Raw genomic sequence first — 136,156 nt, forward strand, 5'->3', positions numbered from 1 at the left:
TATCACTGAAGAATTTTGTTTTAGATGTATTGAAGAGGCCATTGCAAGACATGGAAGTCAATCTTCTCTTGCCATCTTCTAGACCTGGGGATCGACTTTCCAAAGCTAGCATCTCAGGCCCTACGTCTCCTCTGCGAGATGTAAGTGTTCCTTTTGCAATTACCCTGTGAAGGGCTATTGAACTATGCATAACTCATGTATAAGCATGGAGACCTAGTTTGGTGGCATCGATATCTTAATCTTTGAAGTTCCTGACACGCCCAAGCAAGGAAGAAGTGGTTTGCTCATTTCTCCTTGTATTTTAGTCAAGGATAGGGATCCATCCAAGACATGGATCCGTTTTTTCTTTTTCCCATAGGAATTTTACGGACATCTGTGTCTCCCAGGAGCGCCAGACAACACCCAAGCTCATAGCTCATCTGGCACCCTGCTCTCTTGCTGCTAACAATAGCCTTGCACCAGCTTTGGCTATGATGTCAGCTTTCGTTTTTAGCACCCAGGAGTGCTCACTAGCCCTGAGGAAGACTAAAGTTTTCTGTCTAGTTTGAATGTTCAGGTTCGAAGGTCATCCAGAACCTGTGGTGTAATGGCAAGAACTACTTTCTTCCTCTGACTAGAACTCCAGGCGGCAAATGCACCTGGTGCCAGCTCATTCTCAGAGAGCCATAGTGCTCACTGGCTCTGAGGAGGAATTTAGAGAACTCTGCCCAGCTGGATGGTATAGTATTGCCTAAAAGCCGGTAGTCCCAGGCCATCCATAACCCAGGGAGTTGGGACAAGAGCTCGTCTTGTTCTCTGATTAGAACATCTTGCCCTTTATCCTAATGGACTTTATCTTCTGAGACACGCTCAGATTTAAGAGAAGCATTTTTCTCCTCCTAGTGAAAGCTAAAGATGTCAGAACAGCCTCTACCTCATCAGCTTTCAAACGCTATATATCCCTTAAGTCAATTCAACAATCAACCTACTTGTGGTATGACAGTTCTTCGTTTCTCATTTTGAGGGAGTTTAAACAGTTTTAAAAATTTGGCAGTACCTTGCGATTTTTAGTTACTGTCATGGTATCAAGGAAGGAAGCATAGGATTTTCTCCTACTGCCTATTCACCTTGTAGTGAAGTGTCGAAATTTTGGGAGCTGGGCGGGATACAATGTACTCGGAGCACCCGGCACCCTTAGTGGATGGGTTTAGGTCTTACTTCAGTGTAGGTGACAACATAATCTGGTTGTTTTTATTATGGTACTGTGCCCAGGGCAAGGGCACCTTTAAAGTTCTTCTAGTCATCGGATAGTTCCTTGATTGCATAACTTCCACCAATGCTTTGGTAGTGATCGGAGTACTCCTCTGCTACAAAGCTCCTTCTGTAGTAGAGGCAACCCTCGGCATTACTGCCATGCCACTACAGGTTAAGTTGAGCACCAACCAAAGGCAGTTTATACTGCAGGCTCTCTTAACTAACAAGGAACGACAAGCATTGTTTTCAATGCTAGCAACACTCTATTTGTAATTCATTACATGACTTAATGTTTTAGAGTAGAATATGTCCATGTTTCCCACCTCCTGTCAATGTGGGATTCAGCTATGTAATTACTTGGTAAGTTTCTTATATAAAAATGACATTTTTATAATAAAGTTTTATATATACTTACCAAGTAATTACATGATCGGAACCCGCCCTCCCTCCCCTCTGATGGACGTAAGCATAAACAGACTGAGGATTCTCTGCTAAGTCCTTCCTAACTATCTCGTTAGGGGGCGAGACTAGTCACCTACACAGAACATCAGTATCACTACCGTGAAATTTGAATTTAAGCTAGTGCGAATAAATGAAACTAATAGCTATGTAATTACTTGGTAAGTATATATAAAACTTTATTTTAAAAATGTCATTTTTCTGGAACAGGGTCCTGTAGATGAGATTCTAATGGATAATAGTACACTATACAGGTAGGAAGTACTAAAGATGATGTTTGTTAGATGGAATATTAGAGATTTTTTGTGCCACCTATAGAGCAAGTGGGAATGGTATTGTGGAGAGGCACCACAGAACTATCAAAACTGTCTCTGGGAGGGGAGACATAAGTCCATTAGAAGCTGTGTTCTGGTATAATATGACACCCAGGAAAGGGTTAGATGAGAGTAGTGTACCTTAAAGGGCTGTCTACAAATAATGAGTGGAGACACTTGGCAAAAGTGCCAGTTACTGTTACTGATGATGTTGCTCTTGTTCAGGTGGGAAATGTGTGGGTCAAGCTGTAAAGTCCCTGCTAAGCGGGTTTTCTGTGGTGGCGACCCATTTTCTTTGCCTCTCCTAGGATCGCCGCTCCTAGGATAACAGGTCATGCAAATTCAGACATACCCAATCATGTAAATTGTTTTATGTAAATATTTACCTGCTACCAACTTGTATGTTATGTGTTTCCTTTTCTCAGGTATCAGAATGTATTCAACTCTGCTATTGCTCATTTGTGAAACTCAAAGTGTGTTTGTTTGTTTATTGTATTTATTGTAAAATGTTATTGACCTCAGGTCACCCTAGTTCTCATTGTATTCCTTGGCGTGACGTCAGTCCGCCGCTATATAAACTGCCTGTGTCCTCAATAAAGCAGCAGTAACCTTATCCTGCTCGTTTCTTTCGCACCTCTTAAAGTGGTGACCCTGGAGTGGTTCCCGGAGCCATTAGCGGACTCACACGGTGACTTAGGAACTACCCACGCCCCTAGCGGACTAATTACGGCACTGTAACCAGCATTCGGGCGTGCTGACTCTCGTCGGCAAATCACCAGCGTCATTAACGGACTCACACAGCGCGCTCCCAAGTGTGTATTGACGTGAGTATTCCACTCCAATAAAGAGGGCAAGAGTGAACATGGATGCGGACATCCCCTCCCTCGTTCAGTTAACCGCAAACCTCGCGAATTCAGACGTTTACCGTCTGTCCATATCACCCGCGCCCCTCCCCGTGCAGAGGCTCTCGTGTTCCTCCACACCGCTGCCCACGCCCTGTACGCTGCCCTGTCTGGCAGGACAAACAAAAGCTGCCCTCGCCATAAAGCTGCCGCCTTTCACTCAGGGGAACCCATCAGCATGGCTGTACAGGGTCGAGGGTCAGTTCAGGCTGGCGGAACTCACGGACGAGGTGCTACAAGCTGACGCAGTGATAAACGCCCTGCCGGAGGAGGTCTACAGGAAACTCGTCCCATGGGTGTCCGCCGCACACCCCCTCACCTACCACCACCTGAAAGTATCCCTCATCGAGACTTGCTCCCTGCCGGTTGCCGAGAGGGCCGCCCATGCCCTCGACCTCATCATCAACCCGCGGCAGGAGCAGAGCATCACGGAGTCGTGGGGCATGATACAGGACCTCCTCGTCCTCCCCGCCACCGACAGCAGCGGTAAGCAGTCCGAAATAAGCCTATCGCGGGAGATTCTCCTCCGCCAGCTCCTCCCGGAGGTCCGTACTCAGATCCTCGAGCCCTACACCATGCCCCTCAAGGTCTTAATCCGCACGGTGCAGCTGACCGACTCCGCAAAGGCAGCGAAGAGGGCATCAGCGCCCGCACACTCCATCAGTTCCATTCAACAGGAGGAGGGCGCAGAGGAGGGGATAAGCGCCGTCACCATAAGGCGGCCACCATATCGTCACAAATGAAACCCACCGGGCCCTTCCTACTACCACCAGCGGTACGGCAAGGATGCCGGGAACTGCCAACCCCTGTGTTCATTCACCCGTCCAAAAAACAGGGGAGGCGGCTGCCAGCAGAACAGGCCGCCATGGCAACAGAGGAACCCAGGAGCCCAGAGCCATTAGGCTTCTATGTCCGCGACACCATCTCCGGCAGGATGATGTTGGTCGACACATCAATATTTCCGCTGTCCAGAGAGGACCGCAAGCGCTCACCTGACCCAGCTGCCTTCCTGACGGCCGCCAACGGGTCCCCCATCCTCTCCTACGGCACCAGGCTCCTGTCGATCTCCATCCTTGGCCGGAGGTATTCCTGGAACTTCGTTGTCGCGGACGTAAGGACCCCGCTCATGGGCGCGGATTTCCTCGCCCACTTCGGGCTGGCACTCGACGTCGTTCGCAAGCGTCTCCTCGACACAGACTCCTGCCAGTCCCTCCCGTTGGCAACGGGACCCAGCGCACCTACCATCTGCTCCGTCGCCCCCCACCAATACGCCCAGCTGCTGAAGGAGTTCCCCGACGTATTCAGGCCTGAGCTCCGTCAGGTCCCCGGGGCCCCAGCAAAACATGGCATCTGCTACCACATCAAAACGAAGGGCCCCCTACACACGTAAGGTTCCGGAGGCTTCCCCGGTGGCGCCTTCAGGAGGCCAAGAACGCCTTCGCCGAAATGGAGCGGATAGGAATATGCAAGAAGGCCTCCAGCCTGTGGGATTCTCCTCTCCACATGGTGCAGAAACCGGATGGCTCCTGGAGACCCTGCGGCGACTACAGGCGGCTCAACCTTGCAACTGAACCCGGGATCGCACACACCATGGCCCCCCTGACGGAGATCCTGAAAGGCCAACCAAAATCCTTAGTGTGGGGACCCAGCCAGCAGCAGGCCTTCTCCCTGACGAAGGCCGCCCTCGCCAAGGCAACCGCCTTGGCCCACCAGGACCCCAGCACTCCCCTCCAACTGACGACGGACGCTAGTAGCATCGCATGCGGAGCCGTCCTGGAGCAGATCGTCGACGGCGCTCCCCAGCCCATCACCTTCTTCAGCAAAAAGTTCAATCCCGCGGAGGCCTGCTACAGCACCTTCAACAGGGAACTCAGTGCAGTATACCGGGCAGTCCGGCACTTCAAATTCCTCCTGGAGGGTACGCCCTTCACAATCTACACGGACCACCAGCCGCTGGTCCATGCCTTCACCTAGCAAGGGGGCGCATGGTCTTCCAGGCAGCAACGACACGTCGCAGCCATCGCAGAGTTCACCTGCTCAGTCAAGTACCTCCCCAGCAGGAAGAACACTGTAGCAGATGCCCTCTCCAGAATTGAGCTCAACGCAATGCAGCTTGGGATCAACTATGAGGACCTTGCCCGAGAGCAGACCGCCGACCCGGAGACTCCAGCCTACCGCACCGCCATCACGTCCCTTACCCCTGGGAGTCCAAACCTCCTCTGCGACGTCAGCACCAGCCAGCCTCACCCCCTGGTGCCTGCCTCCCGTCACCGCCAGGTATTCAACGTCATCCATGGGCTGTCCCACCCCTCCAGCAGGACGACGGCCAAGCTGCTGACAGAGAAGTTCGTCTGGTATGGGATGCGGAAGGACCCGAGGACCTGGGTGAGACAGTGCCTTCAGTGCCGAACCAACAAAGTTAGTCGTCACACCGAGTCTGGGGTAGGCGAGTTTCCACAGCCGGGGTGGCGGTTCTGCCATATGCACATCAACGTCGTCAGCCCTCTTCCCCCCATCAGGCGGGGCCAGGTATCTCCTGACGATTGTCAACCGCTCAACCAGATGGCCCGAAGCTACGCCCATGCAGGAAGCCACCGCCAGCGTGTGCGCCGAGGCCCTCCTTTCCAGCTGGATCAGCTGCTTCGGCGTCCTGGACCACATAACCACCGACAGGGCCCTGCCTTCCTGTCCGAATTGTGGTCCGCCCTGGCACGCCTGCTGGGAACATCTCACCACACCACCACTGCCTACAACCCTGCAGCCAACGGCTTGGTCAAGCATTTCCACAGGTCCCTGAAGGCGTCCCTCATGGCCCGCTGCACTGCTGAGGATTGGAAATACCAGCTGCCGTGGGTCCTCCTCGGGCTGAGAACCGCCCCCAGAGCCAATGGCGACCCGTCCGCAGCCGAGAAAATCTACGGAGAGCCTCTGGTAGTCCCGGGCGAACTAGTCACGGAGGACCGCCACAACCCATCAGTCCAGAGGCTTCGCGATATAGTCGGCAAGTTCGCCCCCTGTAAGCGGACATATATTGACAGGTCAGTCACCTTCACGCTGCCCAGCTTGTCCTCCACCACTCACGTCTTTGTCAGGGATGACGCCGTCCGTCCACCACTGACCAGGCCCTACAGGGCCCCCTTCCACGTGCTGGAAAGGAATAACAAGGCTTTCCGGCTCGCCCTCCACAGAAAGGACGACTGGGTATCGGTCAACCGCATCAAGCCTGCCCTCCTGGAGGAGGACACAGACGTCACCGCACTGCACTCTCTGCCTGAACAGTCGTCTCCGCAGCCGGGCCGCCGCAGAAAGAGGACGCGCGGCCGCCCCCGGAAACATCCGCCCACACCCACAGCCAGCTGCTCCCACGCACAGGGCAAACCCCCGCTCACTTCACGCAGCCACGGCACTCTTCAACACCCCAGCAGATACATCGATTAACCAGATGTTACCCACGTCTTTGGCGGGGGCAGTATTTGTAAAGTCCCCGCTAAGCAGGTTTTCTGTGGTGGCGACCCGTTTTCTTTGCCTCTCCTAGGATCGCCGCTCCTAGGATAACGGGTCATGCAAATTCAGACATACCCAAATATATAAATTGTTTTATGTAAATATTTACCTGCTACCAACTTGTATGTTATGTGTTTCCTTTTCTCAGGTATCAGAATGTATTCAACTCTGCTATTGCTCATTTGTGTAACTCAAAGTGTGTTTGTTTATTGTATTTATTGTCAAATGTTATTGACCTCAGGTCACCCTAGTTCTCATTGTATTCCTCGGCCTGACGTCAGTCCGCCGCTATATAAACTGCCTGTGTCCTCAATAAAGCAGCAGTAACCTTATCCTGCTCGTTTCTTTCGCACCTCTTAAAAAGCCTCCCCATGCATGCTGCACTACTCAGTGGAAGAAGGGGATTGTAACTGGAATTAATTCTAAAAATAATGTCTGTGGATCGTATGCCATGTCATCTGTTAGACTTGCATGGGATTGAGCTGCCAAGTTCTTCAGGGGTCTAGTGAAGAGGAGGTGAATGAAGAAAGGGATGATGATAACAGGAGATATCCCAGCAGGAGAAAAAGCCATACTCCTGCCTGGATGAGGGACTATGAGTTGGAGTGCCTGGAGGAGGAACTTTGAGTTGGAGTTGATTTCTGCTAATGGTACTGTACAAAGATTGTTGTTGTTGTCTGCTTGGTTTTGTGTTTTGTTTGATGTAATTGTTTCAGTGTAATAAGTAAAAAAAATTGTTTTTGCTTTCAATTTTGATCTGAAGATCATTTGGGCATGCAGTCTAGGGGATTGGGTCGGGGTTTGTAGAGGTAAACATGGGGAGGGGTTGGTATAGGTGAAGGAAGCATGGTTGGGAGAGAGTCCATGGCGGTTTTGGGAGATAGGTTGTGGTTGTTGGGATGTCCCAGTCTGTTGTTTCATAGGTGGTTCTTTTAGGGTTGTAAGTTTTTGGAATTAGTCACCCTGTACTGAAGTCTAGTAAGGTGAGTGTTTGGTTATGCATTTTTCATGTTATTCTGAACTACACAAAAAATATTTTTTGCAAGTATCACATTTTTTATAAATCTGAATCTCTAACGATATTTTCAATTAAATATTCATATTTTAGTAGTTAAGTAAACCCTTGTATTTGTATGTACAGGGACTTCTATGTCTCCACGATCCTTGGACACGTCATTAGCTGATATACATCAGACCTGACAAGGAAATGAAAGCTCTGGTAACATAGTACCAAAGTACCGCAGCACTATACTACCAATACTACCACCGCTAGCACTCTCAACTACCATCACCATCGCTCAAGACAAGACGACAGATGGTGTTACTTCTGAGAAACTTCGAAGGCGATTATATTTGGCTGATTGGGTGATCAGTATCTAATTTCTGCACACATTTGTTGATGGATTGTTTCCTGGAGATACTGATGTATTAATGTGGCTGAAGGGACGTCTTTTCAAGTCACAGATGTTCGTAAGGTGTACAAAATTGATCATAAGGAAATAAGCACATCGTAGGGGGGTGCGAGGTGAAGGATAATTCATGGCTGAGGAAGACGGCAAGTTCCAAGATTTGAAGATGGCGAGAGTTCCAAGATCTTCACTGCTGGCGGCCTAACGTATCGTAAGTGATTGCTGAAAGAACTAATCTTGGTGTCTCCATCTTGAAAGGAGTCACTCAAAGGTATTTGTTCTGGGTTGATGCCTTCTCTACAGAAAAGGCGGCTGTAAAACCTGATGACTCTTCTTTCACTATTTCTACAGCCCCCTAGTCCAGCATGTTCTGAACCTCTTGCTGAAGAGCCCTCTGCTTGGGGAAGTCTTTCCAGTAGGAGGGGAACTTGAGAGGTATTGGTGACAAAAGTGGTTTCTGCTGGAAGGGGACGATGTACCCTTTCATGATTATTTGTACTGTACTGTCCATTTCTCTACACCAGCTTTCTGCCACTCTTTCCACTTGTACCCTAGACAGCCCCCACTTTGGTCTGAAGAAGATGAGAGACAAAATCTTTATCTACTGGCTCCCCTTGTGCCCATAGCATTGAGTTTGTCAGACCAGGGGGTGGGGAGCAGTGGACCGGTATTGTTGTCTACCCCTGGATTGGGAGCCTTGACGAAACCTCTGCTGAAAAGGTTGTCCCGTAGATCTGGGCTGTATACCCTGGCTGTTGGAACTGAAAGGTTGTCTTCTTCTGTATTCCAACTACCGGAACAATCGTGAAGGGGACCATCAGACTGAGTGGTAAGTGGGGTGCTAACGTGATGCCTGGATCTTTGCAGTACCGGATGGTTCTTTTCATACCGCCCATTCTTGCAGGGGTCACTGTGCCGCGTTATGCTTTCTGAGCGGGAATGGGAGGTGACCAGAGACAGTGTGCGACGGGGAAAGTCCGCTTGGTGTCTGGATCTTTGCAGTACCGGATGGTTCTTTTCATACCACCCATTCTTGCAGGAGTCATTGTGCTGCGTTACACTTTCTGAATGGGAGGTGACCAGAGACAGTGTGCGACGGGGAGATTCCGCTTGGTGCCTGGATCTGTGAGGCACTGGCTGACTTCTCTCTCCGTGTGACTTCTTTCCAAGAATGGTACTGTGCTGAGTCACTCTTCTAGAACATGACCAAAGGGTTCTCTAGAAGTGACGGAATGGCATCTGTGACGAGAGGCTAGAAGTTTCTTGCTGTGTTTCACCGATTTCGAGGAAGCAAGGTGCCAAGTACTTTCTGGAATGTGATCGGGGGATGCTCTTGGATGAAGGTGATGACTGGTAGTCCTTCCACACTGGAGAAGAATTAGGACAGCGACGTTTCGAAATTCTTGGTGAAAGATTGGAGGAGGAGTGTGAGTCGGAAGAGGCAGATCTACTTCTCTTCAGCCGAGCACCACTAGGACCCAGTACCGGGCTGACAAATTCGGAAGAGGCCACCTTCCCCCTGCTCTGCTGGTATCCACTGGGACCCAGTTTGGGCTAGACAGGAAACCGCTATGTTCCTTACTCCCGCTCTGGCTACTCCCTGTTTTCTTTGCCACATTAGTCATTTCACTAACATTCTCTGCTCCTTTATTGAAAAATTTAGACAGACAGAGGTGACATCATCTCTTGCTGAATAAGTGTCATCTGATCAGGGGAAGAAATAGACAGGAGATTCTACCTGGAGTAACGGGCAACAGAGAGGAAGCAAAGATGGCAGAGATGGTGTGCAAGTAATGGAGGGAGTGGTTTTTTCCATGGAAGACAGCATAGGTTTCTTCCTCCCCCTCTTTTCAAACTTTTCCCATTGCGAGGTTGTCCAAGATTCGCACTCTCGACAAGTCATTGTTCGAGAACAACTTTGTCCTCTGCACTTAGAACACAAGCACTTAGAACACAAACAATGTGGTTAACATTAAGCGGGGACAAAAACTTTCCACAAGCCTTCCTTTTCCTGCAGTCCCCGTACATCTACGAGACACTGGTTTGACTGTGACCTTCATGACTGGGAAAAAAACTCACTAGAGACAGTCAATAAAACTTACTTCCATCAGAGAGGAAATTACAGGGAAAAATACGAGTGAAAAATCCAAAGTTGCTACAGCAAGTAACAAATACACAGAGCATAAAAAAGCACATCTTTAAGCTGCGAAAGCTAAGAACAAATTGGGGGTGCGAGCTCCTGGATGCACCTCAAGTAGCTAGTGCTACGCTTCAAAGCGATTCTTTTCGTAGGTGTCTGCGCATGCATGCCTAAGGATGTCCTGATCACATGATGTTGTGGGTTTGTTTCCATATGGGAACAACTCTAATTATCACTGTACTCTGCATCTCTAATATTGTTACAGCTTTGTGCAGACTATACATTTCTAATATTGCTACAGCTATGTGCAGACTTCTGCATTTCTAATATTGTTACAGCTTTGTGCAGACCTGCAATATAGATGATTCCAGCACAAAGATTATGACTTACATATTAGATAAAATAAGCAATAAGCATAATGAAACTGAAAGATGTAAAAGGCAAAGTAGTCTTTGTTATTAAGAAAGACTTAATAATTCACATAGCTTTACAACTTTAAAATGAGAGCCCTTATATTATATGTGGAAGGGTTGCAAAAGCATACCAGTCTCTTCATGACAGCTTAAAAAAAGTATACAGTACGGACAACATAGGTATTTAGATTAAAACTACCAACAATAAATGTTCCAGTCATATATTATTAGCACAAAATGCTGACATTTTATTTTTTTCAAACAAAGAGTAAAACACCATCTCCTTACACAAAATTTCAAATGATAAATAAATACTTTAATATTTCTTAATGGAAAAAAGCTGTCACAATACCTTGACAGTTGTGTAATAACATTTCTATAAGAATAATTATTTAAGTTGAAGCATACAAACTATTGTTTCAGATCAATCACACAACTAATTCTTCAAAAAAAATAATAAAATATAAACCACTCACACATAAGCACCCTGATAAAAATCACCATCAACAATCTGCAAATGCACAGGCTATCTTGTTAGGTTTTCTGTAGATAATACAAATCTAAAATACAGTACCAGACTATAATTCCAAAGCCTATGTCACAATAAACCAAGATCTCACATACATCATCACAAAACCATTACTGTACTTTTATAATGTGTTCTGAGAAACTTTTGTTCTCCATTATTGCAGGTGAAATTTCCTAGTTAATAATTTCCAAAATATCTTAAAACTACGTAACTGGTTAGCCCAGGGCAAAAGAGAGTTTTCAGAGTCCAGTCACAGTTACTATATGATATATTTCTTATTCTAACTCATAAAACACTATCAGGATGAGTAACCAAAATAACTCTTTAAATATCACCATAACATATTCTATCCTTCGTCTTCACTCAAAGAAGAGACAACATATTTCACAGTCAAGGCAAATAATGCAAAGCCGATGACCACCAATAGATTTGTAAGGGCTGACATCTGGCTTGCTTCACCATTTCTATTTAAATTATCGTTACTTGATGAATTTCTTCTATTTTGGCAACTTACTTCAGCTGCTCTTGCTCTTTCTGCAAGTTCTTGTTCTCGACGAATTATTTTATTTTGGATCTCCTGAAACAGAAACTTCATATAATTATGTTATAAAATTAAATCACTTCTCAAAACATCCCATAGTTTCTACAATGAACATACAAATATTACCCTTTGCTGCCATTATCAGTCTAATGTTGATAATTTCCTTCCAATAGAAAGCATGAGATATTTATATAATCAAAAGCATGTAACAATTTTCTTTTCAAATAGTAAAAAAATGTTTTACCTATCATTTTCACAAGTATAACTCAAAGGTAGCATGATATGTACATAACATTAAAAAAAAATGCATAATTTTCAAACTTTATAAATACAAACATCTTTTATGCAATGTTAACTGCCTGCTACAGTAATTTTCAAACATGTAAAAACCAACATCTTTTATGCAATATTAACTGCCTGCTACAGTAAGTGGTATGATTACAAAAGGAGCAGACCTCCCGTACCCAGTAGCACTCACACTAATATGGCAAAAACTTAATGAATATGCCCGTAGCCCTGATGTGTACCAACGGGAAAGGCTTGGGAGAAGAGACTTATGATAAAAGTAATTACACACCCATTGTCTATTTGGAGTCCAGATTCACAAATGTTGAAGTGAACTCTTCTGTTACTAGGATTAAACACTTGAAGACCTTAAGTGTCTCCCTGCTCAACAATATGAGACAATCTGCCATATCTTTCCTATACCGGACAGAACTTAAAATCTGTACAAATACTGCTTCTTAAGTTCCTAAAAACTAGGACACTGAGTAAAATGTCATCTTGTAAGTGGAAAAAAGGGACTATATAACATTAAACCTCAAATGAGAACTGATTGTAACCAATATTATTGATAGATGCTAATTGCCCACATTATCTGCATGCATGCATATCCAAAAAAATGAACTAAATTATCTTTTAATATAAGTTATATGAGTAACTTACCAAGTAATTACTTAGCTAACGATTATGCTCGAACGGCATCCTAAATTAAAAATTCGCGGTAACATGTCAGCTGCAAAGCAGGGGGTGACAGGCCCCGCCCACTGCAATGGGAGCGTAGGAGCGACTTAACGCCAATGGAATCATTCCCTTTTATGCCGCGCTGCCGACAGCATGTCACACTCTGCAGTCCTGCCTGATTTGCCAGTTGTTGCACGCTCACGGAAGTTGAAGTATTTCACTTTCGTTTGGCTCAAACTGTTGCCTTTTTGGTTTCGTCACTGCAATTAGTATTTTTCTTCTAGTTAGGTATCTCTGATTCTAGCGCTTCCAGTTGCTGCTATTGTAGCGAGGGCTGTAAGGCTAGATTAACTAAACTTTATGATGCACAGACCATGTGCACTAAGTGAAGGGGGCAGGTGTGTTCTAGGGAGAATACATGTTCAGAGTGCAAGGACTGGGATGAATGTAAATGGAAGGTGCTTGAATCTCATCTTTGTAGACTTGAGAAGAATAGGCTAAGGCAGGTGGCCACTTGGGCCAAAAGTAGGGCCCCTCTGTTAGTAGAGATTCTTCACTTAAGCCTAGGACAGACTCTAGCCTTGCTCTTCCTTCTACTCCTAAACACACACTCTCTCCAATTCTTAGTCTCCCTCTATCCCTCCACATGCTACTGTGCTTCTGACCCCGATGCCAAAGCCAGTCTTGAGGCTAGAATCGAGTCCAAATTTGACAAGAAAATTAGTCTAGTGGTTAATTTGGTGTCGGAGATAGGGGCATCCCTACATGTCCTTATGGACAAAGCTTTCAGTGATAAAGTAAGTGAAGTGTTAATGGAGGAGGTGGTTTCCTGTCCCTTTGGTTCTCCTAGATGAAGGTCACTGTCCCACTCCCCTGTACCTGGGAGAAGACATACCAGAGGTCCAAGGGAGGCTGGCAGGATTAGCGCACGGGTTGCTGCCCCTCAATCAAGCCTGTTGCTAGATCCCAGGCTTCGACCGGCTGCCACTGGAAAGGCATGTTGTTGGACTCAGATTCCGACCGCAGGCTTCGTAGATGCTTCCTTAATTCGTCTTGGCCACTGAGAAGGCACATGGATGACTAGACTTCTGCTTCCCCATTGCCGGTCAAAGTCATGGGACACCTTCAACAACCCGCTTCCATCCTGCAGCTATGGTGTGGATCCTTCAGTTTTCAGCTTGGTTCAGTTAACTGCACATCCATGGGATTCTCCAGTTTCATTCTCTCCCAAGGATTCCAAATGCCTGAAGCATCGTTCTAAGTGCCTGTCGCCTGAGACCCCATCTTGCCTTGAGACGCCTGCTCCTGAGAGCCCAGCATCTGCTCCCATGCGCCAGCTCTTGCTCCCACACGCCCAGCTCTTGCTCCCATGCACCCAGTTCCCACTCCAGCATGCCCAGCACCCGCTCCTTTGTGTCCAGCTGCGGACTCCGAGCGCCCGGCGCCATCATCCAGGCACCCGATTCCTACTTGTCATCAACCGTCTTCATCTCTCGAACGCCAAGTTTCAGCCTTGGGGCCAGACGACCATTCACTGGCACCCATCAAGGAACAGCTGTTGGAGATCTTGAGCTTCATCAGGAAAGCGCCCTCTTCGAAACCACCTCAAGATTTGTCCCTGTCTCCGATCTCTTTGGAAGACAAAGAGGAGATCGAACAAGAGGCTTCTCCTCCCACAGCTTATGTGTCTATTCTTTGGTTCCTCCTGGCAAGTTTTCCCACTTTTTTTGGCCCGGCTGCTCTGTCATCTTCTGCTTCTTCCTTCCTTATGAGAAGCCTTCCTGAAGAGCACTCTTGACTTCCCAAGATGGTGCCTTCTTCCTCTTCTAAGAAAGCAATGAAGGAGATTGAAGACTGGCTCTCAATGAAGAGAGAGCAGGGCAAAGCGACTTTTGCCCAACCTCCCTCTCGTCTGGTCAAGAGGAAATATCAGCCGTACATCACTGGGGAGGCTCCCTCTCTGGTCTTATTGACTCTTCTCATCAGTCAGCCTTCACTTCGGCCAAAAGTTTTCTTCTCCTCCTCGGGACTGGATCATCTCGTTAAGAACCTCTTCAAGGTTTTTGAAGTTATAAGTTTTCTGGACTGGACAGTAGGAGCCCTTGCAAAGGAGATCAAGGACTTTAAGGGCTTGGACAAACTCTTCGCAGACCTGTTCAGTGTTCTTTCTTGCACTGACAAAGCCATCAGGAATGGCTCTTCAGAACTCGCGGCTCTTTATGCTTTCGGAGTTCTTAAAAAGAGAGAACTTTAGTGCTCCTTCACCACAGGAGGAGTCACGCCTTCACAGAGATCCACCTTGTTATTTTCTCCGTTGGATTCTTCTCACCTTTTTCCCCAGTCGATTGTGGAAGAGATTGCATCGCATCTTCAGAAGAAATCCACCCCAGACCTGCTTGCACAGTCTTCTACACACCCCAAGAGTTCTTTGTCTTTGTCATTCATTCCAAAGATGACCTCTCCGCTACAACTGCATCCCTTTCTTGGGAATACAGTAAACCCCCCGTATTTGCGGATTTCTCTGTGGAACGTATCTACCCATTATTTGCGGAAAATTTGCCCATTCGCAATATTTTTCACCGAGAAATATTCACTAATCACTGCATTTTCATATAATTTTCATGACTAAATGCACTTTTTGTAATAAAACTATTGAAATACTCATGTATAAGGATTTTTAGAGTTTTTTTTTTTAAACTATCAAAATAGGCAGTTCTAAATGTTTTTTGAGGAGTTTTAAGTATTCATGGATTTTAGCTATTCGCGGGGTGGGTGCGGTACGCATACCCCGCGAATACGGGGGTTACTGTAAGCCCAAATCGCAAGTTAGATCTCGCTCAAATCTTCAGTTCCAATCTAGATCCTTCTCGAAGAACTCCTCCAAGCTGCCTGTCGGGAATTTCCTTGACAGATGTCACTGTATATTCATTGTACCGATAGACTGCACGATCAACCCACGAACTATGAAAGTGACTTACCCCCATGCAAGGACAAACGAGTCGCGTATCAAGTTTTCTCAATTTATTTACAAAAACAAAACCATCTCGACCATCATCCTTACATAACAATCACACAAACCCTCAAAAAATGTATTAACGAACTTACAACCTCCGCACCCGTAACATGACACACGTGGGTTACACAACTGCCCCCAACTCCAAAGAAACCACTGGAACCTAACCACAGTGCCACCGCAGTACACAAACGCCTAAACAGTTAGTCTTACCCAATCACTCTCACTACAATTACATAGGAGCACTTGCAGTTGCTAATTTTCCACAACCTTCAAGAGCCCAGCCCACATGTCTGCCACGAACAGGATTCCTGGAATGACACGAGCGAGACTATCGCACGACAGTCTCACTTCCCTGTCCAGGTGGTTGCTAACTGGGTCAATTCATTTTTATGTACTTGGGCTTAAGGACTTCAAACTTACAACAAACCATTCAAACAAGCAATTAGACAAAATATGGCGTTGCATACTGCGGCCCGTACGTGCATTTCAGCAAAATGTGCAATAATAGTCGTGTTTATGACGTGCCTTGTTCTGTAAGTTTCCACCATTCTGTCAAACTTGTAGAAACGGCGGGAGTTTGAAGCAAAAAAATCCTGTGCACTGAATATTTTTTCGCGACACTGCCATCCAAGAAGTGAACCAGAAGTCCTTTGTGCCCCAGTAGGAGCCAAACTTCTCTTTTTCCGGGGGAAGTGGGAGTGCAGGGGAGCAGACCAATCGATCGTCAAGGTGGTAAAAGAGGGCTACTGCATCCTGTTCTTTCGAGAGCCCTACTTTAGTGGCCTCTCTCATCGCCTTGACAGCCTACTGAAGAGACTCGGAGAAACATTTGGCCCTTTCGAAGGAAGTGTTCTTCTCAGAGCCATAGAGGAAGTCAAGGATGTTCACTCCCAGGGCTTCTGCAATCGTCTGTTTGTAGTCCCCAAAGTGTCAGGTTGGAGAACGGTCCTAGACATAAGCGCCCTCAATCACTTCGTAAGGAAGACAAAGTTCAAGATGGAGACGAACCAGTCGGTCATGACTTCCATTCACCCAGGCGATTAGAGGATCACGTTGGATATGCAAGATGCATACTTTCATATCCCCACTCCAATTTCCAGGAAGTATCTCGGGTTCGTCTTCCAGGGAAAAGTCTAATAACTGTTTTGGTGTCTCTGCTTTGGCTTCTCCATGACCCCTCAAGTATTCTCTCAAGTCCTCTCCCCTCTCGCCAAATGGCTCCACCTAGTCGGCATAAAGATCAGCCTTTACCTGGACAACTGGCTTCTTCAATCCCCTTCAAGAAGAGGTGCACAAAGGACCTTCAGACAACTCTCCAACTTTCTCAAGATCTAGGAATTCTTTTAAATCTCCAACTTTCTCAAGATCTAGGAATTCTTTTAAATCTCCAACTTTCTCTAGATCTAGGAATTCTTTTAAATCTCCAGAAGTCCCAGTTAGCCCCTACACAGGAGATTCTTTATTTGGGGATGATTCTCAGCTCTTGGACTTTTCATGTTCTTCCGTCCACCAAGAGAATCACAGACTGCCTCCAGACTATTCACAGTTTCCTCGCCCTTTCATCCTGTTTGGTCTGTCAGTGGATGAGCCTTCTAGGGACTCTATCGTCTATCGAGACCTTCGTCAAGTTGGGCAGACAGCACACGAGATCTCCAATTCTACCTCAAAGCCAACTGGGACAGGAAGACTTAACCGGACTCTGTCGTCTTTCCCATCACTCAGGAGATAAAATCGGACCTCCAATGGTGGCTGTCCGAAGGAAGACTTTCGCAAGGAAGATCTCTTCACCCTCCAGGCCCTGACCTAGACCCAGGAGGAAAGCAATCTTCATATCAATGTAAAGGAACTGAAGGCCATCCATCTAGGTCTCCAGCATTTCTCAGCCTCAACTCACAACAAGACAGAGGTTGTTCATGCGGACACCACCACCGCTCTGTCGTATATCAAAAAACAAGGGGCCAGACTGCCTACAACCTTCTATTTTGGGCGCACCAATATCAAGTGATGTTGGTCACTCGTTTCATTCAGGGAAATTAAACGTCCTGGCGGATGAGTTGAGCCGTCAGAAGCAGGTCATTCCTACCGAGTGGACCTTGGACTACAGGATCTGTGTCGACCTTTGGAGATTGTAGGGCAACTTGTCCCTAGACTTGTTTGCCACCTCAAGAAACAACTGGGTCCCTCTCTTCTGCTCTCCAGCACCGGATCCCCTGGCATGGGTAACGGACGCTATGCTCCTAGACTGGTCGGGCCTGGACCTTTATGCCTTCCAACACTTCAGCTTGGTGAGGGAAGTCCTGAACAAGTTCATGTCACACTGCAATATCTCATTGACACTTGTAGCACCGTTCTGGCCCACAAAGGAATGGCTCCTGGACCTTCTACGTCTTCTGGCACACTTCCCAAGGCCTTCCCCAAAGACCGTGACTACTCAAACAACCTCACTTCAAGAGATACAGGCAGTCCCGGTTCCTCGACGGTTCCGCTCTGACGTTCCTGAGTTACTGGCGGGCTTTTCAAATATATTCATCAGAAATTATTTCATGGCTTCAACGCATGTTCGGGGATTACGACGCGTAAATGCGCTTCGATCCGACGGAAGAAATATGGCCCCAAAATGGCAGAATAATCATAATTTGAAGGTTCTTTTGATGTAAAACTCAATAATAATGCAGTTTACATCGTTTTCAATGCACCCAGAGCATTAAAGTAAGGTTTTCTTATGATTTTTGACGATTTTCGGTAGATGTTCGGCTTACGCTGATTTTCGGTTACGACGTGGCGCAAGAACGGAACCCCTTCAAAACACCGCCTGTAGCAACAAAGGTCAACTCTTTTCTGACAGGCTTCAGACTGTCAGGAAACTCGTCAGAGTGAAAAGGTATTTCAAGAGCAGCTGCAGAAGCTATTGTGAAGTGCAGACGACAATCTACTTGCAACGTTTACCAGTCAAAGTGGACAGTGTTCCGTCAATGGTACCTCAGACATCACATCTCGTCTTCTGAGACATCTTTAACCCAGACTGCGAATTTTTTCCTTTACCTGAGGACCTCTAGGAGTCTATCCTCATCCACCATTAAAGGATAACGAACGATGCTTACCTCGGTTTTTAAACACAAGATGTATGGATCTTTCACCTAACCAGGATCTTAATGACCTCTTTAAGTCATTCGACACTTCCAAGCAGAAGAAATCTGATTTAGTGTCTTGGAACTTGGATGTAGTCCTCAAGTGGCTTACGGGTCCTCTTTGAGCCACTCGGTTCCACTTCCCTCAAGACCCTCTTTCTAGCAGCCCTGGCTACGGCCAAATGTGTAAGTGAACTGCACTTGATTAATAAGAGGGTGGGCTTCTCCCAAGGAGATGCAGTGCACTATTTCACCTTAGGCTTCTTAGCCAAGAATGAGGATCCTTCTAAGCCTCGCTCCTTCCATATTGAGAATTTAATGGATATCCTGGGCCCGGATGAAGAGGAGAGGGTTCTTTGCCCAGTCAGAGCCCTGAGGTAATATTTGCATAGGACCTAGATCTGAGGACCTGCTAGCAACCTCTGCTGTTCTGTCAAGAATCCTTCTCATCCTCTTTCAAAGAATGCCCTATTGTTCTTTACTGAGACCTAATCTCCAAAGCGCATTCCCGGATTCAGGAAGACTCTTTTCCTTTGATCAAAATTAGAGCTCATGAAGTCAGAGCAGTGGCTACCTCTCTCGCCTTCAAGCACAATTTATCCTTCTCATCCATTCTTCAGTCGACCTTTAGGAGGTGCAAGTTGATCTTCACGTCTCATTACTTGAAAGAAGTGGAAACAGTACTGTATTTGAAAACTGCAGCACCCTCGGACCATTAACAGTGGCTGGCATGGTATTGGGGGAAGAAGCATAGGAGAGATCCTGTCTCTCCGCCTTGATGCAGGGTGTCGAGATTTTGGGAAGCCGGGGGATACTTTTAAGTAGTGCCTGGAGTGCCCACCAGTTCTTTGGATGGGTAGTGGTCTGTTGTGTCAAGGTGGGTGACTGTTATCTGGTTGTTGGTTTGTGGTACTGTGCCCAGGGCAAGGGCAACTTTTTCCTGCATACGTCTTGTCAGCGATCAGGCATATCCTCCGCTGCAAGGCTTCCACTGATGTAGAGGTGCGTCTCAGCTCACTGCCGCACCACTGCAGGTTAAGATGAGCACCAATCAGAGGCAGTATTCACCTACAGTAGCTCTCTTACCAGGTAAGGAAGCAACAAGCATTGTTTCAATGCTAGCCATCCTTTCTAGTTCGTCATTACCACACTTAATGTTTGGAAGTAGAACTGTCCAATCACCCGACCCCCCCTTGCAATGTGGGACTTAGCTAAGTAATTGCTTGGTAAGTATTTTTATAATACTAAGTAATTGCTTGGTAAGTTACTTATATAAAAATAACATTTTTATAATAAAATAAAGTTTTATTTATACTTGCCAAGTAATTACTGAATCAGAGCCCTCCCTCCTCCCCTTTTTTCATGGCCTTTGCAGCAATAAATCAGAATGGTGCTGCTGGCAGTAAGTCGCTCCCACACTCCCATTGCAGTGGGTGGGACCTGTCACCCCCGCTTTGCAACTGATGCTTTACTGTGAATTTTGAATTTAGGATGCTGTGCGAGCATAATCGTTAGCTAAGTAATTACTAGGTAAGTATATATAGATATAAACTTTATTACAAAAATGTCATTTTTAACTTACAAAGACAACTATTCAAGGTTTTCTAGTGCAGGGTGCGAGAACATACTTTAAAATGTTAAAAATCTGGCAACTCATTCTTTGGAAAACCAGATTATTATGCAATTTCAGAAATTGCCCATTCTGAAGATATCTGATTCATAAAAAATTTCAGATAATGTAGGACTCAATGAAGGCTGCTTCAGTCCACTTGTCTTCTAGAAGATATCTGCCAGTCAACTTAGGTTTGTGGTATCACATTTTCAAAGCTTAGCTTTTCCAGTCAAGCTTGATAGTTAGTTTCCCGTACTCGAGACTCTAAATGGAGGACAATACAGACCAATTATTTCTGTGAGGCTGGGATACTTGTTCTTGTATTCTGATTGGAAGATATAGTGATGTCTTTCTTGGAAATGACTATGGTATGCTTAATGCTTTCATCTTTGCTTGCTGTAGCTGACATAATGCAAATAACAGAAAACAAGTACAATACTGTACAGGAGAAATTTTGCCAGAAATCATCAAAATATAACAATGCTGATTCACATGTCTGTAGAAGCAGACGGCAAGAATTCTGGCTCAATTGTTTACATTCCAACACCACCTGGTGGGAAAACAAACGACTGCAGATAGTCCTAACAGGTCAGCCAAGCATAATTTGAATTTTTTTAATGCCGATTGTACCTGATGGCATGAAGATGTAAGCTAACTTTAACAGTAAGACTCATTCTAAATAATATTCTCTTTTGTACTGTTATGTCTAATAATCATACTCAGACTCAACAAAGCTTCCACAGTACTGAAATTTTTTTGCTTTTTAATGGCTGACAGGCATATGCATCATAAAACACATCTTTCACTGATTGGTTACATCCAGAAAGTATCAATGCACTCGGTAAAATTGATCACTGTGTGATCAGTCGCTTGTTTGAATTATATGTGGGTGTTTGTGATACGCAATGTGTTACCCCAAGCATGTGGCTTTTGTTGCAGTGCCTGCAGCTTTGCAGGTGTTGTCAGTTGTGAGCATGTTGCTGTGTATTATTTGTATGACCCCACCCCGTCCTATGAGGGCGAGGAAGGTGTTGACCCTTCAACAGAAACTAGAAATCAAGAGAATTGAAATAAATTGGTCTATGGCACATATCATGGAGGAGTACGGCATTGTGCAGTTAACCTTACACGATATTAAAACTTCCCAGGACAAGCTGAAGAAGTATGCAATGGACTTTGGGAAGAAGACATCCAAGAGTCAGGCTCACAAGATCATGGCAAAAGACCAACGGAAGATATTGAACAGTTGACCTTGATCTGGTTTTCTTAGCAAATGGCAGATGGCAAGCACGTTAGTAGTGCTGAGTTGAAGGGGATGATACTCTTCAGCTCATCACTAACTGGTGGGCACCTCTCCAACATAACTGAGAACTGATTAAAAAGGGGTTCTGTTCCGACGGTGTGACGATAAGCGAAAATCGCCGATTCTTGGTTATCGGCTCCTCTGTTGGGCGCCAATATGCGATTATTGGCACCGATAAGGGGAAATCTGCGAATATCGGCACTCAAGTGCCGAAAAACCGGATCACTGATAACCAAGCCCGCCAATAACTGGGAACTGCCTGTATTTCTGTTCTTGAACTAAAATTAGCAACAATCCCTGAGCAATTTATGGACAAAATATATGCATTAATATAAATGTTTTCACTTTTTGCTTTTGCTTTTTAATAGTTCAAATACCAAATGTACACCTTAAACTATCATCCTATACCAAATATACCCTAAACTATCATATAAAACACTTTAATATCATTTCAAAGTCATCTTACAAAATTTTACTCTTAAAAATTTATGGCTTCCAGCCAAGTGTGAAAACTATTCAAGCTACCCCTATATTCAGGTACATCCATTTTCTCTCATACAGTATTGAAGCATTCCCACTTTCTTTTTTAGTACATAGGGGAAACACTGGGAAGTTAAGTACTGTACAGTACCTAAATATTTAATATGCATTGAAAAAAAATACAATTTTGCTGTGTTTACATTAACATTAATATTTGAAAATTAGTAAATCATTTTATTATAAAAAAAATGTATTTAATAATGAAAATAACATAAAAGCACAGTAATTAGTGAATATTTCTTGACAAAAAAATCCGTGAAATACCAAATTTTTCACGAATAATTCAGGGATAAATTCCACAGAAACAAATAGGTGAAGCCGCGAATCCCGAAACGCAAATGCGAGGGGGTTGACTGTAATTGTAAAATTCCCCAGCAAATATCAAAAAGTGTTTTTGCTGTTGCCCCTCTGTCCCCAGGCCACCTGCACAGATGAACATATGAAAATTAAATTCTCATTTATCCATAACTGTACAATTACCCAACAAATTGATATGTAAATTACTGTAATTTGCATATGTAAAAATTAAATTCTCATACCCGCAATTGTAAAATTCCCCAGCAAACTGATACGTATATTACAAAATTATTTAAGTAATAATAAAGTTCTCATTTACCCACAATTGTAAAATTCCCTAGCAAATATAGTCAAAAGTGTAAACATGTTTGAACTATTCCCCCTTTGTCCCTGGGCCTATACAGAATTCTCTCTGTCTCTCTCTCTCTCTCTCATATAAAAATGAGAATCACATTTACCCATAATTGTAAAATTCCCAAGCCAATTCATATGTAAATTACAAATTTATCTTAGTCAAAATTCCCCAACAAATGTGTATGACAATATATATATTCATTATAAATACCTGTAATTGTAAAATTTCCCAGTAAATTGATAAGTACAATGATATTTACAATATATTTTCCCTATAATTGATAAGTAAAAAAATATTTTTACTGCTTTGCAGACATAGTGTATAAATTCCCCAAGTTTTCTCTGTGACTCTCTCATTTTCTAAAACTCGACATAGCTATGGTATTATCTGAAGCAGTCTGAGAATAAGGGGACCTTACAGTCTGGTGGTATTATCTGAAGCAGTCTAAGAATAAGGGCACCTTGCAGTCTGGTGGTATTATCTGAAGCAGTGTAAGAATAAGGGCATCTTACAGTCTGGGCACCAGGTAGACACTAGTAGTCTTGACCTGCTTGCGCTGCTTGGTGTCTGCGCACACACAGCATAGCCTTTCTCCCTTAGCACTCGACTGTATTGGTGCCACATAAGCAAGGTGGTGCTTCTTGCACTACTGTTGGGGGGCAATGCATTCAATCTGCATTGCTGGCACCCTTCTACTGCTGCTCTGTGGCTGATGTGTGCTGTATTTGTCGACTAATTGCTTGCCGTCTCTCAGGGAGAAATCCCAAAAGGACAGGAACTGCCAGTTCTGTGCTTATGTAAATTATAAGCGTTCAGCAAACAGATATCGATGAGGTGAAGGAATGCATTTTTATACAACTTCAGTGTTTTTCTTACACACTCTATCATACCCATCTGTATATTTGATCTGTCGACAAGCTGCATGTTTTTCACGTAGTCAACAATCACAATTGGCTTCGTGACTAGGTCCCCCATAATGGTCACATCTCCCTGAGGCTGCTAGCATGCCAGTGTGTACCACAGTCAGTAAAGCAAATTCTTTTCTATCTTTCCATCTGGTGGCAAGGTGATGACCTTTCTTTCTAACCACCACATCTCCTTTCTTCATTCTTGGGGGAAGATGGGCATCCCTCTCCTTTTTCTGCATACAGTACAACCAGTCCGGTGGTGGTGTGTTGTGTAAATATTTACTTAGGCCACGGGCTGGTGTAGTAATTGTCTGTATACAGTTCAACATATGCCCATTCCCAAGATATGGGGCCATAACTGTTTTCACGATAGCGCTAGAGTTGCAAAAATGATTATTAGAGGAAATTTCAACATCCACTCCGGTATAAATAAAAACATCCATGACATATCCAGTTTTCCAGGCACAAATACTGTACATTTTATATCAAACTGGTGCCTCTTTGATCTGGTATACTGCTTGAAAACAAGTTGCCCCCTTGAACAACACAAGACTTTCATCAATCATAAAAATTTTCCTTATTTTCCACGGTCTACTGTTTGCACTGGGGTCTCATAAATCATTGTTTGTGAAGTGCAAAAACCTATAAATGGTCTGGTAACGATAACGAGGCATGACTTTTGGAAATGTTGGGGTATGAATAAACATATCTGTCAACCAATAATCCCTGACACGGTGCTTCAGTACATGGGGTGCGAGTAATGTTACTGTGAGGAATTCTATTATTTCCCTTTGGCTAACATTGTTCCACTTCTTCATCTTACAGGGGCCTTGCACTCTCCCAGCAACATGCTGCTCTTGGTAGCAATTTGTTTCGTCAGTGATGACTTGAATCACTTTATGAATGAAAAGCCTGAAGTAGTCTGATTCCTTGCTCTCATTAGTCAAGCTGCAGTTGGTCACTATTATTGCCAATCAAGTAAAAACAATCATTCAGCACACAGTCTTTTCCATCCATCCACCTACCACGTTCAGAAGCTCTACCAACGACGCACCACACATAGGCATATTTAGTGTTTACGATTATGCGGTACTGACAATGTAGGGGGAGGAAGGGTATGTAGTTACCGTTTTTACACCCGTAGAATGGTAACTCTGCACCATTTCTCCCTCTACGCTGTCGATGCTGGATTGACAATGTTGTCAATATCTGGATTCTGCCCTTACCCAACGGGGCATTGGTTATATTAATCCAAATAATCAAGAGATTGCTGTAGTATAAAATCTGGTTAGGTATAAGTACTGGTAATCTTAAGCTTCTGGGTAAATAATGGCCTGGGTAAACATATAATATCAAATAAAGTAATTGAAGTGTCTAATTTTTCTAATAATTTCTTTCTCTATACATGAAATGTCATGCAATAATCGTTGAATATTCATTATATGGGGATGATACTCTTCAGCTCATCACTAACTGGTGGGCACCTCTCCAACATAACTGAGAACTGATTAAAAAGGTCAAAGGTCCTCTGTTACAATCTGAATGATTGTCTGATGGTGGTTTGGGGCAATCAGCAGGTCTGGTTCTTTAGGGCATCTCATTGTGGGATCTTGGTTGGTGGTGTCACTTTGCTGCTGTTATTGAAACCCCATCTGGCTGTGACTGAAATTAAGGCAAAAACCATTGACTTTCGCACCCTATTACCTGATTCATGTGGGGGAAGTTCCAGCCAGTCAACAAGTGCCAGAGTACCATCCATAGCCTTAAAAACACTTACTTGCCCAACATCTCTGCATAAATATGACAAGAAAGTACTTCATGATTCACTAAATCTTCAACTTACCTGCTTTGGTGGTGTTGAACTGCAGCAAAACATTAATGGTAATATATTACACTTCCTGTGCTCTCATATGCAAGTGTATTTACATTAGTGATTTGTAAACGTTCCCAAGTGTGTCTATACCTTCCCTTTGATGAAGTGAATATTGGACAAATGGTATGTGACCTTTCCTCTACAGAAAAGGAACTATTAGAAAAAGAGAAAAAGTTTATTACAAGGTAAACTTCACTGATGCAGCCATAATTTTTAAAGAAACATGTTCATGAGGATCTCCTTACTAAAAACAATAATAAAAAAATATTATAATAGTAGAAGATGAATAATGTTAAGAATGAGAAGAACAGAACAACACAAGATAACATTATTCTTAACAATTAACATAGTGTAAGAGATACTTCCATTTCCAGTCTCAGACGTATTTGTTATGTTAACGAAACCCGGTAAGTTCCGTTGAGGTGCAAGTGTATTAGAATACAATTCTGTTTTATTAAAAAACCACTGGTTGTATCCCAATATTGTAGCAGTTCAGTTTCAATTTTATCTAGTTTCCTTTAACAGTCTTTGACAGAATATTAAGGTTTGCATATACTCATACAGTGCGTCACCGACTTTTGGCAGGTTTGATCTCACGTTGCTTTTTCTGCGCCATTAACAGCGTTTTATAGCATCATAACTTGATGTTGCATGAAGTTAAGCACCGTTGACAGCGCTAACGGGCAAGAATAAGCAACAAGTTAACAACGCTTACGGCGCTGTAACTTGGTTCAACATCAAGTTACGGCGCCAAACATCAAGTTATGGCACCGTAAGCACCAATAACTATGTAGAGGCATAAAATCTTTAAAAGTATTAACACCTAGGGAAAGAAAATATGGTATTAAAAAAAATTCATGTGGTGCCACTGTCCCCCAAAAAATGTTCACTTTCCGAAAGAATTAGTTCTAGGTGTTTACCATCAATGAGTGTGTCACAATTTTAGCAAAATGAACACACTCTGGATTAAAGCCAATCATAATGCATTGCAAAATAACAAAATTAGATATTACTGTATATGTCATACAAGCAAACAATAACAAACCTCATGCAAAATATTCTGATGTTTTAATGGTTCAAACTCGTAACAGGAAGATTAAAACTTCCCCTGTACTGTTCATAAACTTGCCATTTACATTATTTTTGTATAGTGTATTGTCTTCAGCAACCTTTGAAGAGCTTTGTACAGACTTTATAAAAAAATACCCTACTATGAATGTTTCTGTTCATATAAATGGAATATTGCAAAATACAGTATACTAACCTCTGTTGTATCTGGGAATAACTCACAAAAAGTTTTATTCTTAATATTATAGCTAAGACTTTGCTGAGCTAACTGCCTCTTTTCATAGTCACTAGTTTCTATACTTCCAAAAGTTGGTGATTTCTCTAGCTGCAAAAAAAAAGAATAAAAAATTAAGTGATAAAAAAGTCTAACAAAATTAATTAACATAGAGTTGGTGATTGATCTTAACATAACATGAATATAATGACAGGTAAACAATTAATGAAAAAATAAAAAAAATTTTTCATACAAACCCCTTATTTAATTAACCCACTGCTGAGGTCTTCAAATGCCCCAAAATACTTCCATCTACTGTACAGTTCAACAGAAAAAAGAAAGTGTTTTGGTAGCCCTGCGGATATGCCTATCGATTCCAGGGTTCTCAGCAGTAAACCACCTCACTTTTTGTGTAGTTTGGACTGATAACTGCATGGAATTGGTGGCTCTGAGAGGCAGATTATTTCTGGATCGGGGTCCCGTGTCACCCGGTGAAATAGTCCATTCAGCACTTATTTCTAGGTAATTCCGTTGCTAGATACCAGAGAAAGGTAAATGAAATGCTTGAGTTACTACCCCAGAAATGAAGCTCCACTAGATGGATGCGTGTGGAGAAGAATTGAACTAAAACACGGAACCTTATCTATAGAGATTCTAATGTCAAAAAGTCCCAGCGAGAGAGGTGCGATGCAAGCCCATGCACTACTCGCGAGGACTGTATACCAAGGCAACACTAGCGCGCATTCCATTTTAAGCACGTTTTTGATTCACCGTAATTTTCGTTGTGATCCTTATTTTTGTGCTCTATTTTGGATTTTTATGGCATCCTCCTGGTTCTTCTTCAATTACTTAGTACGGTGTTTTGTTGTTTTTAGAAGCGATTGAGGCTTCTTATTTTCCGCTAGTTTAATAATTAAAAGGAATTTATAACGCCCGTCTCGATCTCTACTCTCACGTCGTCTCATGACCTCTCTTGGTAGTCGGCATATTTGTTTTGTGTTTTTTATTTGTATCCCTTTTTTATTTGCAGGATGTTTACCATTAATGATCCTAACTTTGAGTGGGTTTGATTAATTTTTGTTTGTTCTGTACCCATTTACTGCAGAAGTGCTGTTTAGCGTTTAGGCTACAAGCTACCCCCTCGGGCCCATTCGCTTTTTATCATGGCTTCATTACGAGAGTGATTTTTATTACGGAAGTGATGTTTAGCGTTTAGGCTACGAGCTACCCACTCGGACCCACGTCGCCTTTATCATGGCTTCATTACGGGGTGATGTTTAGCGTTTAGGTCGAGCTACCTCCGGGCCATTAAGCTTTTTATTGTGGCTTCATTCGCAAAATGTTGTTGGCGTTTAGGCTATGAGCTTCCCCCTCACGGGCCCATTAAGCATTATCATGGCCTCATTATGCTTTATTTTTGTCACTCACTTCTCTTAGCCTTTGGGGATCTTATTTTCATTAGTACTGTTACGGTTTTTACTTTGTTTTATAATTTTGTTTTTGTGAATTTTTGTGTTTCTCTTCCTGGTCAAGTGCTGTCTTGCTGTTTAGGCTACGTGGTTCCCCCTCGGGCCTATTCGCTTCTTATTTTGGCTTTATTTTGCCTTGTTTTAGACTCACTTCTCTAAGTGTATGGGAACATGATTTTCATTGTTACATTTAATTTTTGACCTTGTGCTTGGATGCTTTTGAATTTTGTTAATTTTGGGATACTTTCATTTAGCTGGAGGCCGGTCATGTCCCTTCACGATCACGTTGTGTTGGGCCTGCCTATCCTCCTACATGTACCTTATAGACAATTTTGTTTTATTATGATTTTTTTGAGTTATTGGTTAGCCTTTACCCTCTCCTAGGCTTCCTTCCTTCCATCGTCAGTTAAGAGTTAGCCTAGGGTTGAAGCTGTAACACTTTTTCCTTCGGGAAAAATTCGTTAGGGAGGGGACGATCTCGATCTGTACGTATGAGTTTCATGTCGGTGATCTCGTTCTGTACATGTGTGTTTTATGTCTGGTGCTTCCCTTTGTTTGGTTTTGACTTGGATATATTGCCTACGTCCACCCTCTCCTGTTTGACACTCACTTAGGCTAATGTTCCTAATAAGTTAAGCTGGAATGGCGAGGGTTTACCTGCGTAGCCTATCTAGTTCAATCCTTCTTTGGGTTGCTTACCAATGGTGACCGGAGTGCTCTCACTCCTGTTCTACTTCTTTTACCGACTATATATATATGTTTGTTATTTTGTGGTTCAGAGCCCCCTTCTCTCCCTTTTTATCCTTTGCTCTCTCTCTCCCCTTGGTTTTGTTTTCAAAGTTTGTTAACTTTCAAGGCTTGAGCAATTATCCTTATTTTATGTTGTATCTAAATCCCTCCTCTGCATTGATTGATTGTCCTTCAGTGTGTCTGAGTTGGCACTCCACCTGGACCTGGAGGTGACCAGGGTGCTCTCCCCACTCCTGTTCACACTCCTTTTATCTTTCATTGCTCTCTGGCGTGAGGTTTTTGCCCGCCTCTCTTTTTCTCGCTCTTGTCGTGCAACACAGCTTACATAGGGGATCTGTAGATCTCTGGGCGCCGGGGAGTGCTGTCCACTGAGTGCAGCTGCTTTGGGTTGCCAACCTCCTGGCCTATCCTTCCCCCTTCCTTTCGTCGACTATTTCCTTCGTGGTGCTTCCCTACATGTTCGCACCTCACTGTTGGGATCTCATACGAGGCCAGTTAGCGTTTTCCCCACCTAACTGTCTTCTGCTTTATTTACTTTCAGCGTTCCCCCTCCTTTTTGCTACTACCTGTTTGGTGTTTTGTTATCTTGTTGGGCGCTCTCCTTGCTTACTGCTCTGACCCGGTTTAGTGTTTAAGCGGTCGGCGTTTTATTCCCCCCACGCTATCGCCGTTCAGGATATCCTCCTCGAGTTTTCCTCTCTTGTTTCCGGAGTGCGCCCACTTCAGCTGATTCATAACAATTCCCACATTTTGTTCAAACATGATCGCCGAATGTTCCGTTGGCCTCTGTTTTTATGTCTGAGTTTTGTCCTATTAGCCCAGTTTTTCTCCCGGTTTTCTCAGGAGTTTTCCTGGTCTGACTAGGCTATGGCTGCTCGGTACTCTGCTCCGGCATCACGTTCCAGCATGCCCTTTTCTCATACGTTTTCGCTGGTTTTGTCAAGTGCAGGAATGTACTTATCCTGCAACAAACCAGCGATCCACCGGAAGTCTATAGCTCCATTCGGTCACGCGGTCTGTTTTGATTTATAGTTTGTATGGTTATGAAATGCGCTATGCTCTCGAGCAGGCTTCTTGATGAACCACGTGGGTTTTATATATACCTGTCGGTTTGGAAGTCTCCTTAAACTCAACCTCATGTGACTTATTCTTGACTCGGAAGGTTATAAAAATGCGGCTATGCTCTCCGGAGCAGGCTGCTGATGAATCGTGAGTTTTATTTACACCAATTCGGTTTTATAAGCCGTAAACACCGCCTCCTTTGGCTTATTATTAGTCGTTTGGCACCGCGGCCGAATTGCGTTTATGCGCTATGCTCTCGAGCAGGCTACCTGATGAATCCGTGAGTTTCATATACCTGTCAGTTTTACCTCGTCCAAGCTCCGCCTCATGTGGCTTATTAATAGTGCGCTCTTTAGAACTCCGTCTCGGAGTGATTCGTTTATTCAGTGAGTTTCATATAAATTTATGGTTCTCCGCCTCTTGTGGCTTATTAATAGTTAATCTTTCGATTGTTTGGGCCCTCTCGGGCGAGATGCCGGTGGATCGGTAGGTTTCATATCGCCCTATCGATTTACTCAGCAAACTCCGTTTCAGGCGAGATTCTCGATAAATTGGTAGGTTTTCATATACACCTATCGGTTTTTCATGCGCCAAACTCCGTCTTATATAACTTATTGATAGTTGTTCCTCGATTGTCTGGGGTCCTAATTTTTCCCCCTCTGGAGGCGGCCGCAGAAGTCGTAACTCTTAGCTTCAAGTTGATTGTTTTTGCGGAGTTTTCTGAAACGTTCTGCGGCCTTCTGTCGTTCTCGGACCTGAACGCTTCGTCCCGGAGAAGCGTCGTAGGTGCGGGGAATAATTGACACAAACCTTTCGCTTAGCTTCGAATTAGGTGAGGCAAACTTTTCCTTTAGGGGATTCGTTACCTTCTCATCCCCTTTTCAGCGGTTCCTGGTCTACCGTCCTAAGGTGAAGTCAGTAAAAAAAAAAAAAAAAAAAAAAAAAAAAAAAAAAATCTTTTTCAACCAAGAAGACCAGCTCCGGGGCCCCTCAAGGACGTCTCGGATCTCTAGTCCGGTGCCGTCTACGAGTTTGGCCTCGTCTTCTGGAAAGGGACACGGCCCAAGCAAAGCAAGGCAGTTACCCCCTCCTTCCTTTGTTGAAAACTCTTTTACGGGTCTCCTTATAAGGAGCTCGTTATGAGAGTCATTGTCAACCTATTAAACTAACTATCGTCATGGTCATGCCTTCCCTTTCCCAGACTTAAATCCCAGAGATTAATCTACGACTCATTGTCAGCGATTCACCTGTTAAGTCCTGCTCCGTTCGAATTCTGTCGTTCGGACATCTCCTCTTTTCCCCTCCAGTCTGGGGAATCTTGGTGCCTTCCTTTTATGCTTCCCAGCATGAAGAAGGCACCTCTAATCGGGGTGTGGGCACACGGAGGTTGGTGGAAGGGCATTTTCTTCCCTTCCTGTCTGGTATCCTCTTATCGGGTTTTACCAGACTGTCCAGACGAACATAGCATCTGTCTGGCAGGATCCATAAGTGAGCCCTCCAGCTAGGGGCTGGACACATGCGTCTCTGAGGACTCCTAGCGAATTGTGAGGCGGAGAATTCAAGTTCCACGCCAGCTGTGGGGTCTTACGTGCTCTCTTTGAGCCTGTTTCTTACCCCTTGTGCTCCAGATGTGGCCCCTCTTTATCAACAGGCTTGTTTTGAGAAAATGTATCGCTGAGGCATTTTCGAGAGACAGATATCCTGGGATACATTCACAGTGAATCTTCCCTAACCCCGGACTACGCTTCCTAATTTATTCAGCGTACAGCTCTAAACTTCAGTCAATTTTGAGCTGAAACGAAGGTAATAAGTCAGGCTTGCCCGTTCCGCCTTGAGCTGAAAAATCTTGCTGAACAGTTTCACCTGGAGAATTAATCTTTTCCCCAGGTAGGCGTTGCAGCCGATCTGGGGCTATATTGTTACCCAGAGCCTCCACGTTCTCATAGGTGTCACCACCCTACGAGCAAGCGGTCTGATCTTGCGGGGACCTGTCCAAATCCGGCAAGTTCATGCTGGATTCAAGCCCCCCTGCTCAGGCGGTGGTGCAGGCTCTTCAGGTCTCTGCCCTAGACGGCCGTCCAGCTCTCCTCCCAGCCTCCCACCTCGTGTGTGCGGAGTTCATGCCACATCAGCCCTTAACGCCCCGTGTGTCTCTGCCTCCCCACGTTCCGCCGGGTTTTCTTTGCTTCATCACGAAAACCTAAGGAAAGGAATTTTCCACTAGACATTTGGCCCAGAGAGGCTCTGACCCTCCGGGGAGTTATCTGCCACGAACAGGGATGCATCTACTCCTCCGGTGGGAAGGCATTCGCTTCACGGGAGGCAATCAAGCCTCCCCTCCTGTAGTATTTCTCATATGGGTGGGAAGCTGTACCGTACCGAGAACCACTGGAACTTCAGTTCCTGGGCCCAGAGTATAGTTATCAGGGCCGGGGTGGAGCTGGTTCATTGTTCCCAAATGAGTTCAATCAGCCTCGGCCAGAGATTTCTGGGGTCTTTGAATGGCCTGTCAGGCTTTTTCAGTCTGCCAAGGAAGTTCCCTTCCACTATTCATGCGGCAAGTCTCGGTTGCTTACAGTCTTGTGGGTTCGGATCCTACTGCGCCGTGGGCCGTGGCCACCTCTATAGACCTTTCGGCGCTTTGCTTCACATCTTGGTTGCAGAAAGGTCCTATCATCTTGGGATTCAGACTCGAGAACAGGCGTACCCCTTCAGGTTCATGCCCTCCTCAATGCGGCTCAAGTCTTTGCCAGTTTGATCAACCCGTAGTTCAACAGCTCCGGTATTGGAGGCTATGCTAGCTGCATATCTAGTTGCCTGGCTCATTTGGGCACAGCGTCGGGGAGATTGCCTGAGGCGCCGGTCATTATAATCGGTTCTAGAGTCTTTGGGGCTACAAGTAACCGGAAGGAATCCTGATTCCAGGAGGGTAGCCTTCGTGATTATGAATCAGTGGAAGTGGAAAGAGATAGCAAGGGCATCTTATCATTTCATCACAAGCATACCTCTCCCGTGCCCAAGAAAGGTCCTGGGTTTTCTCCAGTTTGCTTCAGTGGCGGTTCTCTTCTGAAGTCAAAGCTGGAGTTTATGACGAGGAGTATGGTGGAGTCAGGGGCGTGTCTCCTTGATTCCTCCTGGCGAATAGTGGCCTCGGCCTTGCAACTGTCGAAGTGCTTACAGTCGGTTCTCTGGCTTTCCCCTCGGCCTCAGTATTCCACACCGTCACGTTTACTCTCTGGTGGTGAGGTGGATATTCGCAATGAAGTACATATGGTACTTAGTCGGTCCGCGTTCGGCAGTTCCATATCAGCGCTTTGGAGGCGGTGACAGTCTTCCTGTCATGGAAACTTCTTCCCCCAAGAGGTTTCCTTTTAGGCCTGGTTCTGAACAAAACGGCAATGATCTTTCACGTAAACAAGTGGTTTTGGACTCAGATTGCTTACGTTCAGGTTATGGTTCATTCTTCTCCATAACCAGCAGGCGCCTCTGTCTACCACCCTTCGTAGGGGTCCAAAAAGGTCACTGCTTTTTCCCTATCCAGGGCCTCCCCTGGTGTCGGAATAGTCCTTAGGCGGGCGTCATTCAGGCTAGTCTTGTGACCTTTTCCTGGGCCTGGAAGTAGGTCTGTTTGCAACCCAATTCAGCCACAAACTATAAAGCTGTCCGTCTGGTATAAACTCAGCCTCGTCAGCCCTCAAACTCTGATGTCCTGGCTTTGTGGTCTTTGTAGATCTTACAGTTTAGGAGGGAAACTGATATTGGTCCTGTTATTTACTGTTTCCTGAAATCAGTTAAAGGGATCCTACTCTACTGCAGTATGGTTCTGCAGTTGAAATGTACTCTTCACATAGTTTTGAAGCTACAGTACGATGCGACGCGGCCTCGAGAAAGTGTTTGTTGGAACCAGACTCACAGGCCCTAACTTTCATCCCCTAAGGTCTGTGTTCGTCTAAGAACAGTACTCCGTCCATTCGGTTCCTGGTCTTTGAGTAATGTGCTCCGGACTTAGCCCCATTAACCAACAATCATCTTGTTCTTATCTTTCCTTGTTAAAGGAAGTCCCAAAAATTTTTAATCAGCTTAGCTTCTAGTGTTAGTTTTCTATGTTCTGCCCCTGTCTGGCGGAACCAATCAGTTGTTGGTTTGTCTGGCAGGAACCAATCAATTTATTCCCCTCATCAGGGAGTAGTGTTGTGAATTCCTCACCTAACTTTCTATCTACAATTGAAGGTCCTCATTTTTGTTAGTCACCTTGGAAGTACTCCCCCTTTTACAAGGTCTGTTTCTGTGTCAGTTTTTCTCCTTGCAGGCTTTTTAGACAGGACCTGCATAATTTTGTCCAGGTCCTGTCCTTTAAAAAGGGAGCACTGTCATTAGGGTCTGCTATTAGGCAGGAAGTATTTTCTAATACAAGCCTATTCAGGTGCTATTCTACGCTCATGATCTTAGGCGGTGACCACTTACATTATTTTTCATTACATGAACTTAGAGACCTTACTAATGTTCAGGGTAGAATTCTCCTAGTTTTCAACGTTTCTATTTAAGTCTTTAATAGCATAAGAATGATGTTTATTTCTCTGTTACTATTTCACCGGGTGACATGGGACCCCGATCCAGAAAAAGGATTTTGACAAAGGAAAAATCTATTTCTGGAGAGGGCCAGTCTCCTGATGACTACCCTGTTTTCATTCTCTCCCTCCTTGATAAACTTCATAGTGAGGTGGGTGCTAACATGGAATGCGGCTAGTGTTGCCTTGTATACAGTGATCATGGTAGTGCATGGGCTTGTATCGGCACCTCGTTAGGACTTTTGACATTGGGGGCTCTCTATAGGATAAGGTTCCGTGTTTTGTAGTTCACCCTTTTCCATACACGACTCCATCTAGTGGAGCTTCGCTCTGAGGGTAGTAACTCAGCATTTCATTTAGCTTTCTCTGGTATCTAACTTGGAATTACCTGAAATAAGTGCTGAATGGACCTTTCACCGGGTGACACGGGCCTCTCCAGAAATAGATTTTCCTTTGTCAAAATCCTTTTATTATTATCATTATTATTATTTAATATTATTATTATTTAATATCATCATCATCATCATCATTATTATTACAGTAGTTGTTCAGTTATCTGGTCTTACTTTATCTGAAATTCGACATTATCTGAAAGGTCCCAGCACCACAACACAAGAAAGGGCTTGAAGCTCACTAACACACTCTGCTGCAGGAAGAGCTAAATGAAAGATATCTTCAAAGTTCTTAAGTGATGCCTTACCAAAGGGCTCAAACTGAGGTTATGTTAAAATCTGAAGGACTACTGTACATCCAATTTTCATCATAAATCATGATAGGAAGATGACATTTTTATGGTAAAAGATAAAGTTTTATATATACTTACCAAGTAATTACATAGGTATTGGTTCCCTAACCTATGGCAGCTTAGAAATTTAAAATTCGCATGGTGGCGCTGTTATCGTTAGTGTGTAGGTGACAACGTCCTGCCACCATCCGGGACTCGAGGAAACAAACCAGCGGAGAGCTCAATTTGTTTTATGCTCTTATGTTTATGCAAGGGGTGGAGGGCAGGCTCCGATCATGTAATTACTTGGTAAGTATATATAAAACTTTACTTTATCATAAAAATGTCATTTTTATATAAGTAACTTACCAAGTAGCCTAATTACATTGCTGATTCCACATTGTAAGGAGGTGGGAAAGAGCATGGACATATTCTACTCCAAAACATTAAGGAAGTAATGAGTTTGAACTAGAAAGGTTGCTAACATTAAATAAATGTTTGTTGTTTCCTTACCTGTTGAGAAAGCTGCTGCAGGAATGTACTGCCTCTTGTTGGTGCTTCTCTCAACTTGTAGTGGACATGGCAGTATAGCCAAGGGTCGTCACTACATTAGTGGGAAACTTTGTAGTGGAGGAAATACACCGTATGCTGACAAAGTTTTTAAAAGATGCCCTTGCCCTGGGCAAAGGCCAGAACACAAAATGAAAACACTGTCACCTACACCACAGAATAAAACCAAACAACCCAACCATTATCAAAGATAAAGTATGAACTGGTGGGTACTCCAGGTACAGTGTACCCCCAGGCTTCCCAACGACTCAAAACCTTAAGTCAAGGCGAGTGGATAGCAAAGGAACAGATAGATTCCTCATGCTTCCTCTCCCAGCACCATGCCAGCCATGGACAAAGGTCCTAAAGTGCTACAATTTTCAAATACAGTTTCTATGTCCTTGAGGTAGTGTGAAGCGAATATGGACTTGCATCCCCAGAATGTCGACTGTAGGATTGAAGAAAGAGAGAAGTTGTGTTTAAAAGCAAGGGAAGTTGCAACTGCCCTAATTTCATGAGCCTTAACCTTCAGTAGAGGAAAGGCTTCTTCCTGGATCTGAGAGTGGGCTTCTAATATTAATTCTCTCAGAAAAAAGGATATGGCATTTTTGGAGAGCGGGCAAACTGGGTTTTTAACAGAGCACCAGAGGTTGCTTGAAGGTCCTCCAATCTTTTCTGTCCTCTTAAGATAATACCTGAGGGACCTCACTGGGCAGAGGAGTCTTTCTTCTTCATCAGGTCCTAAGATATCCATAAGGTCCTTGATGATGAAGGGCCTAGGCCAGGGTTTAGAAGGGTCCTCGTTCTTTGTAAGGAAATCAAGAGAAAGAGAGCAGACTGCGTCCTCTTGTGCAAAGCCTGTTCTCTTGTCTATTGCTTGTAACTCGCTAATACTCGTAAATTTGGCAGTAGCGAGAGCCACTAAAAAGAGAGTCTTTTTCGTGAGATTCTTGAGGGAAACAGAACGAAGAGGTTCGAATTGAGGACCTGAGAGCCACTTCAGTACAATGTCTAAGTTCCAAGCGACGCTGGAAGAACTATCTTTCTTGGACGTATTGAAGGATTTGATCAGGTCGGAGATATCTTGATTAGAAGACAGGTCCATTCCTCTGTGCTTAAAAACTGAGCTGAGCATCGACCTATACCCTTTAATGGTAGAGGTCGATAGTTTCCTGATGGACTTTAGGAAAATAAAAAAGTCGGCTATTTGGCTTATATATGTCTCAGAAGAAGAGATGTTATGGCGACTGCACCACCTTTTGAAGACTGTCCATTTTGACTGTAGAGCTTTGTAGAAGCAGCTTGTCTGCATTTCGCAACTGCCTCTGCAGCTTGTCTTGAAAACCCTTTTGCTCTGACAAGGCGCTTGACAGTCTGAAGCCTGTCAGGGTCAGAGTGGATAATCCTTGGTGGAATCTGAGAAAGTGAGGTTGTCTGAGCAGAGACCGTTTTTGTGGAAGAAGTCTTGGGTAGTCTACCAGGAGTCGAATCAAGTCTGGAAACCATTCCTTGTTTGGCCAAAATGGGGCTACAAAGGTCATGGAGGTGTTCTGATGCGTTGACAGCTTGTTGATTACTTCCTTGATCATTCCAAAAGGAGAGAAGACATACACATCTAAGTTTGTCCAATCTAAAAGCATGGTGTCCGTGCTCCATGCTTGAGGATCTGGGACCAGAGAGCAAAAGAGGGGAAGACGGTGGTTTCTCGACATTGCGAAAAGACCCACTGTGGGTTTGCCCCACAGTTTCCATAGGTTGTAGCAGACTACTGGATTTAACCCTTAAGGGACGGCATAATTTATCAGTATGCAGCACCCCAGACCGGAGAAACTTTGAGGTCAGCAAAATAAAAAAAAAAATCACATCAATGGAAAGAGAATGACACGTACATTTACACTGTATAAATAAAAAAATTCTAAAAATTTTCCCTACCTTCCATGAGAAGAATTTACAACCTGCCTCATTTACAAGACATCGTAAATTTTACCATCTTATATATGTTTTTTCTAATAAATAAATTTATTGTATTTTGTAAAATTATTATTACTGCTCACACAATATCAAAACAGATAAGAAATAAAAGCAATAACAAATTTTTGCTTATTTGTTGACGTAAATTTATGAGAAGGAAGATTCAGTAACTTTTTTTTTTACTTTTACATGCTTTTTCTAATATTTCTTTGCAATTTTCTTTGTAAAATTACACTTACAACCGACATACTATCGTAAAAGACAAAAACAAAAAACAACGGCAACCCCTTAGTATATTTACAAGCAAATTTACAAAAGACTCGTCAGAGAGAGAGAGATGCAGTACTTTCCCCCTTGAAGTCACAAGCATTACTGATACTGGCCTAACTCTTTGTCTGAATAAAAGTTGCCATTAGTGAATTTATAGCATATAGAAGCATTGGCACCTCTGTTTTGAATCACTATTACCATAACAGTGGTGTAATTCTGTTTCACACTGAATCTCCATCTTGAGGCTCAATCTGTCCTTTAAGGGTTAAGGTCCCTTCGGTTGGAAGGACCTGTTTGAGGCGGCGGCTTAATTCGTCCGCAATCATGTTCATCCTCCCTTGAATGAACCGGGTGACAAGAGAGACTTGGTTCTCTTCCGCCCACAGAAGGAGATCCTTCGCTGTCTCGTACACGGAGAAGGAATTAGTGCCCCCGTTTGCGAATATATGCAAGAGCTGTGGTGGTGTCCGTGTGTACTACAATCTTCTTGCCGCGGACCAGATCCGAGAAGTATTGAAGGCCCAAGTAAATTGCTCTTAGTTCCTTTATGCTGATGTGAGCATTCTGTTGTACTGTAGTCCATGTTCTGGAGACTTCCCAACCTTCCAGAAGCGCACCCCAGCCTAGGTCGGAGGCATCTGAATAAAATTGAAGGTCTGGGCGCACTGGGAAAAGAGACTTCCCTTCCCTAAGTCTTTCTCCGCACGACCACCACTGGAGATCCTCTTTGATTTCCGACGTAATCGGGAAGATGAAAGAGTCTGGTTGGGTCTTTCTGCACCAAGAGTCTGGTTGGGTTTTTCTGCACCAATTTGCACAGCTCTTCGTTGGGTGAGCCGGTAGAGCTGTGGACTGACACTCGCTGAGCCGGAGAGATCCTGATTTGATTTTGGTGATAGAAATTCATTTCTCGCTATAATGTGGTTCGATTCCACAATAAGCTGTAGGTCTTGTTGCTAAGTAACCAGTTGGTTCTTAGCCGCGTAAAATAAGTCTAATCCTTCGGGCCAGCCCTAGGAGAGCTGTTAATCAGCTTAGTGGTGTGGTAAAACTAAGGTATACTTAACTTTTTTTGCACCAATTTGCTTTGAGGAAAAACTGAAGGGGTCTCATGTGCAGTCTGCTAGACTTACAAACTGCTCTACTGAAGCGAGGGTCGCCAGAAGACTCATCCACTGCACTGCCGAGCAGGAAGGAAGAGCAAGGAACTGACTGACAGTCTGAAGGCAGTTCTCGACTCTTTTGGGCGACAGAAAAGCTTGAAAAGTCTGAGAGTTCAGTATCATCCCTAAATAGGGAATCTCCTGAGACGGAATCAGGAGGGATTTCTTTTTGTTTGTGAGGATGCCTAACTCCTGTATCAGGTGAAGAGTTCTTCTCAAGTCCTCCGCGCACTTTTCGTTTGACGACGAGCGGAGAAGCCAATCGTCTAGATATAAGCTGATGTTGATTTCCAGAAGATGAAGCCAATTCCTCAGAGGAGCAAGAATTTATGTGAAAACTTGAGGAGCCGTTGATAAGCCGAAGCATAGGGACCGGAACTGTAGTATCCTGCCCTGAAAAACGAAGCGTAGAAATTTCCGTGAGTCTGGATGAACAGGGATGTGAAAATATGCATCCTGCATATCCAGGGTGACCATCCAGTCCCCCTGTTGTACTGAGGACATGACAGAGCGAACGGTCTCCATGTGAAACTTCGTCTTCACTACGAACACATTCAAGGCGCTTACATCCAGAACGGGCCTCCAGCCCCCCGAGGCCTTCGGAACCACGAAAAGGCGATTGCAGAAACCTTCTGAGTGGGGCTCTAGCACTTCTTCCACTACTCCTTTGGAAAGGAGGAGTTTGACTTCTTGAAAGAGGGCCAAAAACTTCGTGGAACCTTTTGAGTACGCTGTCAAGGCGATTGGAGATGTAACTAAAGGAGGAGTCTTTATGAAAGGAATGGAGTAACCCTCGTTGAGAACCTTGATCACACAGGGGTCTGCTCCTCTGTTCTCCCATTCCTTCCAAAAAAGGAGAAGTCTGGCTCCTACCTGGGTGCAGAGGACTAACTTCTCACTTCTTGGGGTTGGATTTGAAAGAAGACCTCTTAATGGACTTCGCAGGAGGTTGGAAGTTTGATCTGGGTCAAGGCTGGGTCGTAGTTCTCCCTCCACGAAAGGGTTGAGACTGAAGAGGGGAGAATGATCTAGCTGAGGAAGGCACAGGCTCCTTAAGATGTCTAAGTGGACTGAGTCAACAAGTCAGAGGTGGACTTGCTCTGTAATTCTAAAAGAATATCCTTCACTATGTGTTGAGGAAAGAGGTGAGACTTGTCTAAGGCAGCGAAAAGTAGAGCTGACTTCTAAGTCGGCGAGACTCCTTTCGAGGCAAACGAACATCAGAGCTCCCTCTTCTTAGGGATGCCCATAGAAAAAAGGGAGGCGAGTTCTAATTGCTCTGTCTGAGCATGAAATAACTCCTAGCCAATCGTTGGCAAGATCTTCAGCTAAATCCAGGCAATCTTCAATCTTACTCCCTAGCGTTCCAATGGCCCAATCTAGGAAACTAAACATCTCAATCACCTTAAAAATATTCTTGATAAGGTGGTCTGGTTCGGCTGAGGAAAACATTATCTTGGCCGACAATAAAGCCTTTCTACGAGATGAATCCACCAGACCAGAGAAGTCCCCTTAGGAGGAGGCAGGAACTCCCTAGGAAGGAGCTTCCCCGGTGGCATAGAAAGAGTATCTCATCTTCAACAATTTCCTGGGAATTTGCTACAGGCAGTCCCCGGTTAAAAAAGGCTTGGTCGATCGGTTTTATGGCGCTTTCAGCCGAAAATCGCTGATTTCTGCTTATTGGCACAGTGCCAATACATACCTAACAGAGGCACCGATAGCCGAAAATCGGCACTTTTCTGCCAATAAGAAAATCGCCGAAAAGGAGGAAATCCGCCGATTTTAGGTTATCATCACACCCCCAGAACAGAATCCCCGCCGATAACTGAGGACTGCCTGTAGTCACTTTGCCCTGTTCTCTCTTAACGGCCAGCCAGGCACGAACTTCTTTGAGAGCTTTCTTGGAGGAGGAGGAAAGAACAAGCATGGGTAGTCTGGTACCTTCCGACGAATGCCTTTTCATGAGGTAGGTAGAAGCTGGAGAAGTAGGCGAAGCAGGCATGAAGAAGTCCGGGTAATTATCCAGGAGAAAACGCAGGAGAGACAAGTAGGAAGAAGAGGGAACCGTATCCTGAACAATCTCTTCCTCCTCCGAAGAGATAGGAGACAATGATTTATCCTTGGACTCTGAAGCAGATGCAAATTTCTTCAAAAGACCCATAAACTCGGTCAATCAGCGCTTGAGAGGGGCTAAAGAATCTTCCTGGACCAATGAGGAGGGTGGAGTAGCCGAAGAAGGTGCATTGGTTCCAGAAGAAGAAGCTGGGAAATCGGCTGTTGGCATTGGAGGTTCAGGAGTTGGCGCCAGGCGCTCTAGAGCTGAAGTCTGGCGCGAGACAGTGGGCGTTCATTGGCGGAATTCTGGTGTGAGTCGGCGGGCGCCAGGTGCTCATCAGGGGAAGTCTGGCGCGAGTCGGCAGGCGCTCGGAAGAAGATGGGCGCTTAGAACGCTTATAGCGCTCAGGACTCTTCAGAGAAATAACGAAGATGAGCAGGAGAATCAGGCTGTACTTGAAAACTGCAGGAAGGTTGAGGGCTAGTCTCTCTGTACCTCTTGACAGCCAGGGGAGAAGAATCGCTAAAATCCACATGTCTGCTTGGTGGGTCTCTGTACCTCTTGCAGCCAGGGAGAAGAAAAAGAGCAGCGACATGGCTTCTTGGCTTCTGCGCGGACTGGAAGATTCGAATCAGAAAGTTGATGCACAGAAACGCCTTTCCAATGGCGTTTAGTCGAAGCCTGGAAGCGCACAACAGGCTCAAACCCCTCCAGCCTCCCTTGGACCTCTGGTATGTCTTCTCCTCAGTGCGGGGGAGCGGGACAGTGACCTTCGTCTAGGAGCACTGATGGGACGGACAGCCACCCCCTCAATATTCACAGCACTGCCAACACTTACATTTTTTTCCATTAGAGATTTAATAGCTGACCCCATTTCCATAATGGTACTAGATAATACAGTAAATTTCTGATCAAACCTTGATTCGAGGCTGGCAATGGCACTAAGTGCGGAATCATGGAAACCTGGAACAGGAGCAGATGGTAAAGTAGGAGGAGTTAGGATAGGAGGAGAAGGAGGAATTGGAGGAGTGGTAGTTCTATCATCCCCTACATTTTCCAAAGGAATGGACTCTGCATTAGCCCTACTTTCAGCCCTAATGGCTGCTTTCCTCCTCTTATCCCTTTGTAATTTCTCTAGATGAGATTTCAATGTTTTCCATTTCTTATCCTCCCAATCCTGACACTCTATGCAAGTATTATCCTTACTATATTCTTGCCCCCTACATTTAGTGCATTTTGTATGAGCATCGTATGAAAGCTTAGTTAGCCTAGGTCTACAACCCTCAGAACAAAAGCGAATACTAGATGAACTGGAATCCGACATCATTAACTAAATACACTAAAGTTAACTCGAACAACAATTCAACAATGGCAGTAAGCCACAAAGCAACAAATTCTGAGTACTTCACCAAATTCATGCAAAGCAAAGCCAAAAGACGAAGAAGCAGCTGCGTGAAAACTTCCAATGTTAACCGGAAGCCAGCAGAAAACGAACTGAGCTCTCCGCTGGTTTGTTTCCTCGAGTCCCGGATGGTGGCGGGACATTGTCACCTACACACTAACGATAACATCGCCACCGCACGAATTTTGAATTTCTAAGCTGCCGTAGGTTAGGGAACCAATAGCTATGTAATTACTTGGTAAGTTACTTATATAAAAACTGAAATTTTCAGCACAAAAGGAAAGGAAGTTAGATGAACCATTCCCTTTGGGGCCACCAATGAGCTATCAAAATTATCCTTGTGTTCTGCAAACCTCAGAACTTGTTGAGCATTTCCTCAAAACAGCAAACAGAGGAAAAGCATAAAAGTCTAGATTCAACCATTCTGAAGGAAGGCATCAACTGCCCATGCCTGAGGATCCTGGCATGGTGGGGAGTAAACTGGGAGAGTAGTGTTTTGGGTAGTCGTGAACAGAGGTTCCACAACTTCTGGCAAACATGAGGAAGAGGAGACTATCTGACTGAAGACCTTGCCCTTTTTGGCTGAGTTGGTCTTCAATAATGTTTTCCTCTAGAACAAAATGAAGTAAAGGAATGATGTTGCTGGGCTTTGTCTAAAGGAGAAGGAAGTTTCTTTGCTGGCCTGAACAAATCTCTTGATCTGTGTCTTCTTGTTGTCTCATGTAAGAGTCGAGAGATTGAATTGTCGGGAAAGAATGCGATCGTATTTTCTCTGACTATATGTTCTGCTTGCATACGACCATTCCAAACTACCAAAAGATGTAGGTTGTTTACCTTCCAACTCCCTGACATCAAATGTTTCTCAGAACGGCCACTCAATCTGCCTCCAAGACATTATCTAAGGACAGTTTAAAGGTTTTTAAGGTCTACAGGCCAACCAATTAAAGTTCTCAAAAGTGGTGCAAAATTGTCTATCTACCTCTTTGTTGGAAAAACCCCCAAAAAGAGAGAGGTAATCTTCATCCCTAGATAAACAATTGACTGGATCAGAAAAGCATAGATTAGTCAATGTACTGAACAAAATGTCCAGTTCTGAGGTTAGACATGAAACAAAATTCTTCACCTTCAAGGTCATCAGAAACAAACTGGTGAGAACAAACTAGTCGTCCTAAAATGATAGAAGTTATCTGATACCAAGCAGATGAATCCATCCTGCTAAGAACTCCAACACACAAGGGAATACTTTTCTTCGATAGAAGGTGTACCGGGATGTGGAAATACATCCTACATGTTGAAAGAAACATCATTTGCCGTTCCGAAAGGCCAACAGGACCTAACTGAATGACTCATCGAAAAGGGAGTACAGTGACTCCTCGTTTATCGCGGGAGATAGGTTCCAAGACCGGCCACGATAATTGAAATTCCGCGAAGTACGGACAGCATATTTAATTATTTAACTTGTATTTGGACTTTTTAAAACCTCCCTATTTAATTATTTAATGTGTATTTGGACTTTTTAAAACCCTCCCTGTACTCTTAACAACCCACCCTTTACTCTATTAATAACAGGGACAACTGTTAAGCAATATGAATTCGGTAGGTAAGTTTACAGTACCATATAACAGGGGCTAAATTACTGTGGCAAAGTAGCTATAGTATATGACGTGATCAGCAAGCTTTAAATTTTAAAAAATACAGTATACATACAGTAATACAATACAGTATCATGTTACTGTACTGTATTACATGTAATACAGTACAGTAACACTTAAGAAAAAAAAAAAAAAGATTGTTACTGTACTAACCAAGAAAGAAGTTGAAGTAAAACTTGAATGAAGATGGTGATGAATTTGCTGTGCAGTAAAAATGATGACGATGAAGGTGATGATGACTTTTACTGCGCAGTCAATGAGTGTATTTTACATCTCTTCAGACGGCGGTGCCATTTCCTGGGCATCTCTTCCACTTCTTCCGTCGTTTCTGAAGGTGTAACCATAGTAGCAGCAGCAGGAACTGGCTCTTTTTTGCGAGGCTGCAAAAACATTGTGATTGGCAGTTGCTGCTGCTGCTGCTTCTTTTTCCGGTCGAAGAGTATCTTGTAGGGGGCCATGACGTCACTGACCATGTTGCAGAATTGAACTGATCTAACCATATCGTCGTCCCATTCCTGTGACCGCTCTTGCAGTCACAGGTTGCAGAGCCTGGCGAGCCGTTCCAAAGTCAAGCCAGTTTGGGAGACAACTTCTGTTTCTTGCTGCGCTGTTTCTACTTCTTCTTCCTCGCCGACTTCGTCAACTCTTCAAGGTCTTCGTCAGTTAGCGGCTGGGAGTGGCACTCTAGAAGTTCGTCGACGTTGCCCGTGGTCATGTCTGCAAAGCCCTCACCTCCAAGGATCGCAGCCAACTGCACAGCTTTCTGTACTGCCGAGTATTGGATTTTGGCAGGTGTAAATCCTCTGTCGTCTTAAACAACCTCGGGCCACAACTTCCAGCTGGCGTTAATGGTGGCAGGCTTCATTTCTTCCAATGCCTTGTGGATACTTTGGAGGCAAGTAGCAATTGTGTACTGCCGCCAGTATGCCTTCAAGTTGAAATCGTCGTCTTCTTGGGCGGCATCCACGGAAGCAACCAGGTTCGCCAGGGCATTCCTCGTGTATAGGGCCTTGAATGCCCTGATAACCCCATGGTCCATTGGCTGAATAAGTGACGTCGTGTTGGGTGGTAGGAACTCAACCTGAACCCCCGAATACGACAGATCAGTAGCATGGCCACCAGCATTATCCATAATGAGAAGGACTTTGAATGGCATGCCCTTTTCTGCTAGATACAGCTTCACTTGCGGGATAAAACACTGGTGGAATCAGTCGGAGGTCAGCATCTTCGTTATCCAAGCATTTGGATTGTGCATCCAATGTATGGGTAGCAGATTCTTGTTTTTGTTTATTAAAGCCCTTGGGTTTTTAGACTTGTAAATAAGTCCTGGCTTTAATAAAAATCCCGCAGCATTGCCACACATCACGAGGGTCACACGATCCTTATATGCTTTAAAGCCAGAGGCTTTTGCTTCCTCTTTGAACAGGAAAGTTCGCGAGGGCATTCTTTTCCAAAACAAGCCTGTCTCGTCCAGTCCATATCAAAAACTTATTCGGGCTGATAACCACCTTCAGAGATAATCTTCTTGAAGGTTTCATTGACGTATGTTTCAGCAGCGACCATGTCAGCCGAAGCAGCTTCGCCATGCAAGGAAGCGCCTTTTAGGCTGTAGCGTTTCTGAAACTTTGCAAACCACCCTTTGCTAGCAGAAAATTGCAGTTTCTTACGTGGTGAATGACTGGACGTCCCTGGTTGCGGATCTTCTACGTCTTCTTCTGCTTCTTCTTGGTCACCACTGTCGTCCTCTGGTTCCTTAGCAGCGAAGGTCTCGTACAGGCTCCTAGCCTTTGTTTGGATAATGTTCGTATCCAAGGCTATGTTCTTTCGGCAGTCGGCTATCCATACGGCCAAAGCAGCTTCCATACAGACGATCGTTTTATTACGAGCCGTAACCATGCTCTTCGCCGACTTGTTAAAGGTGATGGCAGCTGTCTTCCCAATCTTCGCCTCGTCCTTGCAGATGTAGCGAATGGTGGATTCGTTCATGCCAAAATGGCAGGCTACAGCCACGAACTTTCTCCCTTCCTTCAACATATCGAGAAGTTTCACCTTTTCAGCGATCGCCATCATTCTTCAATGGCGTTTAGGCTCAGTACCAGCCTTGGAAGAAGCAGCACGCTTGGGAGCCATTGCAGGGGGTGAAAATTGAAGCAAAGTTCACCACAAAAAAAACCACACAGCACAGTGTAAAGTAAACCATTTGGCGAGAAAGCTTGAAGCGAAGTGGCTGCGAGAGAGGGACAAGGGGAGATGCTGCGGGTTCTGAGCATCAGTCTAAACACCAATCACAGCCCATGTTACAGCGCACTTAGTCACCGAGATGGTACGCTTGTGTTTTCCCAACAATGGAACATGCAGTAGTGTATAGGCATCACTTCCCCAATGGTTCTTTTTTTTTTTTGTCATAAGAGTTACAAGTGCAAATATGTGTTTTTTTGCTATTTTACGCTAGACTAGGACTAGGACATACTATTTATTATTAGTATTTTAATGGATTTAATGAGAAATTTTGGGTGTTCATATATCGCAATTTTTCTAGAATTTTCCAAAAATCTGCAATATATTTTCCATTAATGTATATTAAAAACTCTGTGAAGTCGTGAATTTGCGATAATCGAATCGCGAAGTAGCGAGGGGTCACTGTAATATGAATAAACTTGTTACGACTGGAAAAGCCCATGGCTCGATGGCCGCATAACAACTGTCCAATCTACACCTCCCAACTCTGAACAAAAGGCACAAAGTATCCTTCCTTGAGAACCATCACTACTAAAGGTTCTTCTTGACGCTAGCAAGACACTTCAGAAACGCTGCACACGGCCTTCTGAGGATCCATACAGCTTACTTGAACTGGGAGTTCAAAACATCAGTTATGGTTACATGTGTAATTTTTCCACTTGGAATGTAAGCCAGATCACTACTGAAGCAGAACTTGAGAGTAGTTTGGGAAATTCTGCATTGAACTTACATGCACAAAAGGCTGTAGGGACAAGACCCTAGAGGGAAGACATCAAAGATAGTCCTGAGAATCTTCTAATCTCCTGATTCAAGACATCTTAGGTGATGGCCTTAAACACCTTGGGGGTTGAGGAGACAATGATGGGACACTGTCAAAAACAGCTAATAATGGTTGAGCAGGGCTACTTTATAGGATTTGTACACAACTGTTTCTGTTACTTTACAACTGAGTTGTAAAAGGAATAAGACATTCCTCCCTTCAGTCTTGGAAGTAGGTCGATCAAGGAGAGGTTACAACTCTGACACAGCATTAAGAAACTCTGTCTCTTCAGGACTAATAACTATTATCATCATCATTTCTTATACGTACATACATATCTACATACGCATGCATAAACATTACATATATAGTATATATACTATACATATACAAGTAGTGCTCGAGTTACGATGATTCGACTTACGATAATTCGCTTTTACGATGGGGTTAGCAATTAATATCAATACGACAATATTTTGAAAATACGTATTTTTAAATTTCGCGGCGACTGGCGAGGCAACAAGCGTACAATCAGGCAGCGTGACAGTGTACGATCACGTTGGCCTGAGAGGCTGGAATAGGTACATTAATTCAATGAGCTGACCTCACTTGCTCTCGTTGTGTTGGAAGTTAAAATAGGTCAGTGCTTGTTTGCAATTTTTGTGCGTTTGTAAATACAGGTAGTGCGCGAGTGACGATAATTCGAGTTTACGATGGAGTTAGCAATTAATACTGGTACAACAATATTTAGAAAATATTTTTAAATTTCGATCGGGCACAGGCAACAGCGTACACTACAGTTGCCGTAGAATCAGGCAGCAAGAGAGACCAACTTACAATAGACCAACTTATTTTTCTCCATCTCTTTATTCCATCTTCTAGCTAAAAAGGTAAGAGAATGATAAAAGTATTGTTCGTAACCTTATACTCTTGCGAAAATGCGTACAGCCATAAACAACCAAACGAGTCTCTGTTGTTTTGCTAATATTCGAATCGGATAACAACTGTTTTGCTTGTATTTCAACCATTGTGCGGTTAAACAATTACCGTAGTTATGTTAAAAATGACGTTAAGTACTGGTATGTTTTACACTACCCTCATCCGCTTTGGAGAAAAGATTGGCAAGGAAATATACGGCTACAGTAAATTTAAGCTGCAAGTTGTAGTTGAAGCTGAGAAAAGAATGTTCAAGCTGCTAATGACTATAAATTATCGTGCATTGGCAACATGGGTGAAACTTGACAGCAAATAAAATTGGAAAGTATTTCAATCAAAACTACTGGGCATGAAAGAACACATATTACTGCTGTTTTCACGCCCGATAAAAGATAAATACTGGCTTCGTAGTATGATGATGAAATCAAGAGAAAATAGCGAACGGAATCTTGATTTTTTTTTTTACACAAAACAAATGACCAGCCACCAACGTCATCTATTAACGAAAAAAATGGCTAAATTAATTTCACAACAAGACATATTTAAGTTATATTTCGACTTAAAAACACTTTGTATAACGAAAAATATATATGTCCCTTATAAGTAAAGTATCTAGAGATTTATTTACGCTAACTAGAAGCAAGAAATGCCCTCTGAACCGAGTTAAATGCGGCGAAATAAAGACAGTGTGATCGATTCCCAAACCAAAACATTTGATCGCTATGATCGGAATTTATAATGCAAAAGCAATAAAAGAATATTTATGATTGGATACAGTGTAGTAAAGCATAACTTTTTAAAAGATCCATGGAAAAGGTGCACATTCGTTATTTTGATGTTTGTATAATACGGTGTTATGTGAAAATAGAATACAGTATAATGTAGGCTAGGCTACTGTATATGATATACTAAAGTGCAGGCTAGGCCTTGTTTGTTATTCAATTTCTCTTTATACTGACTTATCATGTCAATCTGCATTGAACCTGCAGAATTAGCTGACACTAATAATTACTATACCATATACGTATAAAGTATACTGTGTAGTGTAGGCTAGGCTACCATATACATAGATGGTACTGATTACCCAAGTGTTGGCTAGGCCATATTTGAGTTATGATTTTTTCAACAAACGATGGGTTTTTTGGAACCTAACCCCATCGTAAGTAGGAGAATACCTGTATATGTAATCACATCTATGTACATTATTATTCTTGCAGTAATCAAGTTGTAGTGTTAAGAATGAAATACTGAATTCAAAGATAATTCCACCTCACAATTAGGCCAAAGAACCTTACTAATTAGAGGAGTCTTTGCTTCCTTGGTCCAAGAACTTAAAACTTGCAAGTTGAACAGAGGAAGTTGAAAAAACTTACATTGTTTCTAAGTCCTAACCCTGCTCTAAGCAGCTTCAAAAACTGGAAATAGATGCAGTAGCATTCGAGAACCAGCATTAAAGGATGCACTTCTGAGATCACCTCTGTTGTCTAGATTAAGCCAGCAACATGCTGGCACATCGCCTAGGCTGGCTGGTTCCTAACAGCTCACTATACAAACACAGTTCCGAGTACAGTACATTGTTCATGGTAGGTGCAGAGCTATTTAACACTTAACAGTTTCCTAACTTTCTTTTGACTGTTCATCCATTTCCCAAAGGCTCTACCATGATAACGCACCTTACCATAATCAGAGTTAACTTATTCATTTTAACAGGAGCCGAGGTAGAAGTAAACTAAAGAGCACTGGTCAATGGATTAATCTTTGGCTGAAGAAAGTGAAAATGAAACAAAGCCAGCTATGCACCGCTTAAATACTAAAGGAGAATCAAAACAAATCAGGGTTGAAACCCCTAAAGTCTAACCGGAGGAACTGAGACGGAAGAAAATGAGAATCTACGGACGATGGCGGTGAGGCAAAAAACGCCAGAAGGTTACGTACCATGGAACGTCAGCAATGATGTAACAGAATGCTTGTAGTAAGTACCAGATGACTGGGAGAGAGACTGCTGGGTGGGGAAGGTAGAGGGTTCTTGCATGACGTCACTAAGTAAGTGTGATGACAGTTGGAGCCATCTGGACAACACTTAAGAGGCAATTGCCAAGAAGCGGGAGCTGTTCTATCACCAGGCTAATTTACTCTAGATAAATAAGTGGTGGAAGCTTAAGAGCTGCTATTATGAAAAGGAATAATTGTCAAAAGGTGACAAATACGAGGCGAAAGAGGAGAAAACTGAGTAAGAGGGGGGGAGGGTTATCGTCTGCTTGGAGGACGATACTGGGTGAGTACAACTGATCATAGAAGAGTTGATGAGTGGCTCAGAGCTAAGGTAAATGTAACAGTTTATATCCCTAAATAAATCACCAGTTCATATACAGTACATCACTAGCAATCTCTCCAAAATAGATGATATGTGAGCCAGTGAACACAAGCACTAAACTACCTAATACTTTACTAACTCCTCCGGAGAACGCATCGTTTGAACCAGAGAGATGGTTGAGAGAGGTGGCGAAGGGCACAGACCTTGGTCTTGAGACACGCCGTGGTTCCCTGTTGGCGAAGAAGACCAACAGACCCAGGGCAATCCAGAGGGCGGGCTAATGACAGACGTCAAGGCTTCGACACCTTGTCTTTCACAGGGGAAACTGAAAAAGGTTGATCATTATGAAGGGGGGAATCTTCGCCCTAATACACACGGTCAAATTTCTAACCATAATTACCTATTCTTTTTCTCCTGAACCACACAGAAAGCGTGAGAAGGCGGAGCAGAAGTGAAAAAGGAATTAACAGGTAGGCTAATGGAGGATGAGGAGAAGCAACACCTGGGGCACCCAAATGAATTATTTATGAAACCTATTGACCTCTAACATCTTCTGATACTGTACTTCACAAAATTTTCATCCTCTCATCAGATTACTCCTTCTCTTCACATCACGAAAACCACACTCACGTCTCAACAACTAGGCTGACACTGTGGTCATCATACACAACCAAAAACATTCGGTTTCCAGAAACTCTTTCCTATACAGTCTAATGCTTTCATCTCTGCTAGCTGTATATGAAATAATGCAAAAACAGAAAACAAACACAATACTATACAGGAGATAATCAGCCAGTAATAATCAAAATTATTACTAACACCGATTCACACCATCTGCATAAGGACACAGCATGAAGAATTCTGACAAGAACATAAACATTCCAGCAGCACCTGGTGGGAAACAGGTGATTACTGTACAGAGACAGTCCTAGCGGGTTAGCCAAGAGTTATTTTTTTTTTAATGCCAATCGCACCAAATGGTGCAAAGATATAAGCTAACTTTAACAATAGGTAAGATTCATTCCAAATAATTTCCAAATTATAGTCATAATAAACAAGCTCATCAAAAAAGGAAAGGAAATTGGCAATTACTGTATTGGACCTACCATAAAAGACAAGAGTCCTGTTAAAATGGTGGCTACAGACCATGCAGGATTCCATGTGTCTGGGTGAAAGTCTGAAATTGACAGGCAGAGTCTTGTGTTGGTCTTGAAACGTCCTGATGGAGTTATCATATAGATACTAGGCGGTCGGAATGGATATTCCATAGGGAAGACAAGTTTCCCATGATAATAGCCACCTTCATATGGACTCTGCTCAGGACCAATAACAACATAGTGCCTAAATTGAAAGGAATAACATTATACAGTAACACAAACATAATATCTGAAACGAAAATTTGACTGAATTTTTGGAACAATATTAAAACAAACTACTAACCATCATAATAAATAAAGCTTTAATTCAAGCAATTTTAAACTACACTATATGTTATGTATAGAGTTTTTTCATAATTCTATTCTATCTTTCTTTTGTAAGTTAGATTTAATATGTTAGGAATAGCTAATCAGATTTGGCTGAACACAATGCAAATATTAATGTAAAAACCTGCTTCATGAAAAAATCTTCAAAATACATTCACACATATTTCTAATTACTGTAATCATAAAGTCATCAAATACATTGAAAATTATTAAAATGTTGGCAGAGGTGTATGTATAAGAAAACACTGTACAGTAAGCCCCCGGATTCGCTGCGGATGCATACCACATATCCCCGTGAGTAGCTAAAATCTGCAAATACTTAAAACCACCCTCTAAAAACACTTAGAACTGCCTATTTTGATAGTTCAAACACAAAAAACTGTCTAGAAATGCTTATACCTAAGTATTTTAATAGTTTTATCACAAGAAGGGCATTTAGTCATGAAAATATGAAAATACTTTAGTGAATATTTAGTGAATATTTCTCAGTGAAAAATACTGCAAATAGGCAAGTTTTCCATGAATAATGTGTATATATGTTCCATAGAGAAATCTGTGAATCGTGAGAATGCGAGTATGGGGGTGTTTACTGTTATTAACAAAATAATCCTTTTATTCTACAAATACACCACAACCTTATTCTGCTCTGAAAAATTACCAAATGAAAATGAAAACAAAGGCAGAAAAACCAAGAGATGAATTTTTACTTAGGGATTATAAAAAGAGTTTCCTCATTCGGATACCTATGTTGTCAATGGGAAAATCACAGCTGATTATCAATATCATTACAGTATTACTGTCACATTAACTAACAAACCAAACAGCTGAGCTAATCTACTAGCTCTCACAGAGCTGGCCCAAAGAATTTGTCTTTATTAATGATAAAGTTTAGATTTTGTTTCAGACATTCACAAAATTTTTTTTACCTTTTAGTGTTAACTCTATAGTCTGGGCTATTCATCAAATATCCATGGGTCAGATGACAGCAATCAATTCTACAATGAGCCAAAATTACTTGTTATTCCTTTTGATATAATGAATTCCATATTCCAACAATGGGCCTGATCTACTTTAATTTGTTATTACCAGGTTCATTAGTTTAAAAGTAAAAAATCACTAAAATACATGATGATATATGGTAAACGTAAACGATAAGCGACAGTATGCATAAGGAACCTAAAAACAAAAAATTAAGTAACTTTATAATTTCATTTTAGTCATTGCTTTTTGTAAGTTTTTATTTAGTTATTTAATTTTTAGTTTTTATATTCCCTTTTGTATACTGCCATTTATTTTAATTATCATGTACTTTCACCTTATACAGTCAATATATACCCAACTTACGAATGAGTTACATTCCAGACGGTTGTTTGTATCTTGAATTGTTCGTAAGTTGGTTTTCAATATGTAGTGCATAATTTTATTTTATGTTTACATTCCTGAGTGAACTCGGGAGTCATAGATTACGTATACTATTTTCTCTGTATTTTTAAATTATGCAGTACTATAAAGAATTACTTTGGATGTTAGAAAAGTAAAAACTAAGAAAATCAAATTTTGGTTCATGCAACATTCAAAATTTAGTATTTTTTTCATACTTTGAAAGTTATGAACTTGAAGAGAATTTTGCAGGAGCAGCATCTGACATTGGAACTTCACATAAACAATGCACACCATCATCTATTGAAAAAAATGTATACTACATGTTTCCTATGGGGAGAGGAAATATAGAAAACAGAAGTTCATCAAAGAATGAGTTAAATCAGGAAGACAGAAATAAGAAGGAATATCTAATGAGTATGAACAAGTATTCTCGTGACTGTAAGAATACACCAGTTATGAGAATACTCTGTATAATCAGGGAGGGGGTTAAAGGAACAGGCTCTTCTTGTGTTCTTCTGTTCTTTGCAAAATTCTTACTAGCAGAACAGGCGCGAAGCAAAATGTGAACTTAGGGGTGACAAAGGCGAGTGCTCCAAACACAATTTTAACTTGTGACTCTGTCTGTTTGTATCTCTAAATGTTTGTAACATGGATGTCCATAAGTAGGGTGGTGACTGTATCATCACATATTTCAATTTCAAAGTGTTGTAAATTATGGCTGTTTTTATACTTTTGAAACTAGTTAATCACTATTTTCTAACTGTTTCATTTTATTTCAGGTAATTCTATGGCTAAGTAACCCTGATAATAGGAAATGTTATGAATTCCCACAAGCTCCACTGTGCCTCTGTATGAAAATGGGAATAATAATGTCTGCAATGTTACAGAGTCATCTGGCTATCCTGTTCCTCCTTAACACTTGCTTTTTCTCAAAGAAAATGTGTATTGTTATCCGAGTTCTAATCCTCTACAGAATTTGAAGAATCTGAAGGCAGTTGCCACTGCTCTCATCATGAAACTTACCTTTGAGAGTGGCAAGAAAGAGGGGTCTACATTGGTGCATGCTTCCTTGACCTGGTTCTTAAACAAAAAGACCATGGCATTCTTTGACAATGATCGATCTGGTTTCTAGGACTACGAAAGAGCTTTTTAACATTGTGTCTGAGGTCTCCAGTCCTTTACAAATATAGAGACAGAATTCTGATGGGACATAGGGAGGATTCTTCCCCATCTAGCACTAAGGAGGGCAGACCAGGGACATAAAAAGAATGAGGAAGACCCCGAGACTTTAATTCATTATTTGCCCTGAAGAGAGGCTAAGGACTGTTCCTTGGAGGAAGTAAAACCCACATTGCAGGAGAAGACCTGAAGTTCTTTGACTTTTCACGGAGGCCAAGATCAGTAAAAAAAAAAAAAAAAAAAAAAAAAAAAGAAGTCTTATCATCAAATCTTTAGGAAGATTGAGTTTAAGGGTTCAAATGGAGGCATACTAAAATACTTCAGCATTACATCTGAGTTCCAGCCCAGGGGTTTCATCAAAGATTTGGGAATCCTGATTTGAAAGCAACAGATGGCTTCCTTAATGTCTTAGTCAGAAGAAATATCCCGACAAGACTGTCTTAACACAGATGCTAAATGGAAAAGATGAACCTTTAGAACCTTTAGTGTAGCATGAATAAAAAACTTAATTAGCTTATTTACAGAGGTACGAGTGCAGGACATCCTCTTTGAATAGCATCACCAAGCTCTACAGACTGACTACTGTCTTTGGTACAGTGCATTAGTCAAATGCCTTCTGAATGACAGATCTTCTGCACTCCCTAGAAAAACCTTTTGCTTTCAAGAGACAGTTGAGTGTCTCCACATAGTAAGTTGAAGCATGGGGAGGTTTTTGAAACTTATGCATCCAGGCCGTATGAGAAGATCCCTCCGAAGTGGGAAGTGTCTCAAGCAGTCTATCAGCAGAGACAGATCTAGGAACCACTCCCTGTGTGGATACCATCGAGTCTTCAAAGTTGTGCATGAATTCACAGTCACCTAGAATTTTTCCAGAACACTTTGAATCACAGCCAAAGGGTGGGGGAGAGGGAGGCATAAAGGTCCAAATAAAACCAGTCCAACAGCATGCGTCTACTTCCCAAACTTGCTGATCCTGAACCTGCAAGCAATATACCAGCAGGTGATACTAGAACCTTGTGGCAAGGATCCCACAGATATTTGGAGACTTGTGGGTGCAGATCCATTCTGATGACAAAACTTGATCCATCCTGCTCAGCAGATTGGCCACAATGTTCATTTTTCCTGCCGCAAGATTCCTTTCTTTATCCAGGTGGAAGTGCCACTTATGATCAGAAGCAAAGATTCTGACTTTGTGCCCCCTTAATTGTTTAGGTATGCCAGGAGGGAGGTGTTGTCTGAAAACAGCTATCTTCTTGCTGTGGCGACTCACACCAGGTTGGCCAGAGGAAGGAGACAATGGGCTCAAACCACTTCCTCTCCCCAACATACCCTGCTTCCCTGTACCTCCATAAGCGAGGGGAGTATCACAGGGCCCTGGCTAAATTATGGCTAAAAGAGAGGGAGGGCGTTGGTTCTTCCTCTGCCACAAGGGGGAACCCAAAAAAAGAACAATTCATTTGGGTTGGCAATAAAGCAAGTGTAGTGGCGGTAAACTCCAAAACTTTTCAATCATAATCCTATGATTTGTTACACAGGACACTAATTTCCCAAACTTCATATCCTGCATGTTACAGGGAGCTTTAAGTGGTGAAGAAAAACATCTAGAAAGAGGATTACTACGTACACCGGAAGAGGGAAAGAGCTACTCCGACAGATTGTGAAAACCAAAAAAGCACTTATTTCTATCATTATTTCCTATCCTAGCTTTAAAAGAATATCTTTGCTGTCTTTTCATACTATTGTCAGCTTCTTACCTCTCTTCATACTTCAAATAATTATTCATAATATCATCTGGCAAGTCAAAACAATAACCGCAATACTCATTGAAAGAAAAATCCTTATTCCTACAATATGCACATATGGGAACCTTCATAGGCTATAACAATGAGTGTTACACTCTTACCTTACTGTACATATCCTGTTTTGCTATCTTTCAGAATACTCATCTTACATAACAAACAAAGCCAAATTAATATTAAATCAAATCAAACTCTGCAACAAAAATACCAACAAGACTCTCAAACACGTCCACACAGACCGTCAGCAGAGAAAAACTGAATGGAAAATAAGAGACACTTGAACCAACTCTTCATCCAAACAAAATGGGTCAATAGACAGTTCAAATGAATAATCCTATTAATTTTTTTTCACTCTATAGTCCTCCTGCCTGATACAGGGAATACAGCTGTCATAATAGAGAAGTAAGATTTAAAAAATTTACACTATTTGGGATGAGTCTTACCTATTAATAAAGACAGCCGATTCCCACACTGAGATATGGAGGGTGGGTTAGTGTGGCGAGACAAGAACAGGGTCAGACTAGTGAAGTAAAGGTCTCTGACTTGAAACCCAAAACATTCTAACCTGACCTCAGATCCATTCTGGATTGTACTGCTGCCAGAAAGTGGATGAATCACTGTCAGAGAGTACGGTTCTCTGGTATAAGGCAAGGTAAGAGCAGCCTTTAGGAGGAAGCCGCCTCAGTAGAAGCAGTGCTAATGAGACCCCTGTGCCTGGATCCAACAGTCCAACAAACGACAGTCAAAACTTAAATAATATATATTGAAACAAATATAAACTCCTATACAATTACTGTACTGTACTTCCATGCACCACAACTCAAGAAAATGCTTTAAAACTAAAGAAAGAGACTAAAATGCTGCTCTTTTATTTGGTTTGGAAAAAAGTGGAAATGCCAGCACAATTGGAATTACAATTCCATAACACTGAATTAATTACATTCTACAAACACCTACTCTCAAAATTAAATGATGTAGCAAGAATAATTGAGAAAAATTACCTTCAGCAAAAGTAATATATCAGGATTATGCTTTTCACGCTCTAATCTGCCGAAATAGCATTTTGACAAGTGCTTCATCTCCTTACACGCAAAGTTACTAATATCACGTCTAATTGCTTTAAATCGCACTAATATCACCTCTACTTGCTGAATTCCAAGTACAACGTAATTGCCCTCACAAGTATATGGCATAGAAGTGTTCCTGTTTCATTACTCCTTAATGAGGTCAAGTTTGACATGCAAATAACCCTTAGCTTTAAAGACAAGGCAAGAACATAAGATTAATGTCTTCATTGCAAAAGGTAATATTCGGCAAAACATTATTGGAATTCATTTATTTTCCACAGGTACCAAGGCTACCAAGACCATGTTGACATAGTTGAAGCTGTTTCTAAACTCAAATGGCTCACAGAAAATTATAACCTAATCCAGGCCCCAAAAACATGTATGGCATTTCAGGCACCTCAATTTAAAAAGACCTAAGGATCTCTTGAGATCCAGGTCATAAGCAATGACTGGTCGAGTGTGACACAAAGCACAAGAAACCATTGAACTATACAGTATCCTCTAATAGCTGAGATCAACAGGTTTTAGATTGATTGATTAATTGTGGGTTATCTGGCGTCACAACTACCAGGGTCACCGACGCCGAATACTAAATGTGATATTTTCACTTTTATAGTGTGTTATAAAAATTAAAATTAAAATTCTGCTAAACAGAACTACATATAAATTTTATTAAAAAGAAAAAACAAAAAAGAAAACTAACTAAAATAAATAAATATATAAAATTCTGCTAAAAAGAACTATTAATAAATTTGATCCGATAAACAGTATAACTTAAGAAAAAAAATATATATATATATACTAACACAGTACAGCTGTCAAATATATTTGAGAAGACCAGCTTCTTTGATAAAAGAGATAAACATTATTAATACATATACTTTCTCCCAACAGTTTTGCCATGTTATAATTACCACCTGCTTCACTGCTATTTGATAAAAAAAGATTCCTAAGTTCCACCAGACTGGGACACTCAACCAGCAAATGCCTAACAGTCAGTGGAACCAAGCAATCGTCACAGAAGGGCTCATTCTCCCCATTCACACAAAGCCGTGAGTTAAACATGTATGGCCAATATGTAATCTACACAATACAACCTCCCACTTCCTTGGCATCAGGTCATATTTCCAAGGGTGTGTCTGACTAGTGATTTCTTTCATTTTATTGGGGCCTACTCTGTCCCACTGAAGTGCCCATAATTGCTGGATGGATTTCCATATAATATGGAATGCATCACGATATGGAACAGGACATTTTCTGGGTATCAGAATTTGTGCTGCTAATTTGGCTAGCTGGTCTGCCTTTTCATTTCCTGATATGTTCACATGGGCAGGAACCCAACAAAAAGAAACAACGCTTCCTCTACAATGGTGCAAGAAGATCCACTGCAAGATCTTCAACACTAAGGGATGATCAGTATTGAAGACTTCCAGGGACTCTAAGGCACTTTTAGAGTCACAAAATATTGTGTAGCTAGACACTGGGAGTGTTGCAATATGCTCCAGTGCTACTAAGATGCCATACAGCTCAGCTGTAAAGTTTGAAGCAACTGAAGGAAGCGCACCTCTTCAGTTAAAAGATTCACTAAAAACTCCATAACCAACGCCAGCATTGGATTTGCAACCATCGGTAAATATAAATCTTGTATCCATATGCTCTGAAGCATGCTCTAAAAATATTGCCTCATTTCCTCATCAGATTTATCCCTCTTTGCTCCACTGAAGTACCTGCAGAATTTCACAGCAGGTAACTTCCAGACAGGAGTAATGGGATACACAAAAGGAAGTATGGGGATTTTTCCAATATTTGTATCTTCTAAAATCTTTTTAATTTTATAGCTAAAAGGAGTAGGATACCTTGGATGATTTTCATAAAAACTGTTAAAAATATTTCTGTTTGCCACAGCAAATGCCAGAGATTTGGGAAGTCTTTGCACTCTAAACCAGTATCGAAGTAATGATGACTGACGATAGAGTTCAAGGGGTATTTCTCCTGCATCAACTAGCAAACTAGATATTGGTGATGAACGAAAAGCTCCTGTGGCTATACGAATACCTGAATGATGAACAGAATCTAAAATTTTTAAGTTAGATGGAGAGGCTGAAGAATATACTTCACAACTGTATGACAGCTTTGATAAAATTAAGGTTTTATGAAGCTTTAGTATAAGATTTCTACTAGCTCCCCAACTGGTATGAGACAGCACCTACAAGATGTGTAGAGCTTCTAGGCACTTTGCTTTGATATGTTTGATATGGGGGACCCAAGTCATTCTGCTGTCAAAAATTAGGCCTAAGAAACGCATTTGTTCTACACATGGGATTCTATGGCCATACAAATAGAGGTCTGGATCAGGATGTACTCCCTAATCCGGCAGAAGTTGACAGCAGTAGTCTTGCTTACAGAGATTTGAAAACCCTGTTTCTCAGCCCAACTTGTTATTTTATTTATCGTTAATTGTAACTTTCTTTCAGCTACAGTCATCCGGGTGGCAGCAAAAGATATTGACAGGTCATCCACAAATAACGTCTTTAAGACCTCTTTTGGAATAACAGATGTAACACTGTTTATGGCCAGAGCAAAAAGTGTTACACTGAGAACACTGCCCTGGGGAACACCTTCTTGGCACCTTTTCTCTGATAAAGTACTGCCAACTTTAACTTTAAAATACCTACGATGTAAAAATGATCTGACAAATAAAGGTAATTTTCCTCGTAGACCACTATTATGCATTGTCTTGAGAATTCCATGTCTCCAAGCAGTGTCATATGCCTTTTCTATATCAAAAACACTGTCAAGTGGTGTTGTTTGGAGGCAAATGCTTCACAGACAGAGGTTTCAAGTTGCAGTAAGATATCCAGTGTGGAGTGCATTTTTGAAAGCCACACTGAGAAGGTGTTAAGATATTGTTGTGCTCTAAATACCACATCAGCCTTACATTTACCAATTTTTCCATTAATTTACACAAACAGCAAGTTAACGCAATGGGGTGGTAACTTGCTGCATAGAGAGGATCTTTTCCAGGCTTAAGAAATGGTAACATGGTTGCCAATTCCCATATGCTAGGGTAGCTGCTTTCATCCCATATTCTATTGATAATGCTGATTATAAAAGTTTTGTGTTCCTTGAAATGTGTTTAAACATTTCATAAGGAATCTCATCTGGGCCAGGGGCAGTGTTCTTGCTCCTGGCTAAAGCAGTCAAATTCCCTTTCAGAAAAAGGCATATTGTAAGATTCACTTTTGTTTGATGAAAAATCAAGTACCTGTTGTTCTTCCATCATTCTGAAATGATGTCCTGGGGAACTATCTGATTTTTCAGAGACTCGAGCAAAGTGTTCATAAAATATATTACTAACTTCTGTGGCATCAGTGGCATGATTATTATTTACTTTAAGGACTGGAGGAGGATTGGGTGTAAATTTACCCTGAATTTTTCTTATTTTCTTCCAAATGCTGCTGACTGGTGTTCTGCTGTTAATAGAGGATACATATCCTGCCCATGATTGTCTTCTGGCAGCTTTCATAGCTTTTCGAAATCGTGCCCTACACTGTTTATAAGTGATGACATTATCCACAGTGCGATGTCTACGGCACCTGGTCAGTGATGACCTTGTAGCTCGATGCAGCAGCCTTAATTCTTCTGACCACCATGGAACTGGCCGTCTCCTGAAAAGTCCTTTACTTCGAGGAACTGAATGTAAGCCTGCAGTATAGAAAGTTCCATTGAGTAGATCGATGGCATCATCTACACTTGGGAAATCTTTGGCATCCCCTTCCAACTCGCTCAAATCTTTGAATTTTTTCCAATTTGCTTTCTCTAAGCACCATCGTGGTGATCTTGGGATAGGTGGACCATCATTGGTGCTGATTATAATTGGAGAATGGTCACTGGTATGCCAGTCATCACTTGTTCTCCAACTAAAATCACCACTGCAATTAGAGCTACAAATTGAAAGGTCAATGCAGGAGACAGTACCAGTTTGAATGTGATAATGAGTAGGTTCTCCAGTATTAAGAAGGCCTATATCTTCATTTTCTACGATAGATGCCATCATATTCTCTTTCTGATTTGATGTTACATCTCCCCACAATGGATGTCTGCTGCTGAAGTCACCAAGAAGAAGAAATAGCTCTGGTAGCTGCCACATTAAGGATATTAAGTCCTCTCGGGAGACATGACTATTGGGTGGAATGTAATGGGAACATATAGTATATTGCCTTCTTAAATTAATCCGTACAGCCACAGCTTGAAGTGGAGTGTTTAGTTTTACTTTGTAGTGTGGAGTATCTCGACGGATGTAGATGAGGGATCCACCGTGATTTCCCACTTCCAAATCAAATTCAGTTCTGAAGTGAACATATTCCCTAGGACAAGGGGTATATTCACCTAGCATGGTCTCTTGCAAACATACCCCAACAGGAGAATGCTCATAGAGCAAAAGCTTCACTTCCTCATACTTTGCTCGGAGTCCCTGACAGTTCCACTGAATTATGGAAGTGAATTGATTTCTGTCTGGGACCATCAGTATGGTTCCTTTTTACAAGGTTGGGAGGGTTCTTTTCTCTACTTGGGGAGGGCAATTTAATGGGCAGTTTTGTTGGCTTCTTGGGGGGAATAACCAACTTGATATAGCCAACATCCTTTCCTTCAGTGTCTTTGACACTGAGGGGTTTTTTAGTTTCTTTTCTCTCCGTCTCAATCAAGACGGAGAGAGCAGAGGTGTTCTCTAAAGAGATTTCCTCATCTGTCTTGCTATTGCTGGCAGTAGCCTGCTCTGCCTTTAAAGAAGCAGAAGCACCAGCAAGGACTGGCGCTGGGGGACCAGCATCTGCTGGTTTGTCCTCCAAAGAGGAGTTGGCACCAACAGAAGCTGGCACCAACAGAAGCTGGCACAGCCACCGGGCGCTGGCCCCGCCTCCAAAGAGGCAGATGATGGAGGGTGTGTCTCAACTGACACTTCAATTTTCTTAGCTCTAAGTTGACATCTTCCTTGTTGGTTCTACTGAACCTTGTCTTCGCATTACCATCATCAATAGATTCTGATGAATCTGTTAGGCGTCTTTTCAGCGATTCTTTTTTTGACTCTACCTTTGTGCTTCTTATTTTGGTTACTTTATTTGTCTCTTTCTGTTGGTTTCTAAGTTTTGCTACTACTGAGGCAAAACTTAGACCAGGTCTTACAATCTTAGCTTTTGCTCTCTCTCTTGCTTCCTTAAAAGTTATCCTTTCCATCACTCTTAATGCCTGAATTTCTTTTTCAAATAAATATATATCACACTGTTGAGATGATGATGCATGTCCCTCACCACAGTGAACACATTTAGGTTCCCTTGTGCACATACCATGCTCATCATCTCCACAGTTGACACAAACCGCAGGATTTTCTTGTATTTTCAACCGGCAAGTCTGAAGGGTGTGTCCAAACGCGTTGGCAGTGGAAACACCTTCTGGGCCTCGGGATGTACTGTTTTATTTTGTATCTAAGCCAGGCTGCAGAGACATACTCTGGGAGTCTTAACGTATTGAAGGTCAATATCAAGGTAGGTTGAGGTATCCGATCTCTATCCACCTTCTTTGTGATCCTGTTCACCTTAATTACACCCTGATCTTTCAATTCATTTGAAAGTTTCTCCTCAGAGAAACCCATTAGCTGAGGGGCATAAATCAAACCCTTGCTGCAGTTCAAGCTGGAGTGGGGAGTGCACTCCACCGTAACTCCAGCAAGGGCCGACAAACTCATCAACTTCATGCTTTCCTCTGGGGAGATACTCTCTACCAGGAGCATATTACTGTTCTGAGGATATTTTCGGTTGTCTGCCACATTTTACAATTTCCTGTTTACCTCAAAAATATCAATATTGTCACCATTGAGCTTCAAATTTAAATATTTTTCATATGAGTTGGGTACAAAGACCCCAGGAACTATTTCATACTTCTTGCTTTTCTTTATTGCAAATGGTTCCAGTGTGACAATACTGGAACCAGATGCTTTTGTTGGGATTCCTGGCTGTATTCCTTCTTGCCTGGCATTGGGTCGTCAACCGTGTCTGATTGTCATTTGGCCCAGGGTACTAATTTCAACATGGGGCCCTTCCATGAAAAAAAAAAAAAAAAAAAAAAAAAAAAAAAAAAAACTGTTGGTGAACACTGAAGAGGCACCATTGACTTTTCATGGGGCCCTTTTCTCAGCTAACAACACCAATAGGAACTGACTCCCAGATGTCCACCCCTTACCCTACCCAAAAAGGGATAGCACGAACATACCAGAGAGGCACAAGTGTAAGCCTAACCCGCTTGTTGGGACCGAGACTATTACTAGAATACAATCATCCCCACTCTGACTATGTTGGTGGGCATACCGGAAAATATGCCGGGAGTCCTACCCCTAATAACAGCCTACCCCTGGAATCCACAGGCTGATCTCAGTGATAGTTCCGCCTTCAGGGTGTCAATATGACATCATACTAACACCCTTCTGGTCCAAACATCATCGGATTGGGTGACGCTCCCAATCAGAGTTCCCACATTTAGCTTCGAACATGAACCCCAATCCAAGGTATGATGCCCTTTCCTTTCACACAGACAGGAAATTTAATGAAGGTGGAAATATCCACACTATGTAAGCCAAAGAGTTGGAAAATATACATATATACATACACATATATACATATGCATATACATATACACATATACATACATACACATACATATACATATATAGAAGCGGTAGTCATAGCAGGTGGATAGGAAGATGGAAGAGAATTGAAAAATAAGCTGGAGAAAGAAGTAAAAAAGGAGTAGAAGAAAAAGAGGACAGAGAGAGACATTTAGAGTCAAACAGGGGAATGATTTCCCCTCGAGAAACCCCCTTGCCCGTCACAAATCTACAGCATGAGAAAGAATATTCTATGCTGGAGCCATGCGACTACGTCACAGCAGTCTCTCATTAAGGGGGAACAGGTTTTAGAGTAACTTAGAAACTAATGAACTTAAGTTGTCTATACAGGTGTGAATGCAGGAAATACCTTGAGCAGGACTGATAAACTGACCACTGCCTATGAAGTTATTTGAAGTGAGTCTCTAGTAAACTTGTGAATCGACTCTTGAAACACACCAAAAGCCTCAGGTTTACTAGAGACGGTTGATACTGACAATGCAGTAATCTAGGGTGTTGGCAATTTTTAAAACTTCATGACATGCAGTTGTTTTAGAAGATCTTTCCTGAAAGGAAGAGTTCCATGTGGATATTCTGCTTAGGGAAATAGATCATGAAATCAATTTCTCTACAGTCACCGAGAAACTACTGGAAACATCTTAGAATTCCAGAATTCTCTCAGCTTGTTCAGAGAACAATCTAACACTCGCACAACAAGAAAGACGTAAGCGTCCATAACCAACTCATCCTGCAGAAAAACGTCTATTGCGCCAGTCTAAGGATCTTGGAAGGGGAAGCAGTAGACTGGTAATCTGTTGTGAGTCATCATCAAGAGCTCTACCACAGGAGTTCTTTCAAGTTTCTACAGAAACTGATATACTTGATCATTCAGATGCCATTCTGTCATAACTGTGATATTCCTTTTGCTTAGCTGATCTGCTAACACATTGTTCCTAATTGGAGCAAACTGAAAAATCAACACAATACTGTACAGCAAATGTTTAAAGTAATTCGTATTTTTCCTAACATACAAACCTGAAGGTCTTCACATAGGATTTAGCTTGCAGATGTGAGCTGGAATGGCAGTTTAACTTTCAGACAAGGTCGTTAACTACCAACGGTATGGGGGAAACCCTACAGACTCGTTGGTCTGCACTCCACTTTGCCTTTCGGCCCAGGTATCAGAATGTAAGGTGGCTGAGGTGGGCCATAAATGTAAAGACCTTCAGGTTTGTATGTTAGGAAAAATATAAATTACTTCAAAAATTTGCTATTTGTTCCTAAACAAATACAAACCTGCAGTCTTTACATAGGAGACTTACCCATTGGAGGGTGGTGTCTGAGTAAATCTCTGAGCCAACTGGGTTTGTTCTGCCCACCTGGAAATACCTTCCTGGTCTGGAAGAGCTGAGGAGGGAATCCTGCACCTCTAGCTGGTTGGACATATGTTGCAACTGCTAGACTTCTGGGCTTCAAGTAATGAGTTGCATCATTACTTTGAAAAATGACTTGAAGAACCCAAGTCTCGGACACAATAAAATTGCTAATAAGACCAACAGGTATGTTTTATTGTCTATCCTTCTCTCCCCTTGTCTAGAAAGAGGGAGACATGCATCCAAACCATCTACACAAGATGGAAGACAGGATGCCCTCGTCACGTAAACACACATTCTCTCCCTCATACCGACACGTTAGATGAGATGCAAGTGCCCCTAAGGGAGCTGGATGAACCACACAACTTGTTGGGCAGCAACCATAAGATCCAAGGAAAGGCGCGTCCAAAGACTTATGTGTAAGTTCTGAAGATAATACAAGGTAAATGCAGTCTGGTGCAACCACATTCATGCCTCGGTCAGGGAGAGCAGTCTCGCTAACAGAAATGTGAGCAAGGGTTGTCCCTTAGGCGTGCTTCAACCTACTTAGAAGCCTTGGGGGACCCATCTTGCCCTGCTCGAACGACAGAGCTGGTCACCAGGACACTGTACCAGGACCCCTGGTCTATTCTCTTGAAGAGTGGGAGAGGGGTGAGGGAGCACCTGTATGTTCTCTGCTCACCTTTCCCACTGGCTTGCATTGGCAGCTGGGACCAGGTCCACAGCCCAAGAAACCTTGCCAACCCCACCAGATGGGCTACCAAGGCCACTACCGGCACAGGGCCAGTGCCAGCACAGGGCCAGTACTGGTGGCCTGGGTAGAAGGACCACTGAAGCTAGCATTGGTACACCTGGGGTCTGCAGCACCTCAGGTAGTGGTAGCACCCATGTGGTCAGCAATGGAAGAAGAACCCCGGGTAGCAGTTGCACCCATGCGCTCGGTACCATTAGTGAGAGACCAGGGCTGGTACTGAAGGCCCGGGTAGGAGGCCTACTGGGGCCGGTTCTGGTACACCAGGGGTCTGAAGAATCCCACTTAGCAGTTGCACCTGTGGGCTTGGGTATAGAAGAAGAGGTACCATGGTACTGTTAGCAAGAGACCGGGCCTGCTACCAGTAGACTGGGTAGGCAGGCTACTGGGGCCAGTACTGGTGTTCCCAGTAGGTGGGCTACCGGGGCCAGTACCAGTACACCAGGGTTCTGGAGAATCTTGGGTAGCAGTTGCACCCTTACATAAGGCACCTTCCTCTTCCTCTGCTTGCTAGCTTCGAAAGAAAAGGGGGAGGAGGCGGCAGCACTTGACGACAAAGACGAAAACAAAGACAACAATGATGACTTCCTTCTCCTCTTCTTGAGTTTGTCGTGCATGCCTTCGGCAATGTGTGTGTGTGTAGAGGAGAGCATGCCTTAGGCAACATGTTGTGTGTAGAGGAGAATATCACTCAGAGATTAATGTATATGACAGTATCTGGGAACTCAATCCCAATACTGCATGAGGGGTTACCAAGGGAGTAGGAGCAGTCCTACGGCTAGCAGACGCCGTGGCCAGTAAGTCATCTCAGGCACAGTCTGAGCAGATACCAGATAGCCCCTCGAGCCTAAGCATGATCATTAGGTTCAAAAGACACTCGGCTCTCCCGAGAGACCTAAAGAGGCACATAATTCTCTAATGCCCTCGGCCTCCGTAACACCTGAAAAAAGATGTCGAGTTAGATTGTTTATTACACTCATGTCACGGTGTGACATACGATAATAAATGAGGATCAACCTTAAAAAAGAGAGAAACCGAATGCACAATCTGTCCTTCCCTGGACAGCACCTAACTCACCTGTTTCCTCTTCAGAAGTGCTAAAGTGATTGAGGGGTTTGTACGCAGTCACACCTCATGCATTCACGTTTCTGGATTCACAAAATTTTCATTGCTCTCTCTTTGTAGTTAGCACACACACATATTTTAACAACTTATTTTATTTCCGTAATTTTAAATTTGAATACCTGTAAAAAGTCAGTACAGTACACACGTTTTCTTTATTTTTGAATTGACCTTCGTTTTTTTTGACAAATGAGAGCAATGACAATGACAATGAAAACACAGCATTGTTTACAGTCCCATTCGTTACTTGGTTTTACCTTACTGAGTACAAAACAGCAGCCAGTGAAAAGGGATAACAATAGTATACCCTACTGTAAATGCGCTAGTGTGGCAAATACCCATTAGGTGATACAGTGCACCCTGTTACAATGCAGTTCAGCATTCGTGGCTCAGTTAGTCACGGATTTTTCTGTGGAATATAAGTCCAATTAAATGGCGGAAAAGTCACTACTGTAATTTGCGGATTTTTTTTTGTAGAGCAATATTCGGAATTACTGTACTTTCATGTTATTTTCGTGACTAAATACAACAAAACATGATTCGTTTTTACGATGCAAAAAATACAATCCTTTAATCCTATCATAAACATAAAATACAAAAAGAAGTTCACAATGCCATATAATGAGTGTGTTTATACGTATGTACATGTTACAATGATTTACTAATTTTCAAATAATACTGTATTAATGTAAACACAGCAAAATAAAGTTTTCATAATGAAACTAATATTGTAATACTTACCTGAACACCTGAATTAGCCCTGGTCACTACCAGCCCGAACTATATCCCCATAATTTTACCCACAAAGTGAGTAATTAACTGTCAGCTTTACCAACGCTACAGGAAAAATCTTGTCAAATGAGTTACCTGGGGTACTGTTGACAATGCTGCTGCAAATACCGGCCGACAGAGGCTGACATTCCCAACTGAGTCACTCACTATCAAAAACTGAAATGGGGAGGAGGGTGGGAAGCATTCAGGTGTTCAGGTAAGTATTAAAATATTAGTTTTATTATGAAAACTTCATATTGCAGTACACTCCCTGAACACCTGAATCAGCCCAATTAACAAAATTTTAATGCAGGTGGGATCAACCTAATTCAGCCCGACCTGTAAATGGAGAATAAGCCGGTAACTCATTATCAACCTACTACATGTAAATGTACGTGTAAATATATGTCACCATATCAGTCAATGCTTTCGGTGAAGAGACATGCTGGAGGGAGACCCATCTAGGTTGCGGCCGCCCCCTTTTTACAACCGCAGAGATGGTAGCTCACTGATCTGCTTTGCATAGGATATCTGTTTAGTCATATACTCACCATATCAATCAATGCTTTCGGTGAAGGGACATGCTGGAGAATACTTTGACCATCAGCCAGGTCAGTACTGTCTTGGTCCGTCGAACCCCCCATGTGGCTCTTCAGAACCTCTCATGTATGGAAGAGTACGATGAACCTCCCATGAGGCTATTGAGAGCCTCTCATGTATGGAGGAGTATGATGAACCTCCCATGTGGCTATTGAGAGCCTCTCACGTATGGAGGGGAATGAAGCAGTGTGCTGAGCTGCTGATCCTCTGGATAAGGCCCGACGATCAACGAGCGAAGAAGTATCTCAGCGCCGACGAAGAGCCTAGCCTACTAGAGAACCCCCTTGGACTCTCGTAGGGAAATTATCAAAGACTCAGATACTTAAAAGTGTACTATTACTGCTGCCTAAGATTCTAAAGACTAAAAGGAATTCCTCTACCTGGCTAACCTAAGAACCTCCACATTAAGAGAATACCACCTCAGCTAAATAATGCACCCTAGATAATAGAGTTAGCCGCTACACATGGACTAAGAGAATAACCCTCCGACGAGACAAATTGAACATGTCTTAACTAAAAGGAAGTAAACACTGAGACGGACTTACAAGTAGTCGCCTCCAGAATAGAAGACACTGAACAATTCCTTAGAAAGGAAGATGAAGTGGCCATACTCCGAATACTGTGCGCTTGGGGTAGTACAGAGCTTGAAGATGACGAAGAAGCAGCTGGGAAATCATCTCCCTCAGAAAGTAACTAATTGCATTCTTTGACAGCGGACGGGAAGGATTCCGCGGAGAGACGAGAAGTGTATGTGGACGCGGACGGAGTTTCTCAGCCTTTGATAAATAGACTTAATGCTTGCACCGGACATAAGGACATCTCCGCTGGATCGCTGGTAACGAGCCCTTGCAGATAAAGAACCCTAAACGAACGAGGCACAGGGTTAACCTCCGACTTCGCCACAAATTCCAGAAGAAGAGACAAATACAATACATATTATTTTCCGCCTAGGAAACCAGCCTAGAAACTGCCTGAAGCTCGCTCACCTTTCTAGCTGTAGTTAAAGCCATAAGAAAAAACACCTTCTTAATCAGCTGTCTTAACGTTAGAACTTCCGATTGGATGATCTTACTACTAGCAATTTTCGAGAAGATGGAAACTAAGTGTACTCTAAGCTTTGAGGGGTATCCAGCAATAGCCGAATACGAAAGAACCTTGACTTTCCGAAGGAATAAAAGAAAATCAGCTATTTTGGCTATGGAAGGTTTAGAGATGGAATGACCTTCCTTACGACACCAACTTCTGTACATTGTCCAGCTGACCTGGTAAAGGTTATGGGTTGACTTTCTCAAACTGAAAGAAAGCTGTCTAGACACAGCTTTAGAGAGTCCAGCCTGTCTAGCTGCTTGCTCTGCAGTCGCCTTGCAACTAGGTTCAGCACGCGAGGGGTTTGGGTGTTAATGGTGAAAATGCAGTTGTCTGACAAGATCTTCCACATGGGAAGGAACATCAGAACTTCCATAAGGAGCTTAGGAGTTCCAGAAACCAAGGGCGTAGGGCCAGCAAGGAGCTATTAGAGTAATAGACGTCTTGACACTCTCCTGCAATTTCCTGATTACCTGATGAATGAGACTGAATGGTGGAAAGCATACACCTGCATGTGATTCCAATTTTGTAACGTTGCAATGGTGCCTATCGACATGGGGTCCACCACTGTTGAGAAATAAACCGGAAGACGATGGTTTAATCTCGTTGTGAAAAAGTCCACAGAAGCTGGCCACTTCAGGAGAACCTGACATACTACTTCCTGAGCCAAAGTCCACTCTCCCCACAATACCTGACGAGAGCAACTTAACAAGTCGGCCAGTACGCTGAGACTCCCCGATACAAGTTGGGGAAGAAGAGACACTTTCCACTCTTCGCACCTTCTCAGGACTCTTATGTGTTACCTTCTCAGGACTCTTATGTGTTATAGTATTGAGTTCTGTTGATCTTGATCCCCCCGAGTTTTTCAGATACGACACGGAGTTACGTTATCGCAAAACAGAGCCACTACTGTGTTGCGTACGAGGGCTGAAAAACACCTGAGGGCTTCCTTTATAACCCTGAGCTCCCGAAGATTTATTGACTCCTCTCACTCCCGATCCTTCCAGAGCCCCGAAGCCTGGGTTTCCTCCAAGGTTGCTCCCCAACCTTGATCTGAGGCATCTGAGAACAGATGAACATCGGGAAGAGGGGAGTTGATAGACCTTCCGGGTGTCAGATGCACTTCTTCTGAACACCACAGAAGATCTGACAGGCAAGAATCGCTCCAGACTATAACTGCGTTTTTGCTGCGGAAGTCCCAGCGATTCCCAAGACATACCTGAAGAAAAATGCATTCGGAGATGAGACCCTGGAATTAAAAGAGAGAGCGAGAAGACATTCTCCCTAAGAGGCTTCTCCAAGTTGGTAACGGCTGTTCCCTGTTGGACAGGAACACCTCTAATTGCTGAAGGACCGACTGGATCCTCTCCAGGGTTGGGAAAAAAAACCTCAAAGGAAAGAGAGAGAGAGAGAGAGAGAGAGAATCCTCATCCCTGAAAGGTTACAGATTGTGTTGGAACCAGGCAACGCTTGGCAAAATTTAGACGAATTCCTAGAATCTTGCATAGATTCAATAAGAAGTCCCTCGCCCTTACTAGCTCCTCTAAAGAGGAGGCAAGGATCAGCCAAGGGCTAGATACTTCAACATTCTGTACCCTCGACGATATATAATTGCCGACACCAGAGACATGAGTTGAAAGCAACAAAGTTTGTCATGCTGGCCTCATCACCTGAACCCTGAACAGCCACACGAATCATACCCTCCTGTGACGCTACTGCTGACGACGACAACACGAAATTGACCATGGAGGAGACATCCTCCTCTCTAAAAAGACTGTTGCAGAGCGCAAAAAGGCGCCCTCAACAGAACCCTCTTATAATATCCGGATAGTGAGGCGGAAGATGATTTAAAAAGAAGCCTCCTCTTCTTGCCAAAGAATGTTGTACAGCCAGCCGAAATGTTAGCCTGGTATGCCAACCCCATCAAAACTGAAGTGATGAGGTTATCAAACAGTATAGTATCGGAGGGAGTATATCCATCTTGTTTGAGAAACCCCATCAACCACACATAGAGTGGGACAAGGCCTCAGACTGGCTGCAAAAAGTGTCCTCCAAAATACAAGCCTCACGAGATGTAACTGCTACCAAACAATTCGATGAAGGAACCCGAGAGAGAAGAGCCTCAACAGATTTGTTGAGAGGAACTCTGACACCGGCAGAAGGGTTACCCGCTACCCTATAGAAACCCTTCCGATTAGGAAGCAAGGTTGAATCCTGTCTACCTGACCTGATAAATAAGAGAAGCTAACCTAGAGTCTGCCTACCTCAACACCTGCCCGAATCGGCCAAACCAGACCGGCTTACTTGATGTTCGGGAGACTACTGGTTTAGTTACATACAAAGATTCAAACATTGCTTGGTTTGGTTGTGTAGGTTCCTCAGGAGCCTGGACTGCAAACAGAGAGAATGGATAAAGTCCACCACACACTTATACTCACTTTCATTCACTGGAGAAAAAACCTATATCTGGTACCTGCTCCTCTTCTTCAAAAGAGCATTCTCTGTCAGACTGGTCCGACTGAACCGGGACAGGAAAAGAGACAGATTTACCACCCGCAAGAGCTGCACCCGATAACCCAGAACTTGCTACACCAGGATGTGCGAGATCAACACCCGACATACCTGACCCCATCATACCTGAGCCAACTGTAACCTGGTTGCGCAAACCCTGTACCAAGTTCCAACTAAAGCTGATGACAAAACAGTCAGATGCACTCAACTGCGCAAACCCTGCACCACCCAGCAATGATGGCGTAACACCTGTACAACAAACGCCCACCCCTGCGAACGGAGAGGCCACAACACCCAATCCAACCAATGCCAGATGAACCAACACTGCACCAGGAAGGGTATCCGGAGCTGAAGTCACACTGATAAAGGGAGAGGGAGGAAGAACTCCCTGATGACCTGGAACCAAAGCCGAACCCACATTGAACACCTTAGAAGGAGGAATAGAAATAGCTGCGGCAAAAGTTGAGAAAGAAGTCGAAGGAGAAACGAAAGCAGCCACACTCGAATAACCACTGGAGCACCTACCGCCAACGTTGGACAAGTGGAGAACATATCAACTGGTCCAGTACTCAGAGGTGTTTCTCAGGACAAGCTATGAGCTGCGGAACCAATGGGGACCGAAGAAGGAAAATTACCAGCTACTCTAGTGAAAAGGAGATGATGAGGACACCATCAGTACTGATACACTCAACGATGATGCAGGCGAAATGCCAATGCCGTAGCATCTGCAAGAACCGCGGTGGACACATTACATTTTAAACCCAGTAAAGGATGAAAATACGGAGTTGTGGAAGACTCCGCAACCACCTGTGAAGTATCTAGACCAGAAGCCTGAGAAAACTACAGGACCCATGTAAGATGCTAAAGAAAACTGCCCCGCCAAAGGTACACCTTGCCTCAACCCCAAAGAGAGAGAGGGAGCCACTGAAAACTCCAACATTACAGGATTTAACCAATGAAAATTCTTTGCTCTGCTGACTTAATGGCAAAGAAAATATAATGAGCAAGAGAAGACTCCGAAGAGCGACCTGATAAAGAAGATTGTGTAAAGACATTGGAAGAAGGCTTAGATGAAATCCGGGAAAAAAGGAAAACTCAGAAGCAGCAGAAGAGGCCATAATCTTGACAGACATCACTAGCAAACCCAAGAAAATTCTCCAACAGTACCGAACCCGACAGACCCGAAACCACATCCGAACGACAAACCACGTACTTACAAACCTTCTGTTGTAAAGAACTCAAAGCAGGAAATAAAACCAAAGATGGATCCAAGACGAAGTTGTCACACTAGAAACCCCAACCGAACCCAAACCCGAAGAAGACTGCGCCTTCTACTTCTCTTCCTGAGCACTTCCTAACCTATTTTCCCTACTCGTCTGTGTCTTACCTAACTCTACATCAACCTCATAACTTACCCCTTGAGTGGGAAGGGGGGAATCTGTTGCCGACACTGCCTGCTCCGCACCGGGGGGGGGCCAGAACCTACCTTCGAGGCTTGCAGTTCTCTATGACCCCGGCACCCATTAGGGCTGGTTCTGGAACAGGCAAGGGGCTGAAAAAGAAGTTAGAATCAACTATGCTACTACTATCACTATCTCTATTCTCTATTAACTTACTCAGCAGGCTAGAAATAGGCTAGACATACTGGATGATAAACTGTCCTCTAACTTCTTGAATAACTCTGAATCTAACTCTTCCCTATCTACTGATTGTAACCCTACAGCTGATCCTGACCTGCGCTTACTCTTCGAGGCAAAGGAGTTTCTGTGTTTCAAATAATCCTCCATTTGATCTATTGACCAAGACCTATACTCGTCACATCTCTGACTGGTACTACACTGAACCTTCGTACATAAAATACAAACAGAATGTTGATCGTGTTTGAGGTACTCATCCTACGCTTGCACGACGTGCAGGACCGATGAGCAGCAGCATCTCCAGCAGTAGAAGGCTCGGTCGTCAAAGATGTAGACAAAGTGGAAGCAGCAGCGCTAGCAGATGGCGACGTCTTCTTGTCTGACTTATCCAATCGAGTCCAAAGTACCGATCCAAAGTCAAAACCAGGAGAGAAGTTCCAAATCTAGTCAATAAAATATAAATCCAGGAGAAAAGACGGTAAAAACAGTCCAAAATCGTAATCTGGTGTCCAAATTCTTTAAATGGGGGTTGGGCTAAATGACCAAAAGTTCGCCTGATGTGGGACACACCCACGCAGCACAGCAAACTAATAACAATTGGGGATGTCGGCCTCTGTTGGCCGGTATTTGCAGCAGCGCTGTCAACGGTACCTCTGGTGACTCATTTGACAAGATTTTCCCTGTAGCGTTGGTAGCGCTGACAGTTAATTACCCACTTTGTGGGTAAAATTGTGGGGATATAGTTCGGGCTGGTCAGTGACCAGGGCTAATTCAGGTGTTCAGGGAGTGTATTGCAATATAAAATGTTATTTCTTACTGAATCCATTTATAGTGTATTATTATACTGACCTATTATCACCATAATATGTATAAAAAAAACCATCGTCTAGCCACCTGTAATGTTTACGTTCTAAGAATCAGCTGATTGAGCCTACTACCGAAAAAATTAGAAAAGTAATTTTTTAGTTGCTAAAAGAAATGAATGTATTAATGGAATTATTATTTTTAATTTTGTACATTACAGTAAAATGGGTATATACAAAGGTAAACTAACACACTTTGTTAAAGTAAAATCCCTCAAAAATCACAAAACAGCTGTTTCCTGGTTCATTTTATCGATGTAAACCTACCTCAGTTCTCTCTCTCTCTCTCTCTCTCTCTCTCTCTCTCTCTCTCTCTCTCTCTCTTCTCTCTTTTTTTTTTTTTTTTTTTTTTTTGATTTACTGTACCATTTTCATCACAAGTTTAGTTGATTCTAAGTATGATTAGCACACAACACAGTACAGTACACAAGCAAATATTTTATCACTGTTGATTGCATTTATAATTTGGTATTTTTTTTAATGCATATTTAAATATTTAGGTACAGTACTTGACTCTACTTGTGAATTCCCAATGTTTCCCCTGTCTATTGTAAAAAGAACAGGGACAGCTTGAATACTGTATGAGAGAAAATGGCTGTGCTTGAATATAGGAGGAACTTGATTAGCTTTCACACGTAGCTGTAAGCCATATATTTTTACGGGTAATGTTGTATGATGACTCTGAAATGATATTAAAGTGTTTTAGAATGATAGTTTAAGTATTTGGTGTTTGAACTATTAAAATAGGCAGTTATAAACATTTTAGTTTAAGGTATATTTGGTGTTTGAACTATTAAAATAGGCAGATATCAGCATTTTTTGACGGGGTACTAACTTATCGCGGAATTCAACTTATTGTGGGTGGTTGCTGTCCCCAACCCCCACGAATACTGGGGCCCACTGTACTCTAATTTTACGTCAACCATTTATTTCTTTTTTAAGGTAATGTATTTAGCTAACTTTTTAACCCTTTAACGCCGAAGCCCTATTTACAAAAACGTCTCCCGTATGCCGGCAGCGTTTGGTGAGTTAGAAAATGAAGCCGGAAAAAGTTTTTTCAAAAATCACAGCACGCTTAGTTTTTAAGATTAAGAGTTCATTTTGGCTCATTTTTTCTGTCATTGCCTGAAGTTTAGTATGCAACCATCAGAAATGAAAAATATCATTATCATATATAAATATTGGAATATATGACAGCAAAAAAAACTCAAATATAATTGTATGCAAATCGCTGTAAGCAAAACAGTTAAAGCTAATGAGTTAATTTTTTTAGCTGTATTGTACAACTAAATGCGATGATTTTGGTATATAACAAATTTTAAAACGATCAAAGCAACACAGAGAAAATATTATCACAAAATGATGCATGAATTCGTAACGCGAGGACGTAAAAAAATGTTTTTTTCAAAAATTCACCATAAATCGAAATATTGTGCTAGAGACTTCCCGTTTGTTGAAAAATGAAGCTAATTGATTGAATATTACTAGACTGTAAGTGTTTTAGCTTACAATTGCAGTTTTCGACCATTTCGGTTGAGTTAAAGTTGACCGAAAGTCAAATTTTTTCTATTTATCGTGATTTATATGGAAATATTTCAAAACTGATAAAAGCTACAACCATGAGTTATTTTTTGTTGTATTGTACATGAAATTGCGCACATTTTCATATATAAAACTTTATGTAACGACTAATTTAAAGCGGTGCAAATATTACGACAACGAGACGAAAGAATTTCTGAGATGTTCGGCCGAGTTTACCGGCAGACGTAAGTAAGGAAAATGTTTTTAAAAATTCACCATAAATCGAAATATTGTGCTAGAGACTTCCAATTTATTGCAAAATGAAGTTAAACGATTGAATATTACTAGAATGTAAGAGTTTTAGCTTATAATTGCGTTTTTTACCATTTCGGTCGAGTTAAAGTTGACCGAAGGTTGAAATTTTGCAGTTATCGTGATTTATGTGAAAATATTTCAAACTGATTAAAGCTACAACCATGAGCTATTTTCTGTTGTATTCTACATGAAATTGCGCACATTTTCATATATAAAAGTTTATGTAACGACTAATATAAAACGATGCAAACATTACAACAACATGACGAAAGAATTTCTGAGATGTTCGGCGAGTTACAGCGCAGGCGTAAGGAAAAAATTTTTTTTCAGAAATTCACCATAAATCGAAATATTGTGCTAGAGACTTCCAGTTTGTTGCCAAATGAAGGTACATGATTGAATATTACTAGAATGTAAGAGTTTTAGCTTATAATTGCGTTTTTTACCATTTTCGGTCGAAAGTTAAATTTGACCAAGCTTGAAATTTTGGCAGTTATTGTGATTTATATGAAAATATTTCAAAACTGATAAAAGCTACAACCATGAGTTATTTTCTGTTGTATTCTACATGAAATTGCGCACATTTTCATATATAAAAGTTTATGTAACGACTAATATAAAACAGTGCAAACATTACGACAAAATGACGAAAAAGAATTTCTGGCGTGGATGTATGGAAAAAGTTTTTTCAAAATTCACCATAAATCGAAATATTGTGCAGAGACTTCCAATTGGTTGCAAAATGAAGGTAAATGATTGAATATTACTAGATCGTAAGAGTTTTAGCTTAAAATTGCGTTTTTGACCATTTCGGTCGAGTCAAAGTTGACTGAAGGTTGAAATTTTGGCAGTTATCGTGGTTTATATGAAAATATTTCCAAACTGATAAAGCTACAACCATGGGTTGTATTTTGCTGTATTGTACATGAAATTGCGCACATTTTCTTATATAAAACTTTATGTAACAGCTAATATAGAACAGTGCAAAAATTACGACAAAATGACGAAAAGAATTTATGAAATTTTTCGCTGAGTTACCGCCTGCGGGCGTAAGAAAAAGTTTTTTTAAAAATTCACCATAAATCGAAATATTGTGCTAGAGACTTCCAATTTGTTGCAAAATGAAGGTACATGATTGAATATTACTAGAATGTAAGAGTTTTAGCTTACAATTGCATTTTTTGACCATTTCGGTCGAGTCAAAGTTGACCGAAAGGTTGAAATTTTTTGTAGTCGGCGTCACGGGTGCGTCCACTCGGCACCCAACAGACAATTTTAGTCGACGTGATGATACGTCCAATAGGCGTTAAGGGTTAAGTTGAAATTAAAGTGCTTTGGGAGCATGATTTGATCATATTTAGGGTTTAAACTCTAGAAATAGGCATTATTAGCATTTTTAGTGACTTTAACCAAACATTCACGATTCCTCCTGATCTGCAACGGGTTCTGGAACCTAACCTCATGAAGTTCGAGGTATTACAGTACTGTACAGTATATAACACAAACAACAATCACACAAAAATATATCAACAGAAAAAACAAAAACAAAAGACAGCATGTGGCAATCGGGCAGAGAAGCACAGAGACGTCTTCACACAATGGTGGCTGAAATCAGAGTGGAGTGCAGACCGACGAGTGGGCAGGGGGTTCCTCCCTACCGCCAGTAGTTAATGACCTTGTCTGAAAGTTGAATAGCCATTCCAACTTGTGTGCGCAAGCTAAATCCTATGTAAAGACCGAAGGTTTGTATTTATGTAGGAACAAATTCCCTGTTTCTTTCTAAAGAAGAGATTTGCTAGACTGAGCCTCAAAGAACAATAATTAATGATTTTATATCAAGTTGCCCTAAAGATATTTTCTTATTATCAAAACATATATGCAATTATACTGTATATCCAAATATATCCACATATACATATACAGTATACAGTAGTCCTCTGATTATTTACAATAATACAACTACGGCCCTGCCACATACGGTCAACAGCTGCATACGGTCAAAGAAAACTCTATGGATGTAAAATGGCAACTCTGTAACTTTACTCCCCCCTACCTTCTAAATACGGCATACCTGTGAACACTAAATAAGCTTATAAACAACAACCATCACATTTTAAACTGAACCTGATGCAAAAGGCAATTAGCTAGCTTATTTACTCATATCTTCAAAAAATAATGCTGTATAATTTATTTGTAAATAAAACCTTCTCTCTCATAAATGACACACAATATGGTAGGTGCACTGCACGTACAGTAGTCTACTGAATAACATGGGTATCACTTTGCTTTAACTATTTTGCCTACATACATGAAAAAACCTTTTACTTATAAAAGCAAAACCTTTTTTTTTTTACTTGTATGCAATACACAATATGATAGATATAGGTATCTACAGGCTAATCCTTAGCCTACCTGTGTTTACTCAAAACTTATCATGGTGTTATCGCCATAAATGCAACTTTATACAGTAAATTTATCAGATGTTACCATATTGTACTATAATTCATTTATTTTACTTATAATTCGATGAATTTGCCTTTTTTACTCATTGTTGTACTGTATCTCCTTACCCTGAATTACGCCAAGTATTGGATCATTCATATTGCGCTTCAGACTGGGCTCTACCAATGTGTATTTTATTATTATTATTATTATTATTATTATTATTATTATTATTATTATTATTATTATGAACATTATTTAAATATATTTATTATTAATCTTGTTTTCTTATGATCACTGATTTCTCATATCGTGGAAACTGTGTGTGTGTCCATGAAATTTGATGTTTACATATTTAGTACATACAGCATTTCTCAACGAAGTTGTGTCCAAAACAAATTCATTTTAAGAACACTACCAAAAAGTAATTAATCAACTGTTTTATTGTAATTAAGGATTTTTCATCAACTACTTGTGTGTGTGTATATTTAATCTACACGTACAATGGTATTTCAACGATGATGATGTCACTGCTTAGCTTTTCTTTATTAGATGATTCTAATATGATTACCGCACATATAACAGTACACAAGAGAATTTCATCTCAACCATTAACTTTTCAGTTCATTTCATAATATTATTTTGAAACTTGCCCAATGTTTACATTCATGTTTCATAAGCTTCATAAGTTTCATGAGCTTCAGTTGGCTCTGGTGTGATAATCCTCAGAATCAACTGAAATGAAGTTAAATAAAACTTGAGTGAATGTGGAAACGTGTAAGCAATGCCGGTGAAAAAAAGTGTTACACACAACACACAAATGTTCATGCAACGTTTGCATAACACGTATGTGTCATATTTTCGGCAGCATTGCTTACATTTACGCATTCACTCAAATTTTTCTAGTTTATTCTTCGCTTTTCTGTGGCCTTTTTTCATAGCTTTACAACTAGAACAAAGCTGCTTAATGGGTCAAGGCATCCTTATTACAGTATATCTGTTACAAACTATTTATAAAAAAAATCACAAGTCTGCATGTGAAAAAAGTACATTCTTCCGAAAAATGACATACGGCAACTGTTTCCCAGTAACCCTGAAACCTCAACTAGTTGTTTCATGGATCAAAAAGACTTTTGATAAAAAATATTTTTTTTTGTGATAAAAACATAAATTTTACACTATGGTGAAATGTCAGATCTATGCATGGTGCATCTCCTCGCATGGGACATGGCAACTCCTCCCCAGCATGCAAATAGTGTAATCTATGACACAAGTTAACTCGGGAATGTAAACATGACATATTTCAAAGTTTAATATCTTCCTAAGTTTTAATAATTTTCCAACAAAAATTATGCCCTACTATTATCTTATACAGAACAACCTCCCAAAGATAAAAGAACATGCTTAATTTTTTACATATTTTTGCAAAAAATCCAGAAAGGGAAGGAGATTAGCAACAACAATGTACCAAAAACCTACAAAGCAACCCTGTGCAACAGCATATAAGAAGAAGGAAAAGTACTTGCATTCATGACTGAAGCCTTATGCTCCAGAATGAAACAAAATTTAAATCATGCTCTAACCAAGACTGTAGTGAAAACAGCCTAAATCGCAGACTTCACAGGTGCCAATGTACTCAAGAATGAAAGAGAGAGAATTCCTCAACCAAATGATAACAGAGGAAAACACAACTATGAATGAGCTGCGTAAACACATAGGATAATTCCTCTACATGATGTTCCTTGTCTGCCATGCAGAAGAAAAGTTGAGGCAACAAAAGCCAAACCCTCCAATAAAACCCTTAACAACATGGGAAGGATGGCGCCAGAAAGTGGACAATCTTGTGGCATCATGCCAACAACACACCAGATTGTGGCATCACACTAAATAACACCACAAGATTGTTAAGAAGTGCATTCTCCAGGCACATCTTACCTAAATCACCAAGAGACAGTTGAGAAGACTCCGATGTAACAGCACTAACGTAAAATGAGCAAATTTTTTAAGTAATTTGTATTTTTCCTAACATACAAGCCCAAAGTTCTTTACATAAAATTTAACTTGTGAATGCGAGCTGGAATGGCCCGTTACCTATCCACAGGTAGGGGGAAGACTCGCCCACCTGACTATATATACTCCACTTTGATTTCTGGCCCAGGTACCAGAGTGAGCAGTGGCTGAGGTGGGCCACTCATGTAAAAAAACTTCAGGTTTGTATGTTAGGAAAAATATAAATTACTTTACAAATCTGCTATTTGTTCTTACAAAAATACAAATCTTCATTCTTTATATAGAATTACCCATTGGTGGGAGGAATCTGGGTACTCTGAACCGACTGGTTGGTTCTATCCACCTGGGAAACACCCTCCTAGTCTAGCAGAGCAGAGGAAGGTATCCCACACCTTTAGCTTGTTGGACATTTGAGATGTTGCAACTGCTAGACTTCTGGCCTTACCTTACAGACCTTACAGTTCGTTCGGGTTGCCCTAGGTCCCTCTGTGATGCACCTCTGATGTCTACCAGAGAACTGCTAATGCATCTTTCGGTATATTTTGCATCTTCCAGTCTTGGATGGTCTGGGATGCATCTTAGATATTTGTCGAGCTTATTCTTAAACACATCTACGCTCACTCCTAATATGTTCCTCAGATGAGCTGGTAGCGCACTGAATAGACGCTGCATTATTGATGCTGGTGCGTGGTGGATTAATGTCCTGTGTGCTTTCCTTAGTTTTCCTGGTATAGTTTTGGACACTATTAATCTACCTCTGCTTGCTCTTTCTGATATTTTAGCTCCACGATGTTTTCGGTAATTCCTTCTATCTGTTTCCATGCCTGGATTATCATGTAGCGTTCTCTTCTCCTTTCGAGACTACATAAATTTAAGAACTGTAGTCTTTCCCAGTAGTCAAGGTCCTTAACTTCTTCTATTCATAGAGTAATGAGTTTCCTTTCTTTACCTGGTGAAGGCTGCAAGAACTAGTATGTGTCGGAGACAACAAAACAAGCTATTAAAACCAACAGACTTGTTTCTTTGTCTGTCTCTCCCCTTGTCTAGAGAGAGGGACAGACCAATATATAAAACAAAGATGATGGACAGGATACCCCATTGCACAATTCACCTGCAATCCTTGTCCATGAAGCACATACCGGCTCTTAGCTTGACTCTTTGCCCAAAGCAAGAAAAAGGTGAAGAGAAAAGGGATGAGACCAGTCACTCGCACACAAACACTTGCTCAATGAATACTGCAGACAAGATACAACCTGCCCCCTTAAGGGAGCTGGGTGAACTACACAACTTGTTGGGCAGCCACCACAGGACCCACGGAAAACTTGTCCAAGGACTTGTGGACAATGTCCCGAAGATAATGAGGTGAATTTAGTCTGGCACAACCACACCCCAGCTAGTAGCACCTGTTGAACCAACAGGTACTTTTGGAATGCAAGGGTCGGGGCAATGCCCCTGGCCCCGTGACCTCTCACCCAGACCGTATCCATCTTCCTCTCCAGACAAGGCCTAAGACTGCTTAATCATCTGGTGCAGCCAGAAAGAGATTGTGTTCTTGGACACCCCTTTCTGGGAAGAGCCAGTACTAACAAAAGAGGTGTTGACACCCAGGCCTGAGTTGTCGAGTTCTCTTACGACAGTACTGCAGCACCCTACCTGGCCACAGTAGCATCGCATATGGATTACTACCAACAAAATTCTCTATGGAGAGGATCGAAAAAGGACTTGAACCTGACGTCAAGGAACAACGGATTCTGAGTCTTGCTACAAATTCAGGGATAAACTTGAGTATAACTGATCCCCATCCCCTCGAGTGCTTAACATCAGAGAGGCCATGAAGCTCAACTATTCTCTTCGCTGAAGCCATGGCAAATAAGAAAAGAGTATTAGGATCAGATCCCAGTCTGACGATTATCTCAGTGGCTCATAAGAGGTACAAGTCTGGCTCCTTAGAATAAGAGTCACAGGCCACCCAGGGGGCCTGAGTTCTCTGGGTGGGCAAGACAGTTTGAAGCTTCTCAGAAGCATGGAGATCTCCCACAAGGACTAGAGATCGTCTCCTTTCAACTTCAGGACTTGGCTAGGGCAGACCTGTGGCCCTTAATGGCCGAGACAGAAAGAAGCTTCCCTCAGCGAAGAAAGATGAGAAAGTCTGCTACCTGATGAAAAGTTGCTCTGATTGGAGAGAGACTTAGTCGACAACACCAATTACAGAAGACAGCCCATTCCCCCTGGTGCACAGCTGCTGAGGATTTCCAAAGGTATCCAGACATCTTTGCAGTGCAGCGAGAAAAACCTCTTGCTTGTAGGAGATGCTGGATAGTCTCTAGGCATGAAGTACCAGCGCTTCTACGGCCTGGTGATACCTTTATGTGCAGCTGACACAAAAGGTTGTGCCACAGAGAAATTTCTCTTGGGATCTCAGATAACAGAGCTAGTAGGTCAGGATACCACTTGGCCTATGATAACCTTGGGGGCCACCAAAGTCAACCTGAGATTCGGGGTAATCAGCACTCTGTTGATTACCCGACGAATCAAGCAAAATAGAGGAAAGGTGTAGGCTACTTGATTGTCCCTTAGGTGCTAGACGGCATCCTCCATAGCAGCCCATGGGTCCACCACTACTGAACAGAATACTGGAAGCTTCCTGTTGTGCCAGGTGGCAAACAGATCTATACTCGGAGCTCCGCAAAGCTCGAAGTCTCTGCAATGCCTGGATGCAAAGACCATTCAGTCCCTGGCTTTGGCAACTGAGCTTGTCTGCTACTACATTCTGGGTACTGGAATGCACCTGGATGACAGCTCTACCAAGTGAGCTATTGCCCACTTGTGCATCTGCACTACCAACCAATGATGCGGGAAGGACATCAGTCCCCCCTGCTTGTTGAGATATGTTACTACCGTGGTGTTGCCGCTCATCAACACTACAGAGTGCCCCATCACTTGATTCGAAAAATCCTGAAGGGCCAGAAATGCATCCTTCAGTTCCAGGATAATGATGTGGAAGTGCTTGTCCTGGTCCTACATACCTGATATTAACTCCTCCTCCAAGTGTACATCCCACACCTCAATGGATGCATCTGAAAACAGGAGCACTTCTGGAGGGGGAGTTGCCAAATGGCACTCCTATTGTGAGGTCATCCAGCCACCAACTTAGGTCACTCCTTACTTCCTCAAACTGAATAACAGGAAAGAAAGGAAGGTCTCTCTCCAGAGACCAGAACTCCATTAACTGCCACTGAAGAGAGCAGAGGTGAAGCTGCCCATGAGGGACCAGTCTCTCCAATGACAACAGGTGACCCAGAATGACCTGCCAATGCCAAGAAGGTTATTTCTGAGTAGACAGAACCTTCTGAGCTACCTCCCTGAACTTGCTGATGCGAGAGTCTGAAAGGAAAACTCTCACTGTTGCCATGTCTATCAGTATGCCCGGGTACTTTACTGTCTGCTTGGGCATGAGATCCAACTACTCAAAGTTTCTCACCAAGCTGAGAAAGTGACAAAACCCAAGGAGACAATCACTGTCCCAAAGCAACTACAGCAATGAGCTCACCAGGACTAAGCAACTGTTCTGGTACCTCAACAGACATATCCTGTTCGAATGGGCCCAAGCAGAAATTAGCGTGAAGACTGGAGTGAGAGCCTGAAACCAAGTGCCCTGCACTGGAACACCATCCCCCCCGAGGGTAAAGCGGAGGTACTTCTGAGAGTTCTGACAAATGGATATCTGGGAATATGCATCCTTTAGGTCCCACGAAAGCATGGTTGCCCTCTCTGATGAAATCTAACACTGAACAAACGGTTTTCATCTTGAAGCAGGTCTGGTAAACAAACTGTTTCAATGGAGAGAGGTTGATGACTGGTCTCCAACCGCCTACAGGCAGTCCCCGGTTAACGGCAGGCTCGGTTAACAGCGATCCGGTTTTATGGTGCTTGTCTAGCGACGAAGATCGGCAATTTTCGGCACCGAAAATCGCTGATTTCTGCTTATCGGCGCCAATACATAACTAACAGAGGCGCTGATAACCAAAAATTGGCGCTGAAAAGCGCCAATAACCCCGAAAACGCCGAAAAAGCACCGAAATCGTCGATTTTCAGTTAGCGGTGATTTTCGGTTATCATCACACCCTCGGAAACAGAACCCCGCCGATAATTGGGGACTGCCTGTAACACCTTCTCCACCAGGAACAGACACTTGTAAAAACCTGGAGACTCATCCTTCATGACTTCTATTATGTCTTTCTGAAGCATCGCATTCATCACCTCCCAAAGGGCGAGGTCCTTCTATGAGCTCGGAACTTAAGACAGGAATTGGGCCAGATCAACAGTGAGTGGTAACAGAAACTCAAAGGGTAATAGATACCCTTCCCAAAGGACATCCACTACCCAGGTCTATGCTCCATGTCGCTGCCATGTTGCCAAATGGCTCAACAGGCACCCACCCCTAGCATCTTCCTCCCTTCTTCATGTCCTTGCCTCCCTTCCTAGGGCAGACTGAGGGGTCACAGCTGCTTGTCTTTTGCTACCTGGGCAAAAGAAGGCTGGGTTCTTCTACAAGAAGCACAGGAAGTCTGGGACTTTCTCTGACCTGAAGAGGAAGGGCCAGCCAGTGCCACATGAAGATCATGAGGTCTTTGACACTGCTTGGTGGACAAGCTTGTCTTTGTTTGTCACTCAAAGCCTCCACCTCACTCTGCGGAGAGAGAAAGGAGGATCCTAGCACTGGTCCATTCTTGAGTGCCAATACTGACTCTGCTCCAGCAAACCTTGAGAGTTGAGAAAGAATGACGTCTCTCCTCTTCAACACTAGGTTTTCCTACAGGTTTGCCATCTGGTGTGCAAGGGAGGTAATGGCCCTACCTCCAAGGATGTGATCCTGGCCACTGTAAGGGACCAGAGATTAAGCAGAGACTGTCTGGCGTGTTGACATGGCAGTCATCTCCAGGGCCACTGCCCTGCCTTGCGTAAGGGAGTCTCCCTCCACATGGAGATGGTCAACCCAGGACAGAGACGAGTCAAGTCCAGGTCCACCTGGTTGCTCAGCAAAGGACTCTCCGAAGGAACAGTATTTCCTCTGACAAGCCCGAGGCAGAGAAAGTAACTTACTGGACCAGCTAGACTGAAGAGAATTTTCTTTCTCAGAAACAAGAGAATTCACCTGGTCCAAAACCACGTCCGCAAGTCTCGACCATGGAAGGCTGATCAGAGTCCCGACTCGCTTCTGTGGTCGCCACAAAGACTCAGTGGCCAAAGAACAGTTTGCAGAGCAAGCCATAGTCTCTTCACTGAGACAATTAAAATGACAGATCACTTTAATGATCTCTACAAGTGCCTCTGCAGCTTAGGGGTGTCCGAGTCCTGAGGCATAGGACCCTCTGGTCTCCCCAGTTTCCAGTCCTTGAGAGTTGCCCCCTCTGCAGGAGAGAGGCACTCACCAGAGCTGCTGGCGATCTCTCTACCACTCTGGCATGTGGCCTGTACAGTCCAAGGACTGACCCAGGTACATAAACCTCCGCGGTGGAGCTGGGATGGTACCGAGAACGGTTCCAGCCCCAAAAATGGGCCCTATCCGGCTCACAGAGAACCCTGAGGGGGTGGAGGGGACAGGTGAGGGATCACGAGCACCCTTCCCCAGCCTGGCAAAGACTAAAGTCTTGCCAGGTGAATGAGGCCATAGGTGGGTAACAACTTCCACACAGGTCGGGAGAGCAGTCCTGCTCATGTAAATGTGAGCAGGGGCTGTCCAATCTTCTGAGAAGTCAAAGCTTCTACAGGAAGGGACCAGGTTGGCTGAGGTGAAGCAAGTCACTTCCCAGGACCCCTGGACTGCTCTCCTTGATGGCTGTGAGGGGGGGGGGTGAAAGAGCATCTGTTTTCTCTCATTTCACCTTGTCATGCTGAGCCATGCTGGTAGATGGGCCCAGGTCTGTAGACCAGGAACCCTTGCCAGCCCAGGTAGGGGAACTACCAGAGCTGGAGCTGGTACCAATTCCTGTGCTGGTACGATACCAGGGTCCTGAGAACCCAAAGTAGCAGTTGCACCCTTGCACTTGGTAACAAGGAAGCGTTACACGGAGTATCGCTAGTAAGAATCCCATCAGTCCTCTCTCAAGAGGACTGACCACTGGAAACTTGATGAGACTTCCTATGGGGAGACATAGCAAACTTCTTCTTCCTCTGCTTACTAGCTTTGGAAGAAGGGGAAGAGGTGACAGCATTTGACAATGAAGAAGATGACTAAGACTTCCCTCTCCTCTTCCTCGACTTCTTCTCCCTGAGCGCAGCCAAAGTCATTACCGAAGAGAGAAAGTGGAGGACCACCTCCCCAGACATGTTGTTAAAGGCACACCTGGGGACAAATCTCCAACAAGATGTGGGAGAAACAAAGGAGATGGGGATGGTCCAAGAGCCGGTGGAGACCATGGCTGCTGAAGTCATTGCAAACACAGTAAAGCAGTCACAGGATATCCCTTCATCACCTTCAGGTGGTCAATAAAGGACAATATTCTAGGATCACCTAAGATGCCCAGGGAGGAGCACAACTCCCTGAGACTCATCTTCCATTACACCTAGAACAAAAGTTGGTATAGGTGAGAAATTCTTTCCTTCACTTCAAGAAAGAGCATCCTCCAGAGGAAAACACTCCCTTAGAACAAAGAGAGGCCCCAGGTGAGAAACTGGGCTGGACGTTCTCCTCCCCATCGTGGTGGCTCTCTACCCAGTGATCGGTAGAAGTTGGTGAGGGGGAAACCACTCCCTTGGGAGTAGCAACAGCGGGTGGGAGTTGGACAGGTGGAAGAAAAATACCAAATAAGACTTTCAGTATCACTGGCAGAGTATTGCAATCCAATACATCAGGGAGACCTCTCTCTTGTTCTTCCTAGCAAACATCACCCTCTGTTCAGATGGACAGACACAGCGCTCTGAACTAGGGTAGATTGGTTACATCCATGCCTCCTGCAGAAGGTGCAGAAGGTATAAGGGGTCTATCTTGATGGAGGAGAGGAACCTATTACAAGGCCCGTCTTTCCCTGGACAGCACCTGAAAACCTGAGGCTTCCTCTCTGAGGTGGAAGGCTCAATTGACTGATGGGTTTGCAACATCTATTCCACAAAGCTCATCAATCACACAACCAAATACAGTATATTCAGAAAACATGAACACATGAAAAAAAGCAAACAGCAAGTCAAGCAGAGCCTGCAGAGACATCGATACACAACGGCAGCAAGAAAAGCAAACTGGAATGCATACCGGCAGGTGGGCGGGGCTTTCCCCTACCTGTCAATAGTTAACGACCTTGTCTGAGGGATAAAGAGCCATTCCAGCTCGCGTTTGCAAGCTAAATCCTATGTAAAGAATGAAGGTTTGCATTTGTGTAGAAACAAAGAGCACTCTCTAGTTATGTTACACTTGGAGCACCAAAGGCGCAAGAGAATATTACATACTACCACTTGTATTGTAAGGCTGGAAAGGTGGCTGAGAAGAAAGGGAAAGAGGACTGCCTTATGAGACCAAATTGTTAACTGAGAACAAAGTACTTGCCAATAAAGCTGCTAGAACAGCACTAAATAATGAAGACACTTGCTAATGCAGCTGAAACCAAAAAAGAAACATTTGAAAGAAGGCAAAAAGCCACCAAAGCAAAAGCTAAAACAATACAAGAGGAAATAGATTACAATGAAAAAACGAGTGAAGGAACAGGAAGAGACAGATACTGAAACTGGAAAAAAAATAGATTCAACTATAGATTTAACAATATACAATGCCAGTAATTGGATCAACTATTACACTAACATGACAATCTTTTGGCAAGTGACCCATATGCTTCACCAATCAAGAAAGATGAGAGGAAGGTGTTGTAAGGCACAGAATAAAGTCACCCAAAACTGACCCAGTTCCTGGCATCAGACTTTCAAATGTTGCAGAGCAGTCACAAGCTCGAGCTAAGTACAGAAGAGGCCAATGCCACCCTCACTCTCAAAAGGGGCCTGCGAAAAAGAGTACATACCATGGGGGGAACACAGACTGGTTACTCAAAACCAGAATTATGTCAAACCCTTAACAGCTTCTAGAATATGAATAACATCTTTTCCTGAACCAAAGGGGAGCAGAAGGCAGCTAAGGCTGCAGGATGGTAGGAGGGATGAGAGAGGGAACGGAGGAGGGTAATTAGGAGACGCAGTAGATGGCAATGAGCAAGGGAAGTAAAATTTATATCCCTGTCTAATTAACAGCTTCCTCAATATGATTCCTCCTCTTCCTATACAAGGGATTTTGACAGAGGAAAATCTATTTTCTCCCTCTCTCTCTTTCTCTCTCAACCTCCTGCCTCACTCCTCTGCTTCTCCTAACACCCACTCTACTCTTTCTCTCATTTCCTCTCCCTCTCACTCTCTCTATAGAGTTTGATATAATAATAGACAAATTAGATGATATATGTAGAAATCACAAAGAATGGAATATACTCATATCCGGAGACTTTAACTTTCCTTTCGTAGATTGGAAAGAACGAATAGGAGATTATGGTTGTATTTATACATACAAAAAAGAGAGTAACAGTAGCGTAGAGGATAAGAGGTGATTCGAAAAACTATTAGATATGTTACTAGAACATAACATCCAACCAAATAAATCATCTGCCAACAAGAAGGATAATATTTTAGACCTAAATTAGTATTTATGAACGAGTGAATTATATTAAAGATATAATAGTATAATATAGTATTTCAGACTATAATGTCTTGAATTAACAGTCCATTCCAAAGCAAGTGACAACAGAGATAAGCAAGGTGAAAAGTGGAAGGATATACTGGAAAATACAATTTCTATAGTAAGAATATAAATTGGTCAGAAATAAATGAAGAATTAAACAAGACTGGGAAAACATACTGTAAGTGATAATATACAATTAAACACGGATATATCACATTTATTATATAATAGAGAAAATAGATGATAAATATATACAAGAAGAAAAGTAAACATATCAGTCTTATACCAAAGACAGAAGGATCCTGTTGAAAATCAGAAAGTGGAAAAGAGGTCTGCAAAAGAAAAGAATGATGGAAAGTGATGGAACTAAAGTAGATAGAAAATGCAGAAAAAAAGATTATACAGAAAAGACCTTCAGGAAAATATCAAGCAAAACCCCAAAATTTTTACTCATATGCGAAAAGATGAATAAAAAAGAGAAAGAGTAGAAATAAGCCCTCTAAGAATTGAAGGGCAATTAACAAATGAAAAAAGGAAATATAGCACATTATGAAAAGATATGAGTGAATTTACACCTACAATTGTGTAGGAATATTGATACAGATATTAAGAAGTGTGTCGTGAATATTACTTCGGACATAGATATTACTGAAGCCAATATTATGCAGGCTATTAATGATATTAAAAATGGATCAGCAAGCAGGATGGAGAGCGATTGTCCCTGCCATTTTATTAAAAAGTGGTTCATTCAGTTGCACGGCCGCTTGCAATATCATTATGAGACAAAGATGTAAAAAAAAAAAAAAAAGACAAGATTTGTGATAAGCATAAATTGGCATATAGTACCCTATTTTCAGATGGATCAGTTTGAGCAAGTAATTATAGGCCTGTGAGTCTGACATCATATATGAAAGTTTATGAAAAGTGTGAAAGAAAATATAATGAAACATTTAATGAAAAATAAGTTTGTTTAATATAGGACAACATGGTTTTGTACCCGGAAAAGTACAAACCAACTGTTGATCCACCATGAAGCTTTATATATAAAAAATATGATAAATATAGAAAGATACAGATGTAGTTTACCTAGACTTTGCAAAAGCTTTTGACAAGGTAGACCATAATATATTAACCAAAAAAAAAATGAAAAACATAACATTGTGGACAAAGTAGGAAGATGGATAAAAATTTTTTGCAAAACAGAAACAGATAGTGATTGCAAACTACGAAATCGGATGAAGCTGAGTAATATCGCTGTACCACAAAGATGCGGTGTTAGCTGCATTGCTGTTTGTGATTATGATTGCAGACATAGACAATATTAAGGACTCAGTCAGTGTAGGAAGTTTAGCGTTGATAAAATAGTAGAAATTACTTGCTGATGAAGATAGGAACTCGCTACAAAGAAACCTAAACAAAATATATAAATAGGCAGGAAGTAAATGAATGATGTTTAACTCTGATAAATTTGAATCAATAAACTATAGTGATAAGAAGGGAGATATATACATATAAAGGACCTAATAATGAGACAATCACATATAAGGAAGCAGATTAAAGACCAGGTGTGATGTTGGCAAGATAGGAATATGTTATGCAATGATCAAATACCAATACTTTTGGCAAATACAAACAAAAATGGGAGATATTGTTCCGGCGCCAAAACAAGAAAAGCCGAACACATGATTATGCTATAAAACATATGGCATGATCCACTTGAATATTGCAGTATAATATAGTACCCACACTACCAAAAGGATACTGCACAAATGAAGAGTGTACAAAAAGTCCTTTACAGCTAGAATAGAAGAAGTTATGGACCTTGACTACTGGGAAAGACTACGTTCTTAAATTTATATAGTCTCGAAAGGAAGACAACTACATGATAATCCAGGCATGAGAACGATAGAAAGATTACCAAAAACATACTGGAGCTAAAAAATACCAGAAAGAGCAAGCAGAGGTAGATTAGCAATTGCCCCAGACTATACCAAGGAAAACAAGGAAAGCACACAGGACATTATTACCCACTTTCAGCATCGGTAATGCATGATCTATTCAATGCACGCTACCAGCTCATCTGAGGAACATATCAGGAGTAGGCTCAGATGTGTTTTAAGAATAAGCTCGACAAATATCTAAGATGCATCCCAGACCATCCCAAGATTGGAAGATGCAATATACTGGAAGATGCATTAGCAATTCTCTGGTAGACATCAGAGGTGCCTCACACTGAGGGACCTCCTGGGGGGGGGGGCGCCACCCCCACGAACTGTAAGATCTCCCTCTCCCTCTCTCTCTCTCCAACCCTCCCGGCCTCTTTCCCTCTTTCTTCTCCCTAACACCCACTCTACTCTTTCTCTCATTTCCTCTCACTCTCTCACTCTTTCTTTCTCTCACTCTCTCTTTCTCTCTCCAACCCTCCCTGTCTCTTTCCCTCTTTCTCATTCTAACACCCACTCTACTCTCTCTCTCCACTTCCTCTACTCTCCTCTCTCTGTCTTACTTCCCAACCCCCTTCCTTTGGTTACCAGTGATGTCTTAACCCCCTCAATATTCTTTTCCAGATAGTAAGTCATGTATACCGAAATTAGGTATGATAAATTCAAAGTAGATTACTAAGTCTACGGGCATAACCAGCCCCGTTTCAGGGAAGCCCTTCCCACCCCAACCCCTTTGGTGCCCTTTGGTGCTAGTGATGTCTTACCCTCACAGTGCTGATCTCTACATAGTAAGTCATACGTATACCAAGTTTGGTTCAAACTGCTTAACGTGTTTCAGAGTTGTACTGGCATATACACACACCGATACATACGTACATCCATTTTTATATATATAGATATATATATATATATATATATATATATATATATATATATATACTCTTTATATATCTCCCACACACACAACACAGAATAAATCATGAGTCTTATGAATGCTAACCTAAAATTATTTGGAAACTCGTACGTGGGCCCTCGAGGAGGATTTGAACTCGTGTCATCCGAGTTGCAGGCGTTGTTATAGTGACCCAACTACGGGAAATAACATTTTTTTTTTCATGTTCGAAGGCAGTGCCTCTCATTTGTCTACCTGTTGTTTACCTCAGTTCATTTCCTGGAAAACTCTACAAACCGCCATTGGTAAAACAATCATTATTTTTGCACGCAATGTATATAGAATGCTGTAATTGGCAATAAATGAAGAACTAAAGACATGGGTTGAAGTCATAGCGGGGCAGACTGGTAACAATCAATTCTCTTTAAAGTAACCTTACCTTTTAAGTCTCTGAATTATAGGCATACAAGGTTCTACTGCATTTCTCGTTCTTGGTTATTTGGCGAAGTTTCGGCACAATCTCTCTTGGAAGTGATGATTTCTCGGGAATAAGCTTTTCCTTATACTTGTGTTTCTGCATGGAGACAGTGCACGCATACGTTTTTGATATGAATTGTGGGAACACCAAATCTATTTCTAGAAAATTTAAGTGAGTTTGTGTATTCGGGATCCTAAGAATGAGACATAATGATCTTTAACCGCTTTAGAATCGTGGAGATATAACCCAGAACTAGGTATGGCTGCCACATTCGCTTTTAACTAAATACATGATTGCTTAGTCATTAAATTTAGTCTTGAGTCATCACCTTTGGGTTGTAAAGCAAAAACTAAATTAATCAAATAAAAATGTTATTGAATGAATAGAGATGGCACAAGGACACTAAATGGAGGTGTTACATCAATTACTATTTTTTTCAAAAAAATCCCAGCTTATGAAACCGAATGAAAACAATTATAAGTCCATAACAGAATAATATGGGGAGGCGACAAAACCCCCACATGACAAAACCCCCACCGACAAAACCTCCACCGACAAAACCCCAAACGACAAAAACCCCCTTGTAATAAAACCCCATATAATAAAACCTCCCTACAAACAAAACCACCAACAAAGCCCCCACAAACAAAAACACCCATATATTTTTCTAGAAGCAGCTTACACAAAATGACTAGTATATATATAGTTTTTTTTTTTAAATCGTTTATTAAGAAGATAAGATTATAAAAAGTAAAATGTACAGTTTCTGTATCTTTATTACACAAAACATAAAGGTAGGAATTTTATTTATATATTTTGCTACACCATTAATAAATTCTTCGATGTCCTTCTTACCATTACTAAAATCAGACAAAGATTTTGCAATGTGATTACCAATTTTACAGTTCTCTCTTAATTTTCTTACAGAAGAGGTTCTCCGATGGCATTCTTTTCCAAGCAAGTTTGAACCATCAGTGCATCTTTGTTCAGAGCTTCAATTGCAACCCAAACTGTGGATGACTATAACCAACCCAGGTATTTAAAAGTATTGTTCCAAGTTTCACACTGGTTATTTGTACGGTCTTCGCCACTAACCGGGGTGGAATTTGTCTTGCACGACGCTTAGTACCTGTCACATACGTCGAATCAAAATATGCCAACAGAGGTTCAAGATGGCTGGGCAGTTCAATTTAAGGAAATTCATGCCATCTATGATTCTATCAGATGGAAGAAAGCAGAATCCGTCAATCATACCACAAAAATGTCTTGTAAATTAATCTTCATATGGAATGCACTGCTCCAGTCCTGTAGCACATGGTTTTCCGCCATGTATTCTGTGTTAAATGAGTAAAAACATGTTTTCGTATGGATTTTGAGGTCCCAGTACATTTTCTGTAGCATTTAAGAAGTGATTTTCAAATCAGTCATAGCTAGTATCAGGATTCATATATAACCCTAGTTCCTCTTTATCTAGAACTGTTGTAAGAAATTCTTGATAGATTTCCTGTGATCTGCCGGAAAGGAAACCATACACACAGCTTATTGCTGAATCACCGAGAGGAGCTCTAATAACAAATAGCTGTTCAAATAACACAGGAGCCGATGCAAAGGTACCATCCATATACGAGTATATTGCCTTAGCTAAATAGTCCATCGCATCTCGCTTATTTTAAATATAATGATTCGATTATTGGCTTCAGCACCATTATCATGAAGAAGAAAAGAGCTGAAATATTTCCTCGTGTCATAGTCCCTTCACCTAAAATCTTCAAAGTCCTTCAACGATTCGGGATCCTTGGGGCGTCCTTCTTGCGTTTTCTTTGAACATATCTTTTAGCACTTTATATTTCCCATAGCAATTCTAACCCGTCCTGAGTCATACTCTCCAACGAATCCGCTACAGTGACTAGTATTTCCTCTAGTTGATTTGGCCTGTTGATAGAGGTTGTATGCACTTTGCTGCTTCCACTGATCCTTCATCTCCCACATGATTATGTTCAATAATTGAAATGACGTCGATATTTGCTAAATTTGTTATTTATTTTTCCATTACATCCAAACCTTTGACCTTCTACAGAACATTCCCACCTCATCGTAGCTAGCACTGGTGGATTTTTAGCATACATAATTATAACCTTTCTGCTTCCAGTTTCTCACCTTTATTATTACGGATGACTTCATGATGAGCAAGGGAGTACAGAAAAATTATTTCCCTCAAACTAAAGCTCCTTCTTAAGAAAAAAAAAAAGTCATTTTGTAATAATTGTAAATAACTATGCTTGAAAGGAGTAATGACCTGGAAATTTATTTGATAGTTTGCTAGTTAACAGACAAGAAACAGTGAAGCTTTCCTTGTAACCACTGCTTTTATAACTTATCGAATAACAATAGGTATTTTAATTTGTTGCCTCTCTCTCTCTCTCTCTCTCTCTCTCTCTCTCTCTCTCTCTCTCTCTCTCTCTCTCATATACTGTATATATATATATATATATATATATATATATATATATATATATATATATATATATATATATATATATATATATATATATATATATACTGTATATATATTCAGTAACTATGCACTTTCATTATTTGTGTGGGGTTTGTCGTGTGGGGTTTGTCGTGTGGGGTTTTGTCGTGCAGGGTTTGTTCTGCAGGGTTTTGTCGTATGGGGTTCATCGTATAGGGTTTTGTCAATTGAGGTTTTGTCAGGGTGGAGTTATGTCATTGTGGGAGTTTTGTCAGGCATTCGAATAATATACACATTTCTACACCAATCTTTGTCAATAGGGATATTCTTCAGGTCTGACCTTTAATTGCCCATGAATACTAATAACTACAACCAACGCCTTTCTTTCTTTCCAACTACCATTTTCGCCGATAATCTGCTAGCCTGAAGAACAAGTTTCCCGGTATTAAGCGCACAACAAGAATGCAGCTGCACATTCTCTGTCAACAAAATCTGCTTACAATTTCCGTGAATTCATGATTCGTCATTCATTATGTCCGCTGAATTTGGTGAAGGAGAAATGGATTCTCTCACACTAAACTCACTAAAGTAGATTGTGTTATCCACAATCTATTGTGGATAACAAGAGCTGGAGAAGGCAAATGGCAGATAAATGACAAAACAAGTGACACAGGTATAGTTCCAAGAAGATGGGCGGTTTTCCTAACGATCGGATCTAAAGCTAGCCCATTATTCAGTGACCTCCCACGTTAAAGGTTATTTTTATTTCGTTTTTCTTTTCAACAGGTTGAGAATCCGGAACTGGAATTGGGGCAGGTGAGGTGGGCCTTCTATGGTCGAGTGGAGTTGTTTGTGCCCTCTTCCGTCCAACTCACAGAAAATCTCAGTGGAAATCTAGTGAAGTTCCATAGACATCTTACTCTAGATTCTTGCTTTATCAACTTTGACTGTAAATCCCTCCTTTACTAACAGTCATCAATAAAACTTTTGGAGAATATAACCAAGTTTTTGCGCAACGTTAAGTTATATGACAAATAGCTTCATGAAGAAAAACGGAGTTACAACTTACAGATGATTAAAAATAACAAAATGAAAAGGTTATTTTGATCACATCATGTCCAGGTTTGATGGAAACCTGTCACTCATTCTGTCTCTTTTGCTGCCTATTTCTAAAATGAAAGAGGTCATGTGCGAAAAAGTGCTTCGAATTTGCTAAGAGAGTGAAGCTTGTTTAAGAGTCATTTCCTCTCCTGAAAGCAACAGCGATGAAAACACAGCATACTTCGCGTAAAAGAATAGCAGAAAAACTGGAAAGAATGATCGGTATTAGCTTTATCGCTAAAACTGTTATTAATATTACTGAAAATGTACGATCATTTCGTTTCTACAAATGAAAAGGCCTACAATGCTTTTGCTTTTGATGGTCAGTTTCTTTCATCATTTTTTATAACTGAAACATCCTCTTCTCTCTGATATCTACATTCCTATCACTGAAAGTTACAGTTACTTGTATAAATAGTATTTCGAATAATATATACTGTATATTCTAAATAGTGTGTGTGTGTGTGTGTGTGTTTGTCTGTGTATCGGGATCGAACCCCAGTCTCTCAAATGAAAGGCCAGGGCGCTTTCAACTGACCTACACAAGTCATAAAAGAAGCTGGCTGGAATATTATTATTTCTGTATGTGAAGTTTTCCTGGGCAGCCTGCCACAAAAACCAACGAATTAAAATTTGCCCAACTTTCCATTACCAGTAAGTCAATTGGTAGTATTTCATTCGAGTTACGTCTTCAACATGAATATGATGGAACTAATCAACATAAAAGCACGTGTTTTACAGAAATAAATTTATGACTGATATCGGGATCTCACCCGAGTCTTTAGAGAGAAAGACCAGGACACTACCAACTGACCCACAAAGGTCACAAAAAATGTTGGAACCTAAGTTCTGTACCTGAGGTTTTTCCTTTTCTACCTTTCTGACATTTCAGTGAAGTTCGTTCCACAGAAGCTTTTGATTACTGATATGCATCTTCCTCTCAAAAGTCTTACTCTAACTCATTATTGTCTCCAACAGTTAGCCAAGAATCTCCTCTAGAAAAATACCAAAAAGGAATCTTCTATGCTTTCTGCTACCTATGGGGCTCAAGCTGGACTTAATTCTCTCGCAGGTATATTTAGTAGAATATGTGAGGCCTGTAATTACTTGTCAGTACATGTCCCTTTTCCCTTACCTTCTAGAATCTAGATTCTTCGTCCCATTTTCTCCAGCTCTGATCTTATAATCCTTTTATCTCTTTTAAAATGTGAGTCTGAAGTATTCACCTGAGAGACCTGCTTTCTGACGCCTCTAATTTTTCTTTACGACACTCTGTAGCAGGCATTTTATAATAAATACTCCATACATACACATACATACTTACATATATATATATATATATATATATATACCTATATATATATATATATATATATATATGTGTGTGTGTGTGTGTGTGTGTGTGTGTGTGTGTGTGTGTGTGTGTGTGTAGAGATAGATAGTCAGGTAAATAGAGAGAGAAAGAAGAATGAGATACAAAATACAAACAAATTTGTTTAGTGATACCCAAAGCTAATAGTTGTGTTCTGTAAGATTTAGTTTCCAAAGTAATTATTGTACTTGCGAGGTAGCCTTATAATTATGAAGGGCAATATTTTAAATGGAGTCATTTACCTGCTTGAGTTCCTTTTGCCTCAGAATGTTACGAATGTTATCTTTTTCACTGGGTCTTGCATCAAGGTAGTGATTTAAATAATATTCAGCAATCAATATAAAGTAATTAATAATCCCGTCCGTCTTGTGACACTAATGCTCTTTGATCGGCGTAACATGACATGTAGTAATTCCTACTTTATCGTCTGATTAAGGTTCCAGTATTATTTTGTAGTAGGTAATGCTGCGTTTTTCTAAGTACTTCAGATCTCTAAGATTTCTGGTACCCATTTTGCTGGCAGGAGAAAGCTAGCAGCATTTTAAATCTGTGTACCAAAATCACTTCTGTGCTTTATCTCCCGATTAGATCCTTTAATGAAAGATCAAATTATTTCACGATAGTGAATTAACTCTATGTTTTATCATCCTCTTTCTTCCACACCTAAAGTTCATCTATTGGAGAGTCTAGGAGATCAGATAGAAGAAAGTGTGTATCGTTTGATTACGTTTCGAGTAAGATGAGTACAAAAACATCTGCTTAAAGTTCAGGTCCTATAAAGGAGTGATACTTTTCATTTCGGCCACTGCATTAAATCTCATTTGTGCGTCATACTGAAATGTGTGAATCCTCTCTGTTATAATTAATTTCCTAGAAATGAGATGAAATAAAATAGGACGCCAAAGCGTGTCTCCTTCCTGTGAAATTCGCAAATTTAATAATAACCTAATATTTCTCACTGAAGGTGGGAAAGAGACAAAGAGAAACCAAAATAAACCCTTTACCGAAGTTGCAGCATAATTTAATCATTATTACATGAATGTCCGTTTATTTTTGCCTTTCCGGAATGCTTGTGGCCTAGGATGAATGGCTGCATGTATGTATAAGCGAATACCGTGAAATGGCATGAATTTAATAGGTAAATTAAGGCTTAATACTGACAAGTTATGGGCAATATGGAAGTCACATTACGTTAATCCCTTGTCTCTAGAGTAAAAATCAAATAATATTCAGGTAACCTATTAAATAGGTCACTTGGATGAAAAGGAGACCTCACTGTTAACCAGGGTTTAAACTTCAGAAAAGGAATTATAAATGTAATAACTACATAATGACAACACCATTCAGATGTTGTATAACAGTGCCAGCTGGAAGTAATATGCCTACTTATAGGCAGTCAACATTGTGAAAAGTATAGTGATGGTTTGGTCTAGGAAATAGAAAAGATGAGAAAGATGACAGAAATCTTTAGCATTTTCTCAGTAAACTTAATGAAAATAAAAAAAATGTACGCCACTTTCTCAGATAATTCCTACATCATCTAATTTTAATTCGTTATATATTTTACCTATATTTTGATTATTCATAGGAAGTACTCTTAAGTATCTCCTCCTAAAAAAATCCCTGGCCCATAGTTATAGTGAAAAGCTCCCATTGTTTTGCCAAAAACTTGAAGTAATAATTTAGTAATTTTTTCTTTGCGTCTGTTCGGTTTCTTCCTTTTTTACTATCTATCTATCTATCTACCTTTCTATTATGTGTAATTATGTATTTGTGTGGCATATACTGAATACATACGCATTTTTGCCAAAAGAGCATAATAGCATATATTTTGCTCCACGATTTTAATGATTCTGGGACAGCATGAAGTTGAGACAAACGAACTGCTTGGCTAGGCGCTAACAGGCTGTACTCAAAGATACTAACCGACAGTTGGCTGATGCCAGGATTCGTCAGTCAAAAACAAAAGTTTATGAAATTTATGCTAATTTCTTTCGTATTTCTTTCATGTATAAAGTAGCCTATAGAAGCTGTTGCAGTTAAAATACATAATTTTTTAGTCTTTAAGCCAGTACATTATTACATCACTTTCCTGCAGCGTGTTGTCTCCGTTACTGTTGTATTTACCAAATACTGACCATTGATATAACCATGAAATTTTAAATCACATTTTCAGTTAACTTTCTTTTAATGTTAGGTAAGCTAAGTCTTCTTCCATATAGTTTATTCTTTTTACATCAGAGATATCTAACAAAGATTTACTTAACTTCCTTTGAAATGTGACAAAACCCAACACATTAGGATTTACGCTGTTTGCCATATGTTTGGATGTCAGGAAACCACACAATGTGTTCATCTCAACCACAGGAACGTTAATGCCCAAATTGCGTCGGCATCTAGTCCATCCATCATAACGAAACTTTGCCCCTGTTACATAAATACATTATACATACACGCACACACACACACACACACACACACACACACATATATATATATATATATATATATATATATATGTATTAATGTGTATGTGCTAGCTATTGTGTGTGTGTGTGTGTGTGTAATCTGTATGTGTATGTGATGTTTGTGTTTTTTCACTTTTGCACGTGACATTTATCTCATCAACAAATATTAAGCTACAATCCATTTATTATCAAATTCACTATACCGAACGTTTGTTCTAAAACCTTATCAGGATCCAGGTAATGCGTCAAATCATTAACAGTTACCAAGTAACTTTGTAGCGCTTAATAATACATACAAGCAAGCTAGTTTGAAACTATTTAAAAACTAATTATCTTGAAATATTATTTACTAACAGTCTGTCAAATATGTACACCCCTGGGCTGTTTTGATCAAATCAACACAATTTGAATTTATTATACAACATTCAGCAGTACACGATAGCTTTTGCATTTTCCAATCAACAACGGCGATTACTGTCTTTCAAGTCTTGAAATAAACTAGTAAATTGTATTCGCTGCTCGAACGTTATATTTGCCTGTAAATAAAACTTTTAGACAATTAATTTTGAAAGAGTTGCATATAGCTGATTTTATGTTTATATATTGCTTCCACAGAGTTGACTTTACCAATTACTTATTTTGTATCACTAGACCCTGAAGCGTGTACAGATGCGCTCAGTTAGTTCATGTTTCAGTACCTTCCTCCAGCTCAGTGGCATGCTCCTGTCTCTGTATCTGTCTTTCTTTACCTATCCGTGCATTTATATTCGCTGTTTTGCGCTAATAAGAAATCTTTCAATGGTTAGTTGTAACCAGAATTGAATGAAAGGGAGTAATATTTGCGTTTATGGTACCTTTTCAGGTTATCTCCTGACAAAATTAGTTACTCCCCGGGTTACCAAAAACTGACGTAAACAGCAGAAAAAGTATTTAGAATTTCTCTCTCTCTCTCTCACATTGCTTTTTTAATTAATTCTACGTGCACTGTTGCAAACACCGCCAACAGGAAAGTACTCCAAGAGGTCCTGCAGAAGTGTCTTAAGGAAAAAAGGAGCAGTCTAATCTTTGCATGCTAGCTCGCTCACTACCTGCGTACAAGCTCATTACTGTACTTTGAAAACCTTAAAATATTCTTGAGAAGGTGCTATGAAGCTCTGAAGCTAAAAACATAATTTTGGCTGAGGAGAATGCTGATTTAGCCATGTTGATAAGGCAGGAGAAGTCTCCTGAGAGGGAGGCAGAGACTCCCAGGGAAGGCACTTCTCCTGTTGCATAAAACCTGTAACTTGAGCCTAGACAACTTGGAAGGCGGAAACAAAAACTGCTTTGCCTTGCCCTCTTCAAGAGAACCATCCTTCTACTTCGTTCCAGTGCCTTCACTGAAGAGAGAAAACCAACTTCAGTAACCTCAAGAACCGAAAAGAGGGCTTCCAGGGAAGGTCACTAGCAGGAACTCAATAACTGGCAAAAGAAGCTGAGTACTTTAGCGGAACCTCAAGAAGAGTATCTTGATCTTGAACGACCTCTTCCTCAGAAGAAGAAACAGGAGAAAGCGATAAGTCCACTGTCACCTGAGCTGTAGGAGGAGTTTGAAGCAAACTGAGAATATTACCTCTTGCTCTGGAATCAGGTCAACCAAAGGAGGAAAACTGTCTGGAGACAACACTACAATGAAGCAGTGGAGGAGCAGGCACCAACAGGTGCACTGTGGGGGGCCAATGATGAGACACGGAGCCAGTGACAGTATATGTTGGTGAACGGGGTCGCCAGTGGGCAACTCAACCAGTAAACAGGGAGCTTGGGCGCCGAACGCTTAGGTTGCTGGCCACTGGGCACCGATTGTAGAGTTGAAGGTGTTGGGCGCTCAACTCCTGATGCAGTAGTTCCTTTATTCAACGAAGAACATCTAAGCGCCAATTTACAATCATCTGATGTAGCAGAAGAGAATTGCTCCGGGTTATCCCAGTGACTGCAAGAGGGGCGCACTGAATCCTTGCCCTTCTTACAAGGAACAGGGGAAGAGATCTCGAAGTCCACTGCACGCCTTTTCAGTGGGCGTGACTTGTCTGCATAGCGCCGTGAGCGCCTGGGACTAAAATCCTCGGAGCTGGAGGGCCTACAGTGAGCACTCACTTGAAGGCCTTTCCAACACCCTTTGGTTGCAGTCTGGGATTCATCTACAGACTGGACCGAGGGGGCGACTGCTCGGGGGCAGACCCCACCAACCTCCCTTAGGCTGCCAGTTTGACTCCTCCCAGGTGCTGGGGAGTATATGGGGACCTGGCCTGGAGAATCGGCGAGCCAACAGCCACCTCCTCCAATACCACTGCACTTGCACTGGGTGCCACGGGCACTCTGACTCACTTTTTATCCATTAAGACTTTCACAGATGATGCTAATTTAGCAATTGACTGCACAATTAATTCAAAGCGAGTGTCAATTTTCAACTCCAGACTAACGATGGTGTTGGGATCAGAGACGTGAGAGCCGGTAAAGGAGAGGTTTGAACAGGTGGAAGAGATGGAATGGGATCAGAAGAAATTACAGGTGCACTTGCATCTGACTTAGCGGATGAATCCTGACTAGCTAAGGCTTTACTAAATACCCTAGTAATACCTTTCCTCTTCCTATCTCTACCTGGTTCCTTAAGAGGTGAATCTAAAGTCTTCCACTTCTTTAAATCCACTCACTACATGCCTTACGTCGTAATTCCACTGAACAAGTTTGTCCCCTACACTGAACACAAACAGTGTGAGTCATAGGATTCTTTAGCAAGTCTCGTATTGCAGCCTTTGCTACAATACCTAATACTAGAACTACTAGTGTTAAACATCCTGGAAAATTACAAAGACAAGTCCAAAAAATTGGCAAAAAGTCATAAACCAATAATCAAAACTCGCCTAAAACAATCTAAATTGTGCCGAAAGGCTACGAAAATAAATACTTCACCAACCGTTGATAGAACAAACAACCAGCAAAGTATGAATTTCAAAATTCAAACTGCTGCCAACCATAGTCTTTCAACCACAGCCGGCAGAAACAAATTGAAGCCCTTTGTATGTTGTACCTCTTCTTCCACCCAAAAGTGGGTGGGCATGTCGCATAACTAAAAACAAAACGTGACCGCAACTTCAAAATTTTAGCTGCCAGTTAAAAGAAACTAACAGCTATGTAATTCATGGTTAAGTTACTTATAAAAATTATAAAGTATTAAAAATTAAACAAACACTTCTGCAGAGTTTTTCAAATTTACAAATTTTGCACCAGTGAAAATTCGTGGATGCAAATTTGTAAGGTTCCAATGAAAATTTCACGAATCTGTGAATTTGCAAAACCTGAAAAAATATGCATGAGCATTGACTGCTTGTTGTAATATTGGATCAAGAACAGAGTCTCTGACCATGTGGAACTCCAGACACAATAGGTCTCGATTTTACACTAAACATCCCATCAGCAGTGATCACTGATCCGGTTGTAAACCAGGAAATCTTAAAAAGTAGGCCAACAGTGTAAAATCTAATTTTAATTACTCTACACTCAAAACCTAATCAAAGTTCTCCTGCAAATGGCTATCAAGTCTATCAGGCAAAACCCTATCAAATTTCTCTTGCAAATGGCTTTCTATTTGCATATTGACTATTCAGCTAACAATCCTTTAGACTGCATATACGTGGCTCAAAAATAAGTTTTTCAGCAACTTTAGAAAGCACACGGAAAATAGAGATTGGCCTGTAGTTACTGCAGTCTGCAGATATGACACTCTTTGGAACAGGCACTGTATTACTAAGCTTGTGCTCATCTGCAAAGATACTGTATCGACATAAAAATCTAAATAATCTACTAATCTTGGGAGACAACACACTAGAAACTTTTTTTAAAAATAAAGGGAAAAAAACCATCAAGATCTTCTCCACCCCAGCTATCAAGATTATCAAGAATTTTCTTAACATCCCTTGAGTGAAATGAAAATTTTGTAAGAATATGTTCAGGATGACAAGTATCAGGGAGAGTGACATCTTCAGCTGATTGCTTAGCTTCAAAAGCTTGATGAAGCAGTTCAGCCTTTTCTCTAGGGACAGTAACCAATCTATCATTATCTGTTAGTAGTGGTGGAATAGAAGATGACCCTGACCCAAGGATAGATAGATGCCAATTTGGTCCACAACAGATGAGGTTAAGTAATTCTTTCAAGTTTTCTCTTCAAGGAATTATTGTAATTTCTCTCGGCTGTATGATAAGTTCTATTTGCAGCACAGCGAGACTCAACAAAAATAAAGAGGCCAAAACCCTTCACATCTTTTAAGGCTCACCTTTCCTTTTCTATGCTGAACAGGAAAACAAGTAAAAAATTGCACCAAAGTTTCTTTTAAGCAATCAGGTTTTCTGTACAATGTATGATGCTGTATAAAACTATCAGCTTCGACCAGCAGTGCTTCATTTGCTACTCAGATGCAGTAGAGTGAGGGTGTGCCGCACACCTCCAAAAGTGCTGCCAGATGAACGATCCATAGCTAATTTTTAACCTTAAATAAAATAAAAATTACCAAGGCTGGATGGTTGCAGTTTGGTATGTTTGATGATTGGAGGGTGGATGATCAACATACCAATTTGCAGCCCTCTAGCCTCAGCAGTTTTTAAGATCTGAGGGCAAAGAGAAAAAGTGTGGACAGACAGACAAAGCCAGCACAATAGTTTCATTTTTACAGAAAATTAAAAGCACCATACATACAATAAAAAATACAAGGAAGTTTCAACTTGATGGTCAATCAGTGTGTGGCAAAACATCCCAACTCGACCACAGTAAGAGAAATTCATAGCCATGACTACAGAGGGAATCTGCACCCACTCGCCTACCTCCAGTTACCACCAAGCTTCAACAACCACAGATACCTAACAACTATTGAAGAGGAATACTCCTAAATGAAAGAGAATGGTTTGCATTTCCGAAGAACAAATAATAAGAGCATAAACAAAGGACTAGGCTACTACGATAACGATAACTTAGCGGTTGCCTACCTTACGTTGCCCCACTAGTAAGAATTAGCTATCACAGGGCTTGGCAATGCTTTGTAATGACGAAGGTATGCCCAAGTCTTAATAAGAGGTCCACCCTGGAAGATGCATCTATGATCAAGGTTACGTTTGGGGCATAGGCTACGTTAGCCGAGGGCTACGTCACTTTTCTTGGATGACAGTCTGTTTTCCTAGATGATGAAAGGGATAGGCTAGGCCATGTTTCACTTGAAAAAAACCTGCTTCAGTTGTTGCACTAAAATTATTTTTATAGCACAGTTTCTAAATATTGTTCTTGTGCAAACTGTAAGGATTCGTAAATTATAGTTGTCCATAAAATTGTGATAATTTCCTTCGTCACAAACTCTCTGCAAGAACTTGTTGTTGGTGATCAGTTTTTCACAGTAGTAAAATTGTAGTAGGCAGAGATCTCTGTAACGGCTCTCTCATTCGTTTGGATTTGCTTGTACGTGTTCAGTACGTTTGCGTGTCAGATTGCTTGTCTTGCAATTCTCTTTGAAATAGTGCCTTTTCAGTTTCTAATTTATTACGTTCTTAAAATAAAAGCATTCAGTCAGCGATTCTTTGCATTCCTGGCAAAGTTCGTGAATTATTCCGCTCTGGCTCTTTTATTTCCCTATGACTCCTAAGAGCTGCTGTGAACTGGTATCAATAATATCAATTTTCATCATTGCATGATAAACATTTTTGTGTCATTCTCTTTCCATCATTTACGATAATAAAGTTTGAACGTATTAAATCTAGTCGTGATAATTATTAGTGATATATTTTTTGTGCAACTTTTAGCGCCTCGCCCGAAAATTAGTTACTGCGACTAAAAAAAATGGTCGATTAAAAGGTGGGTGATTAAAAAAAAAAAAAGCCAGACATTAGGATTCGTGGAGAGAAATTAATAAACCAAAAATATAAAGCATTAAAAGTGTAGATAATGGCAAGCTGCGGTTACAAGAGACGAATGAGTCATATTACGTCACCATAAAAGGAATTGCGTGGAGCAGTGACAAAATAGGCTATGATGCAAATTTGGATCTAATGTATTTTTGGTGACCTGAGGTGCAAGGAAAACTGTAATATAAGTGCAAATTGACATATTTAACATTTTGCTGAAGAATAAAGCAAATTTGTCTTTTTGTTTCCTTGTAATGAAGGAAACTCTGCAGGGACTCGATGCCGGGAAAAAAATCATATGAATAATAGAATTTTGAATTCGTTGAAATAAAAAGAAAACCATAAGAAAACGAACAAAATAATATATTCCACATCAGACATGATTAGTGAGGGAAATTTTACTCACAACAGTTTCTCAATTAATGTTTTTTTGCGTTGCAATAGTTTCTCGTGTTCACTCCTTGCCCAGCGTGGAATATAATTGATTTGATTTGCTTGTATTATGATGTTACTGGTGTATTCGATTAATCTTATAGTAAACAGATACAAGAACTATATTTACTGTTTTTATGATTTAATTTTTATTTTTTTTGCGATGTCATTAACACGTTCTGGCATGTTTACGACTTTATATCATATATATATATATATATATATATATATATATATATATATATATGTATATATATATATATATATATATTAGAGGGATAATGTGTATATACACACATACACACACACACACATATATATATATATATATATATATATATATATATATATATATATATATATATACATTATATAAATGTGTATACACACACACACACACACACATATCTATATACATATATATATATATATATATATATATATATATATATATATATATATATATATATATATATATATATATATATATAATGAAAACTACCATCCCCTCGTTAAACACTCAGACAACCTCCACACAGCTATTCATAGCATAATTAGTCGTTTGTTTATATTTTGGTCTGCATTTCAACTTTTACTTACCCTTTTCTTTTTAGATGGTTTAGTGCCTTTTTTTTAAAACTCAGTTTAGGTAGGTTATGTCCGTCTTTGTAGTGGATTTTAAATTGTTAATTTACTTTTTTATGCATTTTATAAGATTTTAGGTGATTTTGTAAATTGCAGGCAACCTTCCCTACAAGAGATATTGTGCGAAATTGTTTTTACTTGTTTATATATATATATATATATATATATATATATATATATATATATATATATATATATATATATATATATATATAAAGCATTAAAAGATCATTAACATACAAACGTCCTTTAATATCCACTTCGGATCTACCTCGGAAATAATATATTTTCATATATGTTACCGAAGGGAATTTTTAGTTGATAATAATTTAAGTTCGTCGTCCCGTGGGCTCAACCAACGAAGGACAAGATCTCAAGACTACAGTGATGCCTTAACCCACAAGGCCAACAAGTGAGGTATAACTTATTTCCGACCCTCACCTACAAATCAAAAGAAACTCGGGTATTTGTATTTAGAATCGGTATCAACCCACCTCTGCTGATGCTAACCATTCTTTTTAGTGCGTTTGTTGCACGTAGTCCATATTATGAATGCAATTTTATCACATCACCGTGTATATGAATCACGGTGATGTGATAAAATTGGTTTAGCTCATCATATATATTATATACATATATATATATGGGTGACCGCTATATATATATATATAATATATATATATATATATAATTTTCCCCATATATTCAGCTGCAAATGATATATATTCTCGATGGGGAGTATATATCCAATATATATATATATATATAATGATAGATATACATATACGTGAATGAATACTCACGGGAAGTCCGGCAGGGTATACAAAAACACTATTTGAACTGACCACCAAACCATGTCACTAGCACTTGACTGGAGCTGCAGAGCCTGTTGGACACCAAGAAAATAAGAAATATGAAGATGGTACAGTGAAAAGAGGATACAGAAGAAAACTTATATCTGGAATGAGAGAAATATATTAACTCAAACAGAACCTAGGCTGGTAGACCAAGTAAGTTATAAAAAAAAGAACCTGCTTTTATGGGCATCCCTTCTAGGATATTCAAATATTACACTGTAGTATTACAGGAAAGACATTCAATATATAAACAACGACACGATATATATATATATATATATATATAATATATATATATATAGAACAAAGAATATGATCTAATGAAATTCATACATTTATTGACATTAAGGAAAAAACAAGTGAATTTCATGAAATAATGAAACTATCATCACAAAGAAACACTACATATATAGGACCAATATATATAGAACTATATATATATATCATATAAAATAGAAACCAAAGTGATATATATATATAAAAACGATATATATATATGATTACTGAGATATATATGAATAAACTATATTGGCATATATATATATATATATATATATATAAAACAAGATACTGAATGAGAAATACAAGTATAGAATATATATATATATATATATATAGATATAAAACTCTGCTAGGTTTAAAGCCAAAGCACATAAAATTCTTCAATCTAATTAGGTAAATGTTTCCAGGAGGCATTTTTGTAGCGTCTGGAATCTTTTTCTTAAAAATAGTTGCACAGATTAATATATAAGTCTCAGGATCTTGAAGAAAAGTGTCTTAATGTGGGTTTTTCTTTATTTCTACCTTTATTAAACATAAATGTTCCACCTGGGTTAATCAAATGGCACGAGACTTAATGGTGCTAAGTCGACGCTGGACTTGAGGAAAACTTATGTTGAGAGAGCTAAAAGTCTAAGTTCAGATTACTGTGACATGGACATCACTGTTACACTCCGCTAACGCCAATTGCTCTAACTGAGACTCTCTTTCTCTCAAGTCTCACTCTTCACTCCTATTTCTCCTTCTCATCTCCCTTATATTGGTGTTTGTTTCTGGTGTCAACAGTGACGCCATGGTTTGAGATGTGTATGGTAGGGTCTAAGTCACCCTCCTCTCATCTTGTGAGAGGTGCTAAAGAAAGAACAGGAAGACAAAAGTACTGCTAGTTTTATTATGTTGTTGTTTTTAGATGGCATGGCCTTGTGCCAGCACGGGCTCTTCAACTTGCAGCCCGTAAAGTTTATTATTGAAGCAGATATTATTGAACACCTGGGGCAGGGCGGTGTGTCGGACGTCTCATGTCACCATTCCAATGCCAACTGAAGTACAAAAATTTTACAGCTCTGAGGTCAAACTATTTCTCTAACAAAACAGGACAGGTACATACAGAAAACATCATGATTAACAATAACTGGTTGGGTATATTTATACTCTGATCACCATACATGGTACAAGGACAAATGAATAGATAATAAATAAACAATTCACAATAATGATAATAAGGTTGCAACCGTTCGATCTTAGACGCATGTGAGGTGCACTGTAGAAAATAGGGATGTCTACCATAGAGAACCCGTTGAGCGGGGACATTAGGATGGATTTCCCAAGACGTTAGGTAACATTTGATCACAAAGTTAACCTGGGCCGGAGGTGACCCCGCCTCCTCGATGCCAGCTTTGTAGGGGGGTGGTGCAGGGCCACCTCCACGAAGCTCTGTGGATGGGTGTGTTGAGCTGTTCTGCTACTGGGTCCCGGGACCTTCAGGGGCGCCCATGAGGCCTTCTTGTTGACTTAGGCGGGCTTGGGGGCCACCTCCTGCAGGAAGCTTTGGGAACTGCCTCTGACAGTACCTCCTCCAGAAATGCGGGCTTAAGAGTAGTCAATTGAAACCCAGTCTTCCTTCCTGTGAAAGCTAGCCAGAATGCCTTCTTACTTCACCCAAGCACAAGGAAAGGTCCATAGGGCCTGGTTAAGGGGTGGGGTACGGCATCGTCCCTGACGAAGACGTGGGTGGCAGAGAGACAGACCGGGGCAGGCATGAAGAAGGGGACGTCCTGAAGACAAGTGGCTCACCGCCCGAAGCGGGCTGATAAAACCCTGTCGTGGAACCTCTGTGATGATAAGCTGTCCCGCTCTCCTGTGATGAGTTCTCCCAGGACTATGAGGGTCTCCCCAAAGACCTTTTCTGCTGCGGACGGATCCCCATTGGCTCTGGGGGTGGTCCTCAACCCAAGGAGGACCCAGGCCAGCTGGTATTTCCAACTGTCGGAGGTGCAATGAGCCATGAGGGACAACTTCAGGGACCTGTGGAATCTTTCTACCATTCCATTGGCTGCAGGGTTGTAGGCAGTGGTGGTATGGTGAGTGGTCCCCAGCAGGCGTGCCAGGGCAGTCCATAGCTCCGACACGAAGGCGGGGCCCATGTCCGTGGTTATATGGTCCAGGACACCAAAACGGCTGATCCAGCTGGAGAGGAGGGGCTCTGTGCATGCACTGGAGGTGGCTTCTTCCATGGGCGGAGCTTTGGGCCACCTGGTGGAGCGGTCGACGACTGTTAGAAGGTACTTTGCTCCTCCTGATGGGGAAGAGGACCCACAACATCGACGTGGATGTGCCAAAATGTCTCCTGGCTGGGAAAAACTGCCCACCCAGTTCGATTGTGCCGCCCTACTTTGCTGGCCTGGCACTGAATGCACTGTCTTGCCCAGGCCGTCGCATCCTTCCATATGCTGTGCCAGATGAACTTCACCAGCAGCCTGGCCGTCGTCCTTCCGGAGGGGTGGGACAGTCCATGGATGATGTCGAAGACCAGTCGACAGCGGGAGGTGGGCACTAGTGGGCGGGGATGGCTAGTGCTTATGTCGCTCAGCAGTGTTGGCCCTCCAGGGCTGAGGGGCACGTCCTTCCACTTCAGTGACGTGATGGCAGTGCAGTAGGCTGGAGTCTCTGGGTCAGCGGCTTGTTCGCAGGCTAGGTCCTCGTAGTCAATCCCGAGCTGCACTGCGTCAATTGCCGGGGAGGTACTTGATGATGCAGGTGAACTTCACAATGGCTGCGAGGTGCCACTGCTGCCTGGAGGGCCATGCATCCCCCCAACTTTGGGAAGGCATGGACCAGCAGCTGGTGGTCTGTCCAAACTGTGAAGGGCGTACCCTCCAGGAGGAACTTGAAGTGGCGTATCGCCTGGTACACATTAAGAGTTCCCTGCCGATTAAATGCTGTAGCGGGACTCAGTGGGGCTGAGCTTCCTGCTGAAGATTGAGGCGATGGGCTGAGGGGCTCTGCTGACGACCTGTTCCAGGATGGCCCCACAGGCGACGTTTCTTCGTCCATTGTTTTGGAGGGGGCGCTGGGGTCCTGGTGGGCCAAAGCTGTTGCCTTAAAAAGGGCGGCCTTCATCAGGAAGAAGGCCCTTTGCTGGTTGGGACCCCACACAAAGGTCTTGGACGGCCATTCAGGATCTCCTTCAGGGGCCATGGTGTGCGCGATCCACAGGATGAACCTCCTGTAGTGGACCATCCTGAGGAATTCTTGTATTGATGGAGGTAAAAATACCACCTGATGACGGCCTCGACTTTCGATGAAACTGGCCAGATGCCTCCTGGGGATATCTCGTGGCCCTCAGGAATTCCACCTTATCAACGCTGAAGGTGCATTGTTGAACCTGATGACATTGCCATTCTCCTGCAGGCGCTGCAAGACCTTCTGGATGTGCGAATTGTTCCTTGTGGGACCTGGAAAAATTATTATGATATCATCGGCGTAGCAGACGCAGAAGTTCAGGTCCCCCAGGATGCTGTCCATCAGTCTCTGAAAGGTTGCCCCTGCGTTCCTCAGACCGAAGGTGGAGAAGGCGAAGACATAGGACCTGAAGGGCAGTTTTGGGGATGTCTTCTAGAGCTACTGGTACCTGGAAATATGATTTTAAAAGATCTAGTTTTGAGAATATTTTGGCCCCGTGGAAGGTCTTGCATGTTTGGTAGAGGGTAGTGGTTGGGTTCTGTAGCGAAGTTGAGCTGCCTGTAGTAGCCGCAGGGTCTTCAGGAGCGATCCGTTTTCTGCACCATGTGAAGGGGGGAGGCCCCTGCATATGCCCATATGCCCCATCTTATGGCATTATTATTATTATCGGGGACCCAGTGTCTTGATGTGATGATATATCCCGTGTTTGGCAGGGGCCCTGGGCACCTGATCGGCTTCGAGTTTGAACGCTCTTTTGGAAACTCCTTCAGGAGGGGCGTACTGGTGGGGAGCAACGGAACAGATTGTGGGCACTCTGGGGCCCGGCGACGAGGGCAGGACTGGCAGGATTCGGTGTTCAGCAGGCGCTTGCGTCGAGTACGACTGCCGGTCGAAGTGTATAATTATAATTAAAGCAATTTAACAGGGTCCCTAACGTTCATTTATGAAGTTCCAAAATATCTCCAGCCCAGGATGGAGACCCGACTGTATTTCCTGGTGCCATAGGAGAGGATGGGGACCCGTTGGCAGCTGTTAGGGGGCAGCTGGGTCGGCGGGCTCCTTTGCAGTCCTCTCTGGAAAACAAAACACTGACCGCATGGCCCCAGTGTGATCAGCATCATCCTGCTGGAGATAGTGTCGCCACGTAAGAAGCCTACTGGTGTGGGGCTCCTGGGTGTTTTGGATGCTGCTGCCATGGCGGCCTGTGAGGGTGGCTGTAAGGTGTCAAAGAAACGAGCAGGTAAAGTTACTGCTACTTTATTACAGATCCAGGCAGCTTATATTGCGGCCGACTGGCGCCGGGCCGTGAGAGACAATGGAATTGACTGTGACCTGAGGTCGAAACAATAAACAATAATATGCAGTGAAACAGTACAAATTACAATACAAAACATACAGAGCTACAATATAGATACAGTCTTGATGCCTGTGAATGAAGAAACATGTGATACACAATGTGTGACATTCGTATAAATACCATAAAGTAAAAATGATTAAAATGCGTGACCTGGCACGTTTTAGGCGTGACTAATTGAGCTTGAAGAAAAACGGGAAGTCACCAAAGAAAACAAGCTCAGCGGAGACTTAATTAATGGCGCCGCCGAAACACTATCCTGGCGCCGAATTGGTGACTTTTACAAATACTCCCAAAGACGAGGGACGCGTCTGATTAATCCCTGTACCTGCTGGGACGCTGAAGGGTGCCGGCTCCTTGAAGATAACTGAGGGCCTCCCGCCTGTGAGGCTGCTGTTTGGGCGGTTCCTTCCTGGGGCGGCGCGCCCTGCGGTGGTGAGGGCGTGCTGGAGTGCGTTTGGGCGGAAGGGTGCTGCGTCACTGCCGGGACTCTCCGACAGGAAGGTGGGCTTTAGCCGGTCTATGGAAACCAGTCGTTCTTGCCTGGGAGTGCCAGCTGGAACGCCTTGCTGTTCCGCCCCAGCACGCGGAAGGGTCCCAGGGCTTAGTTAGTGGTGGACGGACGGCGTCGACTCTGGCGAAGCGTGGGTGGCGGATGACAGCTGTGGCGGCATGAAGGTGGTTGCTTTGTCGATGTATGGCGCCTGCAGGCGAACTTGCCGCGGCCACGTCGCGGAGCCTCTGCAGAGATGGGGAGTGGCGATCATCCGTCACGAGCTCTCCCGGCACCACGAGGGTTCCCCATAGGTTTGTTCAGCTGCGGATGGGTGCCGTCGGCTCTGGGGCGGTCCTCAACCCGAGGAGGACCCGGCGGCAGCTGATGTTTCCAGTCCTCGGCGGTGCAGCGGGTCATGAGGATGACTTTGGGACCTGTGGAACCGTTCAACCAGGCCGTTGGCCGCTGGGTTGTACGCTGTGGTGGTGTGGTGCATGGTTCCCAGCAGTTGAGCCAGGGCAGACCACAACTCGGAGAGGAAAGCGGGGCCCTGTCGGTTGTGATGTGGTCCGGGGCGCCCGGCGGCTAACCCAACTGGAGAGCAGGGCCTCAGCGCCGCGCGCTGGCGGTGGCTTCTTGCATGGGTGTGGCTTCGGGCCACCTCGGTGAACGGTCTACCACCGTGAGGAGGTATCTGGATCCGCCTGATGGGGAAGGGGCCCGGCGACGTCGATGTGGATGTGGCGGCGGCGCCCTGGTTGTGGGAACTCGCCTACCCCGACTGCGTGTGACGACCCACTTTACTGGTCTGGCACTGCAGGCACTGTTTTGCCCAGGCTGTGGCGTCCTTTTGCACCCCGTGCCAGACGAACTTTTGAAAGCAGTTTGGCGTGGTCCTGCCGGAGGGTGTGAGAGGCCGTGAATGATGTCGAATACCTGGCGGCGGCGTGGCTGGAACCAAAGGGCGGGGCTGGCCTGTGCTGATGTCACAGAGCAGGCTGGGGCCTCCGGGGCGAGGGTCACGTCCGCCACTTGAGGATGTGATGGCGGTGCGGTATGCTGGGGTTTCTGGGTCAGCGGCCTGTTCTCTGGCAAGGTCCTGGTAATCTACACCAAGCTGCACTGCGTTCAACTCGACTCTGGAGGCGTCTGCTCTGAGGGATTTTCTTGCCGGGAGGTACCTGTGGAACAGGTAAATTCGGCTATGGCTGAGAGGTGGCGCTGCTGTCTGGAAGACCATGCGTCCCCCTGCTTCGTGAAGGCGTGAACCAGTGGCTGGTGGTCTGTGAAGATTGTGAAGGGCGTCCCCTCCAGGAGGAACTTGAAGTGCCGAACTGCGCGGTACATCGCGCAGAGTTCCCTGTCGAAGGTGCTGTAGCGGGACTCTGCGGGACTGAACTTCTTGCTGAAGAAGGCGATGGGCTGGGGCGCCGTTGATGATTTGCTCCAGAACAGCACCGCAGGCAACGTTACTGGCGTCTGTCGTCAGCTGGAGGGAGCCTTGGGATCCTGGTGTGCCAAGGCGGTTGCCTTGGTGAGGCGGCCTTAGCCGTCAGGGAAAAGGCCTGCTGCTGGCTGGGTCCCCAAGACAGGGACTTCGGTTGACCTTTAGGACTTCCGTCAGAGGGCCGTGGTGTGCGCGATCCCGGGGATGAACCGCCTGTAGAAGTTTACCATCCCAAGGAACTCCTGGACGGCCTTGATGGAGGTGGGTGTCGGGAACTTTGCTCGGCTGCCACTTTCGATGTAAGAGGGCGGACGCCTGTCGGAGACACCTCGTGACCAGGAATTCTGCTTTCTGGGCGCCGAAGGTACACTTGTCAAAACGGACGACGAGGCCGTTTTCTTGGAAGCGCTGGAGGACTGCTTTGATGTGCCTCTGGTGTTCGCTGTGAGACCTGGAAAATATGAGAATGTCGTCGACGTAGCAGACGCAGAATTTTAGGTCCCCAGGATGCTGTCCATGAGCCGCTGGAAGGTGGCCCCGGCGTTCCTCAGCCCGAAGGTGGAGAAGGCGAACACATAGGACCCGAAGGGCGTGATGATGGCTGTCTTTGGTATGTCCTCTGGCGCAACAGGTACCTGGAAATAAGATTTAAGAAGGTCAATTTAGTGAATATTTTGGCCCCGTGAAAGGAGGCCGTGAGGTCTTGCATATTGGGTGAGGGTAGTGGTCGGGCTCCGTTGCAATGTTGAGCCGCCTGTAGTCGCCGCCAGGGTCTCCAGGAGCCGTCCGGTTTCTGCACCATGTGGAGGGGGAGGCCCATGGACTGGAGGCTTTCCTGCAGATGCCCATCTGTTCCATCTCCCATGAATGCTTTTTCGCCTCCTGAAGGCGCTGAGGGGGAAGCCTGCGGAACTTCGCATGTGTCGGGGGCCCTTTAGTCACTATATGGTGGTATATGCCGTGCTTGGCTGGGGCCCGGGGACTTGGCGGCTCGGGCTTAAATACCTCAGGGAACTCCGACAGAAGGTGTGCATACTGGTGGGGCGGCGGCGCTGATGGTGGGTCTGGGTCCCGCCGTTAACGGGAGAGACCGGCAGGAGTCGGTGCTCGGGAGCGCTTACGCCCCGCGTCGACTAGCAGGCCAAAGTGCGCCAGAAAATCGGCCCCAGGGTGGGGTTCTCGTCCGCGACGATGAACTCCCAGGAGTAACTCTGGCCAGGATGGAGATCGACAGGAGCCTGGTGCCGTAGGAGGATGGGGTTCCGTTGGCGGCCGTCAGGAAGCGGCGGGTCTGGTGTCTGGTTGCGGTCCTCTCTGGATGCTGGGAAGACCGACTTAAAGGCTCCTGTGTCGACCAGCATCATCCTGCCAGAGACAGTGTCGCGGACGTAAAAACCTACTGTTTTTGAGGCCCTGGGTTCTTCGGCTGCCATGGTGGCCTGTCCTGCTGGCCGCCGCCACCCGTTTTTGAGCGGTTGAGCGAGCAGGGCGGCAGGCAGTTTCGGGCGTCCTTTCCGAACCACTTGTGGTAGCGACAGAAGCCCGGGGACCTCCGTCTGCTGTGGTTCGGTGGGCGTCTGTTGGCGATGGCGTTGACGGGCTGCTCTCGTCCTCTTCAGGCTGGACCGGAGCTGACCGGCTGTGTGGCCGGTTTTAGCCGCTGTGAAGCCTTGACGGAGTCTGTGAGGTGTTGTGCCGCCTCTATGAGGTCCTCGACAGGCATGGTGTAGGGGTGGCGATCTGGTTGCGTACTTCCGGGAGGAGCTGGCGAAGGAAGATTTCCCGTGTGAAGCTTATCTCCTGCCGCTTGTTTGTGCCACCCAAGACTGGTATTGACAGGAGATCTACGACCATGCCCCAAGCGTCTCTTGGATTGAGGTCGTGGCGTGGATTATTGGCAAGGTCGATAACACAGGCGGCCCGCTCGGCGATGGGCAGGGAGCAAGCTTCGAGGAGGAACTTTTTGTGGTGCTGTATGTGAGGTGTGTGTTTGGGCTCATGAGATGAGTTTTCTGTACACGTCCTCGGAAGGCGTTGAGCACTGTGTCGGCCTGTAGGATTTTGTCCGTGAGGTCGCGCGATTCTGAAGTGGCTCTCCACCCTGCGCAGCCACATCGATGGGTTCCCCTGCGTAAACGGCGGCAGCTTTCACGGTGAGGGCGGCCCGCGATTGTGTTGCCCGGCCGTCGTGTGTTTGGGCGCTGGTGTGGAGTTGCGGGAGGGCCTCGATGCGGGGCGGCGCGGCTGTGATGGGAGGTAGGTAAACCTCGAGTCCGCGGGGTCGCGTTTAACTGCATGAAGGAGGATATCCGGCGTCCATGCTCGCTCCTTTGACCCCTTACTGGGTGGGGTACTCGCGTCAGTACGCACTTTACGTGCGCCGTGTGGTTCCGCTAGTGGCGCTGGTGGGGTGCGCCGACGAGTCAGCACGCTCAAACGCTGGTTACAGCGCGCGTGTTTAGGCCGCTAAGGCGTTTTGGAGAAATCCTGGAGCCAAGACTGGTCGCCGTGTGAGTCGCTAATGGCTCCGGGATACTCGGTCACCACTGTAAGGTGTCAAAGAAACGAGCAGGTAAAAGTTACTGCTGCTTTATTACAGATCCAGGCAGCTTATATTGCGGCCGACTGACGCCGGGCCGTGAGAGACAATGGAATTGACTGTGACCTGAGGTCGAAACAATAAACAATAATATGCAGTGAACGAGTACAAATTACAATACAAAACATACAGAGCTACAATATAGATACAGTCTTGATGCCTGTGAATGAAGAAACATGTGATACACAATGTGTGACATTCGTATAAATACCATAAAGTAAAAATGATTAAAATGCGTGACCTGGCACGTTTTAGGCGTGACTAATTGAGCTTGAAGAAAATGGGGGAGTCACCAAGAAAACAAGCTCAGCGGAGACTTAATTAATGGCGCCGCGAAACACTATCCTGGCGCCGATTTGGTGACTTTACATGGCCACTGCCTCCCGTTTTGGATGGGCGAAAAGGCAGGAGGCTTATGCAATTCGGGGAGCTTTACCAAATCTCTGGTGGTAGTAGCAAAGCCCTGGCCTTTCCTTCTTTTGGTGGTGGGGTGGCCGCCTCCTGTCAACAACGTTGATGTTGTCTGTGGTGGGGTCCTCCAGCTGGAGGCAGTTGATGGGGTGTGCGGCATGGATGCCCGCTTTGCCGCCCTCGTGGAGTCTGTCAGCTGCTGCGCCACCCTTATCAGGTCCTCGACCGGCAGGGTTTATGGCTCCGTGATCTGCCCATGGACCTCTGGGAGTAGCTGCCGCAGGAGGATCTCCCTCGACAGGCTAATCTCTTTACGCCTGCTGCTGCTGCCAGTCTCGGGGAGGAGGAGGAGGTCCTGGAGGGCATGCCATGTTTCCAAGAGGTTTGTGTCCATCCAGGGGTTGATGGCGAGGTTGAGGGCGCAGGCAGCCCTTTTGGAGACCAGCAGGGAGCAGGTCTCGACGAGAGTGGCCTTTAATTCCTGGAAGGTGGCAGGGCTCATTGTTGACGTCACCCACGGGATTACCTTTTGTATATCTCCTGCGGTAGGGCGTTGATGGCAATGTCCGCCTTCAACACTTCGTCAGTCAAGCCTGCCACCCTGAATTGCCCCTCGACCCTGTGGAGCCAGGATGCTGGGTTCTGATGGGTGAATGGCGGCAGCTTTATGCTGAGGGCCTCCCTCGGTTGGTCCGTCAGGAGGGGGCATCACACGGGAAGCGGGCACCGGCGTGGAGGAGCGTGCGGGTTTCGGCGTGGAGGAGGGCATGAGAGGGGGTTGCGAGAGGGAGACATCTGCCTCCAAGAAGTTCCCGGTAATTTGTGTGTGGTTGGGAATGTCTGCATTCATGCTCATTCTGCACTCTCACTTGAAGTGTGAGGGAACACTTGCATCAATACACGCTTGGGAGCGTGCCGTGTGGGTCCACTAATGATGCCGGTGATTTGCCAACGAGGGTTGGTAACGCCCGAACGCTTTGTTAGAGCGCCATAGTTAGTCCGTTAGGGGCGTGGGTTGGTTCATCGGGCCAAGACTATGTCGCCGTTTGGGTCCGTTAATGGCTCCGGGAACCGCTCTGGGGGTCACCACTGTGAGAGGTGCTAAAGAAAGAGCAGGTAGACAGGTACTGCTAGTTTATTATCGAAGTGACCCACTTACAAAGTGGCGTGCAGACGTTTGCGTATATGCAGAGACCGTGAGTACAAAAATTTTACATGTGACCTGAGGTCAAACTATTTCTCTGCAAAACAGGACAGGTACATACAGAAAACATCATGATTAACAATAACTGGTTGGACATAAAAATACTCTGTCACACATTGTCACACATACATGGTACAAGGGCAAATGAATAGATAATAAATAAACAATTCACAACAATGATAATAAGGTTGCAACCATTCGATCTTAGGTCGCATGTGAAGGCACCATAGAAAATGAGATGTCTGCCATAGAGAACCCGTTGAGTGGGGACTTTACAATACAACCTGCTTCATTTTCATTTCCCACAGTTTATTTCACAATTTCCTTTATTCACAGTCTCTATTCATCGTTCACTTCTCACACTTTCAGAGGAGCGGTCCTAGTGTTTTTTAACCTATCCATACAGAGAGGCATCAAAATCTGCTTTTCTGACCCCTTGACCTCTCTCCTTATAGCTTCACTGGCGAGAGATTATCACCTCTGCCCTATGCTCTAAAATACTGACTTTGGTTGTTGATGACCAGTAACAGAAACACATTTGTTTTTGTCCATTAGCCCAACGGTCTCTCTCTCTCTCTCTTTGAATCAGCCAATACAGCCAAATTACTCTGAAGACATTGTGAAGATAAAGATTAGTAATTTCAAGGTAATACAAAAACACTTAATGATATTGTTAGGAGTCCTCGTAGTTAATATTATTTTATTTTAGTTTAGTTAGACGCTGCTGCAATATTCATAAAAGTTATGCATGAATAAAACACAATGATGCATGAACTTATAGAATGTGTGTGTGTGTGTGAGAGAGAGAGAGAGAGAGAGAGAGAGAGAGAGAGAGAGAGAGAGAGGAAATGGTAGTGTTGATGACGCGCTAAAGTCAGAACAAAGTTTAATTGCTTTCCCAGGGGTTTTCGTTGCCGGCTAGAAACAAGTGAACATCATCATTTTAGATTTAGAGCATAAAGGGAAGGCAATAATAGTGATAAGTTACCAAAACACTTCCGTCACTGCTCAGGTGTGGGATGGTGAGAAGAAAATGGTGAATAAAGAAATTGGCGTTTAGAAAATGGTGAACTGAACACTGAATAGTGAAGCAGGTAAGAGGGTGAACAAGGACTTGGCCGACACACCTCGAACCATGACGTCACGGTGGACACCAGAAACAAAACCGTAAAAGGAAGAAGGAAGGAGAAGGGAGGCAGTTAGACAGTCAGATTCAGAGTAAGAACAGGCGATGTTTGTGTGGAGTGTGAGGGTGTCGCCCATGTTGCGTTAATTGAACTTTTACAAGATCTCTAGAACTTAATTTTTTACCAAGTCCAAGTTTGGACTTAGCGTGTTTCAGTCTCGAGTCCAGCCAACTTCCCTAAAAAGCAGCAATTAAACCTAGATGAAACATTTATAATATAAAGGGAATAATACAGAAACACCTATGACACTGTTTTCAGTCAAGAACCCAAAGAACTATTTATCCTTAAGTGAACTACCTTGTCCAACTTGTTCCTTAACGACAGAAGCCATACAGATATTAGCTAAGACCGGGGACAATGGAGAGCCCATAGCAACACCCTCCTTTCGTGCAAACCCCTGATTGTTAAACTGAGAAACCGTTGACGTAACACAGTCTGATCAGTGAAAAGAATGGGTCCGCCGGTATAGGGAAATTTACATTTTCCTGTTCGTATTCCTCTTGCCTTACGCGCCTTTAAGATATGTCACCCAGAATATGTAGATGGGGAATTACAACACATAATGCCAACTTTCAGGAGCCTAAGATATCCTACCCACTTTATTGAGAAATCGTTTTCTCGAACGAGGAGGTCGTTCTATTGTCCCGAAGCAAATAGATATATAACATTACCTTTCAATCCTAACTTCGGGAACATTTGCAGATTTGTAAATAATAATCAGAATGACACAAAAACTGTATTTAAATACGTTAATACGATAAGACACAGCTCGATAAGATATAACAATAACGATAAAAATCCCATAGTTCCAGGAGTTTATGAGTTACCTTGTAAAGATTGCAGAGGGAAATATTTTGGGGAAAGTGTACGGGGACTAACTACACGCTTGGGGGAACATAAGCGAGCATTTTCCTTACATTCACAAAACAGTGCAATAGTAACTCATGCATTCACAATAACCATAGACCTGACTGGAATGGTGCAAGTATCATTTTCAAAAGTAACAATGTAAACATAAGGCGATTAGTAGAAGGCGCCGCTATAAACGTGGGGGAATCTTTTAAAGGAAACACGTCGTTTGTTAACGAAGACCCTGTTACATAGGACGTTCGTTAAAGATTTTAGTGTTAGGACAGGCTCTGTCTTTCCTTCGCCTGATGCTGCCTCTGCCTCTCCTGCCCCTTTACAGATACTTTGCAACACCCGGGAGTCCGTACCTGTATTCTATGAGACCCCTTCGGAGGAAGGATTACGTGCAACATTGCAACAGTCTGTGGGAAGATCGAGTACGATAGCAGCCAGCAACATAAACAGAGGAGATGAAATTATTAGTTGGGCGGTTGACTATTTCCTTCATTGACGTGACCGCTGGAAGAGCTAACCACTATCGCCATCTATTCTTTACGTCATCTTTTCAGCGGTTTACCTCGTCACATTTTTTGTCATGATTACTCAGTTGGACTGAAGATGAACCCAGGATAGGGTTCGAAAGCTTTTTATACATTTTTATAGTCTCACATTCTATTGATATATTAGTTTGGACCTTATACAAAAAAAAAGTGATATGATATACGTATGCCCTTTTCCTAGATGCCCCCCTTGATTGCAACTAAGAAGCCTACAACTCTACCTTTTTACCTTTTACACACACACACACACACACACACACACACACACACACACACATATATATATATATATATATATATATATATATATATATATATATATATATATATATATATAAAGCAAAGGCGTTACCCATATATATATATATATATATGTGTGTGTGATTGTGTGTTGATGATTTCATATATATATATATATATATATATGTGTGTGTGTGTGTGAATGAATGAATGAGCATGAATATGAATGAATGAATGAGCATTCATATAGCGTTCATATAGGGTAAATGCCACTGCTTTATTAATCCCATTTTGTATGCATAGATATGAGGCTCTTAGCGATTTTAGTCAATGGTTTATAAAGCAGATTTAAAGGGAGGCATCAATAATTGAGTAGTTTTAGGTCTGGTCAGTATTTTTAGAGTCTAGATTCCGCGTCCATTTCTAGCAACCTGTACAAGACAGATTCTTTTCCTCTGGAATCTTATTTCGCCTGAACTGAAGGCTTCAACACGTTTCTCAAAACATATTTTGGAAATTTGTCTTTTTGTCCTTTTTTTTTTCCAGTTTCCGTTAGAATCATCTAAATAAAATTATATGCTTTGAAGTAGACGGAAAGGTGCCACGTTTCCAGTATTGAAAGATGTTTGTGCGCAATTGTTGGTCATGAATCTTTTTGGACCAGTGTCATTGTTTATAAAAGGAGTTCAAAACTTTGGACATGATATTGTTAAAAATGTTTTTGGAGGACTAACTAGCCATCTACATGGAAAGACCAATACGATTAAGTCTGCTCTCAGAAACTGGAACAACCATTTTGAAACTGATGACACCATTCGGAAGGAAGAATTTCATATCCAAAAGAATGAGGATTTAGAGAAAGAGTTAAGGAAAGAGTGGTCCTGTGTTGAAGAGCTTCGAAAAGCTCTTGTTGATGCTCGGGAAATGATAAGGAAAATTGAAAGCAAAACTAAGGGCCTTTCCTCGAATACCGAATGCCTATCGAAGAAAAATGAAGAATGGGAGGATGCCATGATTAAGAAAGAAAAGGATATCGAACAACTGAAGGGTTTCCTCGCTCGCCAAGAAACAGAACTTGAAAAGAACAAAGGAAAAATACTCGAACTGGAAGGTGAAAAAAATGTGAATGTGGTCTACATAACCTATCTCAAGGAAAAGGTGAAGGCGCATGAAGCGGAGAGAAAGTAAGTGAGGAAAGAGCTGGAAGGACGCCCGCGAACCTCACACCAAGAAGTTGTTCCTCGAGCAAGAAATGGCGCTCTTTACAGCAGTCTTGGAAAAAGAGGTCCAGAGGGATAATTTAGGTGTCCAGTCGAAGGTCCAGAAGCCGGACGATCGAACTCAATCGCTCCAACAGGACTTGGCTGAGGAGGAACCGCAAATTGTCTCGTCGAAGGAAAAACTCAACGACGAAAGAATGAAAATTGGGTTCGTTCGAGAAGAGGCTCAAGAGATGAAGAACCTCTCTGCGGAATTGGGAAGTGGAAGGAAAAAGCGGAGGAAGTCCAGATGAAGAGGAGACAAAGCAGGAGGAACAACCACCCCCCCCGAAGTTAAGCAGGACTGTTGAGGATTCTGACTGGCCTCCTGTTGACTCTGCTGCGTGTCGCTCTGGAGGGGCTGCCATCTTCTGGGTTCTTTCAACGGAATCTGCTGGATGGGTGTTGCCCACGGGAGTACCCCAACACCCATTCCCTAGCCAGCCCCTTCGAATGGGCCCAGAAGACCGCAACGCCCCGGAACACGACATAACAGCATCAACAAAACGGCCAGTGAAAATTCAGCCCACTAGTCCACCCAGTAACTGTAACCCACCTGTATTATATAAATAAATACATTGTATCTTAGTTTAACTCCTAACTTATTTTTCCTTGTGTCATATTTCATTCACATTTGTAACTTTTAGAGGAAATATAAAACCAGCAATGAAGAATATCTTTTATTTGACCTTAATAAATATATGATGAACAGGTAGTCAGAAGAGGCATAGATAAAACTATGCATATTAAATGAAGTAGATAGAGTTATTATATTCATCAGTACTACTCCTACAGAAGGAGTCCTATCTCATTGCGATAATAGTAATAATAATAATAGTTATGGGGGATTTTGGGCCTCATCCTTGAAGTTCTTAGGCCCTCTCCAGGGCTGCTTCCCCCAGCCTCACAGGATACCTGCCTTCTTACGAAGAAGCAGCCTCTGGGTTGGACCTTCCCTTCATGGTTGCCCTTAAGAGACTGGCGAGCCGTGGGAGTTTTAGGGCCCATCCTTGAAGTTCTAAGACCCTCTCTAGGCCTGCCTCCCCAGCCTCTGGGTCGGACCCTTCACTTCAAGGCTGCCCTCAAGAGAATGGCGAGCATTGGGGGCTGTTGGGCCTCATCCTTGAAGTTCTTGGGCCCTCTCCAGTCTCGCTTCCCCAGCCTGTCAGCATACCTGCCATCTCTGAGGAAGCAACCTCTGGGTCGCACCCTTCCCTTAAAGGCTTCACTCGAGAGACTGGCGAGCCTTGGGGGCTTTTGAGCTTCATCCTTGAAGTTCTTGGGCCCTCTCCAGGCCCGCTTCCCCAGCCTGGCAGGATACCTGCCTTCCTCTGAGGAAGCAGCCTCTGGGTCGGACCCTTCCCTTCAAGGCTACTCTCAAGAGAATGGCGAGCCATGGGGGCTTTTGGGCATCATCCATGAAGTTCTTGGGCCCTCTCCAGGCCCGCTTCCCCAGTCTGGCAGGATACCTGCCTTCCTCTGAGGAAGCAGCCTCTGTGTCGGACCCTTCCCTTCAAGGCTGCCCTCAATAGAATGGCGAACCTTGGGGGCTTTTGGGCCTCATCCTGGAAGTTCTTGGGCCCTCTCCAGTCCCGCTTCCCCAGTCTGGCAGGATACCTGCCTTCCTCCGAGGAAGCAGCCTCTGGGTTGGACCCTTCCCTTCAAGGCTGCCCTCAATAGAATGGCGAGCCTTGGGGAATTTTGGGCCTCATCCTTGAAGATCTTGGGCCCTCTCCAGGCCCACTTCCCCAGCCCAGCAGAATACCTGCCTTCCTCCGAGGAAGCAGCCTCTGGATCGGACCCTTCCCTTCAAGGCTGCCCTCAAGAATAGGGCGATCCTTGGGGGCTTTTGGGACCCATCCTTGAGGGGCTTGGGTCCTCTCCAGGCCCGCTTCCCCAGCCTGGCAGGATACCTGCCTTCCTCCGAGGAAGCAGCCTCTGGGTCGGACCCTTCCCCTCACCATACTCTTTGCTTTCTCTTACCCAGCTTTTCAAAAATGACTCTTGCTCACTCTGAAGCCTTGCAGATGATTTGAAGCTTCTCGGAGATTGTTCCTGGAGACTTTGGAGTTCGGTGCATGTGCGAATGGCATTTCTCTCGTTCTTCCAGGAGCTGGAGACCGAATGATTCCAAAATGTCTTCAAGGAAAATTCCAAAGGTTTTAGATCATTTTAAAATCGTGTTAACCATTACTTAAGAGTTCTTTTTCTAACATAAGCAGTTTCTTTACTTTAACGAGTCATCTTCTTTTATCTTATGGGATTCCCTCTTACTGATATATATAGATATCCTCGATGACGAGAGAAGGCTTCTGTGTGTTCTTGAAGAAATCTTCACGACTTCAGGATCCTTTGAAGCAGTGTTCAGCTCCTGAAGCGTTCCTGGAGAATCCAATGGGCTTTTCCAAAGGCTTCAGAGCCTGGAGATCGTCTTGAAGCCTTCAGAAGCCTCCGGAATTCATCTCCAAGAACGTGGGCTTGTTCATCGAAGCCTTTCATCTCCGATTTCTTCTACATAAAACTCTGTTCTTTAGTATTGTGCAAGAAATCCAAAGGCTACAGAGCCTGAAGATTGTCCTGAAGCCTTCGGAAGCCAGAGAAACCTCCGACATTCCCAGAAACCTTCGGAATTCCCAGATTCCTTGCTGTCACCCTGGGGATGGCAAGAATGATCCAGACAAGATCCACTTGGAACATAGAGGGTATATACCTTGAGTTCCGATCTCTCTACCAGTACCAAGTAGTTCGGTTGTCTTCCACCATGGCGCTGCAAAGCCTTGCGAGCATCTTTAAAGGTCTGGTAACCTGCAAATTGAAAAGGGGTTTAGTGTGATTGTGATTTGTTTTTTATCGTTAATGTTTAATGAGTCAGTGTTTAGCGAATGTTTAGGGTTTAGTGAGTAAGTGTTTAGGGAATGTTTATGAGTAAGTGTTTAGTGAATGTTTAGTTTAGGGTTTAGTGAATGTTTTGTGAATGTTAGCGAATGTTTAGTGTGAAAGTGTTTGGTGAATGTTTAGGGAGTGTTTAGGGTTTAGTGAATGATTTGTGAATGTTAGTGTTTAGTGAATGTTTAGTGTGTAAGCATTCAGTGAATGTTTACTGAGTGTTTATGATTTAGTGAATGTTTAGTGTGTGTTTAGTGAGTGTTTAGGGTTTAGTGAATGTTTTGTGAATGTTTAGTGTTTAATTATTCAGTGAATGTTTAGTGTATAAGTATTTCAGTGAATGTTTAGTGAGTGTTTAGGATTTATTGAATGTTTATAAAGTATTAAGTGAATGTTTAGTGAGTATTTAGTGAATGTCTTGTGAAATTTAGTGTTTAGTGAATGGTTAGTGTGTAAGTGTTTAGTGAGTGTTTAATGAGTGATTAGTGGATGTTCATTATCTGTTTAGTGTTTAATGAGTGTTTAGGGATTTAATGTGCTTTTGAGTTTAGTGAGTATTTTAATGTTTAATGAGTGTTTAGTGTATAATGAGTGCTTAGTGAATGTTTAGTGAGTGTTTAGTGTATAGTGAGTACTTAGTGAATGTTTAGTGTATAGTGAGTGCTTAGTGAATGCTTTGTGAGTGTTTAGTGTTTAATGAATGTTTAGGATTAAGCGAATTTTTACCGAGTGTTTGGGGTACACTGAATATTTAGTGAGTGTTATTGTCTTATGAGTGTTTAGTGAGTGTTTAGTGTATAGTGAGTGCCTAGTGGGTCATTTATACAGTGGAATATTGCAACTCTTCTGTCATAATCTACGTATGATACAAATCAAGTGACTGAAACACCTACTAAATAAAGCTGCAAGATTGACAAAAGGTGTCGACACCTCGGAACAGGATATTCATTCTCTATTGTTTGAAATGCACTGGCTATATGTGACAGCATGGTGGGCCATGACTAAGGAGGTTAGATAGTCTAACCTCCTTGGTATGACCCATCAGGCTATCAAGACTAGCTGCCCAATGTATTTAAGAGCTCTGCAATACATGACACAACTAACGAATGATATCGACACTAATGTCTGCAGAGGTTTCAAGATGTCTGAGCCAAGATGCACTTCGAGTGTTCGTTGTTGAGCCTTCAAATATGCAACTCCAAGATAATACAATCTGTTCCCACTTGACATTAGGAGGATTAAAAATATCAGATCATCCAATAAAGATTGAAAGATTTATTTTCTGATGATATGGTAGTGTGGACCTGACAATTAATATGAACTACACACTACGCCATTTGATTCTTCTGATATATCTACATATGTGCTCATTTGACAAATAAATGCTCAGGTCCTATCCGCTTCCCTGGGAGGAGTGTGACCAAATAAAAAGCCTATACTGTAAATAAGAATGTGTAAAAACATCAAAGAGAAATAAGATATTTTGTGCAAAAAAAGGATTTTTAGGAAGTGTGTACATGCTCTCTTTCGGGAGAGAGAGCGAGCCCAGCAAAAAATTTCCCTTTAATGCTCCCAAAGTGAATTTGCAGCAGACGACCGTATGAGACCTTTCTGTCAATTTATAATTCGACGAATTAATAGTTAAAAAATCTACTGAAATCACTCGTTTCACTGGATTTTGTTTCTTCTTATTATTTCTAGATATTATGTCTCGAATTAACTCTTACACAAAAGTGACTTGGTTATCTTTAAAAAGTTCGAAGACAATTGGTTTTTCAACAATGGACATTGCGTGTAAAATTGTCGCCAAAAATAATTCAGTCTGCCACATTCCAAGGCTTTATTTCATTTACAATCTTCAGCTATCACATTCAGCTCTGTGAAGTTACTTGTTTAGTACAAGAGCCACATAGTCTCACTGCCCAGTGCCATAGGTATGGTATTATTCATTCTTTGGGGCTTTTGGGACTCATCCTTGAAGTTCTTTGGCCCTCTCCAGGCCTGCGTCCCCAGCCTGGCAGGATACCTGCCCTCCTTCGAGGAAGTAGCCTATGTCAGACCCTTCCCTTTAAGGCTGCCCTCAATAGAATGGCGAACCTTGGGGGCTGTTGGGTCTCATCCTTGAAGTTTCTGGGCCCTCTCCTGTCCCTCTTTACCAGTCTGGCAGGATACCTGCCTTCCTCTGGGGAAGCAGTCTCTGGGTTGGACCATTCCCTTCAAGGCTACCCTCAAGAGAATGGCGACCCTTGGGGGGTTTTGGACCTCATCTTTGAAGATCTTGGGCCCTCTCCAGGCCTGCTTCCCAGCCCAGCAGAATACCTGCCTTCCTCCGAGGAAGCAGCCTCTGAATCGGACCCTTCCCTTCAAGGCTGCCCGCAAGAGACTGACGATCCTTGGGGGCTTTAGGGCCCATCCTTGAGGGGCTTGGACCCTCTCCAGGCCCACTTCCCCAGCCTGGCAGGATACCTGCCTTCCTCCGAGGAAGCAGCCTCTGGGTCAGACCCTTCCCCTTACCATACTCTTTGCTTTCTCTTACCCAGCTTTTCAAATATGATACTTGCTCTCTCTCTGAAGACTTCCAGACGATTTGAAGCATCTCGGAGATTGTTCCTGAAGACTTTGGAGCTCGGCGCATGTGCGACTGGCATTTCTCTCGTTCTTGCAGGAGCTGGAGACTGAAGGATTCCAAAATGTCTTCAAGGAAAATAAGGAAAGTTTTAGATCATTTTAACGTCTCGTTAACCATTACTTAGAGTTCTTTTTCTGACACAGGCAGTTTCTTTTCTTTTACGAGTCATCTTCTTTTATCTAATGGAATTCCCTCTTACTGATATATATAGCTATTCCCCGATGATGAGAGAGGGCTTCTGGGTATTCTTGTAGACGTCTTCACGACTTCAGGATCCTTTGAAGCAGTGTTCAGCTCCTGAAGCATTCCTGGAGAATCCAATGGGCTTTTCCAAAGGCTGCAGGGCTGGAGATCGTTTTGAAGCCTTCAGAAGCCCCAGAAGCCTCTGGAATTCATCTCCAAGAACGTGGGCTTATTCATTTCCAAAAACTTAAGTTTCCCCCCAAAAAATCTTCGAAGCCTTTCGTCTCTGATTTCTTTTCAATAAAACTCTGTTCTTTAGTATTGTACAAGAAATCCAAATTCTACAGAGCCTGGAGATTGTCTTGAAGCCTTTGGAAGCCTGAGAAGCCTCCAAAATTCCCAGAAACCTTCGGAATTCCCAGATTCCTTACTGTCACCCCAGGGATAGCAAGAATGATCCAGGCAATATCCACTTAGAACTTAGAGGGTATATACCTGCAGTTGCAATCTCTATACCAGTAATACGTAGTTCGGTGGTCTTCCACCATGGTGCGCTGCAAAGCCTTGCAGGCATCTTTAAACGTCTGGTAACCCCCAAATTGAACAGGGGTTTAGTGCGATTGTGATTTGTTGTTATTGTTAAAGTTTAATGAGTAAGTGTTTAGCGAATGTTTAGGGTTTAGTAAGTAAGTGTTTAGGGAATGTTTATGAGTAAGTGTTTGTTGAATGTTTAGTTTAGGGTTTAGTGAATTTTTTGTGAAAGTTAATGTTTAGTGTGTAAGTATATAGTGAATTTTTAGTAATTGCTTAGGGTTTAGTGAATGTTTATTGTGTAAGTGCTTAGTAAGTGTTTAGGGTTTAGTGAAGGTTTAGTGCATGTTAGTGTTTAATGAATGTTTAGTGTGCAGGTATTCAGTGAATGTTTACTGTGTACGTATTCAGTAAATGTTTACTAAGTTTAGGGTTTAGTGAATGTTTAGTAAGTGTTTAGGGTTTAGTGAATGTTTAGCGTGTGTTTAGTGAGTGCTTAGGGTTTAGTGAATGTTTTGTGAATGTTAGTGTTTAGTGAATGTTTAGTGTGTAAGTATTCAGTAATTGTTTAGTGTATAAGTATTTAGTGAATGTTTAAAGAGTGTTTATGATTTAGTGAATGATTTGTGAATGTTAATGTTTAGTGATTGTTTAGTTAGTATTCAGTGAATTTTTGGTGAGTGTTTAGTGAATGTCTTGTGAAAATTAGCGTTTAGTGTGTAAGTTTTTAGTGAATGTTTAATGAGTGATTAGTGGATGTTCATTGTCTATTTAGTGTTTAATGAGTGTTACGGGATTTAATGTGCATTTGGGGTTAGTGAGTATTTAGTGTTTAATTTAATGAGTGTTTAGGGTTTAGTGAGTGTTTAGTGTATAGTGGGTGCTTAGTGAATGTTTAGTGAGTGTTTAGCATATAGTGAGTACTAAGTGAATGTTTAGTGTATAGTGAGTGCTCAGTGAATGCTTAGTGAGTGTTTAGTGTTTAATGAATGTTTAGGATTAAGTGAATGTTTACTAACTGTTTGGGGTACAGTGAGTATTTAGCGAGTGTTATTGTTTTATGAGTGTTTAGTGAGTGTTTAGTGTATAGTGAGTGCCTAGTGGGTCATTTATACAGTGGAATATTGCACTTTTTCTGTCGGACCCTTCCCTTCAAGGCTGCCCTCAAGAAAAGGGCCAGACTTGGGGGCTTTTTGGGACCCATCCTTGAGGGGCTTGGGCCCTCTCCAGGCCCACTTCCCAAGCCTGGCAGGATACCTGCCTTCCTCCGAGGAAGTAGCCTCTGGGTCGGACCCTTCCCCTCACCATACTCTTTGCTTTCTCTTACCCAGCTTTTCAAATATGACACTTGCTCTCTCTGATGGCTTCCAGACGATTTGAAGCATCTCGGAGATCGTTCCTGGAGACTTTGGAGTTCGGCGCATGCACGAATGGCATTTCTCTCGCTCTTCCAGGAATTGGAGACTGAAGGATTCCAAAATGTCTTCAAGGAAAATCCGGAAGGTTTTAGATCATTTTAACATCGCGTTAACCATTACTTAAGAGTTCTTTTTCTGACAAATAAGCAGTTTCTTTACTTTTACGAGTCGTCTTCTTATATCTTATGGAATTCCCTCCTACTGATATATATAGGTATCCACCGATGACGAGTGAAGGCTTCTGGGTATTCTTGAAGAATTCTTCACGACTTCAGGATCCTTTGAAGCAGTGTTCAACTCCTGAAGCATTCCTGGAGAATCCAATGGGCTTTTCCAAAGGCTTCAGAGTCTCCTTGGTATGACCCATCAGGCTATCAAGACTGGCTCTCCATAGTATTTGAGAGCTCTGCATTACTTGGTGTCGACACTAGTTTCTGCAGAGGTTTCAAGATGTCTGAGCCAAGATGCACTTCTAGTGTTCGTTGCTGAGCCTTCAAATAGGCAACCCCAAGATAATACAATCTGTTCCCACTTGATATTAGAAGGATTAAAAATAACACATCTTTCAATAAAGATTGAAAGATTTATTTTCTGATGATATGGTAGTGTGGAACTGACAATTAATATGGACTACACAGTACGCCATTTGATTCTTCTGATATATCTGCATACGAGTATGTGCGCATTTGACAAATACATATTCAGGTCCCACCCGCTACCCTGGGCAGAGTTGGAACATATAAAAGGCCTATACTGTAAGTAAGAATGTGTAAAAACATCAAAAGAGAAATATGCTATTCTGTGCAAAAAAGGATTTTTAGGACGTGTACCTGCTCTCTCTCGGGAGAGAGAGCGAGTCCAGCAAAAAATTCCCTTTACTGCTCCCAAAGTGAATTTGCAGGCAGATGAACATGTTGGACCTTTCTGTAAATTCATAATTCGACGAAATAATAGTTAAAAAAATCTACTGAAATCACTCGTTTCACTGGATTTTGTTCCTTCGTAATATTTCCAGATATTATGTTTCGAATTAGCTCTTGCACAAAAGTGACGTGGTTACCTTTCAAAAATTCGAAGACAATTGGTTTTTCAATAATGGTCATCTCGTGTAAAATTGTCGCCAAAAATAATTCAGTCTGCCACATTCCAAGGCTTTATTTCATTTACGATCTTCAGCTATCACATTCAGCTCTGTGAAGTTACTTGTTTAGTACAAGTGCCACATAGTCTCTGTAAGTTAAGTATACCTTAATTTAACCAGACCACTGAGCTGATTAACAGCTCTCCTAGGGCTGGCCCGAAGGATTAGACTTATTTTACGTGGCTAAGAACCAACTGGTTACCTAGTAACGGGACCTACAGCTTATTGCGGAATCCGGACCACATTGTACCGAGAAATAAATTCCTATCACCAGAAATAAATTCCTCCAATTCTTCATTGGCTGGCTGGGGACTCGAACACAGGCCCAGCAGAGTGCTAGCCGAGAACTGTACCGACCCGTTCAACATGGAACTTCACATACTCTCTGCCCAGTGCCATAGGTACGTCGTTATTCATTCTTTGGAGGCTTTTGGGCCTCATCCTTGAAGTTCTTGGGCCCTTTCCAGGCCTGCTTCCCCGGCCTGGTAGGATACCTGCCTTCCTCCGAGGAAGCAGTCTCTGGGTTGGACCCTTCCCTTCAAGACTGCCCTCAAGAGAATGGCCCTTGAAGATCTTGGCCCCTCTCCAGTCCCGCTTCCCCAGCCTGGCAGGATACCTGCCTTCCTCCGAGGAAGCAGCCTCTGGGTCGGACCCTTCCCTTCAAGGCTGCCCTCAAGAATAGGGCGAGCCTTGGGGGCTTTTGGGGCCGATCCTTGAGGGGCTTGGGCCCTCTCCAGGCCCACTTCCCCAGCCTGGCAGGATACCTGCCTTCCTCCGAGGAAGCAGCCTCTGGGTCGGACCCTTCCCCTCACCATACTCTTTGCTTTCTCTTACCCAGCTTTTCAAATATGACACTTGCTCTCTCTGAGGGCTTCCAGACGATTTGAAGCATCTCGGAGATTGTTCCTGGAGACTTTGGAGTTCGGCGCATGTGCGACTGGCATTTCTCTCGTTCTTTCAGGAGCTGAAGACTGAAGGATTCCAAAATGTCTTCAAGGAAAATCCGGAAGGTTTTAGATCATTTTAACATCGTGTTAACCATTACTTAGAATTCTTTTTCTGACACATAAGCAGTTTCTTTGCTTTAACGAGTCATCTTCTTTTATCTTGTGGGATTCCCTCTTACTGATATATACAGATATCCCTCGATGACGAGAAAAGGCTTCTGGATATTCTTCAAGATTTCTTCACGGCTTCAGGATCCTTTGAAGCAGTGGTCAGCTCCTGAAGCATTCCTGGAGAATCCAATGGGCTTTTCCAAGGGCATCAGGGCCTGGAGATCGTTTTGAAGCCTTCAGAAGTTCCAGAAGCCTCTGGAATTCATCTCCAAGAACGTAGGCTTACTCATCTCCAAAACCGTAGGCTTCTCAAAGAAATCTTCGAGGCCTTTCGTCTCTGATTTCTTCTCAATAAAACTCTGTTCTTTAATATTGTGCAAGAAATCCAAAGGCTACAGAGCCTGGAGATTGTCTTGAAGCCTTCGGAAGCTCGAGGAACCTCCAAAATTCCCAGAAGCCTTTGGAATTCCCGGATTCCTTACTGTCACCCCAGGGATGGCAAGAATGATCCGGACAATATCCACTTGGGACATACCTGGAGTTGCGATCTCTATATCAGTACTACGTGGTTCGGTGGTCTTCCACCATGGCATGCTGCAAAGCATTGCGGGCATCTTTAAAGGTCTGGTAACCCGCAAATTGAACAGTGGTTTCGTGCGATTCTGTTTTATTTTTATTGTTAATGTTTAATGAGTAAGTGTTTAGCGAATGTTTAAGGTTTAGTAAGTGTTTAGAGAATGTTTATGAGTAAGTGTTTGGTGAATGTTTAGTTTAGGGTTTAGTGAATGTTAGTGAATGTTTAGTGAGTTTTTAGGGTTTAGTGAATGTTTATTGTGTAAGTGTTTAGCAAGTGTTTAGATTTTAGTGAAGGTTTAGTGCATGTTAGTGTTTAGTGAATGTTTAATGTGCAAGTATTCAGTGAATGTTTACTCTGTACGTATTCGGTAAATGTTTAGTGAATGTTTAAGGTTAATGAATGTTTTGTGAATGTTTAGTGTGTGTTTAGTGATTGCTTAGGGTTTAGTGAATGTTAGTGCTTAGTGAATGTTTAGCGTGAAAGTAGTCAGTGTATGTTTAGTGTATAGGTATTTGGTGAATGTATAGTGAGTGTTTAGGATTTAGTGAATGTTTAGTGAGTGTTTAGTGAATGTCTTGTGAAAATTAGTGTTTAGTGTGTAAGTGTTTAGTGAGTGTTTAACGAGTGATTAGTAGATGCTCATTATCTATTAAGTGTTTAATGAGTGTTTAGGGATTTAATGAGCATTTGGGGTTTAGTGAGTATTTAGTGTTTAATGAGTATTTAGGGTTTAGTGAGTGTTTAGTGTATAGTGAGTACTTAGTGAATGTTAATTGTATAGTGAGTGCTTAGTGAATGCTTAGTGAGTGTTTAGTGTTTAATGAATGTTTAGGATTAAGTGACTGTTTACTGAGTGTTTGGGGTACAGTGAATATTTAGTGAGTGTTTGTTGTTTTATGAGTGTTGGTGAGCGTTTATTGTATCGTGAATGACTAGTGGGTCAGTTATAGAGTAAAATATTGCAACTCTTCTGTCCTGATCTACGTATGATACAACTTAAGCGACTGCAAAATCTACTAAATACAGCTGCAAGATTGATAAAAGGTGGCGACACCTCGGGACAGGATATTCATTCTGTATTGTTTGAAATGCACAGGCTGTCTGTGACAGCATGGTGGGGTATGGGTAAGGAGATTAGATAGTGTAACCTCCTTGGTATGACCCATCAGGCTATCAAGACTAGCTGCCCAATGTATTTGAGAGCTCTGCAGTACATGACACAACCAACGAATGATGTTTACTCTAGTGTCTGCAGAGTTTTCAAGATGTCTGAGCCAAGATGCACTTCGAGTGTTCGTTGTTGAGCCTTCAAGCATTCAACCCCTAGATAATACAATCTATTCCCACTTGATATTAGGAGGATTAAAATATCAGATCTTTCAATAAAGATTGAAAGATTTATTTTACGATGATGTGGTAGTGTGGATCTGACAACTAATATGGACTATACGCACTACGCCATTTGATTCTTCTGATATATCTGCATATGTGCTCGTTTGACAAATAAATGCTCAGGTCCCACCCGGTTCCCTGGGAGGAGTGGGACCAGATAAAAAGCCTATACTGTGAGTAAGAATGTGTAAAAACATCAGAAGAGAAATTTGCTATTTGTGCTAAAAGGTATTTTTAGGACGCGTACATGCTCTCTCTTGGGAGAGAGAGCGAGACCATACTAGACCTTTCTGTAAATTTATAATTCAACGAATTAATAGTTAAAAAATCTACTGAAATCACTCGTTTCGCTGGATTTTATTTCTTCGTATTATTTCCAGATATTATGTTTTGAATTAACTCTTACACAAAAGTGACGTGGTTACCTTTCAAAAATTCGCAGACAATTGGTTTTTCAACAATGGGCATTGCGTGTAAAATTGTAGCCAAAAATAATTCAGTCTGCCACATTCCAAGGCTTTATTTCATCTATGATCTTTTAGCTATGACATCCAGCTCTGTGTAGTTAGTGGTTTATTACGAGTGCATCATAGTCTCACTGCCCAGTGCCATAGGTATGTCATTATTCATTCTTTTTTACTATAAAGATGTGGACAAGCATTAATTTATTAGCATGATATGTATCTTGATGCTCGTAGATTTAAGTGCATCTGTAATGGTACTTTAAAGCACATTACTTACTTATCACTCATTTCTCAACTGTTATCAATGAATCTGTAATTACTTAATTACCATTATTTTCA

General features: G+C 42.6%; 1 protein-coding gene across 3 annotated transcripts; it reads right to left on the reverse strand.

The window, feature by feature from the left end:
- Nucleotides 1–10,579: 10,579 nt before the first annotated feature.
- Nucleotides 10,580–106,098, reverse strand: LOC136848598 (ubiquitin-conjugating enzyme E2 J2-like). Of its 3 annotated transcripts, none has more exons than XM_067120985.1 (4): nt 105,631–106,098; nt 51,712–52,037; nt 26,704–26,832; nt 10,580–11,480 (listed from the first exon to the last, which is right to left on the reverse strand). In XM_067120985.1, exons 2-4 carry the CDS (start codon nt 51,871–51,873, stop codon nt 11,250–11,252), a joined length of 522 nt encoding a protein of 173 aa, XP_066977086.1. In that variant the 5' UTR covers nt 51,874–52,037; nt 105,631–106,098; the 3' UTR covers nt 10,580–11,249. The 3 variants fall into 3 exon arrangements, with proteins under 3 accessions (XP_066977086.1, XP_066977071.1, XP_066977078.1); XM_067120970.1 differs by lacking the exon at nt 105,631–106,098 and adding an exon at nt 68,289–68,369 and having other exon boundaries at nt 51,712–51,946; XM_067120977.1 differs by lacking the exon at nt 105,631–106,098 and adding an exon at nt 53,016–53,065 and having other exon boundaries at nt 51,712–51,946.
- Between the last annotated feature and the right edge of the window lie 30,058 nt (nt 106,099–136,156).

Source organism: Macrobrachium rosenbergii, chromosome 2 (assembly GCF_040412425.1).
Source record: "Macrobrachium rosenbergii isolate ZJJX-2024 chromosome 2, ASM4041242v1, whole genome shotgun sequence".
Taxonomy (NCBI): domain Eukaryota; kingdom Metazoa; phylum Arthropoda; class Malacostraca; order Decapoda; family Palaemonidae; genus Macrobrachium; species Macrobrachium rosenbergii.

Coding starts and splice junctions, on each gene's coding strand:
- LOC136848598 (XM_067120970.1), bottom strand. CDS start 68,341: ATGTCAGCCTCTGTCGGCCGGTATTTGCAGCAGCATTGTCAACAGTAC. Junction 26,833..51,711: donor CAGGACTCTTGTCTTTTATG/GTAGGTCCAATA, acceptor TTTTTTTTGCAG/CTAGAGAAATCACCAACTTT. Junction 11,481..26,703: donor TATTCCCAGATACAACAGAG/GTTAGTATACTG, acceptor TTTCTGTTTCAG/GAGATCCAAAATAAAATAAT.